Source organism: Eublepharis macularius, chromosome 5, assembly GCF_028583425.1.
Source record: "Eublepharis macularius isolate TG4126 chromosome 5, MPM_Emac_v1.0, whole genome shotgun sequence".
Classification (NCBI taxonomy): domain Eukaryota; kingdom Metazoa; phylum Chordata; class Lepidosauria; order Squamata; family Eublepharidae; genus Eublepharis; species Eublepharis macularius.
This window is the reverse complement of record NC_072794.1, coordinates 73,059,729-73,199,846: the sequence shown is the minus strand read 5'-3', so window position 1 is coordinate 73,199,846 and position 140,118 is coordinate 73,059,729. Positions and strand designations below refer to the sequence as shown.

At 45.8% G+C, this 140,118-nt stretch overlaps 1 protein-coding gene and 1 long non-coding RNA gene across 2 annotated transcripts; one reads left to right on the top strand and one right to left on the bottom strand.

The window, feature by feature from the left end:
* Window positions 1–44,824: 44,824 nt before the first annotated feature.
* On the top strand, window positions 44,825–131,799 carry LOC129329652 (cystathionine gamma-lyase-like). Its single transcript, XM_054979179.1, has 12 exons — window positions 44,825–45,179; window positions 96,084–96,165; window positions 97,229–97,324; window positions 104,079–104,185; window positions 106,138–106,269; window positions 109,821–109,878; window positions 111,324–111,401; window positions 113,020–113,172; window positions 115,458–115,579; window positions 118,846–118,898; window positions 128,154–128,292; window positions 129,465–131,799. The coding sequence occupies exons 1-12, from the start codon at window positions 45,012–45,014 to the stop codon at window positions 129,489–129,491; spliced, it is 1,215 nt and encodes a 404-aa protein (XP_054835154.1). The 5' UTR covers window positions 44,825–45,011; the 3' UTR covers window positions 129,492–131,799.
* Window positions 85,790–92,852, bottom strand: LOC129329653 (uncharacterized). The gene is made up of 3 exons (XR_008597005.1): window positions 92,644–92,852; window positions 88,370–88,729; window positions 85,790–86,544 (listed from the first exon to the last, which is right to left on the bottom strand). It is a non-coding gene; the product is annotated as an uncharacterized LOC129329653 (long non-coding RNA).
* Window positions 131,800–140,118: the final 8,319 nt, after the last annotated feature.

Below are 140,118 nucleotides of genomic sequence, written 5' to 3'. Positions count from 1 at the left end.
CAATTGATATGGAATGGAGGGTGAGCCATGTAGCGGTTAAGGTAGTGGATGATACCAAATTATTATGGTGAAAATCACAGTGGATTGTGAAGAGCTATGGGAGGATCTCTCCAGACTGGGTGACTGATCAACAACATGGTAAATTAAGTAAAGTTTGTGTTTATTGACCAAACCACATGAATTCCTAGAAACTGGGGTCTGGCCATTGTCCTTCCAATATCTAAAAAAAGAGGAGAAATCAAAGCCTTATGATAATTACCCAATTAGTCTGTTCAGTGTGTCAAACAAGCTTTATGCCAAACATCTGGGCTGGAAGTTTTGGGAATTGCTTGATAGGGAGAGTATCTTATTTGAGGAACAAGCAGGTTTTAGGAGCAGCTACTCTGCTATAGATCAGTGCCAGGTCTCTCTCATGGGGCCTTTTTCACAGCCTTTGTTGACTATAAAAGTGGTATTTGACAATATCTCACAAGACAGACTGTGGTCAAAACTACAGGCTTCTGCAATAGATCACAGACTGCTCACACTTATAGGCAGTCTACATGAAAACAACTGTCAGGGAGATGAAATCCACAAAGTGTAAGGATCTGCCAAGAATCTTCCCCAAAGACTCCCCCTGCTTTGGAAAAGGTTTATTGGAAAGTTCTAGTATCATGATTTACGAAGAACAATTGTCAGGACAATCACATTTCATAAGAATATATCATTCACAGGCTAACATTTCCCCCCTTCCTAGAGGCTGGCCACTAGCTGCTCCAAGGAGGACACAGAGTTCAAGGTTCATTCCCAGTGGCTAGGAACCAGCATAGTCTAAGAGAGAGAACTTTAGACAGAATTTACATCCTGGGAGAGTTGAGAACCACAGCTGCAACAGACAAACATAGCATCACAACCTCCAGCTCCCCCACTCCCTAGGATATGGGTATGGCAAGATGCTGCCATCATCTTGACACAACGTCTTCTGTCCTATATAATCCTTGTCAGGAAAGATGTGAAGCAAGGATGTATCCTGGCTCCTTTGTTGTATAATTTTTATATAAACTCTATGGTACAAGTGTTAACCAATCCAGACTACCATCTGCCCAATCTGGCAAACAGAGCAGTCTCCATGTTGTTATTTGTGGATGATATTGTCATTCTGTCCTACTTTGAAGTAGGGCTCAGAGAAACCTTTGGGTGCTTTCAGATTGCTGCAAAGAGGAGCACTTAACTAGCAAATCCTCAAAGACCAAAATTCTTGTCCACACCAAAAGATTTATTAAATGCAGGTGGCAGGTTGATGGTCCTGAGATCAACCAATTTAAAGTGTTCAAATATTTATGAGTAGTTTTCTAATTCTTTAGCTCATGGAGAGCTTAGCTTTCCCATTTAATTGAGAATGTCCAAAGAGGTGAGACCGGGGAAAGATGGCAGATTAACAAGGGAGGTTTGTCTACAGCTCCTTGATCTCAGTTGCCAAGTGTGGAGTGTTGCCAAGCTGGAGTGTTGCCAAGTAGGCCCCCTCTCCTGCTTTAAGGCCTGCCATGGACTGTGTTAAAGTTTCCTGCATCACTGTTTTACTGCTACACAAAGATTGCCCTGCACGTGTGTGTTCTAATACACGTGTCAGTTTCCTGTCTGCTTGTTAATTACCTTGCTGCTGCAATAGACTGTGTCAGTTCCCTGACTCCATGTCTGAATAACTGCACAAAGGACTCTCTTCCTGGGCAGCCCCGCCTAGACCTATATCTGGACTTCCCAGTGTGTGTTTGGACTTTATTACAAGTGTGCCCCGTGCCTGCATTGCCATCTGCCATAGACCGTGCCTGTTCCCTGCTTTGGACTGTGTTTTATGTGCTGTTCCCCCTGCCTCCATGGAAGCCTGCCTCATATGGGCCCAAGCCGCTGCTAGCAGCCGGATGCCTGCCGGGGAAACCTCCAGCGAGCCTGGCTAGGCGCTCCCTGGTAGGTTCCCGCCTGGAGCCTCCCGCAGGCCGGTCGCCGAGCTTGCCCTCGCTACTGGGCAGCCTGCTATCCAGGCCCAGCTATGCCCAGCCGGCAACCATGTTCTTAGGCAGCCAGAAGACCAAGAGGAAAAGACTGCTTTGAGAAGCCATTTCGGCGAAGCGGGCACACCACGTCCGCAGCGAGAGTACCTTGCCCCACTTTGCATATCTTAGGAGCCACCCCGGAGAAGGAACGAAGTGCCGACCATCCCAAGCACTTAGAGAATGCATCTCAAAGAAACCTCCGCATTCCAGAGCTGATGACATCAGGACAAGCCCTGTCCGCTGGAACATCCATTCAGCCCACTCGGATTTCCCCCTCCCTCTTTTGTCCCCTCTTCCTGAGGTGTCACTTATCACAATCAGATTGCCAAAGTGGCCCATCCAAGCCATTCAGTAACCCATTAGAACCTTTGTTTTAATCTGTGAGAACCACCAAGTACAGCACTAGCCCCAGGGTATGTTTTGGGGTATTTAAGCCGGTCTCTCAGACCGCAAGGCGCGTGTGCCACCCCTATCCAGACTTCCTTGCTGTCCCCCTGTGGTTCCACTGCTGGCATTGGACCACCTCGCTGTTATGTCTTTGCTCCGCTTCAGGATAAGTGAGTATTTCCCTTACCATCGTTGGGAACCTGCTAATGCGAACGTCTCTATATTTCTTACTCTATATTTCCTAGTCCTTGTATGCTTTTTTGGATGTATGTGCAAGTTCAGGCTTACACCACACTGTTAGTAAATACACGTGATTGAACCTATTTGTAGTCTGCCTCTTTGTCACTAGAGTGTCTGGAATCGGGACCTCCGTAAACATAGGTTAGATCCGCGCTAATTTCAGTTACAGACTGCCAAAGCTAATTTCCCCCTTATAAAAAGCAGTTCTGGTAACAGTTTACTGGTGGAGAGAATGCGGGCATAACCCGGTTCGTGTGAATCCACGTGAGTCGACACGCGTGTTTTCAGCGAACTGCCGTAGAGGAAAATTTTCCAGATCTCAGTGTAAAGAGCGCAATTTAGCTCAGGGAATTAAAAGTGTGAGTGTGTGTGGCTCTAACGAGCAATTCTATCTTGTGGGTTGGCTTTTCCCCAACATCCTCATTGCAGTTGGGAACCTGGCCACCCGGATTTCAGCATGCGCAAACCGGGGAGAGGACGACGGACTCTTGGGCATGCCCTTTTTCAGAGCCGAGGAACTGACCATTGACTTAGCAAACGGACTCCTTTGGCGTATTCCTGGAGGTCCAGACTTTGTTAATGCAGTCCACCGGTGTGCTGCACTAAAGGTACCTATGCCCCTCACCCCCATCACAGGGGACCCCTGGGTCCAGGACTTCCCCGAGGTCTGGGTAGCAGACAAAGCCGAGTGTGCGATAGTGAAGGGTGCTTGCGTCCTAATTGAAGGGAAAGATCCCCCTCCTCAAAGACAGTACAAGTACCCCGCCGAGGCCGAGGCCGGGATAGCTAAAACTATAGAGGGACTCCTTAAGTGGGACGTCATACTCCCGATGCAGTCCATCTGCAACGCCCCGTTGTGGCCGGTTCCGAAAGCAGATGGAGTGACCTGGAGAATGACGGTTGACTTTCGAGCCCTGAATGCCACCACCCCTCCAGTTGCCCCGGTTGTGGCTAAGTACAACGAGATCCTGACGGCCATTGCCGCTGGATCCCGATTTTACACGGTCATAGACCTGGCCAACGCCTTCCATTCCATCCAATTGCATGAGTCTTGCTGGTATAAGTTCGCGTTCACCTTCCGTGGCCAGCAATACGCATTCAAGCGGACGCCCCAGGGATTCCATTCTAGCCCCAGTATTTGCCATGCCCATGTAGTCCAGATGTGGGAGCGCCTCCAACCTTCTTCGAGGCCCCACGTTCTGAGCTACGTGGACGATATTCTGGTCCACTCCCCCACCCAAGAGCAAGCCCACTAGATCACGAGAGAGGTTCTCGGACTTATCCGCGAGACCGGATTCAAGACCAGCAGGGAGAAGGCCCAATTAGTCCAGACCAGTGTCAAGTACCTGGGTCTGACTCTGGGACCCGAGGGTCGTACCCCGGACGCCCAGAGAATAGAGGTCATCTCCAAGCTGCCTGCCCCCACCGACATCCCCTCACTTCGAGCCCTCTTGGGAACCTTCAACTTCTCCCGGGATTTCATTGAGTCCTTCGCAGATAAAGCTCGCCCTCTGTATGCCCTTCTTAAAAAGAACACCCCATGGGAATGGGGACCGGACCAACAAACAGCCTTAGCCGAACTTAAGCGCAGTCTGGCCGCAGCCCCAGCTTTGGCCCATCCGGATGTCACTCAGCCGTTTTATATTCAATTAGCCGTTTCAGACAAAAGCATAGGAGCCACGCTCACCCAGCAGCAAGCTGGGACAGCAAGACTAGTAGCCTATGCCTCTCGTAATCTAACTCCGGTGGAAGCCAAGTTCAGCCCTTGCCAAAAGACGTGCCTTGCCCTAGTATGGAGCCTGACTCATTGGGAATTCATAATAGGAGGCTCACGCATGATTGTCCAGACCACCCACACACCCCTCAAATACATACTCTCTGGCAAAATACAAGACGGGCAGGTCTCAAACGCCCGCATAGCACAATGGACCTTGGCACTAGTCAACCGTGGAGTGGAGTTTAAGAAGGAAGCCGCTGAGCCGCCCGCCCCATACGGCCTTTTAGTAACCGGGACTGAGCACGAATGTCCCCTGGATCCGCCGCCGCAGGTTGTCTGGCCAGTTACTTGGGGAGTCCCACTAGAGGAAGCCCGGCGGAACGGCTTCACGTGCTGGTTCTGCGACGGCTCCTCCTTTCATGTTGGTGGCTCCCCTCGGACAGGCTGCGGCGCTATGCGAGTGAGCGATGCATTTACCCTTAAGGGTCCCACACGCCCCCATTCCAGCCAAACGGCTGAGGTGCAAGCGCTTCTGGCGGTGCTTGAGTTTGAGCCCCCAGAGAGCCCACTTGCCATCTACACAGACTCGGATTGGACGGCCAAAGCCGCCACGGTCTGGCTCCCAGTGTGGCAAAATCAGGGATGGAGAACTAGTGATGAGAAACCCGTAGCCCACCTTCAGCTGTGGCAGCGCGTGGCCGCGCTTTTCCAGTCCCACACAGGCCTAACGCAAGTGACACGTGTTAAAGGGCACCAAAAGACAAACTCAGAGACCGCTTACTGGAACGACCAGGCAGACCTTGCCGCCAAAGCAGCCGCTACTGAAAATGCTCCCTTACCAGAACCAGCCCCGGGCTTCCCCCTCCATCCTGTCACCACTCGGGCAAGGGCCCGCGATCAGGCTCAGGGAACCGCAGTGTTGCCAAGTAGGCCCCCTCCCCTGCTTTAAAGCCTGCCATGGACTGTGTTAAAGTTTCCTGCATTGCTGTTTTACTGCTACACCAAAGATTGCTTTGCACGTGTGTGTTCTGATACACGTGTCAGTTTCCTGCCTGCGTGTCAATTGCCTTGCTGCTGCTATAGACTGTGTAGTTTACTGACTCCATGTTTGGATAACTGCACAAAAGGACTCTCTTTCTGGGCAGCCCTGCCCTGACCTGTATCTGGATTTCCCAGTGTGTGTTTGGACTCTGTTACAAGTGTGCCCCGTGCCTGCATTGCCATCTGCCACGGACCGTGCCTGTTCCCTGCTTTGGACTGTGTTTTAAAGTATTGTTCCCCCTGCCTCCATGGAAGCCTGCCTCATATGGGCCCAAGCCGCTGCTAGCAGCCGGGCGCCTGCTGGGGAAACCTCCAGCGAGCCTGGCTAGGCGCTCCCTGGTCAGTTCCCGCCTGGAGCCTCCCGCGGGCCGGTCCCCGAGCTTGCCCTCGCTACCGGGCAGCCTGCAAACCAGCCCCAGCTATGCCCAGCCGGCATCCATGTTCTCAGGCAGCCAGAAGACCCTGGGAAGAAGACTGCTTTGGGAAGCCATTTCGGCGAAGCGGGCACACCACGTCCGCAGCGAGAGTACCTCGCCCCGCTCTGCATATCTTAGGAGCCGCCCCGGAGAAGGAACTAAGTGCCGACCATCCCAAGCACTTAGAGAATGCATCTCAAAGAAACCTCCGCATTCCAGAGCTGATGACATCAGGACAAGCCCTGTCCGCTGGAACATCCATTCAGCCCACTTGGATTTCCCCCTCCCTCTTTTGTCCCCTCTTCCTGAGGTGTCACTTATCGCAATCAGATTACCAAAGTGGCCCATCTAAGCCATTCAGTAGCCCATTAGAACCTTTGTTTTAAACTGTGAGAACCACCAAGTACAGCACCAGCCCCAGGGTACGTTTTGGGGTATTTAAGCTGGTCTCCCAGACCACTCGGTGCTCAGGCCATTCCCTATCCAGACCCCCCCCCTTGCTGTCCGTGGCTCAGGCCATTCCCTATCCAGACCTCCTTGCTGTCCGTCTGTGGTTCCAGTGCTGGCATTGGGCCACCCCTCGCTGCTGTGTCTCTGCTTCGCTTCAGGATAAGTGAGTATTCCCCCTATCATCGTTGGGAACCAGCTAATGCGAACGTCTCTGTATTTCATACTCTGTATTTCCTAGATCTTGTGTGTTTCTTGTATGCATGTGCAAGTTTAGGCTTACGCCACACTAAATACACGTGTTTGGAACCTATTTGTAGTCTGCCTCTTTTTCACTAGAGTGTCTGGGATCGGGACCTCCGTAGACATAGGTTAAGATCCGCGCTAATTTTAAGTTACAGACTGCTACAGCTAATTCCCCATTATAATAAAGAGCAGTTCTGGTAACAGCAGGTGCACTAGACCTAGCCCAGCTGCAGACATCCGACCCAGAAATAGCTGGCCTCTTAATAGCAGGGAGAGACCAGACAGGAAAACTAGCAATTAAAGAAGAGGAGGACATAGTATGGGCAGTAGATACAGCCGGCGAGCGCCATTGGGTGGTGCCATTGGAAGTCAGGGCTGACCTGATTCAGTTTGTCCACGAGCAGGGACACCGAGGCAAGGACCTGACTCTGGAGAGGGTAAAAGAGGTTGGTTGGTGGCCTGGAATGCGCACCAAAGTAGCGTAATGGGTGGACAACTGCCTGTTCTGCGCCATGGTCAATGCAGACCCCACCGGACCCAGAGCTACCCTCCAGCATCAGAGAATTGATGGACCCTGGGCTCGCATACAGATTGATTTTATTGGCCCCCTTCCTCCCACCCCCCGCGGCAATCGCTACTGTCTCACTGTCATAGATCCCTTCAGTAAATGGGTCGAGGCATTCCCATGTAAGCATAACACTGCAGCCACCACAGCCAAGCTGCTGTTCAATAACGTTTTTTCAAGATGGGGCACTGTACGAGTCATGGACTCAGATTTGGGATTACACTTTATTGGAGAGGTCACTCAGGAGCTTTGCAAGGCGTTAGGCATTCAGCAGCGCTTTCACATCGCCAGCCATCCTCAGGCTTCCGGCGCTATAGAAAGAACCAACCGGACACTCAAGGAGGCTCTCTGGAAGATGGTTCGCTCCTCCGGGAGAGACTGGGATGAAAAACTCCCCATCATTCTGATGGCCATTAGAGGCACCACCGCAGTTCACGGACTAACATCCCATATGGTCATGACAGGACAAAAAATGCAGCTTCCAGAAGCCTTCTGGTTAGATACCCAGCTCCCTTCCGACATACAACCCGTGGTAATTAATGATGCCTGGGTTCAGGATCTCATCACGTCGGTACATGCCATCCACATGCAGGTGGCCCAGAAGTTAGGTGTAGCCCAGAAAGACATGGACCGCAAACTAGGATGGGTTAGGAACCCAAGGCAGTGGGAGGAAGGACAGCTCGTTTTATATAGGAAATTTTCACAGAAGGCGCACTCGCTAGCAGCCAAGTGGCAAGGCCCCGTCCCAATCACGAAAAGAATCTCGCCAGCAGTCTATCAGTTAGCCATCCAGAGAAAGACAGGAGAAACCTAAGAACATAAGCAAAGCCATGTTGGATCAGGCCAGTGGCCCATCCAGTCCAACATTCTGTCACACACAGTGGCTAGAAATCCAGTGCCATCTAAAGGACTGTCAGTGAGGCCAGGACACCAGAAGCCCTCCCACTGCCTTCCTTCCAGCACCAAGACAACAGAGCACCACCTCCCCACAAAGAGAATACCATCTATCTCCTGTGGCTAATAGCCACTGATGGACCTCTGCTCCATATATTTGTCCAGTCCCCTCTTGAAGCTGGCAATGCTTGTAGCTGCCACCACCTCCTGTGGCAACGAATTCCATGTGTTTATCACCCTTTGTGTAAAGTGAACCTGGCTCAAATACTTTCATGCTTCCCAACTAAAGGAATGGAAAGGGAAGCCGCTCCAAGCCACTCTGCCTGTGTACGACCCTGTGGGAACAACTCCGAGTCCTGCGCCCCTCTGCCCGGTGCTTCGCCAGATATCCCTTCACCCGGGACCAGAGACACCCTGTGTTCCCTTAGACCAGACCTTTGTTGCTTTAATATAGAGAAAAGTCAGAGTGTATAAGTATTAAGAGTTTTTTTCAGTTCTATTCTTTAACCTTCTTAGGCGGGCCCCACAGTTGGGACCCTTGGAAGAAACATGGCAACCAAAGCCAAATAGGACCACCAGCAAAAGTGATTCTTAATTGGATTTTAAGCCGCATGTTCGGAAAAAAATTGCACAGGCAAAAGAGAGTTGCCTTGTGGCAAGTTTTGGGAAGACTTTAGCCCAAAGGTGATTGCAGCATTTCCAATATTGGAGACTCACCAATAAAGGTGATCTCTGTATTTGAAAATGTTTCACCCGCCGTGCTGGTGAAGATCCCGCATCTACGTAGATTCGGGGTCTCACCTGCCAACCCACGCATTTGCATGATGGTCGGCTTTGGCTTTGAAGGCCGTGCCTCCCCTTGAGGAGGACCCCCAGGAGACCCAACACCCCTCTTTTACTAATGTTCTTATTCGCCATGGTGAGTTGCTATACGGCGCCACCATCTAGTACGCTTCAGTGCAAAGGTAAAAGACCCGCCAGTATTTTGTAAATATGTGCCCTCTGGAATGTGTTATTGAGGTACGTTCGCTACGCACAAGGGGCAACGTGCCTCATTTACATAGCCAGGATCCCCCGCGCCAAGATGACCCCCGAATAACCTAGACCCAGCGGCACCGAAAGATTTCCGCCATCTCCGCCGCTTTTCGATAAACGCCGCTGAGCGTCTTCAGCTCCACTTCGGCCCTTTCCGCCAGCAGCCGCCCGCCCCATCTAACGTAATCTTTTCCCTTGCCCGTACCGTATAAGGGAAAAGAAGGGGGGGAGACATATTGAAGGTATAATGAAGCCCTGCGAGGCCTTCCAAGTAAGGGCAACCCGAAATTACCCCGCGACCGTGTGCTTTTGCTTTGTGTGTTTTTCTTTCTTTTGACATGAAAATGGGGCCTCCTGAGGGAGTCCCTCCAAAAATTGTTCCTAGGAAAAATGGTCCGCCGAAATACATACAAGAGGTCCTGCAAAAAAACAGAGGGAAAAAGGCAAAGCAAAAGCAAACCATCATAAAACATACCTTCGGCCCTGACCACACCTACTTAAAACCCTTATGGTTACTGCAAACCGCTCTCTAGCCCATTTTAGGTGAAACAAACGGCAAGGCCAGGCCAAGCCGGACCGGCAACTCTCAGCCCGCAAAATAAGAGCAGCCCGCCACCGAGCAAGGGGCACCCGAAGGCCACATAGTCTAGGCACCCAGGAACCCCTAGGGCGAGTTTGCATAATCCCGCCTAACGTACAGCCAACCCTCGCTTGACGCAAAGACGTTCCCCTCTGAAATATACATGCCATAGAAAGAAGCCTCCGCACAGGAGTTCCCCAGCGCAACAAGCTAGAAGGCCCGCTTAGTGCCCTGGGACTCCTCGTTCGAGCCCTGACTAATAAACAGTGCTGGCAGAAAAACGCCCTCACCTTTTCCCCACTTCGCTTCATTCATTTTGCTGCAACCAACTCAGGGAACCTGTACTTATACCCGCAGGTCTCCCCAGGATATTTCCGCCACAAAAAGGAAAGGAAGGCCGGGAGATGAGGCACCTGGCTACTCTGTGTTTGCTCGTGCTGGCAGGCACCCTAACAGAGGGACACCCGTCCAAATTAATGCCCTACCCCCACTGGAGATGTATTAACACCCTAGCAGAAAATGAAATGATGGTCTGCAAGGTTGTGCAGCAGAGTAATATGACCACCCCTACGGATCGCACCAACTTCCGCAGTTGTGAAGAGCAGTGGATCTGACCCCCAGAGCTTGTTATATTATGTGTGGGAGTCAAAACCATGTCCCAAGAATTAGTGTGCTATTCGCCTACCGATACGGTTTCACCACTTGCTCCGATTCCATTTATGTTCCTTCCCCGTATCAGGCCAGCCCCCACCACAGTCCCAGTGGTAGACAAATATACCACCCCTGCCAATCCCGAAACCTCGCCGTTTGTCACTGAGGCTTTCGGACCATACTGTGAAGTTATTCTAGTGTCGGCCGCAGTATGGAAGGCAGGAGAACCCTTCAGAATGACCATCCTACTAGGCACTACTACCACTGAATCTGCATCAGTCACTATCACGCCCCCTTCAGGCGCAGTTCTCTCCTTTGCTATAGAACGCTGGGAGAACCTGACTTGGATTGTAAAAGAGGAAGACCTAGCCAAACACGGCCCACCCGACTGGATACTGGTTCAACAGACGCCCGAATTCCAAACCAAGCCCCTAGTAGAGAAATTTCACCGGCTTGGGCTGCTCTTTGTAAATTTGACTCACGAACCAGGCAATTATTCCCTGCTGATCCGGACCCAGGAGACCCACACCATCCAAATTGACCCTTTGATTGCTAGCAATGAACAATTAAGCCAAGGCGGCACGGATATAGTGGGCTCCCAAGTTTTGAAAACTGACATTCGAGAGAGAGTTCTAGTCCGCCCACAAATGTCTTTAAAAGAGATCCGCATAGACTTAGCTGAGCTAAATATAACCCAGAGGCTGCCGCAGTGCGCTCCCTATCTGGAGGCCGGTAGCAACGGTTGGAACGCATGGCTACAACTGTGGATCGATCCCCCTCCCTCTCTCTCGCGTGCCAGACGAAGCATCGTCGACTGGACTGCTCCTGCAGCCGGAGGCTTAGCAATCATGGATTCAGTCAATATTGAGACTCTCGCCAATAAGTTTGTCCATGTCACGACTAGCATCTCCGACTTAGGTAAACCGGTGGTGCAGTCCCTAAATTCCATTTCAAATGGGCAACACGAGATCAGCTCCATTTTAGTTAACTGGGAGAGTCAAATTGAAAGAGACTTTTCTCTGCTGCTCAAGGGAACGCAGTCCTTTGAACGCAAAGTGTCAATAGCCATGGCATGTATGCAAGCCCAACAATTAAATCCGGCTGTAGCCATGGGGCTAATTCGGCAAGCCACAGACGGGCACTTGCCCCTGGAAATTAAAAGATTGATTATGCCCAAATTGTCACCCATTGAACTGGAGCCTGAATCCTGGTGGTCTCTTGTAAATTCCTCATTCTCACCGACCACCCAGGAGCTTAAATTATTTTTATTAACGGCCAGTGCGCACGAGTCATTCCACGTGTATCCAGTCGTGCCTCTGGGACTCCAAGTCAGCGACACCGAAGTTCTCTACGCCCGCCACCCCGACCATTGGGCCCGCTTCACCCCGACCGGATGGCAGCTCGTCAGCCTCCAAGAGTGCCAGCATCGAGACCAGACCGGCTTCATTTACCAAGACCAAGCCTTTGCACCGCACCACCACTGTGTAGCCCCACAAGTCGACGCCTTCAACGAGTGCTCCTTCGAGGTCGTCCGGGAGAACAGCTCCGCTGTGGTCTACCTTGGGAAAGGATGTGCCTGTGTGCGAACGGCCTGTGACTTTGTGATCCTGAACTCGTTCCAGCTTAAACCCGTGATCCCGGGAGTCAACTGCTGCTTCTGCAACCTGTCTTCGGTGGCAGCCTGCGACTTCACCTACATGGTACCGGTCTGGACCCAAGAAGAGATCCTGGTGGCACCCTCCATCTATCGCTATGTGAAGCCAGTCTCCCTTGGCATCGGTCTGGAGCTGATCCGTGAGCTCCTGACCCACCCACAGCTGCACCGCACCCTCCAGAGCATCCAGAGGGACGGGGACACCACTGCTTTGGTCGTGTCCCACAACGGGATGGAGATCCTGGACCTGGTCCAACGAATCAAGACCACTGGGGAGCACTCATGGTGGGAGACCCTCTTTGGCTGGAGACCCACTGCCACTGGAATTTACAATTTGGCTTTGCACCCGATCATCGTTATTTTGGCCTTCCAAGTTTTGTTGTGTGCCTCACTGCTTAATTTGGGCTGTTGGAGCCGCCGACAGCTCCAGCAACTCCGGATGTCTTACCGCTTGGATCGCTATAATCCCGACCTCCTTCTGCCTTAACGGTTGTTCTTGGCACCCCATTTTTATCCCTTGCTTATTTTATTGATTATGTTATTATGAACTATGCTTGTGCATTTATGTGTATGAACTCTGCACCGGCCCGATGGACGCTCTGCTGCCGGACACCACTCCGAGGCCCTCTTGTGGACTGGGGGGGGGGACGTAGTTCTCTGCCTCCTAGCCCACAGCCCGCCTACGGACGACCGCCAGCGGCGCTACCTCCATGAGGACTAGAACTGTGTGCCTGAAGCCCTTCTCGCCGCCCACTGGCCCAGCTCTGCGGATTGATGCAGACAGCAAGGGGGGGTGGAAGTGTGTTTGGGATGCATGGACTTAAGCTTGCTTGTTCTTGTAAATATGCAACCCAGTCTAGCAGCTGTACTGCGGACTGAGCCGTCTGTGATCTTTGCCGCTCTATTGTTTTAAGTTCCCTATGAATTTCCATCCAGTGCCTTTCATGAATTTCGCCCCTATGAATTTAGCCCCGAACTAATCTCTCACTCTGTCTATTGCAAGTGCGCCTATGATCCTCCCATGAACTGGGATCTTTTTATCACCCCCTATCAATTTTATTCCCATGAATTTTCTTTTAGCTCTATGAATTGCCTTTTAACCTGACTCCCTCCGCCGAAGTGATTTTAGCCTATTTATCATTCTATGAATTTGGTTTTAACCGGGACCCCTCCTGAACGGTCTCTTTTAAAGGTTATTTAATTATTGATTTTAAACTTCATGAATTTGGTTTTAATCCGGCCGCATGAATTGGTCTTTTAATTGCGAATCTTATTTTTCTACCCACATGAGCCCTTCCACCGCCTACCCTCATGAATTATTTCCTCGCACTTGCTTTTACTATTATTGCTGCTTTTATCCATGAATTGTTTTTAATCTCCTTAATTATTGTTTTTAATCTCATATATATAATATTCTATGAATTGCTTTTAATCCATATATACCTATATATTTATTGTTTTAATCACCCATGAATTACTCCAATATTGTATCCATGAATTGATCTATGCCTTGCTTGCACTTTTCACTTTTATCCGGTATGAATTATTCCTTGCTTATTCCACATCCACGAATTATGAATTACCTCTGCCTTTTAATCCTGCATTCATGAATTGACCCATGAATTGCCTTTGCTTTTAGTCTTATGCTTATGAATTAATCCATGTATATGAATTGCTCCTGGTTTTTAACGCTTTTAATCCACCATGAATTATGAATTGATCTATGTACACAAATATGAATTATTGCCGCTTATATACATGAATTGCTTATTACTGCCTATATAACTATGAATTACTGCTATGTATGCTAATGGTTGCACTTAGCACACCTCCTGGTGTGGACCCAGAGACCTGCAGCCCATTGGCTGATCCAAATTCACTTATTCGGCTAGGTGGTTCTCCAAACTAAATTTTTGAGTGACGCCTCCCCCTCCTTCCCTTCCCACTCCTTCTTCGCTCGAAGCTCGACCACTCGATGTGCCGCCCATCCTGCCTTTGAAGCCAAGTTCGGAGACCCACGCGCCTGACGTCACGTGGTCTCCGAGGGGGGGAATTGTTGCCAAGTAGGCCCCCTCTCCTGCTTTAAGGCCTGCCATGGACTGTGTTAAAGTTTCCTGCATCACTGTTTTACTGCTACACAAAGATTGCCCTGCACGTGTGTGTTCTAATACACGTGTCAGTTTCCTGTCTGCTTTTTAATTACCTTGCTGCTGCAATAGACTGTGTCAGTTCCCTGACTCCATGTCTGAATAACTGCACAAAGGACTCTCTTCCTGGGCAGCCCCGCCTAGACCTATATCTGGACTTCCCAGTGTGTGTTTGGACTTTATTACAAGTGTGCCCTGTGCCTGCATTGCCATCTGCCACGGACCATGCCTGTTCCCTGCTTTGGACTGTGTTTTATGTGCTGTTCCCCCTGCCTCCATGGAAGCCTGCCTCATATGGGCCCAAGCCGCTGCTAGCAGCCGGGTGCCTGCCGGGGAAACCTCCAGCGAGCCTGGCTAGGCGCTCCCTGGTCAGTTCCCACCTGGAGCCTCCCGCGGGCCGGTCGCCGAGCTTGCCCTCGCTACTGGGCAGCCTGCTATCCAGGCCCAGCTATGCCCAGCCGGCAACCATGTTCTTAGGCAGCCAGAAGACCAAGAGGAAAAGACTGCTTTGAGAAGCCATTTCGGCGAAGCGGGCACACCACGTCCGCAGCGAGAGTACCTCGCCCCACTTTGCATATCTTAGGAGCCGCCCCGGAGAAGGAACGAAGTGCCGACCATCCCAAGCACTTAGAGAATGCATCTCAAAGAAACCTCCGCATTCCAGAGCTGATGACATCAGGACAAGCCCTGTCCGCTGGAACATCCATTCAGCCCACTCGGATTTCCCCCTCCCTCTTTTGTCCCCTCTTCCTGAGGTGTCACTTATCACAATCAGATTGCCAAAGTGGCCCATCCAAGCCATTCAGTAACCCATTAGAACCTTTGTTTTAAACTGTGAGAACCACCAAGTACAGCACCAGCCCCAGGGTATGTTTTGGGGTATTTAAGCCGGTCTCTCAGACCACATGGCGTGCTTGCCACCCCTATCCAGACTTCCTTGCTGTCCCCCTGTGGTTCCACTGCTGGCATTGGACCACCTCGCTGTTATGTCTCTGCTCCGCTTCAGGAATAGTGAGTATTTCTTTTACCATCGTTGGGAACGTGCTAATGCGAATGTCTCTATATTTCTTACTCTATATTTCCTAGTCCTTGTATGCTTTCTTGGATGTATGTGCAAGTTCAGGCTTACGCCACATGGTTAGTAAATACACGTGATTGAACCTATTTGTAGTCTGCCTCTTTGTCACTAGAGTGTCTGGAATCGGGACCTTCGTAAACATAGGTTAGATCCGCGCTAATTTCAGTAACAGACTGCCAAAGCTAATTTCCCACTTATAAAAAGCATTTCTGGTAACAGGAGCCTGCTGTATCATCAACACCTAGGGTTGCAACCTCCACATTGGGACTGGAGATCTCTTGGAATTACATATAGGGGGCAGGGAGTGGTGAAAATTGGAAGTGACATCATAGGACACTCTAGGATTTGATTTAAAAAAAAACACCCCAACAACTATCTCAGTATGTCCTATGATTTCACTTCTACTTTCCACTGGAAGCAACATCAGCAATCTATCATACACCCTCATCCCCTCCCCATTTTCTCCTGGCACTTCTAGTGTCAGCAGGCAACAAACAGGGTTGCCAGGAAATTTCCTGTTACAGCAGACCTGGGACCCCTGTTCCCCTGAACCTCACGCTCCCCAGGCTCCACCCTCAAATCTCCAGGAATTTCCTAACTTGGAGTTGGCAGCCCTACACCAGCCACATGATGCCTTACAGGCAGAGCATTCATTCAGATTGTTAGCAACAGTACCACCAACATACAGCTGCAGCCTGCAGTTAACTCTGGAGTGGGTTGGATGCCTGCACAATGGCATTGGCCCTTTGCTGCCTTCATCCCTTGCCATCTAGTGCTGATTTCTGGACACAGTGGCCATCAAAGTAGTCAGCATGGGTGTGGTGCAGTACATGTGCAAGTGGCTGGCAGCAGGGCACATTGGGGAGGTCACCTCCTCCTCTGTGTGGGGCCTAGAGCAGATGCCCCAGTGCCCCATGGTTAAGACTGCCCCTGCCTGCAGTGCTCATATCCTTCCTTGTCTCTTAAACCTTACACTTCTGATTAGTGCGTTCAATAGTAGATTTTAGGAATATGGTACAATTTCTCTTCTGTATTGGATAATCCAACTATTATTGCATACACAGTAAGAAAAGAAGTTGTATTTGATTAGTACTAGTTTGAGGGTCAGTTTGGTGTAGTGATTAAGAGCAATAGGACTCTAATCTGGAGAACTGGGCTTGATTCCCTGCTCCTCCGCTTGAAGCCAGCTGGGTGACCTTGAGTCAGTCACTCACAGCTCTCCGGAGAACTCACAACCCCACCCACCTCACAGGGTTGTGGGGATGATAATAACCTACTTTGTAAACCACTCTGAGTGGGTGTTAAGTTGTCCTGAAGGACAAGTTATTGTTATTATTTAGGGATTGGTGTTCCCATATCGTACAGGAAAAATGTTATTAGAATGGCTTCTATATGCAGTTGTCTTCTTCTGCAGTGTTGTAAAGGAGAAGGATGGGGACAGCATCAGATTTATGGCTTCGCCTTCCATTGATACTGGCTCTCCCTACCATTGATCCCTTTGCCTTCTGTCCCATCAGCCCCAATGGATACCAGTTGCCTCTGCCAAGAGCTGACTAAAATTCCTTGAATTTTCCAGATGGATTTCTCCTATACCATTGGCAAGCTTATGGCCAAGGGTTTCTCATTTTTGGTGTGTGTGTGGGGGCGGGGGGAGGCAGTAAACAAGTGTCAGCCCTATGTCATGGGGCAAAGAGTCTCTTTCTTGAAATATACTATTAAATAACCTGAGCAAAGTAATGCCAGAGTTTTAGATTTTGTGCAGAATTCTTTAAAACAATATGCTTTAGATGTTTGGAAAGGTTCTGTTAGGATTATTAGCATTTTCAAATGCTGATAAAAGGACTTTATGATTTGTTTTGATAGTCATTTTTTAGCTTTATAGAGTATAGAGGAAAGCAGCCAAGTTATCCAGCTAGCTACTTACTTTCCCTGACTAATTTACTATACTTTTGTTTTTATGGGCATTTTCTAGATTGCATTTGCTGACTTGAGCAGCCTAGATTTTCATTTGGAATTTTCATTATTTTGGAATTTTCATTATCTGCATTATATTTCATGACAATTCAGATGGAAGATTTCCAGAAAGTCTTTATACAAGTGTTGGTTATGTATTTGCATTATCTTTTATTCTGTATTTTATAGCCTCCCATATTCTGCACTTTTGTTGTGCATTTATCACCTCTATCTGATAAATTGCATTTTGGCCTGTTACACCCCAAAAGTGCAATTAATCTGGTTTGGGCTCCCCCCAGATGTTTACTAAACAAAACAAATCCATTTTGATACTGTATGATCAAGAGGTGGGGGCAACTTGTTTAGTACTGAAGATCAGTGTACAACAAAATAGAGCAACACGGTAATGTAATTGTCACAACAGAGAATCTCCCGTGTGGTATTATGTCTTCACAATTGTTTTAATAAAGGATATATTAATTGAGTACTGTTTCACAAATTTGTTTATACAGAGTAAGGGATGTAATAAACAATTTGTATATTCTTTTGTTTCTCTTGACACAACCATATACTACACCATATATTGCAACCTCCCTAGACCTCAATTATACAGGCATCTTATGCGTTCTAAAAACAATTCATTAAAGTGTCCCGTGCTCAAAGTGCTATCATAGATGTTATTAAAGTGCAATTGCTTTTGGCATCTTATGACACTATTTCTCATATAGAACTCGATTTGCCTTGCATACAGGTACAATACAGGTACAGTATAAGGGTAATTCCAGACACTGTGAATGTCACAGATCAAAAGGACCTATAATCATAGGTTCACGTAGTTGGTTCTGTGACTGCATTCTCTAACGGACGGTCCAGATCCTTGTAAGGTCCGTTTCCAAGCTTCTTTCTCAAAGAGCACAGATGCTGGAAAATACACATAACAATATAATACATTCCCAAATTTTAAAACATACATTAGTATATTCATATTGCAATATACTCACTCAAAGATTCATCATAGTTAACCTTCCATATCCCTCTTTGATTTGTCAATTACTTCCATTTGTGTCCCATTGACTAACAGCTGTATTATCTACAGAAAGCCATCCACGCCCTAATCACACAATCTCCGTCCTTAAAGTAACATTGTTATTATCCCAGAAAGCAGGTGTAATCGTTGGCTATATTTAAGCCATTTGGCATAAGAGTGTTGAGTTTATATATCCAGAATGTCTCCTTTTGATGCAACGCCCTATTTGCTGCTATGTGTTCTTTCTTCCGAGTTTTAAATAAAACGGTGAACAACATTTCCCTTTCACTATGCTTTTTTTCTAGATAATGCTGGACCAAAGGAGCCTCTGCTACATTATTCTTAATCCTAGACTGATGTTCACTGAGTCTCGTTCTAATGGAACGTGCAGTACTTCCCACATACAATAATCCACATGGGCATCTCAGGGCATATACCACTCCTTCCGTGCCACAGTTAACAAATTCTTGTGTGGTTTCAATTCCTAGTTGATTCAAGTCTTCTGTGGTCATTATTAGGGAGCACTGTTTACATCTACCACATCTGTACAGACCTCTTGGTAGTCCTGTACCCCTTGGGTCATTGTCATGGTTCAAGTCTGAATGTATGATCTGATCTTTAATATTCCGTGTCCGTCTAAAGGCTACTAAAGGAGGGGTCCCACAGCCTGGGATGTCGCTGACAAGTGGCCAATGTTTCAAAATTGCCCTTCTAATAGCATTGGCTTTATTGCTATAATCAAAGACCCCCACAATTCGTTCCCCTGTTGTTCGTTCCTTTGGTGTAATTAAATCTTCCCTGGCTGTTTCATCAGCACGTAGTCTGGCTTTAATTAAAACCCTATCAGGGTATCCCCGTTGTTTAAGATGTTCCTGCAAGATGTTACTTTGGGCAATATAATCAGACTCCCTGGTGGAATTTCTTTTTAGTCGTAAAAACTGACCCAACGGTAGATTAGCCCTTAGATGTCCTGGATGAAATGATCTATAATGAAGTAGTGAATTCTTGTCTGTTCTCTTCTTAAACGGTTTTACTGCCAAGGTTCCATCCTCCTTCTTGTATACTGTCACGTCCAGATAGTCCACGGACTCCCTACTAGTATTCCAAGTGAACTTGATGTTGGGGTGTATACCATTCATCCAGTCCCCCAAATTCTGAATATCAACATTCTCATTCATCACTAGGAAAAGGTCGTCTATAAAACGGACAAATATGATAATGTCTTTCCAAAATGGATTAATTGCAGGATTGCAAAAAAAAAATCCTTTTCCAACCATCCCATAAAGAGATTTGCTATACAAGGTGCTGCGGAGCATCCCATCGCAACTCCTCGGAGCTGAACATAAAAGTTGTCCTCCACTCTGAAATAATTATTTTCTAATATTATCTCTAACAGTGATATCAGAAAAAAGGTGGGTGGATGTAGAGACTCCCTCTGATCTAAGGTATTCATTACCACTAGGCGTGCCTCTTCATGTGGGATGTTGGTATACAATGAAGCAACATCAAGTGTTGCCAGTATTGCCCCTGTTGGTAATTTATAACCTTCAAACTTCCTCACGAAATCCCCTGTGTCTAGTAAAAAACTAGGTAATTTTCTTACAAAGCCCTGCAAAAAGAAGTCCAAATACCTGGATAACGGTTCCAAAACCGAATTACTTCCCGATATTATTGGGCGCCCTGGGGGGGGAAACCCCTCCTTATGAATCTTTGGTAATATATACATAACTGGTGTTCTAGGGGACGGGTTAATTAAACCTGTATGTTCTAATTCCGTGATATATCCCAGGGCTAGTGCTTCATCCACTGTCACCTTTATTAATAGACTGATCTTCTTTACAGGATCGTTTGGGATGGGTTTATAGTCCATTTCGTTGTTTAGCTGTCTATTTATTTCCTTCATGTAGTCCTTTTTATCCATCAGCACAATTGCACCCCCTTTATCAGCCTCTTTTATTATAATAGAGTCATCAGATCTCAAGTTCCTTAGAGCCATCCTCTCCTCCCTCCGTAAGTTATTGTGGGCGCTACCCCCACGGGCTTCTATGCTGCCAATTTCTTTTAATAACATTTTTTCAAAAGTCTGTACATAAGGATTGTTAACAGTGGGAGTAAAGGAGGAACGTTTATGTATGCCGGTTTCCTTTCTTGCAAGTGCATTGCCACCGAAAAAAACTCTCAGTTTGATTTGTCTCACCAACTTGAAGACGTCTATCCTGGTTTGAAAATCATTGTATCTTGTATCATAATCATTGTATCATTGTATCATTGTATCATAACTTACAGTTCATCTTCGTTCTTCTGTGCCTCCACACATGGGGACTGCGCAGGCGCAGGCCAGCCGCCGGAGAATTTTCTAGAGCTTCCATGGCTCCGAAGGGGCCGTTTGTCGCGCGCCTCAGCGACCGTTTTCCCGCCCAAACGGTCACGTGATCCTCCAGCGACCAACGGCCCCTTCCCTCAGTTCTCTTCTTGCCGCCGCTTGGAGAGAACGTGAGCTTCGTTGCTCTGTGCTTTTGTGCTTCGTGCTTTATTCTGACTGATTGCTTGGCTTTTGACTTCGGACTTCGTGACCTCGACTATTCTTCGGATCTCGTTTGGACTTTGTTGTGGACTCGGTAATTTGACTCGGACTGTTTGTTGACCTTCCTTTTGCGTGCCCCTGAAGATGGCCTCAAAGGCTCTCTTCAAGCATTGCCTCCAATGCCACACTAAAATGGCCAAGACCGATGGCCATGAACTGTGCCTGTTCTGTTTGGGGGAGACCCATAATGTAACGGCCTGTAAGATTTGCCAGGGCTTCACCAGCAAGGCCCGACAGGAGCGCAAGGCCCGTCTTAACTCCTCCCTGTGGCAGAAGGTCATGTCCGGAGGCGCCCCGTTGCCCTCCTCCAAGGCCGGCCCTAGCCCCTCTGCCGAACGGCATTCCGGAGCTGGCTCAGTGGCCTCCGCGAGGTCGGGGTCGAAACCGCGTCCCCCGAGTGCCTCGGCGTCGAGAGCGGCCTCTCCAGCGCAGGGACCGGTGCGGCCGCCCCGTAGCGCATCTTCCACCAGGTCGGATCCGAGACCGACATCGGAACCGAGGATCCGTCTACCGAGTCCCCGATCGGAACCGACGACCGGGTCGATTCCGGTAAAACCTAAGAGATCGAGGCCGAGGTCCCCTTCGGAGGCGAGGAGCGCGTCGGTTCCGAGGTCTTCTTCGGAACCGGCGAAGAAGAAGAAGAAGACCAAACATCACCGGTCGCCGCATCCCGCTCCCCAGGAAGAGGTCATCGTGCTTCCTCACACGCCTTCCCCTCATCTGGATTCCCCGGAGCCAGAGGACATCTCCGTGCCGGTGCCGGATCCGATGGCCTTCGAGACGGTGCCCGCAGAATTCTCTTCGGGACCGGAGCCGAGCCCGCGCCGTCGGATCCGAACATCGCCTGCTCTTCGGTCGCCGAGGCTGGAACCGAGCCCGTCTCCTCGTCGGAGCCGTCCGTCGCCTGCCCGTCCGTCTCCACCAGCTGCCGGTCGTGAGCGACGTCGGTCTGGGGACAGTGTCCGATCGGTCCGGTCCACTGCGTCCCGACATCGACAGGCCTCCTACCTCCCCTCGCCATACCATTGCCAGTGGGAAGGGGCACCTGCAGGTTTCTCCGTGTCGGAACCGAGGCCTTCGACATCGAGGTCGACGTGGGCTCCCCCTCCGCACCAGGTTCCGGAATCCCGGCTCGGTTCCGATGAGGAGGATGTGGAGAGCTTTGGCGGCTACCAGTCGGAGTCCTGGTCCGAACCATCGCCAGCTGAAGAGCTTGTGCCATCTGCGGACTCGCCATTCGAGGACCTCCGCATCTACGCCGACCAGATGGCGAGGATAGCCAAGGCTCTCGAGATGGACATCTCCTCGGCGGTTCCCCAGACCAAGGACAAGCTCCTCAAACGCATTTACGGAGACAACCCGGCATATGTTGGCTTCCCCATGCTCGAGGGTCTTGAGGAAATCGTGGAGAAGGTGTGGCAGGTGCCCTGCGATCAACCTCCAACATCCAAGAGGATTGAGCAGCTCTACAAGATCAAGCAGGGTACCTGGCCGGCGCTGGTGAAACACCCTCCACCTTCCTCCTTGGTCACAGAGGAGTTCAACCCCAGGCGATCGGGTCACTCCTCGGTACCTGCCGATAAGGAGGGCAAGAAACTGGATGCCATGGGCAGGCGCCAATACATTGTTTCTTCCCTAGGTCTGAGGATTGCCAACTATCAGACCATCATGGCAGGGTACCAGCTGTACCTCTGGGAGAAGTTGGCATCCTATACACGAGACCTCCCTCCTGAGCAGAAGGCTGTGGTGTCCCTGCTGCAGACAGAGGCTGTGAGGCTGTCTAAGCAGCAGATGAACGCTGGAAGCCACGCTGCTGACACTGCTGCTAGAGGGATGGCTTCGGCGGTGGTCCTCAGGCGCCACTCCTGGTTGCGGTCTACGGCCCTGTCCCAAGAGGTGCGTTCCAGAGTGGAGAGCATGCCATTTGAGGGGGATTCGCTCTTTTCCAAAGCGACCGACGAGACCCTGAAGAAAAAGAAAGAGGACCGGCAGACGGCGCGGTCTTTGGGTCTGGCTCCAGCGGACAAGCCCTCCTCCAGGTCACGGTACGCTCCCCGATCTGGCCCTTACCATTACCAGGGCAGATACCATCAACAGCGGCCAGGCTACCAGCAGTATCCTGCCTACCAACAGCGGCCTTACCCTCCCGCACAACAGCAGAGGAGGCGTCGGCCCTTCAAGCCTCGTCCGGCACAACAACCGGCCCAGCAGAAGGATCAGCAGGGCACCGGGAGGCAGTACTGACGGGTCACGCCAGCCGTATCCCCGAACTTTTCGGACAGACTTAGTCCACTCCTCTCTGAGTGGGAGTCAATAACATCTGACTCATGGGTCTTAACTATTGTTGAACTGGGATACGGGCTGGAGTTCGTTGAGCTGCCTAGATGCAGTTCACCCCTGACAGCTGTCAATAACACTATGGCCGAGCTGGATGCGGAGATCGTGTCGCTCTTGGCCAAGGGTGCTGTGGAAGAATTGCCCTATGAGGACTCTGTAAAGGGATTCTTCTCTAGGTTCTTCCTGGTCCCTAAGAAGGATGGGGGCTTACGTCCCATCTTAGATCTGAGGGGCCTTAATGCCTTCCTCAAGGTGACCAAATTCAAAATGGTAACGTTGGCGGCTGTGATCGCCTTGCTGAAACAGGGGGATTGGTTTGCGGTTCTTGACTTAAAAGACGCATACTTTCACGTGGGCATACGGAAGGAGCACAGGAAGTACCTGAGCTTTGTTTACCGGCAACGGGTTTTCCGGTATAAGGTGCTCCCCTTTGGCCTGTCCACTGCCCCACGAGTGTTCACTAAATGTGTGGCCCCTGTGGTTTCCTTCCTACGGGAAGAAGGCTGTACCATCTTTCCGTACCTCGATGACTGGCTCATCGTGGCTGAATCGGAGTCTAGGCTGGTGCAGGACATTGGCTTGGTACTTAGCACTTGCCAACGCCTGGGGCTCCTGGTCAACTTGGAGAAATCCAAGCTGGTGCCCAGCTGCAAGGTGTCCTACATTGGTGCGCTTTTAGACTCTGTGGAGGGTAAGGCCCTGCTCCCCTTGGAGAGGGCTCGGTCCCTAAGGGGTCTAGTGTCCATGTTTAAAAGGAACCGGTTCCAGTCTGTGCGCACTATCCAGTGCTTACTAGGGCATATGGCAGCGGCCACCTCTGTGGTGCCTTTCGCTAGGCTGCGTATGCGCCCTCTCCAGAACTGGTTTGTGCGGAGGTATGATGCTCTACTGCACCCTCCGTCCCTCAAATTCTCTATCCCGAGGGTCATCCTCTCCTCTTTGGACTGGTGGCTGTCTGATGACAACTTGTTTAGAGGGACCCCTTTCGGGTATCAACACCATGACATCACGGTTACCACTGATGCCTCTCTGTTGGGATGGGGGGCTTACTGTGGTGATGTGGCTGTGCAAGATGTCTGGTCTGACAGGGAAAAGACCCTCCATATCAATGTGCTTGAACTAAGGGCCATTCGTTTCGCACTTGTGTCTCTTACAGCACTGCTGAGAAATCGTCAGGTGTTGGTGCAGACGGACAACACGACTGCCATGTACTACGTGAATCAGCAGGGGGGCACAGTGTCCATGGCCCTGTGCCGGGAAGCCACACTCACTTGGCAGTGGGCTATCAAGAACGGCGTGTCGCTCCGTGCTATACACGTGGCTGGGTCGGACAATGCCCGGGCAGATGCCCTCAGCAGGGTCCCTTTACTGGAACACGAGTGGGAACTGAACGTAGAGTGCGTTGGGCCGATCTTCCAGATGTGGGGTCATCCAGTGATAGATGTGTTCGCCACTGCGGCGACCACCAAGGCCCACACGTTCTGTTCCAGGGCAGGGAGCGACCCCCTCTCTATTGGGGATGCCTTCCAGTTTACGTGGATGCAGGGCTTGCACTACATGTTTCCTCCGTTCCCCTTGATTCCCAGGGTCCTGTGCAAGATAGAGGAGGACGGGACGGACTGCATTCTAGTGGCCCCCTTCTGGCCACGGCAGGTTTGGTTCCCGAAGCTCCTGCGGATGTCCCAACGGACGTATGTGAGTCTGCCCCCTCGGCAAGACCTTCTCCTAAACGGGAGCCTGGTCCACCACGATCCAAGGAAGCTGCATCTAACGGCTTGGCGGATCGTTCCTCCCCGATAGGCTTTACTGACGAGGTACAGAGGGTCCTCCTGAATGCTCGTCGGCCATCCACTAGGCGCGCTTATGCGGCCAAGTGGCGCAGGTTTGAGCTCTGGGCACTTGCCAGAGGAGTGGTGCCTGACAACAGTCCCTTGGGGGTGGTGTTCGAGTATTTGTGCCACTTGCGTGGCCTGGGCTTGAAGGCTTCCTCCCTCAAGGTCCACCTGGCAGTGATATCAGCTGCTCACACCCGAGTTGAGGGTGCTACGGTGTTTTCTCACCCACAATCCCGCCAGTTCCTTAAGGGCATGTACAATCTTTACCCACCTGTGTCAGCGCCAGTGCCTCAGTGGTCGCTGTCCTTGGTGCTCTCACGTCTCATGTTGCCTCCATTTGAACCGATGGCTACCTGCCCCTTGGATATGCTATCCTACAAGGTAGCATTCTTGGTGGCCGTCACATCGGCCAGAAGGGTCAGTGAGCTGTCTGCACTGCGGTCTGACCCTCCCTTTCTTGTGTTTCATCCCAACAAGGTGGTCCTGCGTCCCTGCCTTGGGTTCCTGCCCAAGGTGGTGTCCGCCTTCCACCTCTCGCAGGATATCTCGCTGCCTGCTTTCTTTCCTCAACCTTCCTCTAAGGGGGAAAAGGCCCTCCATTCCCTAGACTTGAAGAGGGCCCTAGCCTATTACCTGGATAGGACGAAGGGATTCCGCTCCAGTCCTCACCTGTTTGTATGTTTTGGGGCCAAGGACAAGGGTAACAGGGCTTCCTCACAGACCCTGTCTAGGTGGATTGTGTCGGCCATTAGCAAGGCCTATTCCCTGGCAGAGGTGGCTTGCCCGCTTCATGTCAGAGCCCACTCCACGCGGTCCCAAGCATCCTCTTCGGCACTCCTCAGGGGGGTGCCCCTGATTAACATTTGTAAAGCAGCCACATGGTCCTCTGCAGACACCTTTGTCAGGCATTACGCCGTTGATGTCAATGCGGAGCAGGATGTATCTGTGGCCAAGGCTGTCTTACACTCCCTTTTTTCCTGAGGGAGTTTTGGTATGACTTTCTTGGCGTACCTGTTGGGTACCCTTGAGTGAAAGTGTGTATATATGTACCTGGGGGTGTGTATATATGTAAATATTGAATATTTATGTGTCCTTACACAGTATTTTTACACAGATGTATATATGCATATCTATTTATTGTTGATCTTGTTTGTTCAATAAAATTGTGTTGGACTTCACCCCCGCCTTCCTTATTGTGTGAAGCTTGGTACACTCCCATGTGTGGAGGCACAGAAGAACGAAGATGAAAACAGGGTTAACATACCTGTAACTTATGTTCATCGAGTTCTTCTGTGCTGACACACAACCCTCCCTCCTACCCCGCTGTGAACTCCAATGCACAATACTGTGATGGCTGTAACGGATATTGGTGTTTTTAAGGTGTTACGGCTGAAGTGTGTTGGTCAAGCGGCGGCAAGGGAGAACTGAGGGAAGGGGCCGTTGGTCGCTGGAGGATCACGTGACCGTTTGGGCGGGAAAACGGTCGCTGAGGCGCGCGACAAACGGCCCCTTCGGAGCCATGGAAGCTCTAGAAAATTCTCCGGCGGCTGGCCTGCGCCTGCGCAGTCCCCATGTGTGTCAGCACAGAAGAACTCGATGAACATAAGTTACAGGTATGTTAACCCTGTTTTCTTAAAGAAGAAACAGCTACGTTATCAGTTGCATGCAGGCTCCTTGATTGAATATTGTAAAATTAATAGGATACCTAGGGGTCTACGCATACACAAACCACCTGGTTTGTTTAGGGATCAGGAGGAATTCAAGAATAGATGGGCTGCAGTACTGAACAAGTGTTCCATGGACTTAATGTTATTAGTGGTCGAGACAGCACAGACGGAGGTGAAGAGTCTTGGAAAAGATATTGAAGTCCTGGAGACCAAACTTAGGAATAGCTTTGAGGAGGAACAATTTAAAAACAAAATAAAGGACATTGAAAAACAAGTAAAAGACTTTGAGAATAAAATGAAGGAGATTAAGGTGAGGAAGTACCAAAGGGATAATAGGGACTATGCCACGGGACGTGTATACAGCTGGTGGAATGAAGATAATACTAAGAAGAAGAAGGTCTCCTGGTCCAATCCCCTTACTCACTCCTCTGACATGGAGACTACAGAGGGAGAAGATACTGACACCTCATTGGAAGAAGGGGTGTCTACAAGATCTATGTCAGTACGCCCGGGGAATAGAACACGCAACTATGAAGACAGGGGACGTTTTTTACGAGGGGGCCGGCACAACAAGGGGAGACGGACTTGACAGCAACAGGGGAGACTGACCTAGTGGTCAATCTCTCGAACAGAACCTTGTCAGATATAGAAAAGGCGGCTTTGAACAAAGGATTGGGCTTTGTACCGACCCCCAGATACAATGATTTTCAAACCAGGATAGACGTCTTCAAGCTGAGAGTTTTTTTCGGTGGCAATGCACTTGCAAGAAAGGAAACCGGCATACATAAACGTTCCTCCTTTACTCCCACTGTTAACAATCCTTATGTACAGATTTTTGAAAAAATGTTATTAAAAGAAATTGGCAGCATAGAAGCCCGTGGGGGTAGCGCCCACAATAACTTACGGAGGGAGGAGAGGATGGCTCTAAGGAACTTGAGATCTGATGACTCTATTATAATAAAAGAGGCTGATAAAGGGGGTGCAATTGTGCTGATGGATAAAAAGGACTACATGAAGGAAATAAATAGACAGCTAAACAACGAAATGGACTATAAACCCATCCCAAACGATCCTGTAAAGAAGATCAGTCTATTAATAAAGGTGACAGTGGATGAAGCACTAGCCCTGGGATATATCACGGAATTAGAACATACAGGTTTAATTAACCCGTCCCCTAGAACACCAGTTATGTATATATTACCAAAGATTCATAAGGAGGGGTTTCCCCCCCCAGGGCGCCCAATAATATCGGGAAGTAATTCGGTTTTGGAACCGTTATCCAGGTATTTGGACTTCTTTTTGCAGGGCTTTGTAAGAAAATTACCTAGTTTTTTACTAGACACAGGGGATTTCGTGAGGAAGTTTGAAGGTTATAAATTACCAACAGGGGCAATACTGGCAACACTTGATGTTGCTTCATTGTATACCAACATCCCACATGAAGAGGCACGCCTAGTGGTAATGAATACCTTAGATCAGAGGGAGTCTCTACATCCACCCACCTTTTTTCTGATATCACTGTTAGAGATAATATTAGAAAATAATTATTTCAGAGTGGAGGACAACTTTTATGTTCAGCTCCGAGGAGTTGCGATGGGATGCTCCGCAGCACCTTGTATAGCAAATCTCTTTATGGGATGGTTGGAAAAGGATTTTTTTTTTGCAATCCTGCAATTAATCCATTTTGGAAAGACATTATCATATTTGTCCGTTTTATAGACGACCTTTTCCTAGTGATGAATGAGAATGTTGATATTCAGAATTTGGGGGACTGGATGAATGGTATACACCCCAACATCAAGTTCACTTGGAATACTAGTAGGGAGTCCGTGGACTATCTGGACGTGACAGTATACAAGAAGGAGGATGGAACCTTGGCAGTAAAACCGTTTAAGAAGAGAACAGACAAGAATTCACTACTTCATTATAGATCATTTCATCCAGGACATCTAAGGGCTAATCTACCGTTGGGTCAGTTTTTACGACTAAAAAGAAATTCCACCAGGGAGTCTGATTATATTGCCCAAAGTAACATCTTGCAGGAACATCTTAAACAACGGGGATACCCTGATAGGGTTTTAATTAAAGCCAGACTACGTGCTGATGAAACAGCCAGGGAAGATTTAATTACACCAAAGGAACGAACAACAGGGGAACGAATTGTGGGGGTCTTTGATTATAGCAATAAAGCCAATGCTATTAGAAGGGCAATTTTGAAACATTGGCCACTTGTCAGCGACATCCCAGGCTGTGGGACCCCTCCTTTAGTAGCCTTTAGACGGACACGGAATATTAAAGATCAGATCATACATTCAGACTTGAACCATGACAATGACCCAAGGGGTACAGGACTACCAAGAGGTCTGTACAGATGTGGTAGATGTAAACAGTGCTCCCTAATAATGACCACAGAAGACTTGAATCAACTAGGAATTGAAACCACACAAGAATTTGTTAACTGTGGCACGGAAGGAGTGGTATATGCCCTGAGATGCCCATGTGGATTATTGTATGTGGGAAGTACTGCACGTTCCATTAGAACGAGACTCAGTGAACATCAGTCTAGGATTAAGAATAATGTAGCAGAGGCTCCTTTGGTCCAGCATTATCTAGAAAAAAAGCATAGTGAAAGGGAAATGTTGTTCACCGTTTTATTTAAAACTCGGAAGAAAGAACACATAGCAGCAAATAGGGCGTTGCATCAAAAGGAGACATTCTGGATATATAAACTCAACACTCTTATGCCAAATGGCTTAAATATAGCCAACGATTACACCTGCTTTCTGGGATAATAACAATGTTACTTTAAGGACGGAGATTGTGTGATTAGGGCGTGGATGGCTTTCTGTAGATAATACAGCTGTTAGTCAATGGGACACAAATGGAAGTAATTGACAAATCAAAGAGGGATATGGAAGGTTAACTATGATGAATCTTTGAGTGAGTATATTGCAATATGAATATACTAATGTATGTTTTAAAATTTGGGAATGTATTATATTGTTATGTGTATTTTCCAGCATCTGTGCTCTTTGAGAAAGAAGCTTGGAAACGGACCTTACAAGGATCTGGACCGTCCGTTAGAGAATGCAGTCACAGAACCAACTACGTGAACCTATGATTATAGGTCCTTTTGATCTGTGACATTCACAGTGTCTGGAATTACCCTTATACTGTACCTGTATTGTACCTGTATGCAAGGCAAATCGAGTTCTATATGAGAAATAGTGTCATAAGATGCCAAAAGCAATTGCACTTTAATAACATCTATGATAGCACTTTGAGCACGGGACACTTTAATGAATTGTTTTTAGAACGCATAAGATGCCTGTATAATTGAGGTCTAGGGAGGTTGCAATATATGGTGTAGTATATGGTTGTGTCAAGAGAAACAAAAGAATATACAAATTGTTTATTACATCCCTTACTCTGTATAAACAAATTTGTGAAACAGTACTCAATTAATATATCCTTTATTAAAACAATTGTGAAGACATAATACCACACGGGAGATTCTCTGTTGTGACTAGTACTGAAGATCAGCAAGAAAAGATCATAGAAGCCAATCAGTCATAGCTATTTTTCTAACTTAGTTACATGTTAATTGGCACTATTTGCATGCCATGAACATAAACTTGTCATATAAGGGCCAAGCTACAAGTTGTCCGGGGTCTGGGTCCCAGCCCCCAGACTTGGTAGGAGGGAACAGTAGGTCAACTGGGCGGACAGGCATACAGAGGGGGCAGCCAGCAGCCAGCAGGTCAACTGGTCGGCCGGCTGACAGCAGGTCAACCGGTCTGACTGGCAGGCAGAGGGGGCAGCTGGGGGACAGCAGGCCAACCCCTCCCATGGGCAAATGGGGCCAGAACCTGCCAGTGCCAGGGGCAAGGGGCAAAGGCCCAGGGCCTCAGGAGGCAGAGGGAGACAGAGGGAGGCCAGTGAGTCCCACTCCCCTAGGAAAAGAAAGGGGACTAAGCAAGGCGGAAGGGGGCAAGGGCAGAGAGATTAGGGGCCCAGCAGTCACCCACCCAAAGGCCTTACCTGAGGAGGAGAAGCAGCAGCAGCCCCAACAACCCAAAGCCACGCCCCAGCTAGAAAATAGTAGCCTGGCCCAGGAGTTGCCAAAAGCCAAGCCACTCCAGGTGGGGCTAGTGGAGGCACTCGGCATGAAGCCCTGGGCAACCAGCCAAGGAGCCGCAGCTGGACCCACCTTCAGCCATCAGCTCAGCCAGGGAGGCCGGGCTGCTAGCCAGGGAACTGCAGCTGGACAGGCCTTCAGCAATCAGCCAAGGCAGGGAGGCTGGGCAGCCAGGGAACAAGGCACAGCTGGTGCTGGTCAGTGGGGCCAGATCAGCTACCCCAGCTGCAACTGCTTGGTGCAGCCCAAGACCAGGCTGGAAGAGGGGTGGGACAGTAGAAGGAAGCCCTATAAAAGCTGGCTGGGAAGAGCCCTGAGGTGGTGGGTGTGAATGAGGAGTGATGATGTGGAGTGAGAACGGTGCAATGCAAGAGTGGAGGTTTGGAGGAGAGTTCTGGAAGGAGGGGATGAAGAAGGACACAGGGGGCAAGCAGGCCAGGTTGAGCAGGCCAGCGAGTGGACTGAGAGGGAGTCTGGGTGAGGTATACCGCCCCTTCTTCCACAGAGCAGGGTCCTGCAGCATCCCTGGCCCCCCTATGATGTCAGGAGCAGACTGCCCAGGGCCACACCCAGCGGCAGCGGCGGCACGCCCTGACACAAGTGACGAATGACACTTGAACGGCAAGTGGATTGAGTGGAGTGCAAGTGAACAAGGAGAAATACACTTGCCGTTCAAGTGTCATTCGTCACTTGTAGCTTGGCCCTAAGACACAGTTGTCTTATATAAACAAACCCTTGATGTCTATCATGAACCAGTCACTAATTCAACATGTCTTTCTTCCACGTTAAAAAAAAATCTCTGGACAAAAATGATAATATAAATTATCGTTCAGTCTTTAATCTTCCCTTTCCAGGCAAAGTGATTGAGAGAGAGCAGTAGCACACCAACTCCATGTCTTTTTGGGTAACTCTGGTGCTCTACTCCTTTCAGTCTGCATTCAAGCCAGGCTATGGGATCGAGAACTAAAAAGTTTTTTTGCGGGGCAGAGAGAAAACAAGCTCCCTGCCTGTTCTCTGGCTGGCTGAGAACAAACTAGACTGCCATTTGATTCTGTTTATGAGAGGAAGGGTGTACAAATTCCCAGTGGCCTTTGGTCTTCAGTGGGAGAAGCTAGAATGCCCTTCCCTTCCCTTCTGCAGTCTCCAGGCAGCTGGCAGTTGGAGTGAAGTGGCAATAGGCTGGCATCTACTTGTCTCCTTGGAGCTGGAATAAGCCCTGCCTTACTTAACCTATCTGTAATCTCTTCATTTGACCAAGCTCCAGTCGGTGGCAGCACAAGCTCAGCCTTGTTTGAGAAGCAAAGAGGCTCTTGTACACATTCTGCAGTGTGCTTAGTTCTGCTTTCATTCTTAATTATACATCAAATCAGGTCTATTGTATTCTTATAGAACCACAGGAGCAGCATTCTTTATTAAAATAATAACATTTTATTCCATACAAAACTGAGAGATTTGTTTTATTACTATGAAACTTAGCATGGAGTATCCCTTAGATGAAAGGTATGATTTATGTCCAAATTTCAGAAGAAAATGTAGAAAAAGCAATTGAATTATACCGTTTTACAAGCCAAAATTCATGACGAACCATGCTGGTTCATGATTTGTGAACCAGTGGTTCGTCACATCTCATTTCTGACGAACTGCCACAAACTTTACGCTGGTTCATTTGGTTCGTTTTTCAGTTCATCACTGCAGACAGCCTGGCGCCAATCAATCAGTTTCCTGGGCAACAGGGGATGAACTTCCTGCAGACCTCCTGCTGGCCTGGAAGTGGTGATTTGCTGGCCTGCAAGTGACATTTTCATGAACCAAAATGAACTGATTCGTGAACCAGGGCAGGTTCATCAAAGTTCGTGGTCCGTGAGGATTTCCGGTTTGGGCTTCATGGAGGTCTGACGCAGCTCCATTTGTGGAGCTGACCGGACTGCCGTTTTAAGTGGCCGGCGGGGGAAAAATAGCCCGCGGCCGACTGCTCTCAGGCGGAGAGCAGGCAAAGAACGCTCAAGACCCTAGGGTGTGCTAGATCTCGGACGAGGGGGGGGCTCTACACAACGGGTCCCCTCCCGATCCTTGAGGTCCCACCCTGCGACGGGTCGGCTACAATCTCTGCGGCAGTTCTGGGGCCAATTCGGCTGGCATAAGACCTACATACCCAAGCTTCGATTGAGGGAAGAAACGGAGAGGAGAAGTTAAAATCGAAACAGCGATTACAACCCGAGAAAAGTGAATGAGAAGGTAAAGATCACTATCTTCTGTTACGGGACAGATTGATTAAAGCAGAGAGGAATAAAAGTAGATTTTCAAACTGCAACAGGCTAACGATAAAGAGGGGAAGACTCGGCAAGAGTTGTATTTGAAAAGAGACTCAGTTTAAAGAAGTTATTAAAGGAATTGGACTATTGTTTTGAATACTTGCGGTTATGGAGCTGTGAGAAAAAGACACCATCGCGAGACCTACTGTGGGAAGTCGGGAGACAGGAAGTGCGTAACAACAATAGAGTTGCTGGAGAGAAGCGGCCCTTGCTGGAGGGCAGGAAGAAGGGAATCGCCATCTTTGAAAGGGGAAGGGTCGCGGCCTCAGCGGAAAAGGAAGTAGGCCATCTTGGATTGCAAAATCATAGAGAAACCATAGAGAAAAGACGCCCGACATTTTGGACTCTTTAAAATTTAATTTTTGTAAGAAGACCGGGACATTTGAAATAAAAGGACATTAAATTTTACGCCACGGAGTTAAGGAAGAGAGCGGACTCGTGGGAGCGAGCCAAAGCAAGCCCCACGATGTCAAATAAAGAGTGGCAATCGGCAATAGAAAACCTGGATAAAAAACTTTTAGATGTGATTAAAGAACTTAAGGACACGAAATTGGAGTTGATTAAAGAGGTTAAAGAGGTTACACAGACAGTAAAATCGGAGCTGTCAGAAGTGAAAAAAGGTATGGAAAAAATACAAAGTGAACTACAAGGAACGCAGCAGAGAGTTAAAACAGTAGAAGACGCGATGGAGAACTTAGCAGACACGCAACAAACAGAGATGAGACTGATGAGGGGGAGAATGTCAGTTGCAGAAACTAAACACATGGAGAAGCAGTTACGTTTTCGTGGCTTGCCAGAAGTGGAAGGAAAGTGAGCGCAAGAACAGATGACTGAGGTGTTAGCTGAATACCTGGGGAAGGAGGAGGAGGAAGTTGTGGCTATCCTAGATGTGGCATATCGTGTGAACTCGAGAATTGCAACCCAGAGGAAATTACCAAGAGACGTGATTGTGCAGTTTACGACACGAAATATGAAAGAGAAGATTGTGACAAAACAGTTTCAAGATCCATTGGAGATTGATGGCAAGACGATTATCATAATGAAGGAATTACCCAGGTCAGTGTTATCAGATCGGAAAAAATACAAAGTGCTAATTCAGATCTTGAAGGACATGAAAATCAGGTACAGATGGGAGTTACCAGAAGGTGTGTCCTTTGAGTTCGGAGGGGCCAAAAAGCGCATCAGATCTGAGCGAGAGATGGAGCGATTTATAAGGGACAATGAAAAAGACTTACCAACAAGACTATGAGTATGGAGTGTAAAGTTTTATCTTGGAATGTAAATGGACTAAACTCACCGAATAAGAGAAAAAATATTTTCCACTGGCTATTAAAACAAAAATGTGACATTGTTTGTTTGCAAGAGACCCATATCAGAAAGCAGGATGTAAAATATTTAAAATCAGGAAAATTGGGCAAAGAATTTGTAGCGGCCTCCAATAAAAAAAAAGGGGGAGTGGTGTTGTACATAAAAGAGGAGCTACAGCCAAAATTTGTAATGAAAGATGTGGAAGCCAGATTTATTGCAGTGGAATGTACTTGGGACTTAAAGAGAGTGTTGGTAGTCGGAGTTTATGCACCTAACGGTGCAAAGGAAAGCTTCTTTGAGGATTTGAGGAAGCAACTAGATGATCTTTCATACGACCAGATAATTCTTGCCGGAGACTTCAATGGAGTGATGAACTTGGAATTAGATAAAAAGACAACAACTGCACAAAAGAAAAGAGGACTATTACCAAAGCTTTTTTTTGACTTGATACAACAGGAGACTTTAGAAGATGTATGGAGAAGAGAATATCCTAAAAGTAGACAATTTACTTTTTATTCTGCAAGGCACTGTACACTATCAAGAATTGATATGATCTGGGCCTCAAAAGACTTAGCGTTATGGACTAAGGAGGTAGAAATAATGCCGATGGTAGGCTCAGATCATAATCCAATCATGTGGAAATTAGGGAAAAGGAGAAAAAGGAAAGCATGGAGAATAAATGAGGACTTGCTACAGGAAGGAGAGAGTATGGAGATGTTGAGAAGAGAGACAAAGTTCTTCATACAATATAACGTAAATAAAGAAGTACCAACTGACAAAGTTTGGGACGCTTATAAGGCGGTTATAAGGGGCATACTAATGGACTTAAATGGTAGAGCAAGAAAAAAGAAAGAGGAGAAAAGACAAGAGATTGAGGAGAAAATAAAAGCCAAAGAAATACAGTTAAAAAAGAGACCAGGGAAAAAGAAATTATATCAGGAAATTAAAATACTTCAAGAACAGTTAACAGCAATGAATCATAAGGAATTGGAGTGGAATCTTAAAAGATTGAATCAGAAAGCGTTTGAAGGTGCAAATAAACCTGGGAAGTATTTGGCATGGCAACTGAAGAAGAGAAGGGAAAAGAAAATAATAAATAGAATTTGCGAAGATAATAAAACATATTTGGAACAGACTACCATTAGTAGAGCCTTTTACAAATTCTACGCTAAGTTGTATAATAAGAAAGAGGTAAATAAAGAGTCAATAGCGTTATATTTGGAGAAAATGAAACTTCCAGTAATTTCGGAAGCTTGGAGAAATAAACTGAACAGTGAAGTAACAGATGAGGAACTAAACAAGGCAATACAATCTGCAAATCTAGGAAAGGCGCCAGGGCCAGATGGACTTACAGCGAAATTTTATAAGGTAATGGCCAATGAACTGGCACCATTCCTAAAAGAGGTGATCAATGGAGTTTTAAAGGACCAGCGGATTCCAGATACCTGGAATGAAGCGAATATATCATTGATCCCCAAAGAAGGCCAAGACTTGACTAATGTGAAAAACTACAGACCTATATCGCTACTTAACAATGATTATAAAATCTTTGCGAAGATACTGGCGGAGAGACTGAAGGGGTGGCTTACGGAAGTCATTGAGGAGGAACAAGCAGGCTTTTTGCCAGACAGACAAATCAGAGACAATTTAAGGACAGTGATTAATGCTATTGAATATTATGACAAGCGTTGTGACAAAGAGGTTGGTTTCTTCTTTGTTGATGCTGAAAAGGCGTTTGATAATTTAAACTGGGACTTTATGTTTGCCACTATGGAAAAGCTACAATTGGGAGAAAGATTCATTAGAGCAGTTAAGGAAATTTACAGAGACCAGACTGCAGCAATTGTGGTGAATGATGAAGCGACTAAGAAATTGATTATAAGTAAAGGAACAAGACAAGGTTGCCCGTTGTCTCCACTGCTGTTCATTTTGGTATTGGAGATCCTGATGATACAAATACGACAAGATGAAAAAATTCGAGGAATTAAAATAAAGGACTATTCATATAAGGTCAGAGCATTTGCGGATGACATAATGTTAATTGTAGAAGACCCATTGGAGAACATGCCAAAAGTGATAGATAAGATTAAGGAGTTCGGAGATTTGGCAGGTTTCTATATTAATAAAAAGAAGTCAAAGATACTATGCAAAAATATGACTAAGCAGAAACAACAATTGTTAACGGAAATAACGGATTGTGAAGTAACAAGTAAGGTGAAATATTTGGGAATCGAACTGACTGCTAAGAATATAGACTTATTTAAAAACAACTATGAAAAACTATGGACTCAGATAGAGAGAGATTTGATTAAATGGAACAGACTAAATTTGTCATGGTTGGGAAGGATTGCAGCAGTTAAGATGAATGTGCTACCAAGAGTAATGTTTTTGCTACAGACAATACCAATCATCAGTGACTCTAAGCAATTTGAGAAATGGCAGAGGAAAATATCAGACTTTGTATGGGCAGGCAAGAAGCCTCGAGTGAAAATGAAAGTTTTACAAGATGCAAAGGAAAGAGGCGGAATGCAACTGCCCAATCTAAGACTTTACCATGACGCAATTTGCTTGGTGTGGTTGAAGGAGTGGATGACGCTAAAGAATAAGAAATTACTAGCCCTAGAGGGATATAAAAAAATATTTGGATGGCACGCATACTTATGGCATGATAAAGTAAAGGCGAACTCGATGTTCCTGCATCACTATATACGGAGAAGTTTATATATAATCTGGAAGAAGTATAGAATCTATCTGGAAGAAGGAACCCCTTTGTGGGTAGTTCCATATGAGGTGATAGATCCGAGAGCTGTTGATAATGAGCAACAATGTCTAACTTATAAAGAAATAACTAGAACTGAAGAATCTAAACTCAGAATAAAGACTCAGGAGGAACTATCACCTTTTTATGATTGGTTCCAGTATAGACAGATTAGAGATTTATATAACTCGGACTCTGTAAAGGGAGGTATACGAACAGAAAACTCGGAACTAGAGCAGACCCTTCTTAAAGAGGACAAGAAAAGAATATCTAAGGTATACCAAGCACTGCTGAAATGGTATACTGAGGATGAAATAGTTAAAGGACAAATGGTGAAATGGGCCATAAATTTCAACAAAGAAATAACAATGGAGGCATGGGAATACTTGTGGAAGACTACAATGAAGACAACGACATGCACTAGTATTAAAGAGAACATTTACAAAATGATTTACCGTTGGTACATGACACCAAAGAAGATTGCGCTAGGGAATTTGAACACTTCTAATAAATGCTGGAAATGCAGGAAGCATGAGGGCTCCCTCTACCACATGTGGTGGACGTGTGAGGTAGCTAGGCAGTACTGGGGGGAAATAATAAGAGAAATGAGTGAGATATTACAATTTCAAATTAATAAGAACCCAGAACTCCTGCTACTAAAATCGGGAATGGAGGGAATTCCAGCCCATCATAGGACGTTGATATTTTACATGACGGCAGCAGCTAGACTTTTGTATGCGCAAAAATGGAAAATACAAGAAGTGCCAACTATTGAAGATTGGATCCACAAATTGCTGTATATGGCAGAAATGGACAAAATGACAAGAAAATTGAGAAACCTGGACTCAGGACAGTTTAACACAGACTGGGAGAAGCTGAAACAATATTTGGAGAAGAAATGGGAGGTGGGAGGAGAACTGTGGCAGTTTGAGAACTACTGAAGTACAATAAAATGTAGAGGGGGGTGACTTTACCGGGGAGGAGAAGAGGTAAAAGAGAATTTCTAAGCAGTTATGATATTAGATTGATATATATAGAATAATAAATAGAATATTGATAGAAAATAATTAATCATAAGGGTTAACTATAAGGATTGATTAACTAATAATATTTTCTTTTTGATTCCGTACAGTGTACCAAACTGAATATGTTTATTTGAAGTTGTATATGAGTCAAATTGATTGATATCATATATAGACTTATGACTGAAGGGGAATAGAAATATTAATGTAAACAAATATAACTAAAATAGAAAGAAGAAGATAGAATGAATAACATATAGAGTATAAGTTAAACTGGTTGATTTATATGAATGTATGGTTTACATAGTTTATGATATATAGAAATATTTGAAAGTGAAATAATGAAAAATGGGATAAATTGTTTATCCATTATGGAAAATGGGACTCATAGTCAGGGTACAGAGTATTAAAAATAGTTAAAGAAGTATTGCTTAGAATAAAGGGAGAATATATATTTGTTAGATAGAGGAGATTAAAAGGAGTAAGGGAAAAGGGACAAAGGGTTGGAAAACTGTTGGAAGTCAACAAAAAGGGGGAGGAAAGGGAGGGGGTTAGAAATTGGGAAATGGGAATATTGACTGTAATGTGTAAACATCTGATCCTAACCCAATAAAAAATTTTTCAAAAAAAAAAAAAAAAAAGTTCGTGGTCCGTGAAATGTGACGAACCATGAACCGTATGATTTGTTTTTTTCTGGTTCATTCCCATCTCCAGTACTAATTAAAGCAGATTCAATACAAATCTAGTGGCTCTGTCCAGTGATTCAGAAGTTTTGGTGATTTATATTTTAAATTTGAAGAAACGTTGGGGATTGTAGTCCTGAGACCCAGAGATCTAGTCTATTAACATAATTTTGGTATTCAGCAGGAGACTGAGTTAATCTTCCATTTGATAGTGGCAACAAGGATTTTTCATAGTTCCGTATTGGAAAAAGGAAGAAGTAATGACAAAAGCAAAATGGGGAATTTTAAATTAGGGTATGTTCGTTTGTTTTAAGATGATGTATTATTTGAGATTCACAGAAAGGTTAAATATATACTGAATAATACCTGCTATTAATAAATGAAATTATCTGGGATAAAAAGTAACCTAGGATACAACGTAATAACATGTATTATAAAAATTAAATGGTGGTTTGGAGGTACCTAACCTCAAATTATATTAACAGGATGCCAGTTGGTTGAAAGACTGGCCATCAAACACTGCTAAAAATACTCCAGCCTTTACAAAACAATCTTTTGTAAAGGTATCCTTGAAGAGTTGGCCTTGGGTATGGAAAGAAAATAGGAAGAAATATTAAAAATAAACTTTCCCCAAGATTCTCTCCCCTAGCATTTGTCATTAGTGATATGATTGATGAAAGGAGCTTAGAATTTCTACCTTTGAGAAGGTGGAAATTTTCAGGATTTAGTGATGATAGAAACCTGATAATTGATAACCAAGTGATCCTGTAAGAAGATATTAAAGATATTCTAGATCCTAGCATCTCAGCATTTGAATATTCTAAGTTAGAGAGTACCTATGTGAACTGATACAAAAAAGAGCTATTTTGAGGAATTGCTTTTAGCAGATGATAAAGGTATTATCTGCTTATATGTATTCTTGTTTATTGAAAATGATGCTCAAACCTTTTGTAGTAGGTGGCCGAAAAATATAGGAAACAAATTAGATGATTCAGCATAGAAATTTATTTTCTCGTATGGTATTTCCTTTAATGTTTGCCTTTCTTATAGAGAAATGTGTTGAAAATGATTTACAGGTGGCATTTAACTCCTTTAAGACTTGCAAAGATTTATAAGACCGGTACCTGCATATAAAGGCAGATTTTTTTTCATAGATGGTGGACATGTATACATGACTCCAGTTTATTGGAAGCAAGTGGTGAAAATTATGTCAATAGGATTGGAAGAACAAATTCCCCATAAACCGGAGACACTGCTGCTGTGAATTATTTACCGGATTTATCTAGAAATCAGCAAATGGCTGCCTTATATATGTTTACAGTTTCAAGGCTGGTTTTTGCCAGGCGATGGAAACCAAAAAATACTCCTAGACTACAAGGTTGGTTGTTGAAAATAAAGAAGATCTATACTTTAGTAAAAGTAACTGCTTATAAGAAAAATAGAGATATTTATAATATAGATCTTTTATGGCCAAGACAGATACAAAGAATGAAACTAGCAATTCTATAATGGGAAATAGTATCAATGTTGTCAGTTGATGGGGAAAGGTTTTATGTGTCTATGGAGGCAGGATGAGGGGACTTTGATAATGTGTTTTACAAATATTTGTATCTTTTGTATATGTCTGTAGCCTGTTTATTTTAATAAATTTATTTTAAAAATTAATATACACTGAATACTGATGAATTCTAATACTGGAATAAGATGGAAAGGATGCTGTTCTCTTGGATAGATATAGTTAAATAGGAAGGAAAGGCACAAGTTGATAATGAATTTTAGAAATTTAACATATATTAGAAAGATTTTAAGTGGTTAAAGGATACTTTGTATTTTGAGCCAGACACTCACAAATAATTGATTAATAGGACAATCCTAAGAAGAGACACAGCCTTCTAAATTCATGGATCTCTCTTTGTGTCTTTTCAACTATTTTGTTAACGGAGAAACATAATTTGTATACAAGTCTGCCTTTATTTATCAGGTAGACCGGTCATGAAATCAGATTGGTGATAGGGATATATGAGAATATGCTGAATTCTGAGGTCTACAAAACTTGCAGTTAAAATGTATATTACAGGGGACATATTCGCATTAGGGTTGCCAGCTGGCCCATTTCCATACATTAAGCTTGAATAAAAGGAACACAAGATATTCTTCTCCAGGCATGTATCACCTACACAGAGACTGGCCAGACCAGTGCAAACTTTGCTTCAGAAGGGTTGGTGTATCATGCTGGAGGGGAAATCTTGTTAGTCTACTGTTGCAAAATAAAACAGATGTCCCATGGTGTCTTAAAATCTAATTGCCTTGTCTTCCATCCTTTCAGTTAAGTATTTATATATACTTCATTTATACCTTATTTTTCTCCCAATGAAGGCCCAAAGCAGCCTACACAGTTCTCCTCTCCTCCATTTTATCAACACTGTGAGGTAGATTTAAAGATTCTTAATTTTTTAAAAAAATATTTTTTAAAATTTATTTTATTTACATTATTTATAGTCTGCCTTTCTCACTGAGAATCAAGTCGGATTACATGGTGTGAGTCAGTACAATCAATATCATGACATTTCAATATACATGTAATGGGTATATACATTTTATTTATTTATGTCATTTATATTCCGCCTTTCTCACGGAGACTCAAGGCGGATTACTTAGTGTGAAATTAGTACAATCAGTAGCAAGGACAAGGGCAGGCATTTCCATACAGTAGCAAGAACATTTCCATAAACAATGTCATAGGGTAAATGAATACAAGTTTACAAAGACATAGCATTAGCAAGGATCCAATATGGGGTTGAAGAATTGCTGAAACAGAACATAGTCAATTCTAGGACTTACACTAAACAACATGAAGCACAGGTAGTATACAGGAGTACATATTTAAAGCAACAGATAATATGTAAGGCACCATAATGGTGAAGTCTTTGGTTCCTAACTCATTAGCGAAACATCTGGGACCCCTTTCCTACAATACCTCCCTCCACTTGCAAGATTTAAAGAGAAACAAAGAATGAAAAGAAAGATTTAACAGTGTTGAAACGGAGCATAGACAAATTCCATGACTGATATATTAAACAGCATAGGAACTACCCAATAAGATCATACTTACAGCAATAGTAGTGATGACTATCGCCCCTCACTGTTTACAGAAATAGGAGTGAACTTTTTGGTCCTTCTTATCCATGTGCTGATGGGTTCTCTATCTCTTTACTGATGGATCTCTTGAGGCCACTTATATAACACAAGCAAACCAGTCCTAGTGAATGTATGTTGGCAGTTGTGTATCTAGCCTTTTGCCATAATGAGTGGCAAAACTGCACCTATGCAACACAACTTGAAATTCCATTTTATTTGAATTGTAAGCAAATTGTCAAAGTGAGGTGTTCGATACAAACCAGGCAATGCAAGCAAGGAAAACCCGAATTCCAATCACATTTTCTGTGATGTTCACCAGCATTCACGATAAACATGGTTGTAAGTTTAATAAGATAATTAAGCTATGTCGTTAAAGCGCTATACAATTTGCAAGGATTGTTAGATATATTTCTAATCAACTGTATTTTGTGTAATAAAAGAATGAAAACTACTTATTTTCCATAGTATTTTACTAGACTAGGAAAGCATACTGTTAAAACACTAGGTCTAGAGGCGTCTGTAAAAATAATGAATGTATTATAACTCATGGTGACCCCCAACCGTGGTGTGTCCTAGGCAAGAGATGAGCAGAGGTGGTTTGCCATTGCCATCTTTGCTTAGCAGCCCCAGTCTTCCTTAGTGATCTCCCATACAAGTACTGACTGTCGCCAACTCTGCTTAACTTCCAAGCTCTGATGAACTTGGGCTATCTGGGCTGCCACCAACAGCCCAGATAGCCCACACTCTTCTAAATCCATTGAAATGAATGGGACTCTGTTTAGCATGACACTGTACATTACTTGAAAATAAGAGAATCAATCATATGTTAGTGGTCCACTGTGTCACCCTGTCAAAGGAGTGAGGAGACTTTTGCCTCGCTAATTGGAGATCTGGGGAAGGAAAGGTAGTGAAATCCTCTTTTGCCACCTGGCAGAACAAAACAGACCCCTCGGCTCACTTTACATGGGAGAGCATAATAGCTTGATCATGCACCCTCCTTTGTCAATGAGCATTAGTTTTTCAAAGGTGGTGGAGAGAGCCCTCAAGTCAGAGTTGACTTATGGTGACCCCTGGTGGGGCTTTCATGGCAAGAGACTAACAGAGTCTGTTTGCCATTGCCTGCCTCTGCAACCCTGGTCTTCGTTGGAGGTCTCCCACCTAATTACTAACCAAGACCAACCCTCTCTCTGTATGTGAGGAGAACAGAATTAGAAGTTAGCAGGGCAGGAAAGCCCTTGTTTTAAAAGCCAATAGCAGGAAAGGGGTGGGTAGTAAAATCATGTTGGAGAAGAACAAAGAGAGAAGCTAATTGAGGAGTGAAGGAGTGAAAATTCTGTTGTAGCAGACTTGCAGCAAGGAAAAAGAGGGGGAAGGGGACAGCATTCTACAACAGTCCTACAGACCTCGTATTGCTCAGGAAATTATTTTTGACTGGAGACAAATAATGAACTAAGGCCCAGAGGTAAATGAGCACAAGACTTCTTTTGCTAATATATGCTACCTGCAGGAATCTCTGTTCATAGGGGAGATGCTGTGGCATTTGTTCTGAAGATGGAAAAGTGCTGGGAAGGGATCCCTCCCCTGTGGGCAGCCCTAGAATTATGCCAGTGTAGCCTGACTCTATGCATATTATTATCGTAGCCTGTTCCGACGTGTATTATTTATCTACGTTATTTTCATCCCACCTTTCTCACTGAGACTCAAGGCACAGGATGGGATATCTAATAAACAGTGCAATGGGACTATGATTACAGAAGTTTGAAACAGAACAAAAATTCTTTAACATGGTATGTTTATAATACATTATACTGTATTACAAAGGTAGAAAGCAATGCAGAAAGAGGATAATATATAAGAAAATATATCACTTGTAGTGATATGGTCCACAGTCAATGTCCCCTTTATAAAAGCACCTTTATGAACCATTCAGTTCCAATACAGCCCTATTATCTTTATAGAAATGCTTTCCTGAACAATTCTGCTTTACACAGTTTGCAAAATGACGGAAGCTTGGAAGACTTCCTAATTTCCTTAGGCAGGCCATTCCAAAAGGTGGTGGCCACATCTGAAAATGCATCTGTACAGGCAGTTATTGATCTTACCTGTTTGCAGGGTGTTACCTTTAAAAGGTTTGAGTTGTGATTTAGTTCTGTGCTTAATACATAAATCATTTTTAAAAAATTATAACTGACTAGCATATTGGGTGTCTCACTTGCCATCAATTTAATAACTTCTCTATTGTCTTTCAAAAATGGACAGGTTTGTGACTAGAACTGGACACCAAGAATTGCTTGATTTCAAATGCAGAACTGCAGTAGAGTTTGCAGAGAAGTGAAGCAATTTGTCCTCCAGACCTAGGTCCAAAAACCCCTCACAACCTTGACTTCCAAATTAGGTGAAAATAAACTTTGGATGCACCAACTAGAGTTCCAGTTATAGTTGGTATGATAGGCATTCTTGCTTCAAGGGATAGAGTTTTCTGTTTCCCTTGCAGAAAATTTACAATGGACAGAGAAATGGAGGTTGCAATTACAGTTTCCGGTTTCAACAACTGGAATAAAGGCTCCCACACTTCTGTTAGGAGTTTAGGAGTAGCGGGAATCGAGTCAAAGTAGCAGTTCTGTCCCTCAGCTGGCGTGCAGTGAACGAGCACGCCCTATTGATTCCGGTGGAAAAATCAGTCCCGACTCTGCAGCTTTTTCCAGGCACTGCCGGCAATTCACTTGATTGGTCCTGGACTTACCCGAGGGGCGCGGCAGTTGATCGCCCTGTGTGACAACCGCTGACGGCCTTGGAAGCCGCACGCTCGCCAGTTCCTCGACCCGGCCACTCCTCCGACTCGCCTCCGTTGAAGGCCAATGAAGGGCCTTCGCTCGCCCTCCATCCGGCTGGATAGGGCTGCCTGCTCTCCACCCACTCAGGACTAGCCGGCCGGCCGGGGCGGTGCTTGACTGCCTGCCTTAAGGCAGCTGTCCCTGCCAGCCACGCCAGAGCCGGTGAAGGCGCAACGAGCTGTGACTTTGCATCAGCAGTAGCGCCGGCGATCTTCCCCTAGCCGCTGCCTGCCTGCCGTCTGTGAATCCCGAGGGAGTTGTTTGCCGCTGTGCCCCTTGAGAGCCCGATGGAAAAGGCAGAGGAGAGGCGCCCTGGCTTCTTGCCGCCCTTCAAGCACTTCGCGACGCAGGCCATCCACGTGGGGCAGGAACCCGAACAATGGAAGTCCATGGCCGTGGTGCCCCCCATTTCCCTCTCAACCACGTTCAAGCAGCAGGCGCCGGGAGAGCACTGTGTGAGTGGCGTGGTGGGGTAGGAAATACGGGGCTGGCGTGTAGTTGGGGGGGGGGGCAGGGGAGCTGGGATGTCCCTCTTTCTTTTCCCCAGTTAGCGATTCCCCCGCCCCCGCTCTCCGCAATGCTTATGTTCCCGTGCCTTCCCCAAGCTCTAGTCCCGCTTTGCCATCTGCCGAAACCCCTTTTTCATGCCTTTCCCGTCACCAACGCTCACCAGTGCTCCTCAGGTGCCTCCCCCCCCCGCCATTGCCCTGTCTCCTCTTCAGCTGCTTACCCCATCCTTCCTTTCATTACATCCTCTTTTCATGTCATCCATCCAGTCATGTAACTGTTTCTTCTACTGTACAGTCTGTAGTTCTCTTTCCTCTATTCCTGAACACTCGATGCCCCATGCAGGGGCGTAGACTTTCCAATTTCCCGGCAGTGGGTGGGTGGGTCTGGGGCTGGGCCAGAGGCAGTCTATATCTGGTCCTTAAAAGAACCAAAGGCCCAGTGACATCATAGGGAGAAGCCAATGACACCACAGGGAGGGGCTTCCATTGCCACCATCTATGGAGGCGGGGCCATGGCGGATTTAGGGAGGGGCTCCCCACAAATTTACGGGGACCCAGGCACCCATGAGGACCCTCCAAACAATCCCCCCCCCGGGCTGAGCCAAACCTAGGAAAAGGTGGGAGTTGGCCAGTGGTTATAGTGCTATCTCAGCAATCTCCCGCTATGTCCTGTTTTTGAAATTCACTTTTAGGATAGCCACTTTAAGATCTACAAATATACATGCCATGTATATAGGACAAACGAATGGTCACAAATTTGACACTAAGAAAGTCAACACAGAAAAGCCTGTAGGGGGAAAATTATTAAGTTTTCCCGGATGTTCATTTACAGGAGTCTTGATTCTGCCTTACTCATAAGGGTGACTTAGTACTGAAATCTACTAAATTGTGGTATTGGTAAATGTGTGGTTGAGATTTGAACCAGGGCAGAATACAAAACAGTTGCTGTGAACTCGATTTCTGACCAATGTACAGAGTTCAGAGTAGTAGCAATCTCCTTCTCATTTCAAACTGATATCCGCTAAGTGAGTACAAGCACATTTTGAGGCAATTCAGAACAGTGCTAGTCACGACCCCAAAGAAAACTCAGTTATATTACCTAGGATTGTATATACCTTGCTTTCTTAGCACATTGCTTAAAAACTCCACCTTAAAAACACAGACATTCAGAACACATTATTAACAAAATCACATAATTAAGTGCACATTCCTGGCCAATGTTCTCTCCAGGCTGCACACAGGGCAAAAGGAAATTTTTAAAAGGTCTCTGATCTGCATCCCCCACCCACCCCCGCACATCTTGTTCATGCAGATGGACTTTTTTGTTGTTTCAGAGAGACAGTACTCAGGATGCCATTTTAGGAATTGTCCTTTTCGGCAATAGATACCACCTCTCCATTTAAAAATGGAATGGAAATTGAAAGAGGAGCTTAGGAGTGGCTGAAGCACCCCCACACACTACCATGAAAACACTAACTGTTCTCCCACACCCAGCCCCCCCCCTGCACAGAAAAACAGGAAGCAAGCAAACAAACAAAGCTATTTCAGCAAGGAAACAGAAGGTCTACCCCTTCCCAGTGTTCCATTTCCAAAATAAAATGTAATGATAAAGTAACTGAAAAGAGACTCATATTTCCCTATTAAAAGGAACAGAAACTATTCCTTAACAGAGTAGCATTGATTGCAGAGAAAACATCATGATGGGTGGTTGGAGCAAGATGGCTGGTGTCAGTGTAAAAGAAAAAGAGAAAATAACAAACTTATACTTGCGTTCGTTTTAGAAAAGAAGTAAGAGTTCTTTATTATAGGATTTCCATACTTTGATTGGAAAGTGGAGAGAAAATTTCTATCTACTGATCTATTCCTGAGGAGGACGTTCTGAGATTAACAATCTACACATCAAAGGATAGTTCAGGGCAGTAAAGGAGTAAACAGATGCCCTGACCTGTCTATCTTTCTAACTCTGGTTTCTCCTCTTCTGAAACTTGAAGAAAGGGACAGCGTTAGAAGTGAAGTCTTGTTGTTGTTGTAATGTGCCATCAAATTGCCTCCAACCTATGGTGACCTTATAAATGAAAGACCTCCAAAACGTCCTATCATTAACAGACTTGCTCAGATCCTGCAAAGTGGAGGGTGTGGCTTCTTTGATTGAGTCAAGCCATCTCATTTTAGGTCTCCCTCATTTCCTACTGCCTTCTACTTTTCCTAGCATTATTTTTTCCAGAGAGTCTTATCTTCTCATGATGTGATGAAAGTACAATAGCCTCAGTTTTGTCATTTCTAGGGAAAATTCAGGCTTGATTTGATCTAGTATCCACCTTTTTGTCTTTCTGGCTGTCCATGGTATCTGCAAAACTCTCCTCCAGCACCACATTTCAAATTAATCCATTTTCTTCCTGTCAGAGTTCTTCACTCCCCAACTTTCACATCCATATATAGTAATGGGGAATATCACAGTTTGGATTATCTTGATGTTGGTTCCCAGAGAGACGTCTTTATTTTTAGGGATCTTCTCTAGCTCCCTCACAGATGCTCTTCCAAGTCTCAATCTTCCTCTGATTTCTTCATTGTAGTCTCCCTTTTGGTTGATGATTGAGCCAAGGAATAGAAAAACTTGGACAATTTCAATTTCCTCATTCTCAACTTTAAAATTGTATAACTCCTCAGTAGTCATTACTTTTGTCTTCTTGATATTGAGTTGTAATCCTGCTTTAACGCTTTCTTCTTTAACGTTCATCAGTAGTTGTTTCAAGTCTTCACTATTTTCTGCCAGTAATGTGGTGTCTTCTGCATATCTCAAACTGTTAATGTTCCTCCCACCAGTTTTCATTCCACCTTCTTCTAGATCTAATCCAGCTTTCTTTATGATATGCTCTGCATAGAGGTTGAACAGGTAGGGAGATAATATGAATCCTTGTCTGACACCTTTGCCAACTGGAAACCGTCCTGTTTCCCCATGTTCTGTCCTTCCCGTAGCCTCTTGTTGAGTACAGGCTGCACATCAAAACAATCAGATGTTATGGCCCCTCCATTTCTTTTAACAGTCTCCATAGCTTTTCATGATCCACACGGACAAAAGCTTTGTTGTAATCTATAAAACACAAGCTGATGTTCTGAAATTCCCTGATATGTTACATTAGCCATCGTAAATTTGCAATGTGATCTCTGGTGCCTCTTCCTTTTCTGAATCCAGCTTGAAATCTGGCATTTCTTGTTCCATATATGGTAAGAGTCTTTGGTTTAGAATTTTCAGCATCACTTTATTTGCATGGGAAATTAACATGATTGTTCAATAGTTGCTGCACTCTTTGGCATCCCCTTTTTGGGGAATTATAATGTAGACTGAGCATTTCCAGTCTGTGGGCTATTATTTTTTTTTAATGTAAATTGGAGCCAAGCAATTATGTAGCAATTATGTCCAACAGAGGCCTTGCAATCTGACTGTTGCTACATTGAAAGTGGGTGGAGCCAGCCAGGGTCAAGGCCTAAGCTACTTAGTGTTGGCCATAGCCAGAGGCATTTTAAGGCAGTGTATAAATTCTTTTTAATATAAAACTTATTTTTATAAATATAAGCAGAACAGAGAAAATAAAATAAAAATGATAGCACAATTATAATTACATCAAAAGAAAAAGAAATGAAAGCGTAAACATATAATAAACAATATAAATAACTCAGGGTTTTTTTATATCCAGTATATATCAATCCTTGAATGTGTTTGGCGTCTGTCAGAAAAGAAAGTATAGTCTCCAGTATTCAGATTTTTGATCCTCCAAGCATCTTCCAATTGTAACATTTCCATATAATTAAACACATTTTTGGGAAGTTTGCCTTCTTTGTTTTTTTTCACCTATCATTTTTTTAGATCCATTACCCCATTCATATCTCCAAAGATCATTATCTGCTTAAAAATCGAAAAAGAATTGGAAAACATTTTCATAAAAAATTTCTCTTGCATTGTTTGGTGCATATATTGTTGCTAGTGTGTAAATCTTGCCTTCCAGGAGCCCAATTTTCAAAATCATGTATCTTCCATCAGAGTCTCTTAATTCTTCTGTAGCATTTATTTGTAAATTGTTTATATAAACTGCAACTCCTTTTTAAAATTGAGCCCCTCAGCCCCCCTGTAGTTTACACCTATGGCCCCATGGGTGTATCTTTTGAGAATAAAAATTTCACTTTTGTATTATTTAAATTTGTAAATCTGAAGTCACAGCACTGACATGAGTAACTCAGTGATGTCCTTTTCATTTCTAGTCAGATAGCACCAGATCTGTAGTGTGATCTTAAGTATATTTACTTAGAGGTAATCCCACAGTATTCAATAGGGCATTCTCCTAGGTAAGTAATTATCGTATGTATACATAAGAGGACTTTTAGTATATACTTATTAGCAATGACTACATCACTAACTGATTAGTCTGTATTGGCTACATTCTAAGCTTCTTAGAATTGGTCCAAATGCCATAGTTTAGCAAGAGAATATTGCCCATTACAGTTTAGCCTCTTTTAACATGGAACTTCTCTAAAAACGTATCCTGGTAGGAGCTGGATGAATAACCCAGATTTCTTTTTTCCTTCTGTAGTCACTAAAAACCTGTTTATCTTACTTTAATTATATATCCTTGATTGTTTGGAAGTGGATAACCTCCCCATATATCAATCCTTTTCTTAGCTGAATCTTCTTGAAAAACAAGAGATCCCTCCCTTCAAGTGTGTTACAGTTATCCCAAAGTTAACATATTTCAGGAAGTTTCTCAGTTCCTTATTTCAGTGATTTTTTTGCCACCTTATGACTTCCTGGATTCTAAGCATCTACAACTTTTGTCAGTTTCCTAGTATAAAATGATGCTGGAAAACAGCCAAAATAGGGGAATCAACATCATCTACATTATCTCACCTTTCTGACGCTCAAATCTGACACCCTGAAAATATTGGCTGCTTCCACACACGTTGGATAATCCACTTTCAATACTCTTTAGTGAACATTTGAAACTGATTTTCCATGTGTGGAACAAAAAATCCACTTCCAAAGGATTGCAAAAGTGCATTGAAAGTGCATTATTCAACGTGTGTGGAAATGGCCATTGTTAGTTTCTAAGGGGCCACCAGACTCAAATTCTGCCATTCAACTGTAGACAAACACTGCTGCCCACCTAAAACTATCAAATGAATGTGGTACCTCCTAGTATTTTCAATGGAGATGGGCAGATCTGCAGCAAAATTCTCACTTTGAATCTTGGTAGGCAACAATATGTAGAGAAGAAATGATTTAAAAGTTCCAAGAAAAACATTCAATAGAGGTATTTTTGAATCGAGTCTCTCAGGGAATTTCAGTTGTATCTGCATTCACTGATGTGTGAATGCAGCTCTAATGTGTTATATCTGGAATATTTTCAACAGTCATCAAATGAGCTGTTATATTTGTGGTAATATAGATCTCACAAATAAAATTGGTTTAAAAGATCTTGAGTTTTTGCAGAGGGAGGCTGGAGCGGGGGTAAATTAGCATGATACATCAGTCTTCTAATCATGAAATGCATGCATGCCAACGCATTTGGTTACATGTGAATTTCTGGAGTATCCTCATAGTTCTGAGTAAGGCTAGTAGCTCCAAGGCAAAAACGTAACAAAGTAAGGCTGACTCACTGTTAACTCTGCAGATTCCAATAGACTGCACAAAACAAATCTGCCTTGCCACATACCTAGTGCTTTTAATGATACAACGTTGTATAGAAATTGCATAAGCAAGTGGACAACTTTCCAAAGTATTGTATTATTTATTTGTTATTTCAAGTTGAAAGAAAACTTATTCAATAAAAATTCCTAATGGTTGACTCGTTAACTTATAAGAATTTAAGACAAGCAGGATCAAAGTTGTTGCCAAGTACGCCCCCTCTCCTGCTTTAAGGCCTGCCATGAACTGTGTTAAATTTTCCTGCATTGCTGCTTCACTGCTACACCAAGATTACCCTGCACGTGTTTGTTCTAATACACGTGTCAGTTTCCTGCCTGCGTGTCAATTACCTTGCTGCTGCAATAGACTGTGTAGTTTACTGACTCCATGTTTGGATAACTGTACAAAGGACTCTCTTCCTAGGCAGCCCTGCCCAGACCTGTATCTGGACTTCCCAGTGTGAGTTTGGACTGTGTTACAAGTGTAACACATTGCCTGCATTGCCTGCATTGCCATCTGCATTGCCTGCATTGCCATCTGCCACGGACCGTGCCTGTTCCCTGCTTTGGACTGCGTTTTATGTGCTGTTCTCCCTGCCTCCATGGAAGCCTGCCTCATACGGGCCCAAGCCGCTGCTAGCAGCCGGGCACCTGCCGGAGAAACCTCCAGCGAGCCTGGCTAGGCGCTCCCTGGTCAGTTCCTGCCTGGAGCCTCCCACGGGCCAGTCGCCGAGCTTGCCCTCGCTACCGGGCAGCCTGCTATCCAGCCCCAGCCATGCCCCGCCGGCATCCATGTTCTCAGGCAGCCAGAAGACCCAGGGAAGAAGACTGCTTTGAGAAGCCATTTCGGCGAAGTGGGCACACCACGTCCGCAGCGAGAGCACCTCGCCCCGCTCTGCATATCTTAGGAGCTGCCCCGGAGAAGGAACGAAGTGCCGACCATCCCAAGCACTTAGAGAATGCATCTCAAAGAAACCTCCGCATTCCAGAAGCTGATGACATCAGGACAAGCCCTGTCCGCTGGAACATCCTTTCAGCCCACTCGGATTTCCCCCTCCCTCTTTTGTCCCCTCTTCCTGAGGTGTCACTTATTACAATCAGATTACCAAAGTGGCCCATCCAAGCCATTCAGTAACCCATTAGAACCTTTGTCTTAATCTGTGAGAACCACCAAGTACAGCACCAGCCCCGGGGTACGTTTTGGGGTATTTAAGCCAGTCTCCCAGACCGCATGGCGCGCATGCCATCCTATCCAGAACCCCTCACTGTCCGTCTGTGGTCCCAGTGCTGGCATTGGGCCACCTCGCTGTTGTGTCTCTGCTTCGCTTCAGGATTGTGAGTATTCCCCACCAACGTTGGGAACCTGCTAATGTGAAAGTCTCTATATTTCTTACTCTGTATTTCCTAGCCCTTGTATGGTTTCTTGTGTGTATGTGCAAGTTCAGGCTTACGCCACACTATTAGTAAAATACACGTGTTTGGAATCTATTTGTAGTCTGCCTCTTTATCACTAGAGTGTCTGGGATCGGGACCTCCGTAAACATAGGTTAGATCCGCGCTAATTTTAATTACAGACTGCGAAAGCTAATTTCCCCCTTATAATAAAAAGCAGTTCTGGTAACAGTTTACTGGTGGAGAATGCGGGCATAACCCAGTTCGTGTGAATCCACGTGAGTCGACATGCGTGTTTTCAGCGAACTGCCGTAGAGGAAAATTTTCCAGACCTCTGTGTAAAGAGCGCAATTTAGCTCAGGGAATTAAAAGTGTGAGTGTGTGTGGCTCTAGCGAGCATTTCTATCTTGTGGGTTGGCTTTTCCCCCATTTCCTCCTTCAGCCAGCTTTGGACTACTCGCCTTATTTTGTGCACTGCGAGGCTGTACAACCGCTATAACCGGTGTATCTGTGGGTGAGGACCTCTGAACTGGTGAAGTTCCTGGAGAAGTGGCTAGTTAAGAAACGAGACTGCCCTTGGGAAGCCGGTTCCTTCAAGGGACCCGACCCGCTCCAGATAGTTAGAAGCGCCTTCCAGGATTTCTGTGATAAGGAGAAACCTAGGTCTAGCAAGAAAGATAGATATGGAACTTGGGCACTTTTTACCGCCCTGCAGGACAGCGTGTCCCTAATTAATAAGCTACAGGCAGCTCAGGAAGAACAGGAACAGGAGATAGAAAAGTTGAGGAAGGAGAAGTATGAGGAAAAGGCAGCCGAGTGGCGTTCAGAACGTGTTAATTTCATGCTGGAGAAGCAGGGACTAACCACTGCCCTCCAAGACGCCCATCACAAGGCTGAAGTAGCCACCGCTCGTGCCGATATGGCTGAGCACACAGTAATTGAAGGACAGGGGAAAATTGCCAAATTAACCTATGCTGCCCAGTTTATGGCAGAGCAGAGAGATGCAAAGATAGCCGCAGCGGACCACTCCGCTTGTAAGAGGGAGCTAGAGGCCCTAAAGCAGCACCTGGGGATGCAGCAGGCCATAATCTCCGCCGTGCATCCCACAGCCCTCTTGGCCCTCCCTGAAGGTAGTACCGACAGCTGGTCATCCCCCTCGCCCCAGTCTGAGGAAGCCCCACAGCCCCTCCATCCAATAGCCACTAAGGAAATCGTCTCCATGGACGAGGACGGCAGAAAGACAGACCCGGTCGTTAAGGAGACCCGCAATTGGAGGCCCGACGAGCTCCAAGCCATAGCAGATTGAATGGGGCCCCTAAACCGAGACACGGCCATCCAATGGTTCACTCACGTAACCACCTCTCAGCCCTCCACTAGTGGTTCCGACGTGGCCCAGCTTGCCCGCCAATGCGCCGCCCCTGAAATAGTCTCGGCCCTCAATGCCTATATCTCTAACCGAAGACTAGCCACCCGCAGTCAGTATGGGTCCATCAAAGAGTTGTGCGCATTCCTATGGCCCACCAAGAGCTTAAAAGCCCTATATATTGCAGAGTCACAAAAACCCGGAGAGGACCCAGAAGCATACCTAGCCAAGAAGCAGCTCCTCGCTGAGCTAGCGGATGAAGTAGATTTAGACGCAAGCGAGCTAGAATTCAGGAGGGCAGTCTTGGATGGTCTCAACAGTACTACCCGCCTAGCCCTGGCAGGAGTTGAACCCGGGAGCATCTCATGCGGAGACCTGGAAGCTCGCATCAGGAGCATTGCTGACCTGTTGCGAGAAACCGGAGCGATCCGCCATGTGAAGTCCCCGGCCCCCCGTAGAAAGGAGAGCGAGCCGATAAGTGCAGTCACCTATGCCAACCATGGCCCCCACTCCCAGTACCAACCGCAGGGACGCAACTCGTACCCGGAGGCACGGGGAGGGATCCTGCGGGGAAGGAGCAGCAGTTTCAACCGGGGAAGAGGGCCAAGGGACTACCGCCCGGGAGTTTCCTTTGCACCCACCCCGAGCTACGGTTCCTCCTCCCAGCAGGGACCCCACGAGCCCCGGCCGCAGGATGCGCCCCTAGCCCCTTCTCACTCTCGAGCATCGCACCCATACAACCACCAGGTCTACCCACCTCCAGATCAGTCTAACGCTTGGGGAGCACCGCAAGGCGACCACGAGGGCTACAAGGACCGCGGCAATGCGCCCCAGTCCAGGGACCCCCTCCATTGGGAACTTTGGATGCGCCTCAAAAACATCGGAGCGAACATGGAGCTATTCGATGGAAAGCCCACGTCCGTTCTGATGAAGGCGATCATGGACTGGGAAGACCAGCAGCAGCCCCCGGTGCCCTCGACGGCGCCCCCCTTACCGCCTGACCTTTCTTTTCCGGGTCCCCCGATAACTGCGGTCCGGGAATGCCCGAGCCCCAACAACCCCTTCAGAGGAAGCGCCGCTTCCACCGACCAGGGCACAGGATCAGAATAGGGCCGCCCCGAGTCCCAGTCTCCCTCCGTGGGCATAGTTGCCAGACTAAAGCCGGACACATGGGGGAGACCGACAGTAAAGGCAGGGATCGGGACTCCCGGGGAAAAGAAGAAGCCTGCCATCCTCCTCATAGATACCGGAGCTTCACTTAATATACTCCGACCCACCCTAGTTACAAAGGGAACCCAGACCCCTACTACCATGCAACTCGCCGGTTTTGGAGGCGGCATGCAGGAATCCCCGGTCTGGCAGGACATCCCCCTCACCGTTGGGAGCCTGGCCACCCGGATTTCGGCATGCGCGAACCGGGGAGAGGATGACGGACTCTTGGGCATGCCGTTTTTCCGAGCTGAGGGACTGACCATTGACTTAGCGAACAGACTCCTGTGGCACATCCCGGGAGGCCCAGACTTTGTCAATGCAGTCCACCGGTGTGCAGCCCTCAAGGCCCCCTTGCCTCTTGCCCCCATCACAGGAGACCCCTGGTTTCGGGACTTTCCTGAAGTTTGGGTGACAGATAAGGCCGAGTGTGGGATAGTGAAGGGCGCCTGCGTCCTAATTGAAGGAAAGGACCCCCCTCCCCAGAGACAGTATAAGTACCCAGCCGAAGCTGAGGCAGGGATAGCCAAAACCATAGAAGGACTCCTTGAGTGGGACGTCATACTCCCGATGCAGTCCATCTACAACGCCCCATTGTGGCCGGTTCTGAAAGCAGATGGAGTGACCTGGAGAATGACGGTCGACTTCCGTGCCCTGAATGCCACCACCCCTCCAGTTGCCCCGTTGTGGCTAAGTACAACAAGATCCTGATGGCCATCGCCGCTGGGTCCCGATTCTACTCGGTCATAGACCTGGCCAACGCCTTCCATTCCATTCGGTTGCATGAGTCTTCCTGGTACAAGTTCGCATTCACTTTCCGCGGCCAGCAATACGCATTCAAGCGGACACCCAGGGATTCCACTCCAGCCCCAGTATTTGTCATGCCCATGTAGTCCAGATGTGGGAACACCTCCAACCTTCCTCGAGGCCCCATGTTCTGAGCTACGTGGACGATATTCTGGTCCACGCCCCTACGGAAGAATTAGCTTGCCAAATCACGAGGGAAGTCCTAGAACTCCTCCGCGAGACCGGGTTCAAGGCAAGCAGGGAAAAGGCCCAATTGGTTCAGACCAGTGTCAAGTACCTGGGTCTGACCCTGGGACCCGAGGGTCGCACCCCGGACGCACAGCGAATGGAGGTCATTTCCAAGCTGCCTGCGCCCACCAACGTCCCCTCCCTTAGAGCCCTTCTAGGAACCTTCACCTTCTCCCGAGACTTCATCGAATCTTTTGCAGACAAGGCTCGCCCCCTTTACGCCCTCTTTAAAAAGAATACTCCCTGGGAATGGGGACCGGACCAGCAGACAGCCTTAGCCGAGCTGAAATGTAGTCTGGCTGCAGCCCCGGCTTTAGCCCATCCGGATGTCACCCAGCCGTTCTTTATTCAGTTAGCGGTCTCGGACAAAAGCATAGGAGCCACGCTCACCCAGCAACAAGCCGGGACCGCAAGAGTAGTAGGCTATGCCTCTCGCCATCTAACTCCGGTAGAGACCAAGTTCAGCCCATGTGAAAAGACTTGTCTTGCTCTAGTTTGGAGTCTGACTCATTGGGAGTTTATCATAGGTGGCTCGCGAACGATAGTCCAGACCACCCACACGCCCCTCAAATACATCCTATCTGGCAAAATACAGGACAGGCAGGTGTCGAACGCCCGCATAGCACAATGGACCCTGGCCCTGGTCAACCGCGGAGTAGAATTCAAAAAGGAAGCAACTGAGCCACCCGCCCCATATGGCCTGTTAGTAACCGGGACCGAACACGAGTGCCCCCTGGATCCGCCACCGCAGGTTGTTTGGCCAGTCACTTGGGGAGTCCTGCTAGAAGAGGCCCGACTGAACGGCTTCACTTGCTGGTTCTGCGACGGCTCCTCCTTTCACGTTGGTGGCTCCCCTTGGACAGGCTACGGCTCCGTGCGAGTGAGCGATGCATGTACCCTCAAGGGTCCAGCCCGCCCCCATTCCAGCCAAGCGGCTGAGGTGCGAGCGCTTCTGGCGGTGCTTGAGTTTGAGCCCCCAGAGAGCCCACTCGCCATTTACACAGACTCGGATTGGACGGCCAAAGCCACTACGGTCTGGCTCCCGGTGTGGCAGAATCAGGGGTGGAGAACCAGCGATGGGAAACCCGTAGCCCACCTACAGCTGTGGCAGCACGTGGCCACGCTCCTACAGTCCCACACGGGCCCGACGCAGGTCACACATGTTAAAGGGCACCAAAAGACGAACACAGAGACCGCCTATTGGAAAGACCAGGCAGATCTTGCCGCCAAGGCAGCCGCTACTGAAAATGCTCCCCTACCAGAACCAGCCTCAGAATGGAAAGGAAAGCCGCTCCAAACCGCCCCGCCTGTGTATGATCCTGGGGGAGCAACCGCTAGTCCAGCCCCCCTCTGCCCAGTAATTCGCCAGATATCCCTTCACCCTGGGCCAGAGATACCCTGTGTTCCCTTAGACCAGACCTTTGTAGCTTTAGTATAAAAGAAACGGCAGGATATGTATATGTAAATGTTAAGAGTTTTTGTTTCAGTTCTATTCTTTAACCTTCTTAGGCGGGCCCCACAGTTGGGACCCTTGGGGGAAACATGGCAACCAAAGCCAAATAGGACCACCAGCGAAAGTGATACTTAATTGGATTTAAGCCGCATGTTCGGAAAAAAATTGCACAGGCAAAAGAGAGCGCTGTGTGTCAAGTGTTTGGAGAGGCTTTAGCCCAGAGGTGAATACATTCTTCCAACATTGGGACCACCAAAAAAGGTGATCTCTTTGTTTGAAAACGTTTCACAAGCCGTGCTGGTGAAGATCCCGCATCTACGTAGATTCGGGGTCTCACCTGCCAGACCCACGCTTTCGCATGATGGTCGGCTTTGGCTTTGAGGGCCGTGCCTCCCCTGAAGGAAACCCCCGTCAAGCCCGTCAAGCCCCTCTTTTACTAGTGTTCATATTTGTCATGGTGAGTTGCTATACGGTGCCACCATCTAGTACGCTTTAGTACAAAAGTAAAAGACCCGCCGGTATTTTGTAAACATGTGCCCTCTGGAATGTGTTATTGAGGTGCGTCCGCTACGCACAAGGGGCAGCGTGCCTCATTTACATAGCCAGAACCCCCCGCGCCAAGATGACCCCCGAATAACCCAGACCCAGCGGCGCCGAAAGATTTTTGCTGCCTCCGCTGCTTTTCGATAAACACCGCCGAACGCTTTCGGCTCCATTTCGGCCCTTTCCGCCAGCAGCCGCCCGCCCCATCTAACGTAATCTTTTCCCTTGCCCGTACCGTATAAGGGAAAAGAAGCGGGGGAGACATATTGAAGTTATAATGAAGCCATGCCAGGCCTTCCAAGTGAGGGCAACCTAAAATTACCCCGCACCCGTGTGCTTTTGCTTTGTGTATTTTTTCTTTCTTTTAACATGAAAATGGGGCCTCTCGAGGGAGTCCCTCCAAAAATTGATCCTAGGAAAAAAAATGGTCTGCCGAAATACATACAAGAGGTCCTGCAAAAAAGCAGAGGGAAAAAGGCAAAGCAAAAGCAAACCATCATAAAACATACCTTCAACCCTAACCACCCCTACTTAAAAATAATTTTTAGAAAATTAAATGAAGGTCTCCTGTAGCAGCAACCCTTATGGTTACTGGAAACCGCTCTCAAGCCCATCTTAGGCAAAACCAACGGCAAGGCCAGGCCAAGCCGGACCAATAATTCTCAGCCCTCAAAATAAAAGCAGCCCGCCACCGAGCAAGGTGCACCTGAAGGCCACATAGTCTAGGCACCCAGGGACCCCTGGGGCGAGTTTGCATAATCCCACCTAAACGTACAGCTGACCCTTGCTCGACGCAAAGACGTCCCCCCTGAAATATACATGGTTTAGGAAGAAGCCTCCGCATAGGAGTCCCCCAGAGCAACAAGCTGGAAGGCTTGCTTAATGCTCTGGGACTTCTCGTTCGAACCCCGCCTAATAGACAGTGCTGGCAGAAAAACGCCCTCCCTTTCCCCCCGCTTCACTTCATCTATTTTGCTGCAACCAACTCAGGGACCTGTACTTATACCCACAGGTCTCCCCAGGATATTTTCGCCACAGAAAGGAAAGGAAGGCTGGGAGATGAGGCACCTGGCTACTCTGTGTTTGCTCGTGCTGGCAGGCACCCTAACAGAGGGACGCCCGTCCAAATTAATGCCCTACCCCCACTGGAGATGTATTAATACACTAGCGGAGAATGAAATGATGGTCTGCAAGGTTGTGCAGCAGATTAATATGACCACCCCTACGGATCGCACCAACTTCCGCAGTTGTGAAGAGCAGTGGATCCGAGGAAAAATGGTCCGCCGAAATACATACAAGAGGTCCTGCAAAAAAACAGAGGGAAAAAGGCAAAGCAAAAGCAAACCATCATAAAACATACCTTCGGCCCTGACCACACCTACTTAAAACCCTTATGGTTACTGCAAACCGCTCTCTAGCCCATTTTAGGTGAAACAAACGGCAAGGCCAGGCCAAGCCGGACCGGCAACTCTCAGCCCGCAAAATAAGAGCAGCCCGCCACCGAGCAAGGGGCACCCGAAGGCCACATAGTCTAGGCACCCAGGAACCCCTAGGGCGAGTTTGCATAATCCCGCCTAACGTACAGCCAACCCTCGCTTGACGCAAAGACGTTCCCCTCTGAAATATACATGCCATAGAAAGAAGCCTCCGCACAGGAGTTCCCCAGCGCAACAAGCTAGAAGGCCCGCTTAGTGCCCTGGGACTCCTCGTTCGAGCCCTGACTAATAAACAGTGCTGGCAGAAAAACGCCCTCACCTTTTCCCCACTTCGCTTCATTCATTTTGCTGCAACCAACTCAGGGAACCTGTACTTATACCCGCAGGTCTCCCCAGGATATTTCCGCCACAAAAAGGAAAGGAAGGCCGGGAGATGAGGCACCTGGCTACTCTGTGTTTGCTCGTGCTGGCAGGCACCCTAACAGAGGGACGCCCGTCCAAATTAATGCCCTACCCCCACTGGAGATGTATTAATACACTAGCGGAGAATGAAATGATGGTCTGCAAGGTTGTGCAGCAGATTAATATGACCACCCCTACGGATCGCACCAACTTCCGCAGTTGTGAAGAGCAGTGGATCCGATCCCCAGAGCTTGTTATATTATGTGTGGGAGTGAAAACCATGTCCCAAGAGCTAGTATGCTACTCGCCCACCGATACGGTTTCACCACTCGCTCCGATTCCATGTATGTTCCTTCCCCGTATCAGGCCAGCCCCCACCGCAGTCCCAGTGGTAGACAAACATACCACCCCTGCCAATCTCGAAACCTCGCTGTTTGTCACTGAGGCTTTCGGACCATACTGTGAAGTTATTCTAGTGTCGGCCGCAGTATGGAAGGCAGGAGACCCCTTTAGAATGACCATCCTACTAGGCACTACTACCACTGAATCGGCATCAGTCACTGTCACGCCCCCTTCAGGCGCAGTTCTCTCCTTTGCTATAGAGCGCTGGGAGAACCTGACCTGGATTGTAAAAGAGGAAGACCTAGCCAAACATGGACCACCCGATTGGATACTGGTTCAACAGACGCCCGAATGCCAAACCAAGCCCCTAGTAGAGAAATTTCACCGGCTTGGGCTGCTCTTTGTAAATTTGACTCACGAACCAGGCAATTATTCCCTGCTGATCCGGACCCAGGAGACCCACACCATCCAAATGGACCCTTTGATTGCTAGCAATGAACAATTAAGCCAAGGCGGCACGCATATAGTGGGCTCCCATGTTTTGAAAACTGACATTCGAGAGAGAGTTCTAGTCCGCCCGCAAATGTCTTTAAAAGAGATCCGCATAGACTTAGCTGAGCTAAATATAACCCAAAGGCTGCCGCAGTGCGCTCCCTATCTGGAGGCCGGTAGCAGGGGTTGGAATGCATGGCTACAACTGTGGATCGATCCCTCTCCCTCTCTCTCGCGTGCCAGACGAAGCATCGCCGACTGGACTGCTCCTGCAGCCGGAGGCTTAGCAATCATGGATTCGGTCAATATTGAGACTCTCGCTAATAAGTTTGCCCATGTCACGACTAGCATCTCCGACTTAGGTAAACCGGTGGTGCAGTCCCTAAATTCCATTTCGAATGGGCAACACGAGATCAGCTCCATTTTAGTTAACTGGGAGAGTCAAATTGAAAGAGATTTTTCTCTGCTGCTCAAGGGAACGCAGTCCTTTGAACGCAAAGTGTCAATAGCCATGGCATGTATGCAAGCCCAACAATTAAACCAGGCTGTGGCCATGGGGCTAATTCGGCAAGCCACGGACGGGCACTTGCCCCTGGAAATTAAAAGATTGATTATGCCCAAATTGTCACCCATAGAACTGGAGCTTGAATCCTGGTGGTCTCTCGTAAATTCCTCATTCTCACCGACCACCCAGGAGCTTAAATTATTTCTATTAACGGCAAGTGCGCACGAGTCATTCCACGTGTATCCAGTCGTGCCTCTGGGACTCCAAGTCAGCGACACCGAAGTCCTCTACGCCAGACACCCTGACCATTGGGCCTGCTTCACCCTGACTGGATGGCAGCTCGTCAGCCTCCAAGGGTGCCAGCATCGACACTAGACCAGCTTCATTTGCCAAGACCAAGCCTTTGCACCGCATCACCCCTGTGTGGCCCCGCAAGTCAACGCCCGCAACGAGTGCCCTTTTGAGGTCACCCGGGAGAACAGCTCCGCCGTGGTCTACCTTGGGAAAGGATGTGCCTGCGTGCGAACGGCCTGCGACTTTGTGATCCTGAACTCGTTCCAGCTTAAACCCGTGATCCCGGGAGTCAACCGCTGCTTCTGCAACCTGTCTTTGGTGGCAGCCTGCGACTTCACCTACACGGTACCGGTCTGGACCCAAGAAGAGATCCTGGTGGAACCCTCCATCTATCGTTATGTGAAGCCCATCTCCCTTGGCATCGGTCTGGAGCTAATCCACGAGCTCCTGACCCACCCCCAGCTCCACCGCACCCTCCAGAGCATCCAGAGGGACGGGGATACCACTGCTTTGGTTGTGTCCCACAACGGCAAGGAGATTTTGGATCTTGCCCAGCGGATCAAGACCACCGGAGAGCACTCATGGTGGGAAACCCTCTTTGGCTGGAGCCCCACTGCCACTGGAATTTACAATTTGGCCTTACACCCGATCATTGTTATTTTGGCCTTCCAAGTTTTGTTGTGTGCCTCACTGCTTTACCTGGGCTGTTGGAGCCGCCGACAGCTCCAGCAACTCCAGATGTCCTACCGCTTGGATCGTTACAATCCCGACCTCCTTCTGCCTTAATGGTCGTTATTGGCGCCCCATTTTTGATCCCTTGCTTGTGTTATTATTTATGGTGTTATGAACTATGCTTGCGTTTTCATGATTATGTGTATGGATCCTGAACCGGCCCCATGGACGCTCTGCTGCTGGACACCGCTCCAAGGCCCTCTTGTGGACTAGGGGGGACGTGCTCTCTGCCTCCCAGCCCACGGCCCGCCTACGAACGACCGCCAGCGGCGCTACCTCCATGAGGACTAGAACTGTGTGCCTGAAGCCCTTCTCGCCGCCCACCGACCCTGCTCTGCGGATTGACGCAGACAGCAAGGGGGGGTGGAAGTGTGTTTTGGAACACATGGACTAAGCTTGCTTGTTCTTGTAAATATGCAACCCAGTCCAGCAGCTGTACTGCGGACTGAGCCATCTGTGATCTTTGCTGCTCTGTTGTTTTAAGTCCTTTATGAATTTCTTTCCATTGCCTTTCATGAATTGCGCCCCTATGAATTTAGCCCCGAATTAATCCCTCACTCTATCTATTGCAATTGCGCCTATGATCCTCCCATGAACTGGGATCTTTTAACCACCCCCTATCAATTTTATTCTTATGAATTTTCTTTTAACCTTATGAATTGCTTTTTAACCTGACTCCCTCCGCCAAAGTGATTTTAGCCTATTTATCATTCGTATGAATTTGGTTTTACCCGGGACCACTCCTGACCAGTCTCTTTTAAAAGGTTATTTTATTCCTGATTTTAAACTTTATGAATTTGGTTTTAATCTGGCCGCATGAATCGGTCTTTTAATTGCGAAGTTTATCTTTCTGCCCCCTATGAGCCCTTCCGCCGCCTCCCCTCATGAATTATTTCCTCGCACTTGCTTTTATTATTGCTGCTTTTATTTATGAACTGGTTTTAATCTCCTATGAATTGTTCTATCCTATCAATTGCTTTTAACCTTATATATATATATATATATATATATATATATATATATATATATATATATATATATATATATATATATATATATACAGTTTTAATTCCTATGAATTACTTTATGAATTGCCCCGTTTTAATCTCGCATTTATGAATTATGCCTGCTTGCACTTTCCACTTCTATCACATATGAATTACTCCTTGCTTTTATTCTACACCTATGAGTTGCTTGTGTTTTTAGCCATATATGGATTATCTCATGAATTACTTTATGAATTGCTTATACTTTTAACTGTACATGAATTACTTCCGCCTTTTAATCCTGCATTCATGAATTGGCTCATGGATTGCCTTTGCTTTTAACCACATACCCATGAATTAATCGCTGTATTTGAATTACTCATTGCTATGAATTGCTCATTACTGCCTATATAACTATGAATTGCTGCTTATGTTGATGGTAGCACTTAGCACACCTCCTGGTGTGAACCCAGAGACCTGCAGCCCATTGGCTGATCCAAATTGCACTTATTCAGTTAGGTGGTTCTCTAAACTAAATTCTTGAGTGACGCCTCCTCCCTCTTCCCTTCCCCTCCTTCGCTCGAAGCTCAACCACCAGACATTGCCGACCACCTCGCCTTTGAAGTCAAGTTCGGGGAGCCACGCACCTGACGTCACGTGGTCCCCGAGGGGGGGAATTGTTGCCAAGTAGGCCCCCTCTCCTGCTTTAAGGCCTGCCATGAACTGTGTTAAAGTTTCCTGCATTGCTGCTTCACTGCTACACTAAGATTGCCCTGCACGTGTGTGTTCTAATACACGTGTCAGTTTCCTGCCTGCGTGTCAGTTATCTTGCTGCTGCAATAGACTGTGTAGTTTACTGACTCCATGTTTGGATAACTGCACAAAGGACTCTCTTCCTGGGCAGCCCTGCCCAGACCTGTATCTGGACTTCCCAGTGTGTGTTTGGACTGTGTTACAAGTGTGCCCCGTGCCTGCATTGCCATCTGCCATGGACCGTGCCTGTTCCCTGCTTTGGACTGCGTTTTATGTGCTGTTCTCCCTGCCTCCATGGAAGCCTGCCTCATATGGGTCCAAGCCGCTGCTAGCAGCCAGGTGCCTGCCGGGGAAACCTCCAGCGAGCCTGGCTAGGCGCTCCCTGGTCAGTTCCCGCCTGGAGCCTCCCGCGGGCCGGTCGCTGAGCTTGCCCTCGCTACCGGGCAGCCTGCTATCCAGCCCCAGCCATGCCCCGCCGGCATCCATGTTCTCAGGCAGCCAGAAGACCCAGGGAAGAAGACTGCTTTGAGAAGCCATTTCGGCGAAGCGGGCACACCACGTCCGCAGCGAGAGCACCTCGCCCCGCTCTACATATCTTAGGAGCCGCCCTGGAGAAGGAACTAAGTGCCAACCATCCCAAGCACTTAGAGAATGCATCTCAAAGAAACCTCCGCATTCCAGAAGCTGATGACATCAGGACAAGCCCTGTCCGCTGGAACATCCTTTCAGCCCACTCGGATTTCCCCCTCCCTCTTTTGTCCCCTCTTCCTGAGGTGTCACTTATCACAATCAGATTACCAAAGTGGCCCATCCAAGCCATTCAGTAACCCATTAGAACCTTTGTCTTAATCTGTGAGAACCACCAAGTACAGCACCAGCCCCGGGGTACGTTTTGGTGTATTTAAGCCAGTCTCCCAGACCGCATGGCGCGCGTGCCATCCTATCCAGAACCCCTCGCTGTCCGTCTGTGGTCCCAGTGCTGGCATTGGGCCACCTCGCTGTTGTGTCTCTGCTTCGCTTCGGGATTGTGAGTATTCCCCACCAACGTTGGGAACCTGCTAATGCGAAAGTCTCTATATTTCTTACTCTGTATTTCCTAGCCCTTGTATGGTTTCTTGTGTGTATGTGCAAGTTCAGGCTTACGCCACACTATTAGTAAAATACACGTGTTTGGAACCTATTTGTAGTCTTCCTCTTTATCACTAGAGTGTCTGGGATCGGGACCTCCGTAAACATAGGTTAGATCCGCGCTAATTTTAGTTACAGACTGCTAAAGCTAATTTCCCCCTTATAATAAAAAGCAGTTCTGGTAACAAAGTACAAACCCTCAATCATTCTTGCAAGACATATCTGCAAAGAATATTCTGCCTCAATATAAAGCACACTCTTCCTCACAAGGCACAGGCCAAATTTATTCCAGTTGATTTAACTAAAAATGCAAAGAATATATTTTATAGCAGGGGGCATAATGGCTGTGGTTATAATTCAACAAAGTAACAAGCATGCCTGAATGAGAACGGTTCAGGAAGACAGGATTTCTGTTCGAAACTTTTGCCGCAGTAGCTCCTGTTACCAAAGAAGTAACCCACAGCTAAAGTTCAAACAACTGGCTTGCTAAAGTTGTTGCTGTTGCATGTTTTTCTTGGTAAAACTTGGCTGTCTGCATGTAGCTACTTTGCCAAGTAAAACAGTATATGTGAAATTCATAAAGTGTATTTATAATCCATTGGTGGAGCATAAGCACAGCAATGTAATTAACAAAAAACTTACGAACTATAGTGCTTCTGTTTCTGCCGTGACTCATGAGAGAATTTCCCTGCATGGGTTTGTGTGGTAACCAGGAACCCACACCTTGTCATTCTGCAGTCTGACAAGAGAGCCAGTCACTTTGCTTGTCTCACATTTTTAAAACAACAGGGTCTGTCCACTATTGAAGGCTTTTGGTCGCTTTATCAACGTATTTTTCTCTCTAGGTGAGCAAACATTAGATATATTCTCTCTTTGTGAAGTTTTGGCCTCTGTTAATTGGATCCCTTGTCACTCTTGCTTGTCCTTTAAGCTTCTTTGCCTATGTGTCCCTATGAAGTCCTTATCAATGGGCTCTCATTCTACCAAAAACATACTGGCAATTCAGAGAGGGGGGCAGTCTTAGCAGCCCCCTTCGGATCTCACATGGTATTGTTTCTCTATAAAACAAACCCCACATTCCTTCTTGAAGCTCTCTCTTAGCCCGCACCTGTTCTTTTCCTGAATTCTCAGGGGTTTCTGCAGCTGTCATACAGCATGTAGCTCTGATATCTGTCAAGTTGCCTCAAGCTGATCATTCAGCAGTTCATGTGGCAAACTAAAAAGCAAAGTCCAGGGCTGCTGTTTCCATCATCACATCTGTTGCATAAGGCTTGCCTTATGAGAACAAGAGACTCAGTCTTGACCTTTGCTTTGTATCATATTGTCTTCTCTGCATCCTCCTCCTCCCCCTCAAAAGTTTTCCCTCCATGTTTTGTTCTGCATGGGAATTGTATTCTCTCTCTCTGTGTGTTCTTTTCATCTCATCATTGGAATTGCTGTACTAATACTTTAACTTCCTGAAACAGGGAACATGCTGGTCTTTGGAAGGTCATGTTATCAGACTTGAAAATCTGCTTGGGCAGAACTGGTGCTGGCATGCAAGTGCCTGTCTTGACAAAAACATTTTTTGTGTGTGTTGGCACTGTATGTGTTTGTATGTGTGCATACACAATCCTCAAGCAGCACTGTACACCCTGACATTTGCATAGCATTGCTTTACTATGCAAAATTGGCCTGTCCCTAAATGCTTAAAAACTCTTGCACCTGAAGCTGCCTTATACTGAGTCAGCTAAACAGGGTGAAAACACACTCGTGTTTAGCTATCCTTGCCAGTGGATTCCTCTCTTGTATTTGGTTTTATACTGAGTCAGGTTATCGGTCTGTCAAAGTCAGTACTGTCTATTTGACTTGCAGTGGCTCTCCAGAGATCTTGTACATCATCTACTACCTTCTTCTTTTAACTGGAGAGGCTAGAGATTGAACCAGGGACCTTCTGCACGCAAAGGAGGGGCTTTGCCGCTCAACTATCATACCACCTTGTTTTTCAAAAAAGCTCACTGACTCCCAGCCCAAGCAAGGAGTGACTACTGGATTGCAGCAGTTTCAGGTTGTTAACTTGATACTACGATTCAGGTTTTCATGTATAAAATAGAATTTTATTTTTGTAAGGAAGGTGATGATATAGACAAACATAAGGACAGGGAGTATGTTGAGACATATTCAAACTTTTCTCCACAATGGTGAAGTCAGATAACTTGCTTTTTAAAAAGGAAAATGGAAACGGATTCATAGGATTCCTTTCTCCTAGGAGAACTATGAATGTACACAGTAAATCTCACCCCTGCTAATGTTTCATTCTGTTAGCTTTGCTCTATTAGCCAACTGTTTTACTATGCGAAAGGGGGGATCTTTAACATGTCTCCAACTGAATCAGAGTTTCCCAAATGAGAAAAGAGAATAAGGATACGACATAGGCCTGGACATAAATTTTAGTAAGTTTTATTTGAATCATTCTGCATAGGTTACATAGACTCTAAGTATCATGATACAGCATGGTCTTAGCATTGCAATAGCTTGATCAACAATACAGCAAGAATAAGACATAGTGAATCATCTTACCAATCCTGGAGATGTCCCAGAGATTCTCGTTGATGGAAAGAATGGGTGAGCACCTTACCCAACCTGAAAGGAAAAGGAGAGAGAAAGCAAGGAGGTGTTCCTTCCTTTCTCTCCTCCTAGCTTCTTAGACTCCATGGTTTTCTTGCTCATTTTTATACTGTTTTGGCTTACATCAACCCATTCAAATTCACCAATGAGATTCCTCAGAGTCATTCCTGGCATTGGAAATCACCTAAAAATTGTAGCATTTGCAGATTTTGCGCTGAGATCGTGACATCTGTAAAACGGTCAGGTCACTCTGATCCCTTAGTATTTGCTATCATTACTCATATGAATATCATGTATCAGCGAAAATCCCCTAGATCTTAACTTATTGCCATGTCTCCAAAGTTCATTTAGACTCCATTTTGTTTGGTTCAGTATATCTTTGGTTCCTTATGATTGAGGATTATGTGATTGATATATGCATGGTGATTGCTGAGTTATTTCATGTAGAGATATAGTGAGATTGATTGAGCTGTGAATATATGGATATATGCATGCATGTGTATATGTTTTCCAGTAATGCAATCATGTAACTAGTGTCAGTGTGATGTTACAGCCAAGACAGTGTCTCTAAGTGTCTCTGAATGGTTTGAGCTGAGTCTGAAATCGGTCAGTCAGTGATTCTTTTCCTAAAACCAAAAGCTCTTTAAAAGAATCTTTCTTGCTGTGGATTTTCCTCATGTTCCTTTCTTTAATTGTGTTCCCATGATTTAGTGTGTGCATAGTGTCTTCCTTCTTTGGACATAAGAATAGATGTATGAATTACTGTGTTTTAACGTCTTTGAATCTTAAAAGAGAGAAAAGTTATCCGTTTAAAGTAAACCTCTGAGTTTTTGGTCTGTCAGCCCCTCCTTTTCTGCTAGGTTTCTGTGACACTGAGCGTGATCAGGTTCTGGCCGACTGACAAGATACTGACCTGCTATCGATTTTTGCTTCTGTACACTGGCTAATGCAAACAGCAAAAGCAAACACTTCGTTCTTTCCCGTTCAGAATATGTCATATTGGAATTCGTCCAAATGAGCATAGCTGTGTGTGTCAAGTAAAATAGTCTGGTGCTTTCCATACTTAAAATGGATTCCAGGATCTTAGAAAATAGGCCGGTTTCACTCATACAGGAATACAACATCTCCCCCTCTTGATTGGGAATGATAAGGAAGACGTAGGCTTCCAAATTCACAATCACACCACAAACAGACCAACCTGAGCCGTCAGGCTGCGTTATCTAGGCACAGGGGTTTTGTATGCTGCTCCCCGACAATGAAAACTCTCGCCCATATCAAAATCCTTGTAATTGTTTCAGCTTATGCTTAATCCAAATGACAATCACTAACAGGAAAAGGAACAAGAATATTTGACAAAGAAGCAAAACGATAATAGGGTGTGTCACGAACCTTAAAAAGCTTGCTGCGGTTGTACTGAGGACAGCAAAGAAAATGGAGGACCACAAAGATTCTCCTCCTATGGTGGCTATCCTTTCTGCCAGTTTCAAGATTCGAGATCCATCATGTTGAACTTCCATTGCTATTGAATCTCCTGTCTGCTTAACTGTCTGTAGGTGTTTCTGTAACTCAGGATGTTGGACTAGCTTTCTTAAAACTTCCAAATCCATTCCTAGTGTTACAGGTTGTATGTTTGTGTACAAGTGTGGATGCTGCTGCATTAATTGAGCTGTCCATTGAGGAACATGATAATGAAAATTACATCCTCTGATTTGCGTTACGTGGCAATAACAGCGGCTTATCTGTGGTGATACATAAAATAACTGAAATTCATCCACATGGATTAGAGGACAGTGTGTTCTCACACAAATGCATCCAGAACCAACATATACTACAGAAGATCCCCATTCGGACATAATTTCAAAAGTACAACGTTGTGATCCATTCAGGTTCTCATGAAAACATTCATCTCTCTGCTGAAAATTATAATCTTCACAAATGAAGCCTAAGTTATCATAATACACACATCCTTCTATGTTTAAAGTTTCCCATTTACCTTGTTTCATATAGGCCCAAGAGTGATGGTCTGTAGCATACATTACCAAACCTTCTGACATCTGAATTCCTAAAGGTACAATAGGGTATACATCATAGTAATCAGTTTGATATACAGTGAGCACAAATGCTGTGACTTTAGATTGAAGAGGATCATATGTAAAATTCACTAACTTCCACCAATCAACCAAATCCCGTTCTCCTTGAGTTACATTATTCCAAAGCAAAGATCTGATTTCTATGGGCAAATTCCCCAATAACCCTTCTCGAATGATTTGCATAACTACCATTTGAGCGAGATCTTGTGCCTGAGTGCAGGCCAAAGCCAGCGCACTACTTATCTGTAATGATGCGAGTCCTTGCACCACAGCTTCCTCATCTTTCTGTTCTACCTGTTGCCAAAAGTGTTGCCAAGTAGGCCCCCTCCCCTGCTTTGAAGCCTGCTATGAACTGTGCTAAAGTTTCCTGCGTTGCTGTTTTACTGCTACACCCAAAGACTGCTTTGCACGTGTGTGTTCTGATACACGTGTCAGTTTCCTACCTGCGTGTCAATTACCTTGCTTCTGCCATAGACTGTGTAGTTTACTGACTCCATGTTTGGTTAACTGCACAAAAGGACTCTCTTTCTGGGCAGCCCTGCCCTGACCTGTGTCTGGAATTCCCAGTGTGCGTTTGGACTTTGTTACAAGTGTGCCCCGTGCCTGCACTGCCATCTGCCACGGACCGTGCCTGTTCCCTGCCTTGGACTGTGTTTTAAAGTGTTGTTCCCGCTGCCTCCATGGAAGCCTGCCTCATATGGGCCCAAGCCGCTGCTAGCAGCCGGGCGCCTGCCGGGGAAACCTCCAGCGAGCCTGGCTAGGCGCTCCCTGGTCAGTTCCCGCCTGGAGCCTCCCGCGGGCCGGTCGCCGAGCTTGCCCTCGCTACCGGGCAGCCTGCTATCCAGCCCCAGCTATGCCCAGCCGGCATCCATGTTCTCAGGCACCCAGAAGACCCAGAGGAAGAGACTGCTTTGAGAAGCCATTTCGGCGAAGCGGGCACACCACGTCCGCAGCGAGAGTACCTCGCCCCGCTCTGCATATCTTAGGAGCCGCCCCGGAGAAGGAACTAAGTGCCGACCATCCCAAGCACTTAAAGAATGCATCTCAAAGAAACCTCCGCATTCCAAAGCTGATGACATCAGGACAAGCCCTGTCCGCTGGAACATCCTTTCAGCCCACTTGGATTTCCCCCTCCCTCTTTTGTCCCCTCTTCCTGAGGTGTCACTTATCACAATCTGATTACCAAAGTGGCCCATCCAAGCCATTCAGTAGCCCATTAGACCCTTTGTTTTAATCTGTGAGAACCACCAAGTACAGCACCAGCCCCAGGGTACGTTTTGGGGTATTTAAGCTGGTCTCCCAGACCACTCGGTGCTTAGGCCATTCCTATCCAGACCCCCCCCTTGCTGCCCGTGGCTTAGGCCATTCCTATCCAGACCCCCCCCTTGCTGCCCGTGGCTCAGGCCATTCCCTATCCAGACCTCCTTGCTGTCCGTCTGTGGTCCCAGTGCTGGCATTGGGCCACCCTCGCTGCTGCGTCTCTGCTTCGCTCCAGGATAAGTGAGTATTCCCCCTATCATCGTTGGGAACCAGCTAGTGCGAACGTCTCTGTATTTCCTACTCTGTATTTCTTAGACCTTGTATGTTCTTTGTATGATTGTGCAAGCTAGGCTTACGCTACACTCAATACACGTGTTTGGACCTTACTCCTTGTCTGCCTCTTTTTCACTAGAGTGTCTGGGATCGGGACCTCCGTAAACATAGGTTATGATCCTCGCTTAATATTAATAGTTACAGACTGCTGCAGCTAATTCCCCATTATAATAAAGAGCAGTTCTGGTAACAGTTTACTGGTGGAGAATGCGGGCATAACCCAGTTCGTGTGAATACACGTGAGTCGACACGCGTGTCTTCAGCGAACTGACTTAGAGGAAAATTTTCCAGACCTCAGTGTAAAGAGCGCAATTTAGCTCAGGGAATTAAAAGTGTGAGTGTGTGTGGCTCTAGCGAGCATTTCTATCTTGTGGGTTGGCTTTTCCCCATTTCCTCCTTCAGCCAGCTTTGGACTACTTGCCTTTTGTGGTACACCGCGAGGCCCTCCAGCCGTTATAACCGGTGTACTGTGGGTGAGGACCTCTGAACTGGTGAAGTTCCTGGCCACTTTCCGGGCCGCCTAAACGCGTCTATGTGGGTGGGATCCCAGAAGTAGGCTCTATAGATATATATATCCTGAAGCAGCACATATAAAACTCTTTTCCGCCCTCCCCCGTCTCTCCTAAGTCCGTCCAAACCCCGTTCCTGCCAGCACTTAGGCTTCAATCCCCGCTCCGGAGGAAACGGGAAGGGATCGATAGTCCGTTCGTTCAGTCAGTTTAGCTTTGGGAATCTAAAGCCAGGTTCCTGAAGCCCCGCGGCAGCCGGCCGCACCGTGCTTAAGAGTTTTAAGGTAGACTCTTGGGCGCCTTTCCGCTTGCGAGTTTTACGTCAGACTCGTGGGCGCACCTCGCTTGGGAGTCAGTGGGACTCTTGGGCACACTTTTGCTTGGGAGTTGTTAGAACTCTTGAGCGCACCTCGCTTGGGAGTACAGTAAGCTTTACTCCTGAGCCATTTTGCTTGGGGACTTGCAGAGGCAGTCCTTGAGCGCTTTCAGTCTTTTGGTCGAGGCTTGGAGACAGTTTAACCGTTTGTCTCTGAGCACGAGGCCTGGGGACACTTTGAGTATAGTTCTTGGGCAGAGAGCTTGAGAGCATTTGCAGCTTCTGAGCAGAGGCTTGGAAGCACCTTTCTGGTTGCCTGAGCATAGGCTTGGGAGACCCCCCTAATTGCAGTTCCTGAGCAGAGGCTTGGGAACCCTTTTTGGTTTTCTGAGCGCATAGGCTTGGGAGACCCCTGAGCTTTGGTTTTCCGAGTAGAGGCTTGGGAGACCCCTGAGCTTTAGCCTCTAGGCAGAGGCTTGGAAGCACTGAGCGTTTTTGTTCTTGGGCTTAGAGAGCTTGAGAGCACCCTCCGAGCCAGTAAACGTTTCCTGGTCCCGTGGCTTGTAGGCAAGCTTGAAACGGGAATAGGAATTTGTCCTTCTCCCCCGGTGGAGAAGAAACGAGTGTAGGACCCTTAAAATACCCTGTAAACCCTAAAAGTAGAACCTTAAAACCCCCTGGTAAAAACCCTTGAGGACCTGAGGGAAGGATAAACCTCCCAAAAAGGAACATAGAGAGGAAGAAGTTGTTAAAACCCTTGAGCAGCTTTAATCGCCCCACCCCTGGTGTCGCTGATCCACTCTTTAACCTCCCCCGAGATCAGCCTTAAACTAAAAAGTAAAAATGTACCGGGCAAACCCCACCGTGCCCCGCCTGGAGAAGTGGCTAGTGAAGAAGGGAGATTGCCCTTGGGAAGCTGGTTCCTTCAAGGGACCCGACCCACTCCAGATAGTCAGAAGTGCCTTCCAAGATTTTTGTGAGAAAGAGAAACCCAAGTCGAGCAAGAAGGACAGATACGGAGCTTGGGCACTTTTTACTGCCTTACAGGACAGCGTGTCCCTGATAAATAAATTACAGATAGCGCAGGAGGATAGTGAGCAGGAGATAGAGAGGCTTAGAACAGCCCAGGACAGAGAGAGGAAGGAGCTAGAGGAGAAAGCCAAACGAGAACAGGACGCCCTGCATCTAGAAATCCAGAGTCTCAGGGCCAAACTAGTCGAACAGGAAAGAGACCATGAGGAGAAAGCAGTTGAGTGGCGCGCTGAACGCGTCAATCTCATATTGGAAAAACAAGGATTAACTACCGCCCTCCAGGACGCCCAGCACAAGGCTGAGGCGGCCACCGCTCGTGCCGACATGGCTGAACATGCAGTAGTCGAGGGACAGGAAAGAATCGCTAAGCTAACCCATGCCGCCCAGTTCATGGCAGAGCATAACCACTCCAAGGTAACCTCCGCAGACCACTCCGCTTGTAAGAGGGAGCTAGAGGCCCTAAAGCAGCACCTGGGAATGCAGCAGGCCGTAATTTCCGCCGTGCATCCCGCGGCTCTCTTGGCCCTCCCCGAAGGTAGTACCGACAACTGGTCACCCCCTTCGCCCCAGCCTGCGGAAGCTCCACAGCCCCTCCACCCAATAGCCACCAAGGAAATTGTATCCATGGACGAGGATGGCAGGAAAACAGACCGGGTCGTTAAAGAAACCCGCAATTGGAGGCCCGATGAGCTCCAAGCCATAGCCGACCGTATGGGACCCTTAAACCGAGACACGGCCATCCAGTGGTTCACCCATGTGACCACCTCCCAGCCCTCCGCTAGTGGTTCCGATGTGGCCCAGCTGGCCCGCCAATGCGCTGCCCCTGAAATAGTCTCGGCCCTGAATGCCTATATCTCTAACCGAAGGCTAGCCACACGCAGCCAGTATGGAGCAATTAAGGAGATCTGTGCATTCCTGTGGCCCACCAAAAGTTTGAAAGCCCTGTACATCGCAGAGTCTCAAAAACCCGGAGAGGACCCAGAGGCATATTTAGCCAGAAAGCAGCTTCTTGCTGAGCTAGCAGATGAAGTAGATTTGGATGCCAGCGATGTACCCGACTTTGACGAATTAGAATTCAGGAGAGCAGTCTTAGATGGACTCAATAGTACCACCCGCCTAGCACTGGCAGGAGTGGAGCCCGGGAGCATCTCATGGGGAGACCTGGAAGCTCGCATCAGAAGCATTGCTGGCCTGTTGCGAGAAACCGGCGCCATCCGCCATGTGAAGCCCCCGGCCTCTCGTAGGAAGGAGAGCGAGCCGATAAGTGCAGTCACCTATGCCAATCATGGCCCCCACTCTCAATACCGACCACAGGGACGCAGCCCGTATCCGGAGGCAAGGGGAGGAATCCTGAGGGGAAGGAGCGGCAGCTTTAACCGGGGAAGAGGACCAAGGGACTACCGCCCGGGAGTCTCCTTTGCGCCCGCCCCGAGTTACAGTTCCTCCTCCCAGCAAGGACCCCACGAGCCCCGACTGCAGGATGCACCCATAGCCCCTTCTCACTCGCGAGCATCGCACCCGTACCACCATCAGGTCTACCCGCCTCCAGATCAGTCCAATGCTTGGGGAGCATCGCAGGGCGACCACGAGGGTTACCGGGACCGCGGCAGCACGCCCCAGTCCAGGGACTCCCTCCGTTGGGAACTTTGGATGCGCCTCAAAAACATTGGAGCGAACATGGAGCTCTTCGACGGAAAGCCCACGTCCGTTCTAATGAAGGCGATCATGGAGTGGGAAGACCAGCAGCAGCCCCCAGTACCTCCGTCGGCGCCTCCTTTGCCGCCAGACCCTCCCTTCTCGAGTCCCCCGATAGCTGCGGTTCGAGAGCACCCGAGCCCCAACAACCCCTTTAGAAGAAGCGCCGCTTCCACCGACCAGAGTGCAGGATCAGAATAGGGTTGCCCCGAGTCCCAGTCTCCCTCCGTGGGCATAGTTGCCAAACTAAAGCCGGACACATGGGGGAGACCGACAGTAAAGGCAGGGATCGGGACTCCCGGGGAAAAGAAGAAACCTGCCACTCTCCTTATAGACACCGGAGCTTCTCTTAATATACTCCGGCCCACCTTAGTTGCAAAGGGCACCCAGACCCCCACAACCATGCAGCTCGCCGGTTTTGGAGGCGGCACGCAGGAATCCCCGGTCTGGCAGGATATCCCCCTCTCCGTTGGGAACCTGGCCACCCGGATTTCAGCGTGCGCAAACCGGGGAGAAGACGATGGACTTTTGGGCATGCCATTTTTCCGTGCCGAGGGACTGACCATTGACCTAGCGAACGGGCTCCTGTGGCGCATCCCGGGAGGCCCAGACTTTGTTAATGCAGTCCATCGATGTGCAGCCCTCAAGGCCCCCCTTCCTCTCGCCCCCATCACAGGAGACCCCTGGGTTCAGGACTTTCCCGAAGTGTGGGTGACAGATAAAGCCGAGTGTGGGATAGTGAAGGGCGCCTGCGTCCTGATTGAAGGAAAGGACCCCCCTCCCCAAAGACAATACAAGTACCCAGCAGAAGCTGAGGCAGGGATAGCCAAGACTATAGAAGGACTCCTTGAGTGGGACGTCATACTCCCAATGCAGTCCATCTGCAACGCCCCATTGTGGCCAGTTCTGAAAGCAGATGGAGTGACCTGGAGAATGACGGTCGACTTCCGTGCCCTGAATGCCACCACCCCTCCAGTTGCCCCGGTTGTGGCCAAGTATAATGAGATCCTAACGGCCATTGCCGCTGGGTCCCGGTTCTACTCGGTCATAGACCTGGCCAATGCCTTCCACTCCATCCGGTTGCATGAGTCTTGCTGGTACAAGTTCGCGTTCACTTTCCGTGGCCAGCAATACGCATTCAAGCGGACACCCCAGGGATTCCACTCCAGCCCCAGCATTTGTCATGCCCATGTAGTTCAAATGTGGGAACGCCTCCAACCCTCCTCGAGGCCCCACGTACTGAGCTACGTGGATGACATTTTAGTCCACGCCCCCACGGAAGAATTAGCCCGCCAAATCACCAGGGAAGTCCTGGAACTCCTCCGCGAGACTGGGTTCAAGGCAAGCAGGGAAAAGGCCCAATTGGTTCAGACCAGCGTCAAGTACCTGGGTCTGACCCTGGGACCCGAGGGTCGTACCCCGGACGCCCAGCGAATGGAGGTCATTTCCAAGCTGCCTGCACCCACCGATGTCCCCTCCCTCAGAGCCCTTCTAGGGACTTTCAACTTTTCCCGAGACTTCATCGAGTCCTTTGCAGACAAAGCTCGCCCCCTTTATGCTCTCCTCAAGAAGAACACTCCCTGGGAGTGGGGACCGGAGCAACAGACAGCCTTAGCCGAGCTAAAGCGCAGCCTGGCCGCGGCCCCGGCCCTAGCCCATCCAGATGTAACTCAGCCATTCTTTATCCAGTTAGCAGTATCAGACAAGAGCATAGGAGCCACGCTCACCCAGCAGCAAGCGGGAACCGCTAGAGTAGTAGCCTATGCCTCTCGCAACCTAACCGCAGTAGAGACTAAGTTTAGCCCATGCGAGAAGACGTGCCTTGCTCTAGTTTGGAGTCTGACCCATTGGGAATTTATCATAGGAGGCTCCCGCACAATAGTTCAAACTACCCACACGCCTCTCAAATATATTCTGTCTGGCAAAATACAAGACGGACAAGTCTCAAACGCCCGCATAGCGCAGTGGACCCTGGCCCTAGTCAACCGCGGAGTAGAATTCAAAAAGGAAACCACTGAGCCACCAGCCCCCTATGGCCTATTGGTAACCGGGACCGAGCACGAGTGCCCCCTGGACCCGCCACCACAGGTTGTCTGGCCAGTTACTTGGGGAGTCCCGCTAGAGGAAGCCCGACAGAACGGCTTCACATGCTGGTTCTGTGACGGCTCCTCCTTTCACGTTGGGGGCTCCCCTCGGACAGGCTATGGCGCCGTGCGAGTGAGCGACGCCCATACCCTCAAAGGTCCAGCCCGCCCCCATTCCAGCCAAGCGGCTGAGGTGCAAGCGCTTCTGGCAGTGCTTGAGTTTGAGCCCCCAGAAAGCCCACTTGCCATTTACACAGACTCGGATTGGACGGCCAAAGCCGCCACGGTCTGGCTCCCGGTATGGCAGAATCAGGGGTGGAGAGCTAGCGATGGGAAACCCGTAGCCCACCTACAGCTATGGCAGCAAGTAGCAGCACTCCTCCAGTCCCGCTCAGGCCCAACACAGGTGGCCCATGTCAAGGGACACCAGAAGACAAATTCAGAGACCGCTTATTGGAACGACCAGGCAGACCTTGCAGCCAAGGCAGCCGCCACTGAAAATGCTCCCCTACCGGAATCAGCCACCGACTGTCCCCTCCGCCCTGTCACCACTCGGGCACAAGCCCGCAGCCAAGCTCAGGGAACCGCAGGAACACTAGACCTAGCACAACTGCAACTATCTGACCCAGAAATAACCAACCTCCTAGCCGCAGGAAGGGATCAGACAGGGAGACTCATGATCAGAGAAGAGGAAGGCATAGTTTGGGCAGTAGATGCAGCCGGCGAACGCCATTGGGTAGTGCCATTGGAAGTTAGGGCTGACTTAATTCAGTTTGTCCACGAGCAAGGACACCGAGGCAAGGATCTGACTCTGGAAAGGGTAAAAGAGGTTGGTTGGTGGCCTGGCATGCGCACCGAAGTAGCGCAATGGGTGGACAACTGTCTGTCCTGCGCTATGGTCAATGCAGACCCCACCGGACCTAGAGCTCCCCTCCAGCATCAGAGAATTGATGGACCCTGGGCGCGCATACAGATTGACTTTATCGGCCCTCTCCCCCCCACTGCTCGCGGCAATCGCTACTGCCTCACTGTCATAGACCCCTTTAGCAAATGGGTCGAAGCGTTTCCATGCAAGCGCAACAATGCAGCCACCACAGCCAAATTACTGTTTAATAATGTTTTCTCGCGATGGGGCATCGTGAGAGTCATGGACTCTGATTTAGGCTCACACTTCATCGGAGAAGTAACACAGGAGCTTTGTAAAGCACTGGGCATCCAGCAACGTTTCCACATAGCCGGCCACCCCCAAGCTTCAGGCGCCATAGAAAGAACCAACCGGACCCTCAAGGAGGCTCTCCGCAAGATGGTTCGCTCCTCCGGGAGAGACTGGGATGAAAAACTCCCCATAATCCTAATGGCCATTAGAGGCACTACCGCAGTTCACGGGCTCACACCCCATATGGTAATGACAGGGCGAAGAATGCAGCTCCCGGAAGCCTTCTGGCTAGATACGCAGCTCCCTTCCGATATGCAGCCCGTAGTGATTAATGATGCTTGGGTCCAGGATCTGCTCTCATCCATACACGCCGTCCACATGCAAGTGGCCCAGAGGTTGGGCACAGCTCAGAAAGATATGGACCGCAAATTAGGATGGGTCAGGAACCCCAGGCAGTGGGAAGAAGGACAGCTCGTTCTGTACAGGAAGTTTTCGCAAAAGGCGCATTCACTAGCAGCCAAATGGCAAGGCCCAGTCCCTATCACAAAAAGAGTCTCCCCAGCTGTCTATCAGGTAGCCATCCAAAGAAAGACAGGAGGAACGTGGCTAAAATACTTTCATGCCTCTCAATTAAAAGAATGGAAAGGGAAGCCGCTGCAAACCGCCCCCCCCGTGTATGATCCTGGGGGAACCACCACCAGCCCAGCCCCCCTCTGCCCAGTGATTCGCCAGATATCACTCCACCCTGGGCCAGAGATACCGTGTGTCCCCTTAGATCAGACTTTTTTAGCTTTAGAATAAAAGAAACAATAGAATATGTAGATATCGGTGTAAATGGTAAAAGTTTTTCCAGTTCTATTCTTTGACCTCATTAGGCGGGCCCCACAGTTGGGACCCTTAGGAGAAGACACGGCAATCAAAGCCAAATAGGACCACCACCGAAAGTGATTCTCAATTGGATTATAAGCCGCATGTTCGGAAAAAAATTGCACAGGCAAAAGAGATTTGCTGTGTGTGGAGGTGGTTGGAGAGGCTTTGGCCCAGGAGTGAATGCAGTCTTCCAACGTTGAAATCACCAAATAAGGTGATTTCTTTGTTTGAAAACATTTCACCCGCCGTGCTGGTGAAGATCCCGCATCTACGTAGATTCGGGGTCTCACCTGCCAGACCCACGCTTTCGCATGATGGTCGGCTTTGGCTTTGAGGGCCGTGCCTCCCCTGGAAAAGGTCCCCCAGATAGCCCAACACCTCTCTTTTACTAATGTTCATATCCGTCATGGTGAGTTGCTATACGGCGCCACCATCCAGTACGCTTTAGTGCAAAAGTAAAAGACCCGCCAGTATTTTGTAAATATGTTACCTCTGGAATGTGTTATTGAGGTGCGTTCGCTACGCACAAGGGGCAGCGTGCCTCATTTACATAGCCAGGATCCCCCGCGCCAAGATGACCCCCAAATAACCCAGACCCAGTGGCGCCGACAGATCTCGGCCGCCTCCGCCGCTTTTCGATAAACGCCGCCGAGCGCCTTCGGCTCCATTTCGGCCCTTTCCGCCAGCAGCCGCCTGCCCCACGTAATCTTTTCCCTTGCCCGTACCGTATAAGGGAAAAGAAGGGGGGGAGACATGTTGAAGTTATAATGAAGCCCTGCCAGGCCTTCCAAGTGAGGGCAACCTAAAAGTACCCCACACCCGTATGCCTCTTGCTCCATGTGTTTTTCTTTTTTTTTTGCTCAGTGCATTTTTCGTTTGCTCAGTATATTTTTCTTTTTGCCCGGTGCAACCTTTTTTTTTTAAACCAGAAAATGGGGCCTCCCGAGGGAGTCCCTCCAAAAATTGCTAGTCCTGCAAACATATGACGAAGGCCTATTTTTGAAAAATTAAAGCGAGGGCCCCCGTCTGCAGCAACCCTTATAGTCAATGTAAGCCGCTCTTTAGTTTTCTTTTCTTTTTAAAACGGCAAGGCCAGGCCGAGCCGGACAGATAGCTCTCAGCCCGCAAAATAAAAGTAGCCCGCCACCGAGCAAGGGGCACCTGAAGGCCACATAGCCTAGGCACCCAGGGACCCCTGGGGCGAGTTTGCATAATCCCGCCTAACGCACAGCCGACCCTTGCTCGACGCAAAGACGTCCCCCCTGAAATATACACGCTTTAGGAAGAAGCCCCCGCACAGGAGTTCCCCAGAGCAACAAGCTGGAAGGCTCGCTTAGTGCTCCGGGACTTCTCGTTCGAACCCCGCTTAACATACAGTGCTGGCAGAAATACGCCCTCCCTTTTCCACGCTTTACTTTATTCTTTATTTTGCTGCAACAAACTCAGGGAGCCTGTACTTATATCCGCAGGTCTCCCCAGGATATTTTCACCACAAAAGGAAAAGGAAGGCCAGGAGATGAGGCACCTGGCTACTCTGTGTTTGCTCGTGCTGGCAGGCACCCTAACAGAGGGACGCCCGTCCAAATTAATGCCCTACCCCCACTGGAGATGTATCAATACACTGGCAGGAAATGAAATGATGGTCTGCAAAGTTGTGCAGCAGAGCAATATGACCACCCCCACGGACCGCACTAACTTCCGCAGTTGTGAAGAGCAGTGGATCCGACCCCCAGAGCTTGTTATTTTATGTGTGGGAGTAAAAACAATGTCCCAAGAGCTAGTGTGCTACTCGCCTACTGACACAGTGTCACCACTCGCTCCGATTCCCTGTATGTTTCTCCCCCGCATCAGGCCAGCCCCCACCGCAGTCCCGGTGGTAGACAAATATACCACCCCTGCCAATTTCGAAACCTCGCCATTTGTCACTGAGGCTTTCGGACCATACTGTGAAGTTGTTTTAGTGTCGGCCGCAGTATGGAAGGCAGGAGACCCCTTTAGAATGACCATCCTACTAGGCACCACCACCACTGAGTCTGCATCAGTCACTATCACGCCCCCTTCAGGCGCAGTTCTCTCCTTTGCTATAGAGCGCTGGGAGAACCTGACCTGGATTGTAAAAGAGGAAGATCTAGCCAAACACGGCCCACCCGATTGGATTCTGGTTCAACAGACGCCCGAATGCCAAACCAAGCCCCTAGTAGAGAAATTTCACCGGCTTGGGCTGCTCTTTGTAAATTTGACTCACGAACCAGGCAATTATTCCTTGCTGATCCGGACCCAGGAGACCCACACCATCCAAATTGACCCTTTGATTGTTAGCAATAAGCAATTAAGCCAAGGCGGCACGCATATAGTGGGCTCCCATGTTTTGAAAACTGACATTCGAGAGAGAGTTCTAGTCCGCCCGCAAATGTCTTTAAAAGAGATCCGCATAGACTTAGCTGAGCTAAATGTAACCCAGAGGCTGCCGCAGTGCGCTCCCTATCTGGAGGCCGGTAGCAAGGGTTGGAATGCATGGCTACAACTGTGGATCGATCCCTCCCCCTCTCTCTCGCGTGCCAGACGAAGCATTGCCGACTGGACTGCTCCTGCAGCCGGAGGCTTAGCAATCATGGATTCGGTCAATATTGAGACTCTCGCTAATAAGTTTGCCCATGTTACGACTAGCATCTCTGACTTAGGTAAACCGGTGGTGCAGTCCCTAAATTCCATTTCGAATGGGCAACACGAGATCAGCTCCATTTTAGTTAACTGGGAGAGTCAAATTGAAAGAGATTTTTCTCTGCTGCTCAAAGGGACACAGTCTTTTGAACGCAACGTGTCAATAGCTATGGCATGTATGCAAGCCCAACAATTAAATCAGGCTGTGGCCATGGGGCTAATTCGGCAAGCCATGGATGGGCACTTGCCCCTGGAGATTAAAAGATTGATTATGCCCAAATTGTCACCCATAGAACTGGAGCTTGAATCCTGGTGGTCTCTCGTAAATTCCTCATTCTCACCGACCACCCAGGAGCTTAAATTATTTTTATTAACGGCCAGTGCGCACGAGTCATTCCACGTGTATCCAGTCGTGCCTCTGGGACTCCAAGTCAGCGACACCGAAGTCCTCTACGCTCGCCACCCCGACCATTGGGCCCGCTTCACCCCGACCGGATGGCAGCTCGTCAGCCTCCAAGGGTGCCAGCATCGAGACCAGACCGGCTTCATTTGCCAGGACCAAGCCTTTGCACCTCATCACCCCTGTGTAGCCCCGCAAGTCGACGCCCTCAATGAGTGCCCTTTCGAGGTCGTCCGGGAGAACAGCTCCGCGGTGGTCTACATTGGAAAAGGATGTGCCTGCGTGCGAACGGCCTGCGACTTTGTGATCCTGAACTCGTTCCAGCTCAAGCCCGTGATCCCGGGAGTCAATCGCTGCTTTTGCAACCTGTCTTCGGTGGCAGCCTGCGACTTCACCTACATGGTACCGGTCTGGACCCAAGAAGAGATCCTGGTGGCACCCTCCATCTATCGTTATGTGAAGCCTGTCGCCCTTGGCATCGGTCTGGAATTAATCCACGAGCTCCTGACCCACCCGCAGCTTCACCGCACCCTCCAGAGCATCCAGAGGGACGGGGACACCACTGCTCTGGTTGTGTCCCACAACGGAAAGGAGATTTTGGATCTTGTCCAGCGGATTAAGACCACCGGCGAGCACTCGTGGTGGGAAACCCTCTTTGGCTGGAGCCCCACTGCCACTGGAATTTACAATTTGGCTTTGCACCCGATCATCGTTATTTTGGCCTTTCAAGTTCTGTTGTGTGCCTCACTGCTTTATTTGGGCTGTTGGAGCCGCCGACAGCTCCAGCAACTCCAACTGTCCTACCGTCTGGATCATTACAATCCAGACCTCCTCTTGCCCTAATGGTTATTCTTGGCGCCCTCCTTTAACCCTCGTTTGTTTGCTTATGTTATTATGAACTATGCTTGGATTTTATTATGTGTATGAATCCTGCACCGGCCCCATGGACGATTTGCTGCTGGACACCGCTCCGAGGCCCTCTTGTGGACTAGGGGGGGACGTGTTTCTCTGCCTCCCAGCCCACGGCCCGTCTCCAAACGACCGCCAGCGGCACTACCTCCATGAGGACTAGAACTGTGTGCCTGAAGCCCTTCTCGCCGCCTGCCGACCCTGCTCTGCGGATTGACGCAGACAGCAAGGGGGGGTGGAAGTGTGTTTTGGAACACATGGACTAAGTTTGCTTGTTCCTGTATATATGCAACCCAGTCCAGCAGCTGTACTGCGGACTGAGCCGCCTGTGATCTTTGTTACTCTATGGTTTTATGAGTTTCCCTCCACTGCTTTTATGAATTTTAACTCCCATGAATTTAGCCCCGAACTAGTCCCTCTCTCTATCTATTGCAAGTGCGCCCATGAACTTTATCCCTATGAATTTGATTTTAACCTCAGGAATTGCCTTTTTAACCCGACTCCCTCCGCCGAGGTAATTCTAGCATATCTATTATTTTATGAATTTGGTTTTAACCGGGACCCCTCCTGAACGGTCTCTTTTAAAGGTTATTTTATTTCTGATTTTAAGCTCGATGAATTTGGTTTTAATCTGACTATATGAGTTGGTCTTTTAATTGCAGAGTGTATTTTTCTGGCCCCCATGAACCCTTCCGCCGCTTACCCCCCCATGAATTATTTCTCCGCACTTGCTTTTACTATTGCTGCTATCATCTATGAAATCGGTTTTAACTTCCTGAATTATCATTTTAAACCCTATGTATCTATGTATTTATGATTTTAACCATTTATGAACTAGCCTACCCTCAATGAATTATGCCTTGCTTGCACATTTCACTTTACCTTGTATGAATTGCTTTTAATCCTACATTCATGAATTGAACCATGAATTGTCTTTGCTTTTAAATCCTATGCTTATGAATTAATCCATGTATATGAATTACCCCTGGTTTTAATGCTTTTAACCCACCATGAATTCCGTATGAATTACCTCCCGCCATGAATTGATCAATGTACCCAAACATGAATTGTTGTTGTTTATATGCATGAATTGATCATTGCTGCCTATTACTATGAATTACTATTGCTATGAATTATTACTATTTATTCTGACGGTTGCACTTAGCACACCCCCTGGTGTGAACCCAGAGACCTGCAGCCCATTGGCTGATCTAAATTGCACTTATTCGGTTAGGTGGTTCTCCAAACTAAATTTTTGAGTGACGCCTCCCCCTCCTTCCCTTCCCACTCCTTCTTCGCTCGAAGCTCGACCACCGGACATTGCCGACCACCTCGCCTTTGAAGTCAAGTTCGGAGACCCGCGCGCCTGACGTCCCGGGGTCTCCGAGGGGGGGAATTGTTGCCAAGTAGGCCCCCTCCCCTGCTTTGAAGCCTGCTATGAACTGTGCTAAAGTTTCCTGCGTTGCTGTTTTACTGCTACACCCAAAGACTGCTTTGCACGTGTGTGTTCTGATACACGTGTCAGTTTCCTACCTGCGTGTCAATTACCTTGCTTCTGCCATAGACTGTGTAGTTTACTGACTCCATGTTTGGTTAACTGCACAAAAGGACTCTCTTTCTGGGCAGCCCTGCCCTGACCTGTGTCTGGAATTCCCAGTGTGCGTTTGGACTTTGTTACAAGTGTGCCCCGTGCCTGCACTGCCATCTGCCACGGACCGTGCCTGTTCCCTGCCTTGGACTGTGTTTTAAAGTGTTGTTCCCGCTGCCTCCATGGAAGCCTGCCTCATATGGGCCCAAGCCGCTGCTAGCAGCCGGGCGCCTGCCGGGGAAACCTCCAGCGAGCCTGGCTAGGCGCTCCCTGGTCAGTTCCCGCCTGGAGCCTCCCGCGGGCCGGTCGCCGAGCTTGCCCTCGCTACCGGGCAGCCTGCTATCCAGCCCCAGCTATGCCCAGCCGGCATCCATGTTCTCAGGCACCCAGAAGACCCAGAGGAAGAGACTGCTTTGAGAAGCCATTTCGGCGAAGCGGGCACACCACGTCCGCAGCGAGAGTACCTCGCCCCGCTCTGCATATCTTAGGAGCCGCCCCGGAGAAGGAACTAAGTGCCGACCATCCCAAGCACTTAAAGAATGCATCTCAAAGAAACCTCCGCATTCCAAAGCTGATGACATCAGGACAAGCCCTGTCCGCTGGAACATCCTTTCAGCCCACTTGGATTTCCCCCTCCCTCTTTTGTCCCCTCTTCCTGAGGTGTCACTTATCACAATCTGATTACCAAAGTGGCCCATCCAAGCCATTCAGTAGCCCATTAGACCCTTTGTTTTAATCTGTGAGAACCACCAAGTACAGCACCAGCCCCAGGGTACGTTTTGGGGTATTTAAGCTGGTCTCCCAGACCACTCGGTGCTTAGGCCATTCCTATCCAGACCCCCCCCTTGCTGCCCGTGGCTTAGGCCATTCCTATCCAGACCCCCCCCTTGCTGCCCGTGGCTCAGGCCATTCCCTATCCAGACCTCCTTGCTGTCCGTCTGTGGTCCCAGTGCTGGCATTGGGCCACCCTCGCTGCTGCGTCTCTGCTTCGCTCCAGGATAAGTGAGTATTCCCCCTATCATCGTTGGGAACCAGCTAGTGCGAACGTCTCTGTATTTCCTACTCTGTATTTCTTAGACCTTGTATGTTCTTTGTATGATTGTGCAAGCTAGGCTTACGCTACACTCAATACACGTGTTTGGACCTTACTCCTTGTCTGCCTCTTTTTCACTAGAGTGTCTGGGATCGGGACCTCCGTAAACATAGGTTATGATCCTCGCTTAATATTAATAGTTACAGACTGCTGCAGCTAATTCCCCATTATAATAAAGAGCAGTTCTGGTAACAAAAGGGTAAAATACTAGCTATCATCTTCTGTCCTATGCCTAACTTAACCAATGATGAAGCAATTGGAGTTCCCATTTTCTTTATATCTGCAGTAGTGTAACTAATCTTGTTAGCTAGCACTTCTATGTCCATTGCGTCCAATGCTCCAGCTGCTAAACCTGATGCTCCCAATATAGTGTCCAGTCCTCTGGCGAAACGAGTCTTTGCCAGCTGAGCTGTATACCATAAATCTATCCAGTTTTTCCATCCTTCATGGCTTGTTGTAACATATGGAGCACATTCTGGAACTGCTTGAGATATGTTTAATCCTGTCAGATCCAATCTGATTTCCTTCAAAGAACGAACCGGAGTTAGCATTGCTCTCATCTTATGGTCCTTTTTCACGACATGTGGACCAATCAAAGGATGTTTCCGTGGTTTTATCAAATCATTTTCCCCTGCTAATACTTCAAATTGAAGAACTTTCCCTGGTTGCTGCAATCGATAAATACCAGCTTCTGCAGGAACGGATGAAAATTGTCGATGGCGCTGATATCGAAATGTTATGAATGGCTGTTGACGGTTACATTGGCTGCCATCTAGTTGTACATCCCATTGCGGCGGACCCCATTCGCCAATCTCAGTAGTATCTAACTTCCATATCGTCTGTTGGCAAGTTCCATTTATAATAAATTCTCTACCGGATGGAGTCAATAACGTACTGTTGAGATTTTGCCATTTCTCAGCCATCTGAGTTCCATTAAACCCCGTAAGTGTAAAAATAGGAATGTATCCTGTAGCCGTGAATGCAAAAGCGTTAACTTTCAAAACAGCACAATTTGTTTCATTGTTGGAAACCGTGAATTTCCCAAACCTTTCCCTTATAAGTTTCCCGTTGTAATGGTATTCCATGGAACAATCTGCTATTGCATTGGTGTCTTCTGGCTCATCTCCATTCCATATACAGATGTTGTGAGCATACCCTGGCATGTCTCTCAGCATGTGCATATGTATATGCCAAATCCTTCCCGAAATTGTCACCCGTGTTCCAATTAGTTCTTCCCCTGAAATTTCACAATCCATGGCATCATCTTCCCCTTGAGCCATCATCCAAACAATATTCCCTTCCATGGGATCCCATTGTACTAAACTCCTATCACACCAAGCAAATCTGTCAGGACATATTGCTGCTGTTCCTGTCAGAGTGCATAACCCAACTTCTGGTCTTGGAAGAGAAAATCCTTCCTCTCCTCTGTCATTTCCTGCTGCTGGGGAAATCATTGGTGGTCCCACCAAATGTCTTTCTCCTGGTGCAGGTTCCCCCTCTATCTGGGTGTGGGTGTCTAAATCCTCTGATTCCTCAACAACATCTCCCTCTCGTGGAGGATGGATTGCCAAATGTGATGTTGGAGTTGCGGCTGGTATTTTGGGGGGTGTTGGTAAATTTGGTACCAGTGGTCGAAGAATTGCTCTGCCTATACACTCTTCTATGAGATCTCTGTCTCCCACTATCTTTATTGTGCATCCCCCTGTATCAGAGCATTGGGCTCTTGATTCCCGTCTAGGCCAAATGCAAGTGTATGAGTCATTATGTGCTTCAAGAACGATGCTTATGAACAGCAATGCAGTAGTCTCTGAATGAATGAAGGGTTTTCCCTCATATGGACATCGCTTTCCAGTCTCACTCACCAGTATCACTCAGAGTCTGGTGGGTATCCAGGAAATCTGATATCTTTTGCAAGCACCTGTGAACAGACCTGTTCCACAGACATCGTCTATGCCGGAAGGGCATCTTTCTGGGTGTCCCCTCTGCACTATATCTGAAACCTTAGTTATCAATTCATGAGCATTTTGTAACGTTTGGAGCACTGGTTGAGCTTGTGGGTTGTCTCTAGGTTCTGAGTCTCCTGCACGTGTTTCTCCCAGTAACCATTTGAACACTTCCGCTCTGGAAGCTTCTCTTTCACAACTCACCAGGTTGGTCTCCCAAACACATATTTCCCCTTCTGTTTGTAGTCCAAATAGATAAGGTCCTTCTAGACCTCCATCTAGAAAAACATGGGATGTTTTGCTTGCGGGTATGTGAACGTGACATTTTGTGTCCCCGTACTGCATTGAGAGTGTGCATGTGCTGTCGTGTAGAAGAAGGATGCTCATGTTCAGAATTGATTCGGATGGTCGTGGGCACTGGAATCCCTGAATTGTTGTTTTCTTTGTCACTCTACTGATTGTGGTTGTGTTCCACAAGCAGTACCATCCCCTTGGAAGTTCAGCCTGGGGTGACGTCACTCCCCAACCTGTCCTCTCAGAGGTGGGCGACCCCTCAAGTGCTATTGTGGATTCCTTTGTCGAACTGATCTTTTGGAGAATGTCTGTACTCGAAGCAAGGGGTGCTTCATCTTCCTCTTCCCCCTCTGGGTTACATGTCAGTAGGGAAATGTCCCACTCACATGCTCTTTCTTCCCACAGAACTTTCCCCATCAAGACTGGGTCTTGATCTTTTGCTCCTACAAACACATGTTCCATTTCTCCCACTGGGAGAGATATCTGACAATTTTTGGCCTTCTGTTGGATTTGAATGGAACATATGCCCCTGTGATAATGAAATGTTATACTCACCCGTCCTTCGAGGTGTTCCCATAGCTCCTGTGGTGATTCTCCACAATTTATCCCACTCACTCGAGTCTCTTGGGTAACTCGTTTCACATTTTCCAGATTCCAAACACAACTCCATGTATCGGGTAATTGAGCCCATTTCAAAGTATATGAAACAAGTGTGTCCGTCACTCCGGATCCATTATTTGAATCAGCTTGCTGATCAGGTGCGACGTATGTGTTGCCATTGGAACTTCCGGTGGTGGTACGATCCAAAAGAAAAACAGGACAAACAGCAAAACAAAAAAGAACAAACAGCAACAACACTTCACGCACATTGTGTCTCATCTGTTTGGTCCAATCTTTTCCGTAGAATCTTCAATCCTGAAAATAAATTGTACAATTCTTCTTGGCTACTATCTCTCTATATTCAAGCATAAAATTTTAAACTAAAACAAGTTATTCTTATACTATAGCATGCAATGACAACATTTTATCATAACAAGCAACATAACATTTTTCATGTAGAACTGAGAAAACTGGAAATATGCATCATGGTTCATTCTATGTTCCTTTCCAGGCTTTCAATTGAGATGAGTGAATCCATTTCCGTTTCGTGTCTTCAGCTACACCAGATGCTTTCTTTATTTCCACCAAGTATACTGTAGGTGAAGCTCTATCTACAATGTAGCATGGTCCTTTCCAGTTTGGAGCTAAAGGATGCTTCTTTTTTGAAAAATCCCGGTACATCACCTTGGATCCTATTTCCCACTCTATGGGATTCTTCACCCATCCCAGATACTTATCCATCCTTTTTATGTTCACTCCTAATTGATTTGCAACGTTCCTGTGAACTTCCTCCAGTCTTTCACTGAGCTGTTGTATCCAATGGTCTGTTAGCACCTTGGGCTGCCATTCATCCGGTATTTCTGTGTTTAGCCACCATTGCTGTGGAGTATTCATTATTCTACCTGTCATGACCTCAAAAGGGGTGTAACCATGAGAAGCAGTGGAAGCTCTGATGGCCATTAATATTGTGGGTAACTTCTGGTCCCAATCTTTACCATCTGCTTTCACCAATTTCTTTAGCGCTTCCTTAATTACACGATTTTGACGTTCTACTGTTCCCGAGGATTGTGGGTGATTTGATATATGAAACCTCTGTTTTATCCCCAAAAGTTGACACATTTCACGCATCACCTGACCCACAAAGTGCGTGCCTTGATCTGAATTCACGCTCTTTGGTATTCCTAATTTTGAAAAGACGTGGTTGTATAGATGTTTAGCGGTGGTTAGAGCTGTGTTGTCTTTCGTAGGGAGTGCCTCCACCCATTTTGAGAAACCATCTACCAGTACCAGGCAGTACTGATTCCCATTCTTAGTTTTTGGGAGTGGGCCTATGAAATCTATCTGCACATCTGACCATACTCCACTTGTCCTCTGATGTCTCATAGCTCCCTTTTTCACTTTAGTATCTGCATTTACCATAGCACATTTTAAACAATTGAGACACCATCGCTTCACATCCTGTTTTATTTGAGGCCACCATCCTACACCTAGGACTTGCTCTAAGGTCTTCTCCCAACCAAAATGAGCTTGATCGTGCACATATTGAATTAAATCATTTCTAACCTTCCCAGGAACTATCCATGACTTGGACCCCTCTTTTTCTGCCCAAACTACTCCTTCAGTTTTGCAGATAGAGTACTTACCATCAGCACTTCTCCCTTCCTTTAGCAACTTTTGAATCTCTGCATCATCTACTTGCAGCGTTTCCAAGTCTAGTATAGGAGCAGGTAGCATCCTAGCTTGTGACCTTGTGGTCACCGCTACCTTTCCTTCCTCTCTTGGAGGTTCTGATCTGGCAAGTTGCTTTGCTAATGCGTCTACCTTGTTATTCCAGTGGATTTCTTTAGATTTGCCTTTCTGATGTGCTTTTACCCACATGACTTTGATCTTTCCTTTCCAATTCTCAATACACCCAGCAATTTCTCTCCACAAATTGGCATGTGCTACTGGTTTGTCATCTGATGTACGCATGTCACGAGACTTCCAGATAGGTAACCATACTAAGAGTGCTTGCTTTATCCAATCTGAGTCTGTGAAAATTGCAAGGTTTTCAGTACTAGCTTCTGTATTGAACACCTCTCTTATTGCATTGAGCTCTGCAGCTTGAGCAGAGTGTGGTGTTACTATTCCACCCTTTTCTAGTCCATCATTTACCCTGATGCTGCTGTAGGCTGTTTTTGGGGTTCCCTTCTCATAGAAACAAGTCCCATCTGTACACCAAACCTGAAAATTCTGTTGTAGGGCTGCTTCCATTGAGATTCCTGATGTTACAGGCCATTCTATGTGTTTGTACTCAGGTAGAAGGCAATCGTGTTCCGTCCCTTGAATGATTAATCCATAGGGAGCAGGAGATATCACCTTCCCTTTTTCTATTTGGATACCTCGATTAATGATTGACAGTGACCAAGAGGCAATTCTGGCATTACTTACGTGGCCGTCTTGGATCTTGCCAGAGACTATATACTGTAGGGGGCTGTGAACTGTTTGAACGATGACCTTGCTTTCCCCCAGTATGTATTCCCAATGTCCCAGAGCCCAAAAAAGAGCAAGAACTTCTCGTTCACAAAAGGTGTAATTCTGTTCTGCACCTCTAAGAGGCCTAGATGCATAAGCAATAACTCTTTGTTTCCCATCTTGGGTTTGGGCCAGTGTTGCAGCTATTGCCCTATCAGTGGATGCCAACTGTATCTTATATGGCTCCCCCATCCGAGGGTATGCTAGAGCTGGTGCTTGTGCTAAATCTTGCTTTAGCTGGTCAAGTGCTTTTGTGTGTTCTGGACCCCATTCCCATCATCTACCTTTCTTTAATAGAGCCCACAAAATACGTGTCTTATCAGCAAAGCCTTCTATGAACTCTCGAGAGAAGTTTAACATTCCCAAGATGGCTCTAAGAGAATGAGCTTCATTGGGGAGTGGCAATTTTCCTAAAGCTTCCACCCTCTGTGTATCTGGAGTCCTTCCCTCCTGACCTAAGTGTACTCCCAGATATTTAACCTCTTGTTGTACCAGTTGTGCTTTATCCCAATTAATTTTGAACCCTGTGTCTTGCAAGAGTTGTAGGACCACCCTAGTTGCATCATGTGTGAACTGCAGACTCTTTCCTGAAATTAAAATGTCGTCCACAAATGAAGTGACCGCCCCTTTGTATTCTAAAGGGAGTTTTTCTAGCATTTGTACCACCATCTTGTGGCAGATCGTGGGAGCAGAATGGAGACCTTGTGGGACCCTCGTGTAGGCATATTGTTTCCCCTTGAATGTGAATGCAAACTTGTACCAACATTCCTCAGCCAGTGGGATGGAGTGAAAACAATTTGCTATGTCAATTACGCTAAAATACTTTGCTCCTCCTGTTATGGCTGCAATTACCTCTGGGTAACTGGCCACTACTGGAACTGTAGCTGGTGTGACACTGTTCAGAGTACGAAAATCTACTACTAACCTGTAAGTTCCATCCTTTTTCTTTACTGGCCAAATGGGTGAATTGTTAATGCTCTCCATTTGAACTAGAACTCCTTGATTTACTAGAGATTCTATAATCTCTGCAACTGGCTCCTCTGCCTCTTTGGGAAAAGGGTATTGCCTCTGTGGCTTCGGGTCCTTTCCCACTATTAACACCTTTGCATCTATTTTCCCACACTCATTTCTGTTTTTGATTCCCAGCTGAGGGAATTCTTTCATCCATTCCTCTTTCCCTTGAGGTTTTACTTCCTGAGGTTCTTTTAAAGCACTTGTTTTCTGTACTGAATAAACGGGAAGAGAGATGTCTCCCCCATCAGGCATCTGCCACAGGCAATCATTGGACAAATCTACCACCAACTGGTGTTCTTTTAAAAATGGGTTCCCAATGATTCCACATTCCTGATTGCTGGCCACACAAAATTCTATCTCAGTTTGCAAAGATCCTGTCTGAATGGGACAAAGATTCATTATTTTAGCAGAAGAATCATGTCCTGCAAATCCAGTCAGCTGTATTTGGTTTACTTCTTTTGCTGACAAACTTTCAGGTACATGTTCAGGGCTTAAAATGTTGACCGATGCTCCCGTATCTAGTAGGATAGAAAGAGGCTGTTTCTCCCCCTTCCCCAGTCTTGCCTCCAAAATGGGTCTTCCCCAACAATCATATGTCAAATCTACAATTCGTTTGGGGTACTCCTGGAGAGGGCCCCCCTATTGCTGCTTAGAGATAGAAAAGATAGAATTCTTGGGCATAGAAGAAAGAGGACTCTTACCTTTCAGGACTCTTGCACATGCTTGCGGTGCTGCCTGGTTCTGTGCCAATGCACAAGCTGCATCCTCTTGCTGTTTTATTATTTCAGCCAAACTTTTAATCAATTCAGTAGTGGGTTTCCTGTCCCATTTCTCTCTCGGTTCTCCAGCTTCCATCAATTTTTCCCATATCCCAGATCTAATTCCTTCATTCCAATCCCGTCTAGGTGGTCTTGGAGGGCATTCCCAATTTTGCACTCCTGAATCCTCTTGGTATCTCCTAGGTGGTGCATTTCTCCCCCCTCTAGGACTAACCCATGCGGTGTTAGGTCTGAAGTTACTTCCTGATGTATTTGTGTAATTGTTTCGAGGTGGACTAGTCCTGAAATTACGTTGTTGTGCGTCTGGTGCACGGTTCCAAGGTCCATTGTTAGAGAAAGTTACATTATGCAAGACCCCATGTTTGTCTTTTCCCTTTTTGTTTTCTGCCTTTCTGCTTTCCCTAAACAAGTTTCCTGCATTTTTGATTCTTTCCAGGAGCTCTGGATAAGTCATGGGTCCAACAACAATTGGTCCTAAAATCATATTTGTTTGAACATTCAAGCCATCTACCAACTCCCGTTTGAATTCGACCGTATTAAAGTCGGCTTGACCTTGGGGTAAGCGGACTAGGTCGCTAACAATTCCCAAAATTTCCTTACGTTGAATGTATATCTCGGGTGATTCATCTGGTTTTTGTTCCTCCTGGTAATATGCCTTTGAAATGCTTCTGCCAGGCATTAATGCTTTTACACAGCTGGCAAGAAATCCTCCCAGACTTTGAACTCCATTAGTTGCATGAAGATCAATAGTTGCCCAAGTCTCCGGGTCTGAGGACTGTCTAGCAATTCGTTTTATGTCCTCTAGGGCAAACTCTGGGTGACGATTGGCCTCAAAAAGCCATGGCAAAACTGTTTCAGCATTTAAAGGGCCAAACTTCTTTGCTGCTGCTTGTAATTCATTAAATTTCATTGGGGCTACCTCGTCTATTTGATCAAATGTGGCTTGGCCACCATTCCGCCGTGTGCGGACTGATCTTCTGATTACAGGCTCTACTGGGTATGGAACTTCAGCATCACAGTCTTCTCCCATCTCTTCTAGCACTGCTTGTGTGTTTTCATCACAAATACTTTGGACTACTTCCCAGACTTCTTCCTCACAATCTACACGATTCGGGTCACATTCAGGGAATGAATCAAACCCTTCTACAACTGCAGAAATCAGTCCCCTTTTTACTGCTAAAGCGTTTTTCAGTTTCTGCATATGTTCCCGACATTTCTTGTGCTCCTGTCCTTCCACAGGTGGCTTGTGTCCTGTGATCACACGAATTGCCGCTTGAGTTTCTGCTATTTTATTCATTAAGGCAGATACTCTTTTTTCTGCTTGTTCTGCCGCTTCCCTCCAGATTTGGCAGTCTGTCTCCTTTTGCCTTAAGGCTGCGGAGTTCTGTAAATTTTGAGCCACTCTATCAAGATATTGGGCTTTGCTTAAATCCTGTTTGTCTTTCAAATCCTCAATTTGATTCTCTTGATCATTTATTTTAGCTTTACACTCTTGAAGTTTATTGTTTTGCTCTTGAAGAGTTAACCACAGTGTCCATACTCCAAATTTATCTAACTGCTTTTTGCTTTTGGTCAAGCTTTTCAGTTCCTTAAAGGTTAAGCTTGCAGCGTCCAAAGGATTATCTCCCTGGAACATTTCGGGTTTCAGAATGTCAACTTTCCCTTTTCTCTCTACCCATTTCTGCAGCGGGTCTTTTACATTTCTGTCTTTCTTCCTTCTCCAGATAGACACTTTAGCTTCCTGTGACTCTGGTTCAACGGATGTCTTATTCCCCATGTTGCTCTAATGGTTAAATTTCTACCGTTACACAATTGTTTGCTCTCTTTTCCCCTGGGTTTCTCTGTCAGTTCAAAGACATGCCCGCATTCTCCACCAATTCTGTTAGCTTTGCTCTATTAGCCAACAGTTTTACTATGCGAAAGGGGGGATCTTTAACATGTCTCCAACTGAATCAGAGTTTCCCAAATGAGAAGAGAGCAAGGATACAACACAGGCCTGGACATAAATTTCAGTAACTTTTATTTGAATCATTCTGCATAGGTTACATAGACTCTAAGTATCATGATACAGCATGGTCTTAGCATTGCAATAGCTTGATCAACAATACAGCAAGAATAAGACATAGTGAATCATCTTACCAATCCTGGAGATGTCCCAGAGATTCTCGTTGATGGAAAGAATGGGTGAGCACCTTACCCAACCTGAAAGGAAAAGGAGAGAGACAGCAAGGAGGTGTTCCTTCCTTTCTCTCCTCCTAGCTTCTTAGACTCCATGGTTTTCTTGCTCATTTTTATACTGTTTTGGCTTACATCAACCCATTCAAATTCACCAATGAGATTCCTCAGAGTCATTCCTGGCATTGGAAATCACCTAAAAATTGTAGCATTTGCAGATTTTGCGCTGAGTTGTGACATCTGTAAAACGATCAGGTCACTCTGATCCCTTAGTATTTGCTATCATTACTCATATGAATATCATGTATCAGCGAAAATCCCCTAGATCTTAACTTATTGCCATGTCTCCATTCAAAGTTCATTTAGACTCCATTTTGTTTGGTTCAGTATATCTTTGGTTCCTTATGATTGAGGATTATGTGATTGATATATGCATGGTGATTGCTGAGTTATTTCATGTAGAGATATAGTGAGATTGATTGAGCTGTGAATATATGGATATATGCATGCATGTGTATATGTTTTCCAGTAATGCAATCATGTAACTAGTGTCAGTGTGATGTTACAGCCAAGACAGTGTCTCTAAGTGTCTCTGAATGGTTTGAGCTGAGTCTGAAATCGGTCAGTCAGTGATTCTTTTCCTAAAACCAAAAGCTCTTTAAAAGAATCTTTCTTGCTGTGGATTTTCCTCATGTTCCTTTCTTTAATTGTGTTCCCATGATTTAGTGTGTGCATAGTGTCTTCCTTCTTTGGACATAAGAATAGATGTATGAATTACTGTGTTTTAACGTCTTTGAATCTTAAAAGAGAGAAAAGTTATCCGTTTAAAGTAAACCTCTGAGTTTTTGGTCTGTCAGCCCCTCCTTTTCTGCTAGGTTTCTGTGACACTGAGCGTGATCAGGTTCTGGCTGACTGACAAGATACTGACCTGCTATCGATTTTTGCTTCTGTACACTGGCTAATGCAAACAGCAAAAGCAAACACTTCGTTCTTTCCCGTTCAGAATATGTCATATTGGAATTCGTCCAAATGAGCATAGCTGTGTGTGTCAAGTAAAATAGTCTGGTGCTTTCCATACTTAAAATGGATTCCAGGATCTTAGAAAATAGGCCGGTTTCACTCATACAGGAATACAACAATCTCTTCCACAAACTCTCCGTCAACTGCTTTCTTTCCCCCTCCTCTAGGGTTTTGAGTACAGCCGTTGTGGAAATCCTACTCGAGATTGCTTGGAAAAGGCTGTGGCAGCACTGGATGGTGCAAAGTATTGTAAGCTGTCAACATTTTCAATATAAAAAATGATTGATATATTGATGATGCTAATTGATAAATATGCCTTGACCTGGATAACCCAGGTGAGCCTGATCTCGTCAGATCTCAGAAGCTAAGCAGGGTCGGCCTTGGTTAGTAAGTGGATGGGTGACCTCCAATAAAGACCAGAGTTGCAGAGGCAGGCAATGGCAAACCACCTCCGTTAGTCTCTTGCCATGAAAACCCCACCAAGGATCACTGTAAGTCAACTCTGACTTGACGGCACTCTAATTGTATATATTGTGGCAATAGTGTCATGAAAAAGAAGCGCAAGATTCAAGTCCACTAACACCTTGAAAGCCAATGAGATTTTCCAGGGTATAGGCTTTCGAGAGTCAAGTTCCCTCCATCAGACAGAAGTAGGAACTGAGATCACTGAGCCCTTATATCCCAGTCAGAAGGGATGCTGCAAATCTGAGACGATCTTGAGGAAAAAAGCAGTAACACTGGATAGTTCTGATTCTGAGAGTGTTTTTAACAGTTATGTTCCTCTTGATAGGAAGTGCCACCCAGAGGCCCATGACAATGGCATAGTGACTTGGTATCCTATATTCTCTCCACTGAGAAAAGAAATTCCCCAAAAGACCCAGCCCCAAATTGCTGAGAGCGTAGCTACTGCACTGGAGACCAAAGCAGTTCCTAGGATTTAGTTTTACCACCATGTTATAATGTAATACAATGTAATAGATCTGCTACTCCAAGTATTCATGAATGGAGATCATGGAATTTGAAATTGTGCAAATATACGTATGGTGACCACCACAGAATGGGATCGTTCCATAGTCTGGAAGTGGTTCTAGATAAAGCCATTGTGCTCACTTTGAGTCAGAGTCCCTCATTTAATGCCAGGTTATGGCTAGGTAAACTGGAACGGGAAAATATTCGTAGCTAGTTATCCTTATAAAATAAGTAGATATGGCAGAACCTGTGTCTTTGAACATTGGTGGTATTTGCCGAAAACAAAAGGCAATTCTTTATTTTAAATAAAATTTTAATTTAAGTTTTCTTTATTTTCTTTCAGGTTTAGCGTTTGCTTCTGGGGTAGCAGCTACACTGAATATTGTATATCTGTTAAAAGCTGGAGATACTATTATTTGCACAGATGCTGTCTATGGAGGTAAGCCATGTACCTGTGTATGGTAGGTCTTGATTGTGCTAGAGGGGTGGAATCCAGAAGTCTCTTAAACATAGTTAGCTGGTTTGCACAGTTGGCCCATCACTTTTAGACTGTTGCGTAGAAACTGCCTTGTATGTCAACAACCATCGTGGGTCAGACACCAAAGATGTAGCTTTCATATCACCTCAAACATAGCACTTAAACAGAGTCATTTGACGCATCAAACTGTAAGTCAGTAATCAAAGTCAATCAGTCCTCAGTCTCATTGAATTCATTCTCACTCTTTGTCCCTTTTCTATTGCTTGTGCACCTCATAAAACAACCATGGGCCTTTTAACAACCTGGATAACGTTAATTATTTTTGGCCAGACAGAAACTGGATCTCCTTTACAAATTAATCTATACTTGCACATAAACACAAACTGCGTAGACTTTTCTGGAAACAGGTGGATTTTTATACTCTTTCTTTAGTTGTTTGACATTTGCTAGATTCGTGGACATTTTTTTCATACCATACCATTTACAAATTTGGGCTTTTGAAAATCAGTACTTTTGAAAGTTGAATTGCCTCCCGCCATTATTTTGCTGTAGCATTCCTTAGGCTCAAACTAGATGTTATGATTCTTAACAAGTCGGGTCCAAGTTGGCTGGACCTAACTCCTATTTGCTGGAGACACCTGGGGGATGGCCTTTTAATGAACCTCAGGGTCCAATTCTGCTTGGGACTGTTGTGTGGGAAGGAAGGGTTTCTGCTGCCTCCCCATGCCATTTTCCTGAGCTGAAGTGGCTTCAGGGGGCATTAATTGTCCTATTTTAGAACTACTTCTGCAGCCTGTTTCCCCCACTCCGAGGAACCCAGTCCTGACATAATGTCTTTTGTCATCATGTCTAGTTTAAACCTTAGATGCTGTTGGACTCAAACTGAATCCATTTTTCAGCTACTAATCCATTAGAATCGCTATACCTCTCACATGGCTTATCAGCTGTGTCCAGTGGGTATTCTCTGTGGGATCCAAACCACTTAATGCTGAGTCACTCTAAACCTGACTGCAACACGCTGCTTATCAATCCATGTATTAGGATGCTATTCCTAGAGGTTGCTGTCTGAGGTATGTTTTCGATGTGCCCAGAGACTGAACTAGCCCTAGCAACATCCGTATCATTTACAGTATCTATATATATAAAGACAAGTGTCCTAACTGACTCATCAATGCCCAGCCCAAACCCCTGGACCTGGAAACATGAAATTTGAGGAGAACATTGCTTTTATGATGTAAACAGCGACTAAGAAGAGATTTTAAGAAATTCACCCCTTAAGGGGGTAAAAAGGGGTAAAATGTGTTTTCCCAAAGGGATACAGCTTCCCTGTGTCTCTGGCAGGCTGCTGCCTGCTTGCACCCTTCTCTCTCTGCTTCGTCAGCTGTGGAAGTCTGCTGCCTGCTTGTGCCCCTACTTGCTGCCTGTTCGGCCACTCTTCCCTGATTAAGCCAACCTCCCTGTGGTCCTGGCTTTCCTGTGTGGTTGGCAGGCTGCTGCCTGCTTGCACTCCCCTCTCTCTGCTTCGTCAGCTGTGGAACTCTGTGTTCTGAGGTAAAAATCAGGTAAAGGAAACTGCAGACAGTTGAAGAAAGTTGGTAAAAGAATCCTGAATAGGGATTTTATATAAAAGTCAGTATGGCAACTGAATTTTTAAATGTTCATGGGGAGATGGTGCACAACCTTTTCTAGGGTCCATTTAGACTCACACCAAAAAATGTCACATACTCATAAGTATTATAACTGGATTTAAAGTAGTTAAATACCATAGCAAAGTACAGGTATCAAGCATCAATATATGTATTTCTCAACACAGCCTCACCTTCAGATAGTTAAATCCAGACTAGAGCCATGAACAGACAGGACAGATATTTCTACAAAACTGAAAAAGCCCTCTGTTTGCAGGAAAATTTGAGGGTTTTTAAAAAAATAGTAGAAGCTGCACCTGTACTTTCCCATCCTTCAGACCTTGGTTTCTATCAGTGAAAAGTGGGGAGGGCCCTTTCTAGGACTATTTTGGAGGGAGGTGCCAGGGCCAAGAGCAACGATCAGGCAACTTGCTGCCATGCAGTTTGCCTAACTTACCTAGGTGCAATGGTGGCACTGGCTACTGGACAATTTAATGCCATGTAATGTGCCTGCTCTCAACAACAACTTCCATGCAACTTGTATAACTTGGCCAGTAGCCACCACACAACTCACCTGAGTGATATGCTACTGCATAACTTTTGCAGCTTGGCCACACTTTTTTCCAGGGAGTGGCTGCCAGAGGAAGGAAAGCTGAGAACCAGTGTGATGCTGTGGTTAGATTAGGATTTCAGAGACCCAAGTTCAGATCCCACTCTGCCATAGAAGCTTGCTGGCCAGTCACTGTCTCTCAGCCTAATCTGCTTCACATGGTTGTAGTGAGGGTAAATGAGAGGAGAGGAGGATTATGTAAGTTGTTTTGGGTCCCCATAGGAGAGAAAGGTGGGATAAATGAAGTTTGGTGTAGTGGTTAAGAGCGATGGGACTCTAATCTAGAGGACCGGGTTTGATTCCTCACTCCCCTGCTTGAAGCCAGCTGGGTGACCTTGGGTCAGTCACAGCTCTCTGGAGCTCTTTCAACCGCATCCATCTCACAGGGTGATTGTTGTAGGCATAATAACATACATAGTAAACCGCTCTGAGTGGGTTTTAAGTTGTCCTGAAGGATGGTATATAAATCAAATGTCATTATTACTATTAGTATAAATAACAAATAAATCTGAAGACTGGAGGTGCAGATTAAAGATCGATTAGTTGATAAGTGGGAAGGAACGGAGGAAGCAGGGAAATGGGAAGAACATGGGGGGCTGCCGGGAGGAAATAAAGAGGAACTAGAAAGAGGAAATATGGGGGGAAATGAAGTGACTTGCATATGTTTTTATAAATTCCCCACTTGTTATATCTAAGTCTGGACATGCCCCAAATGTAGATTCTTGTGGCCATAGATTACAGCATATATCAGAATCCAGAGGGAAACCTGGACTCTTTGGAAAGGCCTTTATATACTATAGTAACAAGATTTACAGTGCAATCCTAACCCCTCAGGCAGCGCCATCGCTTGTGCGCCAGTGCAAATGGAGTGGTGCTGGACGGCACCCTGTTGACTTCTGCAGGATAGTTCTGCCGGCACCCGAGTGTGGCAAGATGAATTGCAGTGGCCCCTGGGAGGTCCCGCCCACCGTTCCCCTGACAACCCCGCACACACCAGCCAGTGGCCACACCCCTCCCCTCACATCCAGGCAAGGGAACAGCAGCAGCACAGCCAATGGGGAGGCTGCAATCCCCACTGCCTCCGCCACCTCCAATAGGCCCCTGTCAGATCTCTGTTGCCTGGAGAGCAGTTGTAATTTCGGGAGATCTCCAGCTACCACCTGGAGACTAGCGCAAAAAAGAGGAGTCCCCAAGGGAGAGTCAAAATTATTCAACTGTTTGTGTATATACTAAATGTTTACTGTATATCTTATTCATTGCAAACAATGCTTAATAAACATACACATGTTTAAACCAAAGCTCAAAGTCCTTGAAATTATTCACAAAAGCAAATAATGGCCTAATGGCCTAATAATGATAATAATGAAACAGTACAAAGCAATCAACACCTCCCCCATTAACATTATCCAAAATCAGACCAAATCATTTACAATACTGACCTCTGTAATCAACCTCTTAAACGCCACGCCCCTGAAGAAGGAATTTACGAAATCTGATGTGCAGCCGGCCCCGGATTGGGCGCACGGCCCGGATTTTACTTTTCAGCACTCCCATGATCAATGGAATATAAACCTCGGACCACTTGGACACAGGATTGCTTTTGGTTTAAACATGTGTATGTTTATTAAGCATTGTTTGCAATGAATAAGATATACAGTAAACATTAAGTATATACACAAACAGTTGAATAATTTTGACTCTCCCTTGGGGACTCCTCTTTTTTGCGCTAGTTATTTACGGGAGAGGCCATTCATTTTTTTTTTTTTTACCACCTGGAGACTGGCAACCCTAATTAGTCCCCAGGTTCCGGAGAAGCAGGTGGGGGGGAGGCGGGGCCAGCAATGAGAGACAGGAACGCCCATTGGGAACCACAAGGGAGGCCAGGAGGCTGTTTGGAAACGAGGGGAATGAAAAGTGCACTCAGATTTGCTGCCGCGTAACGTGAACACATAAGTGCATCTCTACAAAGTGAGAGCGGGGGCCGAACCTTGACATCCATGTCCCAGTACTGGGGAGATGCCCCCCCAGAGTGAACTGACAGACCCTCCCCATGCCAAGCCCATCCCTGCTTCCACAAACACCCCCCCCACCCCCTGGCAGCAGCTTTCCACCTGCACCCCGTCTTCCTGGCTTATCAGATGCCATCCGCTCAGCCTATCAGAGAATGAAAGTCCTCAGTGGCTCCCCCCTCCCCACAGACATTCATGGGCCACAGTTCAATTCCCACCCCTCTGCCTGATGTTACATTGGGGGAGGAAGGGGGTGGGGAGGCTGAACAGGGTGCTGCTTGATATATTTGTGGCGATGTGCGAGTGGAAATGTGTGACAGGGTGTTTAGGGAGAGGCTAATGACAATGTCAGTCAGACATGCAAACACAGAAGTTTGTTGTTTTTCAACTTGTTTTATTGAACTGGAAAAAGTGCCATTGTTTATAGGCTGGAAAGGGAGCCAAGGCATTTCACGCAGCCTTCCTTCTGCACTCCCAGGAGTGAGGCTGAGATGTGGACTGCTGTGAGATATTGCTTCCTGGGCTGGATCCGAATGTCACTCGCAGAGGATTACGGGGTGGGAGTGGGTGGAGGAAGCAGACATGTTTGGTCGGTCATCTCCCAGACGGGTCACGACATGCCTGCGAGAGAAAGACACACGTGGGCTTTGCCCTGTCCATGGCCGAGGCAAAGCCTGCACTCCAACATCTGAGAAGATGCACATAGTAGAGAGCGGCAGCGGCAGGGACTAGCTGATGCGAGACCCTCTGGCGAGGATGCGCTCTGCTTTGGGGTGCTTTTACCTTTAAGGGAGAAAACGAGCAGGTAGTTACAAACACCTGGTCAAGAGTAGTTTTCTGGGCAACTGCCTCTGGGGCAGGCAGGGGCTGCTGCCACCGTCCTCTCCCCCATCACAGCTAGCGGTCAGGTGAGTTCAGGTGATGGGGCGGCCAGCGCAAATCAGCCAGCCAGCTTAGCCACCGCCCCATCGCCTTCTTACTAGTAAGTGCTACCTTGCCTCTTACTGAGATGGAACTTCAGAGTAAGATAACCTGCAAGGAAACATGAGTGGCTATTGTTAGTAGCTATTGTTTGCCCTTCTTCCCTTCAGCGAGTGCAAAGTTCTCCCACTTTTCTCGCAAAGTCCCAAAGTGCACTCCATGCCTGCCACTGTGAGCACCCTCTCTCCCGCCTTGTGTTCAAAGTGCCCGCGGCAGACCGCAAACGGACAGAGCTTTCAGCCGTGTGTTGACTTACCTGAGGGCGCAGACAGCATGGGCGGATGTTTTGTAGAGTGCGTCTGCAGGTGATTGGGTGTGAGGAGGGGGGCTCATCCACACCAGAAGCACACGCGGATTGGCCCCCATGATAGTTCCCATCCTATGCTCCTTCAGGCCATGGGGGCAGGGCAGGGTGCTCGGAGAGGGGGCCGTGTTTTCCCCATTCAGTGGGCGCCTATGGGCTATGCCTTGTTCTTTCGTGGCGTAGCTCTTTTGCGCTGCTGTGGGCGTTCCCGCTTCTGGAAGGGCTTAGGGAACGAACTAACTCTGGCCCCACCCTCCGCCCCACCCCCTCCTGTGCTGATGCAGGGCCCTATGCCGCTTCCCCACCTCTGCCTGGCCACCTCTCGCTCGCGGCAGCGCCAGCCCACCAGCAGTGCTGCGCCTTGTGCCAACCCCGACGGAAGGGCATTTATGCTCACATAGGAGCCAGTTCCGCTGTCGTAAGCCTTAGTTCGGTTCCTATTCAGTTTCCCCACCCCCGTTAGGATTTCACTGCCCGATAATCTCTTGCAGTTCTAAATTATCAGATAAGCATATGGAGTGCGTTGGCATGTAAATATGCATTCTGTTAAAGTGATGCATATTAGACAATATGCAAAATAGAGAATTTGACGCTCCTTATTATATCAATATTAGCTGTTTCAAACTTCCGCTTACATCTCAAAGTTGTTGGCTGATATTTCAGGAATTGTTATTTTATTTGTTTGAAAGATGTATAGGCCAGTTTTTGTAATTAAATTATTCTTTATCTTTAAGTCTTACAATCTTAAAAAAACAGTTTAAAGCTCAACAAAGAATAAAATGTTTGAGGAGTAATAAAAGTAGAGGGCAAAATAATGAAACAATTGGATACAGATAAAGCTAGAATCATATAATTTGAAATAGCATAAATCGAAGCAAGCAAGCAAGCAAGCTGCATTTCTAGGCATACTTACTAGGGGTTAAATCCTAATAAGACCTTGTAATATAATATTTAGGATCAGGCTGTAATACTGCTTTCTGGCTTACATGGAAGTAAGATTCATGGAAAGCAGCAAGGTTTTCTATCAACAGGATTCAGAATGCAGACTTTAAGCTTCATGCTTTCTACATCCCAAATCCTTTTTATCTTCAAAAAGATAAATCCATATCAGTCATTTTATGTGCTCAGTTTTTCCCATAATGAAATTAGTTTAGTGGACCATATCTATGTTTCTTCCTGTCCTTAGGTACTGGATATTTCCAGAGGATAGCATCAGAGATGGGTCTGAAGGCGGTTTTTGTTGATTGTACCAAACTGGAATGTCTCAAAGCTGCAATCACACCAGAGACTAAGGTGACAAAGAAATGCTTGTAAAGCAGTTTTTGCAACATGCTTGGAATGACTTTATTTAATTCCCTTTGTAAACACTATTCATTGCACAATGGCATGCAAGTTAAGTGATATAGGGCACTTATTTTTACTGGCTATGTTGGAGTTAGTATAAGAAATAAGCAAGACTGTATACTACATCTGTAGCCATTGCCTTTTTTGGCAAATGGTCAGCAGATTTTTGTCAATCTGAGCATATTGGGCATGAATTTAATGCACAAATGAATCAGAACTGGAACCTGTGGCCAAACTTCAGAAGTTTTAAATAGGATGGAGAGGTGGAGCAGGCTGCTTTAAATCCTGGCCAGCAGCCAGCCTCGTTCTTTAGAATAGCTTAGATGGGTACATGAGATTCCTACACAAATCCATAAAAATGTTCAACAAACAATGACTGGTAACTTCTTAGATTCTGGAAGGAGCCTTCCCATAATGTCCCTGCAAGGTTTTCTGAAAGGAGAAGGAAGAACTTTCAGTGACTGAAAGGCCTTAATGGATGGAACTTGTCACTATTTTTCTGGAGCATGCCATGTTCTTCAGGCCATCATGTACCTCTCCTACAGCCAGGCTCACTTCTGTTTATCATGCAAATTGCATCCTGCCTGTGTCTCTGCCTCCTTTTGTTTCCAGCCAGCTATGCTATGGGGCTGTAAACTACCTTAGGGTTTATGTTACAGTGCCTGTTCCTCTGAGAGTCCCTCTGCTGTAAAGGGGCTTTTTTGTCCCTGGTGAGCACCTATTAGAAACTTACTGCTCAGTGATAGCAGAGTGACATCTGTTATTTGCTATAATATGTGTGTCGGAGAGTTTTTCTTATCTTTACTGCAGTGTTATAAGCAGTTTTTGCCCATTCTTGTTGTGTTTGCTAGGACAATCCAGGAAGTCTGAGCCTATGGAGGCTGTTTGAATAGAGTCCATGGCAGCCAGTTTTCCTCCTGTCTCATATTTTCATCAGTCCTGGAGGACCTCTGTCATTGGTAGATCAGCTCTCAGTCTTCTTGAGGTTCCTCCTTCCCCTCACTCAGCATGCAGAGCTATCCTTTGTAGGCATGTGGGATAGTTGAAAAAAATGATGCCGCCACATTATATATGTATGACTTCTTGAAAGGTTTTCTATGTATGTTTTTACCCTTGTTTCTAAAAAAAGCCTACAATGCCTACAATGCCATTCGCAGAATCCTAGAATTTGAAGGGACAGGACAGCTATCTTCTACAACCACCTGCAACCATATACAAGCCTTCCAAAAATTTAACTATATAGGCCACTTTGAAGTATTTTAGAACTCAGGAATTTTGGAAGTCTTATTTCTGTGAAAGCCCTTGTGATATATGGAATAATTTATTTGCTATAATAGAGGAAAAGGGGGTGTATAAAATCTTAACCCTCCTTGTGAAGGCTGTCCACCATCCTGTTTTAAATGTGTATGGATTTTTATTGTATTTTAATGTGTTGATTTATTGTATTTTGTATTTTAATATGTTGTCATCCGCCCTGAGCCCGCTTGTGGGGAGGGCAGAATAGAAATTTGAAATAAATAAATAAATAAAATTTGTTAAGGGATATAGTAATGAAATACCCTGACTTGGATAGCCCAGGGGAGCCTGATCTCGTCAGTTCTCAGAAGCTAAGCAGGGTCAGCCTTGGTTAGTAATTGGTTGGGAGACCTCCAACAAAGACCAGGGCTGCAGATGCAGGCAATAGCAAACCACTTCTATTAGTCTCTTGCCATAAAAACCCCACCGGGTGTGTGTGTGTCACTATAATTCAGCTATGACTTGAGGGCACTCTCCACCATAGTAAAGACACATGAGTGTGTCTGTACACAAGAGCAAGGAAGAGGAAGAGATCTAGAATATATAAATGCTATAACTGTTCAATTTATTACCTTTACTAACAACTTATCCTCTCAAAATAACAGCTTGTCTGGATCGAAACTCCCACAAATCCAGTGATGAAAGTGATTGATATTCAAGGGTGTGCAGATATTGTCCATAAGCATAAAGGCATTCTCTTAGCAGTTGATAATACTTTTATGTCCACATATTTCCAGGTAAGCCGATTGCCCAGAGCTATACTAAAATTTGATGTAGTGGCTAAGAGCACGGGACTCTAATCTGGAGAACCGGGTTTGATTCCCCACTCCTCCACTTGAAGCCAGCTGGGTGACCTTGGGTCTGTCACAGCTCTCCAGAGCTCTCAGCCCCACCCACCTCACAGAGTGTTTGTTGTGGGGATAATAATAACATATTTTGTAAACCATTCTGAGTGGGCATTGTCCTGAAGGGCGGTATATAAATCAAATGTTGTTGTTGTTATAAATGCCCCAGGCACCAACAATTTTTGGTTTTAAAAAGATTATTGAAGGAAGAAATCTTTTTTCTGTTTAAATCTACTGGCTCTGGTGTTAAATGCTGGATGGGTGGTTGGCATTTCATCAATGTAGACACAATTCTGACTGCATTTCCAAATGTTGTGAAATGGAACTGGTTAGACATTCTTGGCATTCAAAGACTTATGGCATGAAAAACTCTTAAAAGATGTAACTGTAATGTTATATCTCTCCATGTTTCCCAGGCATCTTGAAACACAGGGTGGCAAACTGGTCAAGCCCAATCGAGCTTCCAAACTCTTGGTAGATGCAGGAGCCGAGGAGCTCAATGAGGCATGCATATTTTGCCATACTGTTACCTGGAATGGTCTCCTTGTGAGATGGCCCACCTAACTGTTAGAACAAAGACTCCAACGGTCAGTTCCTGGAATTAACAAAAGTTTTGATTAACTTGATTGGTAGTTGCTGGGGCGTATGAAAGAGAATGCAGAATTTGCTCTAGCGCTGCACAAAGGGGCAATTTGCTAATGAAGTCCACTGGAGCTAAGTTGATGAATTTAGTTGGAGAATATACCTTCCCAGGAATGAATTTATAAATACTTATGAATGCCATTTGATTAGCTCCTCTATCAAGGACAGGAGATCTCATCACGAGAGGAGGGAAAGGGATGTGTTAAGTAGGGATGACTCTGCGAGACCTTTGTTGCGCTGGATTCCTTAGGGCCTGGGAAGCCTGTACATTCAATCACCACTGACCACTCCGCATTCCCATGTAGCATTCCATTTATGCCTGAGCCTCCTGGGTGGGACTCAGCAGTGGTTAGCTGGAGGTCCTCTAGCTGCAATACAAGCTGCTATTTTAAATCCAGAGGCCTGGTGATTTTATATCACAAGCAGCCATGTTAAAATGGCTGTTAAAGATGGCGGAGGCTGGGCCGACTGCTTACAATATTGTGTTTTAAGATGCCTGGGAAACAAGGAAGGATCCAGAGAAGTGGTTGGCTGGGGGCAGCCTCAGGCAGCACCCTCTATGTTCTGCTGAGCTGGCTCCATTGTAAGAAACAGAGGTATTCATATTGCTTGCCTTGTTAAATAAAACGTGAGAGGGTTTTAAAAAAACATCTTTTTTTCTGATTTAAAGGGCAACTAGAATTCCTAGCAACTAGAATTGCTGAGAAGCTGCAGCCCCCAGCATCACTACTAGGTTCTCTCCCTTGCCTGTGTTTCCCTTGAGTCATTTCCACCTGTCCTTTGTTTATCCCTTACCTGCCAACCAACCCTGGAGCCAGAGCTGTAATATCACATCTCTCCATGTTTCCCAGGCATCTTGAAAGACAGGGTGGCAAACTAGTCGAGCCCAATCGAGCTTCCAAACTCTTGCTAGATGCAAGAGCCAAAGGAGCTCTATTAGACATGGATGGTTTGCCATACTGTGTTTTAACATGCCTGGGAAACAAGGAAGGATCCAGAGAAGTGGGTGGCTGAGGGTGGCCTCAGGCAACACTTTCCACTGTGTTCTGCCATGCTGGCTTCATTGTAAGAAACAGAGGTATTCATATTGCTTGCCTTGTTAAATAAAACTTGAGACGGTTTTTAAAAAACATCTTTTTTTCTGATTTAAAGGGCAACTAGAATTCCATTCATTCTTTTTTCTTAGGACCCAGAACAAACAAAATACAGGGTTTAAAGGTGTAAAGAGTCAGTAATTTAGGAAAACAGGAAGAGCTGCCATGGTTAATAACACTGCTGCACTAACAGAGCCCTTGGAAAAGAGGAGGGCAGTAAAATGGAAGGACTTTATTTCATAGAATGAGAAGGCTGAAGATGACGTGGGCCCATAGTCCAGTCCATTCTCCTACCCTAATCCTCTAGGACCAAACATTCCTAGCAGATTAGCCTATAGAATAGCATCTGATGGTTCAAAGTGCCATGATGAGCTGCAAGCAGAAAGCAGAAGAGAAGAAAATTTGCCATGACATGATTTCCCTATTCTTAGGGAAATCATTGTTTTTTAAAAAGGACAGAAACTAATGTTGAATTAAGCAGATTATACCACATACCCTATGAAAATGTAAGGAAACTCCAAGATTTAAGGAGCAGGTTCTCCTGAAGAAAACTTTCTTTCTGATATGAAATAAAGTATGAGATTTGGGCTTTAGGCATCCAAGGAAGGCGGGAATTCTATGTTACTAAAAATGTGGTGTTGATGGCACTCTCTACTTTTTTTCCTCCCTTTCCTCTGTAATATGGAATATGGGTGATAAAACTGAATTATATGTTTCTTTGCCTCTGCTTCAGGTAAGTGGCTACTGGTTGGCTAGGGAAAAACCAATGGTGTCATGTATGATTTACCTGGTATGAAGGTCCAAGAACAGTCCTGTGTGCCTTCCTTACAGGCTCTTTCACCGGCAAAATTACAATCACTCAAATGTGACATCAGCTCGCTTACTTTCTTGTCCACGTTTATATTCCACCCTTCAGTCGAAGAGCTCAGCATACGCAGAGATGTCCCATTTTATCTTCATTGCAAACTAGCAAGGAAGCAAAGGCACAGGTAATAGCTTGCCTAAAGCCATCCAGCAAGTTATACTGTTGAGTGAGGATTTAGATGTGGACTGGAAAGACCAGAGTTCATTTGCAACTCTGTTGAAATCTGCTTATTTCTGAGGGAACAATCTTGGGATGAATCCCAGATGTGAAGATGGCAGATGAAGGACTGAGTTTCAGTTTTGCATGCTTCTCAGCAAGATTAGGATTCAGATCCTTCTCCCACTTTTGTCTCCTCACCATGTTTTATGTCTATGCCCCCTTAAAACTTTAAAGCAAGAATTATTACTGCTCATTCTCTCGGGAGAGCATTGTCGAGATTGTGGAAATGATGTCCCTGGACACTTTCCCAGGGATGATGGCTTTGGTTTCTTTGTAACAGAAACTTTGGGCACACTCTACTTTAAAGAACTATTAGTCAAGTTATTTATTAATTTAGCAAATTTTAATGCTTCCTTTCCAAGGAACTTGCCCAGGAGATTCTTCTCCCTCCTTATCTTTACAACAACCCAGTGAGGTAGGTTAGGCTGAGAGAGAGCGACTAGCTTAGGGTCATCCACTGAGCTTCATGGCTGAACAGAGATTTGAACCCAGGTCTGTGTGGTCCAGTTCAGCAGTGCTAACCGCCACCTCATCTCCAATGTATAGTTCCTATTGATTCTTTCAACAGGAAATGAATGGATTCTTCTATCTGGTTTCATCCATTTGCTGTCCTTCTGTTTCAGCGTCCTTTGTCTCTGGGGGCAGACATCTGTATGTACTCAGCAACTAAGTACATGAACGGTACGTGTCTGCACATGCAAAGCGTTCACGTTATCTTGATTTTTTAAATAGCATTATAAACTGCATTTCTTGACTCTTTCATGCCAATTATTCCTGTTTTATAGTGATGTTCATAAAAGCACGAAGCAACTGCCTTTCTCCCAATATATTATATGTCCAGACTGGCTCCCCTTTGAAGTGTCTTTAATTAACAGTAAATCTACAAGGCAGTAGTTTATTTGCACAACGTCTTGTTGAATTAGGAGCATCTTCCTTTTTGCTTTCTCAGTCCTGGTCCAGGAGGGAAAGTCTTATTTGAAAGGCTTTTGTGTTTAGGGCAGTAATTTGGACTATTTTCCATTGAACAGCACACTCCTCTAGTGAACCACAAGCTACTTTTGGAACTCCCATCAATTTCAAGTGTGGCTTGCCATGTTATGTAATGGCTCTTTAAGAAGCACAAGACTGGAACACCTCAGGTGTACGGAACTAGTTGAAGGGTGTGCTTACCAGAGCCAGGCTCATAGGTCACAGCTTGCCAGGTTTTTTGGTACTGCTCTTTAGATTATATGTGTATATATTTATTAGGATTTTTCTAGCTGAGACAAATATAAGCAAGCACAAAACAAAAAATAAGGCATTGGGTCACAGGACAATTGTGCATGCAATCGAATAAAGAAGAATATTTAAGCATGGCTAATAAATCGTGGGAATTACAACGCTAAGCCTATTTTAAATTTCAAGTGAAAACTGTTTGAAGCACTTGACCATTTTTCAAAGAATTGATCTAGATCTGAGTAACTTTTCACACATGGTAACTTCTCCATCAGAGTAACTTCTCTATCAGTGGGTTATTCTGCACCGTCTTGTACCTGGATTCAAACAAAGCCTTGTGGCTGTTCTTAAATTCCTAAACAAAAAATAATCTATTACACAAGTTTATTTGATGTCTCCTATTTTCACATAGTGTTTTATATCAGAGGAGCATTTTGCCAAAATTAAACAAAATCAAGTGGATCCTACCAGTCTTACTAAACTTGCAGTACAGTCAAAAGTTGGTTGGGATAAATCCCCACTAAATAGCTTCAAGGAGAACTGCTTAGGATTACTTTCTTGGAATCGGGCATATAGCTGCCTGCAGCACCTGCCTGGCCCTATAATGCCCAGAATGCCCTGTCCCTTTCGCAGAAGCTTAATGTGTGGAAATGGACAGCTGAAGCTTTTCATGGCATCACCTGGTACATAATATCTTTAAAGGGACTGGGCATTATTCTGCAGGCCTGTTGGCACACCAATATGGCCCTGACCATGACTTCAATGGAAGCAGTTCAGAAAAGATGGCAACACTCAGAACAAATCTTGGTGTGGCTTAAAATCACACTTGTGTAGAGCTATAACAAAATAAGCTTGTGTGTTCTGTTTAACTAGAGCAAATTGCTATTTCATTTACTTCCTTGTGTCTTCAGGTCACAGTGATGTTGTAATGGGACTGGTGTCAGTAAATGACAATGATCTCTATGAGAGGCTCAAATTTTTACAATACTGTGAGTATAAATCAAAGTCGGAAAGCGGTGAATGGGCTGAAGCATGCTGAAAAGTGTGTGATGCATGAATCTGTTTAGCCAGTCTCAGAAACACACTTGCATTGTTTGGGATGTAGAGTTTGTGCCTGAAGCTTATCTGGCTTTTCAAACACCTCCAGTAAAAGAGTTCCACTACTGCTTCAGGCAGCTTTCTCCTTTCTTGCATTAAAGCTATTTTACTTAATATTTAATCTGAACCAATGTTTCATCATAAAACAATCTCTTCCTGTGGGATGTTAGACCCTGTTACCTATTGGGTTTTTGATGGTGCTGTGCCTTTGGGGAGGGGTGTGTGAGGGACAGAAAGGGAATAATAAGAGTCCCTTCTAAGAATCCCAAGATTCAGTGCACTTCTCTTACTCTAGACATGTCAATGTACCCCAATCTTTCTCTGTATTAGTGGTGCGTCACATAACAGGGCAGTGCTAAGCAGAGTTACACCCTTTGAAATCCATTTAAGTTAATGGGCTTAGAAGGGTGTAACGCTGCAGTGAAAAAATGTACTTGGAGGCAGGGCTCATTTTGAGGGGGAATGAGCAGGAACACAGTTCCAGTAGTTCTCCATAGAGGTCACATGTCAGGTGGCCCCGCTCACCGGATTTTTGGCCATTTTGGGCCCGTTTTGGCCAGGATTAGGCCCAAAATGGCCAGGATTGGGCCTCTTATGGGTGGTGGATCACTCTCCCGCTCAGCAGCATCCCAATTCTGACCATTTTTGGCCAGTTTCCAGCCATTTTTAGCCCCTTTTTGCCATTTTGGGCCCAATTTCAGCCCTGAATGGCCAGGATTGGGTCTAAAACAGCCAGGAAAAGTGAGATCAGGGGTGTGTGGCATATGCAAATCAGTTATGCCAATGACACACTTCCAGTGATGTCAAGGGAAGTGGCATATGCTAATGCGTTATGCTAATGAGTTATGCTAATGAGTTCCTGCAGCTCTTTTTCTGTGAAATGACCCCTGCTTGGAGGGCAGTATATTTTGCTGCATATGTTATTTAAAATCTGTCTTATGCTCAAAGTGCATCACAGTGATGCGGTCCATCTAGCACACAATATATATGAGTGGAGCTAGAGGTGCGCCACATCCTGGACCCGGACAGGGAGTTCAGCAACTCAGGTGAAGTAAGTGAGCTGGAAAAACTGTTCCTTAAAATGAAGCAAGCAAAAGTTAACTGATGATAATCTTTAGGCAACATAGACTGCCATGCTTTTAAAATCTGTATTAAATATCATTAGTCCAGATGATTCATATTCCCTGTGAATGGAAGGGGCTGGTGCTGGGCTTCCGTATTTCCCTCTGGGCCTAAAGAAGGTGCTGAGGTCCAGGCTTATGCAGCCCACATTTGGTTCATACCTCCAGACTTGAGGGTCCCAGTCCAAGCCATGGAATCCTTCAGTTTCAGTGCCGTATTGATTCTGCAGTTCATCTTTCAGATTAAAACTCTGCTAAGGTTTGATATTCTGGTCCTGAGAATATACTTGGCATGCATTTAGAACTGTTTTATCAAGTCCTTCTTGTTTAGAGTAAACTCATAAGGCTTAAAGCAGATAAGAGAGCGTTGTTTCTGTTTCTTATGTAGCCCTTGGAGCAGTTCCATCCCCTTTTGATGCCTATCTTTGCAATCGGGGCTTAAAGACACTGTCAATCCGCATGAAACAACATTTCCGCAATGCACTGGTGATTGCTCGATACCTTGAGTCAGATCCCAGGGTGGAAAGGGTCCTTTTCCCTGGTAAGTTGATCTTGCAGAATTTGGCAGTGACTTCCTTGAAAAAACAATGCCACTGGCTGTAATTACACAATTCTTCGCCAGCACAAGCTGGAGAAGTCCAGACAAGTAGAAAGATTCCGCTAACGTGCAACTCATTCTGGAGCCTGATACGACCAAATTAGGCGAGAAACAACAGATCCCGGCAATGGGCTTCTTCCATGGCCACCCAATATATTGTTACCCAAATTCCTATACTTGTGAAGACTCTATAATCAAGCAAAGGTGTCCCCTTGGTAGCATGGAACAAACATGTGTATTGGGGGCGGGAGGGAGAGGATATTTAAAACAATATTTTGGGATCTTCAACCAGTGTATACTGAGGTCCAGATTCAGTATGCCACACAAAAGAATGAGGGGAAATAAGCATTCTTAATACACAAGGGGGAAACAAAGGGGAAGAATCAAAGATGTAGAAGCCTGATCTCAGTGAGAAGAGGGGAGGATATTTTTGCAGTGGTGAAGAAGCGTCAAGACTTGAAAATTGACAAGGCAGGGAAGAAAGTGCAGGAAGGCAGGTCCGAGAGAGAGGCCAACCATATAGTTGGGATAACTGGCGGACCTCCAAACAGGCTACAAAAGTTGGAGTTGAGGGATAACTGTTTATATCTTTTCTGCCAAAATTGAGTAGGGGAAGAAAGATTGGAATCTGAATGGGAGAGTGATAAAGATTGCATGCTACAAATCCAGTCTTGCAAAGGAAGTATTGTTAATATTGTGAAAGGGAATTTTTCCTGGTTTGCATAGAGGAAAATGAGCAATAAGCAAAAGCAAGGAAGGACTAACAGAGCAAAATAAAAGTATGCTCCCTTGAGCAGGTTAGAAAAGGTGGAATCATGGCTGGGTGATTGATAAAATTAGGGACGGGCAGGAGAGTTCCTCCTCAATCATTAAGATATTGGGGGGGTGGGCTGGCTGGAAATCTGGGTTGTTCATTAGAATGAAATTGCTTAGGGAGGATGCTTCAAAGTCCTTGGGGAAATGACCTTTCTTTTAATCTCTCTTACGATTAGAGATGGGCATGAACAAAAAACAAACCACAAACATGATGTTCATTGCCATCCACGAACAGGGACTCACAAAAAATCACGAACATGGCCCTGTTCACAAACATGTTCGTGGTTGGCTGTTTGTGGGGGCCAGCAGGCTTTCCTCCAGCCATCATCCAAGTCAAGATCCCTACTGCACCACTCCCAGAAACCTGACCTGAGCAGGCAGCAGGAAAGGTAACAATAATAAATAATAGCTTGGCCCAGAGCCTGGCAGCAGCCCTGGAACTTGAAGGGGTAGATCCCTATCCCACCACACAAAGAAAATTCAAGCTCCAATGCACTCTATCAAGATGCCAACAGCAACTGTCTCTCTCCCTCTCCACTGTCTGCAAAGTCAGATCTGGGAGCCCCCTCCCCCTGCTCTTTGCTCCCTTGTAACAAATTTGGAGCTCTAGAGTTGAAAGGAAGACCTGCCTATCAAGCTAAATTGGCCTTAGATTGGGGTTTCCAGGGCAACAGCAGGAGTTCAGACAGCGTTCCGACAATCCCTGCCTACGTTGCCAAGGGAATTGATTGCAGGTGCCAGACTGTCTCGCTTGACGAACAGCAATGAACGAGTCTTGCAACGACCACCTGTTCGTTTAAAATGGGGCCTCACAAACAGCTTGTTCGCGAACAGCAGATTGGGCTGTTCGTGGCTTTTTTTTGTTCATATTGCTGTTCGTGCCCATCTCTACTTACGATGGGCATTGTATGATTGACAGATGAGTTGCCTTGCATTCCATTGCATTCTTGGCATGACTGCTGTTTGATATTGGTTAGATGCAGACTCCATCTTTTATTTCTAGGCCCATGCTGAGACAGGATGGGGATCAAAAATGGGGGGCCCTTTTTTGGTAAAGGCCCCGGGGGCTACAATATAGTCCGTTCTCAGCATTTTACCACCAGTCTTTCCACATAAATGGCTCCATTGCTTTATTTCTTTTCCATCATGCACTCTCATCCCAGGCAGAGCCTTCCAAAATTTCATGACAACATGCTGTTACAATTGCAGTTAGAATTATGCTTTCTTTGATTTCTGGCAAACGTTGTTTTGGAACCTATGCAGTTTGGGTCTCAACATTACTAAGGCATTCCTAAGGGCTGCTCGACATCTATTTTACTTATGTCCTTGGTTACCTACTCGGTATTTAACAAGCTGCTTCTTTTTGTAGTGTTGGAGATCAAGTGATTTGTTTATGGCATGACTTGTTTCAGGATTGGCCTCACACCCACAATATGAGCTGGTGAAGCGTCAGTGCACAGGCTGCCCAGGAATGATTTCCTTCTACATAAAAGGGAAACTTGAGCATGCCACCACCTTTCTCAAAAACTTAAAGGTAAACCTTCTGAATGTACATTGCCTTTGAAAGAAGAACACTGGTCGAATCCACATTACTCATTCTAAGTCTCATGTTCCCTGCATTCCCCACGCAATCCCGAGTGCCGGTCACATTACCTCATTAAACAGACACATTTCATTCGCATTTCTCCCGAATATGTGGTCACAGGTTTTCAACGGGAGTTTCACGGTGGCTGTGAACTGGCCAATGCGCAATTTACACGGTTTTTGTAAAAACCACCCCCCTTCCTGTCTCTCTGGCCGTTCCGAGAGTTCCTATTGGCTGATTCAACTTGCAAGTGCTCTGTAGTCTGCAAAAGACTGTTTTTGACTTCATAGCATTGGATTTATTGATTATGCTGTTTCTGAATCAAATCTGGTAGTTTGAAAAATCATTTTGGGGTGAATCTGTCCTCAGAACGGACTCGCGAAACTTCCTTTTTAACTTTTTTATTTTTTTTATTTTATATTACTGTAATATCGAAATTATGAAATATTGAAATAATGACACTCCAAGGAAGTGAAACTTCAGTAAAATTGAGGCACTGAACTGTCCTGCATAGGAAATGCCCACGAAAGCTTCCCACATGCTTCCAAATTTCCAAAAAAGAAACGGGAGAGAGCCATCAGTGCTGTCAGTGGGGGAAAGAGAGGCATCATTATCTTCAATGATGTTTCTTTATAAGGCAAGATCGAAATAACGGAAAAGTGCGCTCAAAATTTTTTTTTAAAAAATGGGCGGGGAAAAAAGGTCCCGCCCAAAAATGGTTTTCGAGCGGCCGTGTGACCGGAGGGACGTGCGAGAAAGATGGATTGGAAGCAGGAATGTGAACAAAGAGGAAAAAATCGCGGATTGGAGGCAAACGGAAGATATCCGATAAACATGTGGGTAATGGGTGAATGTGGATTCGTCCACTGAATTGCCACCTGGTTAGGGGTTGAAGAAGTGGCTAATCTTTTTGGGAAGAAGCTGCCTATGTATTATGGAGCAAATGTAGTTATGTCTGGCATCAGCAGCTAAATGATATAATTATGGGAAGTGGCACTAATGAGAGGGAAGGGAAAGGATGTCTTAGAATTAATGGGAACTCTTCATTCAGGTATCTGGTGCTTGCCTAATACTTTTGAGCAAGTCATTCCTTTTGGTGCCAACTACTCCCTAATTTTGCTCTGCAATTATGAATGGAATTTTGAAAACAGTGGCGCTTTAGCTGATGTAACACCAGCTTACTGTTTTAAAACTGCTTAAATAAATGTTTTGTCTTCAAAAGACTCCCAACAAATCAGAGTTGCATCCTTACACATCACCAGAAAGGCATTGCCTTAAATACAGCTGTGCATTTTGTATGTGCTTCCTTTTTCTTAAGTGTCAGCAAGGTATTATTAGGTTTGTGCCAACTGGCATTAGACAGATTTGCACCTGTTTCAGCAAACTTGTTCAACACATTAGAACCAAATTAACAAAAACGAAGCAAAGAGCTCCCTTTCTACTACAGGAATAATGGCTAATAAAATTGTCTCATCCAGAAATCCCTAAGAGGGTAAGAGAAATGATATATTTCAGTTTATTAACAAACCATACCAAGGGCTCCTGGCAGGTAACCATATGCTGATGATAAAAACCCAAACTGGTCCTAACTGTGTCTATGACTATTAGTCTATGGCTAATAAAAGCCAATTTAGTCCTCTCCTAATGTGAGTGGATCCTTTGTTTGGTGTAGTGGTTAAGAGCGGCAGTACTGGAGAAACCGGGTTTGATTCCCCACTCCTCCGCTTGAAGCCAGATGGTTGACCTTGGAGCAGTCACAGTTCTCCAGAGGTCTCAGTTCCACCTACCTCACAGGGTGATTGTCATGAGGATAATAATAACACACTTTGTAAACTGCTCTGTGTGTGGCATTAAGTTGTCCTGAAGGGTAGTATATAAATGAAATATTATTGTTCTTTTTGATTGCAAATCACTTTTAAATGTCCTCTCTGTAACAACTTCTCCTCTGTTTAATGTATGAATTTTTCATACATTTGATGAAGTCAACTTTGACATACAAAAGCTTATGCTGGAAAAATTGTTGTTAGTCTTTATGGTGCCACTGTATTCCTTGTTTTATTTTTCAATGACAGTATCTTGCACCACTCTATGTTGGGAAATTCCTGGAGATTTCAGGGTGAAGCCTGGAGAAGATTTGGGGAGGGGATCAAACTCAACAGGGTATAATGCCAGAGAGTCCACCCTCCAAAGCAGCCATTGTCTCCTGGAGAACTGATCCCTATGGCCTGAAAATCAGTTATAGTTCTGGGAGATCTCCAGCCATCACCTGGAGGCTGGCAACTCTACTTCCAAAAGTTGTCTAAAGTCAGGCATGGCAGACCTCTGAGAAGTCTCTTTGTGTACCTGATCTCGGCCTATTGATAGTAGACTCAAGAGGATGTTCTGGCCTATCTCTGTGTTCATGATAGGGCCCAAATGATTTCTTAAGACTGCCAGATCTAGGGATTCATGTCATCACTAACAACTTGAACTCAGCCCAGAAGGTAGAACTAGAAGAAATGTAATTCTTAAGGCCTCTGACATAGTGAAAAATGGAAGTACAAAAATGCCCGAAAATCACACCCCATTTCCACATGAAAGCATCTTCAGTCTCATTGCTTGTAAGGTCTTGCCTGTGAAATTATAGCAGAAGAGAGGACAGCTTCCATGTCACAGATGTTGTAGCATCCTGTCTTTATCAAATGGAGCTAAACCATCAGCTCTGGTCCTTGCATAATGGCAAGCGCCTGTGTCTGCAGTTACTACTAGGCAACTGAGTGGTGCAGCTGGGGCTCTGTGGGTCCATCCAGGTTCATGAGATAAGGCTGCTGAGACGCTGTTCTTCTTTTCTTCTGCCTCAGCCCCATTATCTAGAAGTGTATCTCTGTGCAGGGCTGCTGTCAAGTGTAATTTTCATGGTCCGACTCTGTGAGAGAAGCTGAGTTTTACCAAGCTTTTCTCGGGCATCTAGAATACTTTCTCATAGTCAGGTGAGAAGCGTCTCCAGACATAAATCTTACCAGATGCATCTTTTACTATCTCATTGGTTTCAGATTTTAAAAAGTGTATCCTTTTGTTGTTGATACATCCTTATTATTTTTTCTGCCCAAATACTTATTGCTGTGCCTCTCAGCTGCACCTAAATCTTCTTAGGTTTTTATTCTTCTGGGGGGGGAGGGGTTAAATAAAAAGGTGAATGTTTGTTCAATCATAATGTTCTGTATTTATTTCTCTAGCTTTTTACAGTGGCTGAAAGTCTGGGAGGATATGAAAGTCTGGCAGAGCTTCCGTAAGTAAAGTTTCATCTGAAATCTCTGTTGAGATTAATATGAATTTTTTAAAATATAAACAATTATAATCTGGTGAACATAAGATTAATTTATCACAGTATTTTGAATCCCTATTCCTATGTCTTCAGAGAAACAAAAGAAAAGAACATGCTTTACTTAAAACTAGCTGTACAAATAGGGGGTGGTTTTTGCAAAGTAGAAAACCTAAAAAGACAGGGTCTGCCTAGTGGGCTACAGTCTAATTTGCGGATTCAGCTCATTATTGTATGCGACTGAGCCTGTCCTCTCCTACCCCAGTAGAGAAATACAAAATGTGCCATGTCTTACGGAAAAATGGTCCAATTATGCCATAAGATTTAGTTTAAAAAATGTAATATATGTAATTCAGGAGCACCATGGTGGAACATATGAGGACAGAAGTTGGGGGTATAAACAGGGCTTTTTTTCAGCTGGAACGCGGTGGAACGGAGTTCTGGCACCTCTTGAAAATGGTCATGTGGCTGGTGGCCCTGCCCTTATCTCAGCGGCGCAGACGGCTATCTGAACTCCCCTCTGTCTGGAGATCAGGGGCAGGGCCACTGGCCATGTGACCATTTTTGCCAAGGGAGATTTAAGCTTTTAAAAACCCCTCCCTTGTTCCAGCTGACCGAGTGACGTCATTGTGCTGTCCTGAGTCCCACCACTGAGTTCCACCACCTCTTTTCCCAGAAAAAAAGCCCTGGGTATAAATTTTGTAAAATAAAATAAGAAGCAAATTCAGAAGGAAGTTATCATTTCCTGGCAAATAGTAATAAGCTACCATAATGTGATTTCCTTTCTTTTCATGAGAATTCCAGAAACTGTGTTTTGGCAGCTGTCTTTGCATTCTTTTTAAGTGAAGGAAGGCCAATCAAACAAGACTGTCCATGCACTCATTTCAGTCTAGTCTAGTCATGGAAAGACAAAATATCTGCAGTTTAAACACTGAACACAGGAGGGTATACTTGGCACAGGAAACTCAGTAGCACCCCTTGACGACAGTAATCAAGAAAGCAAAAGCAGGGAACCTGCAAGGACTTGTAGGGGACATCTCATTTCCCTTCTCCCATTCTTTTTCTTTGTCTTCCCTGAAAGCCCCCGTAGCCTATCGCCCCCTTTCCTGCTTTCTTCTCTCCTTCCTACCCACCATCCAACCGGCCTTTGTTGATATCTAAGTGTCAAAAGCCAGTGTGCAGAGGCTTTAGATCAGAACGATCAGTATGACAGGTAGACACATCAGGTGACATAGAGTCAGATGGTTAACTCAAGAGTCAGGAGACCATGAAGTGAATGACTCATCTAAACTCATGCATGTATCTGATTGGGTGTCTACATGTATAAATAGCTACCATGTACAGTATGGTTGGGGCTTCTTGCAAGTCCAGGTGTAGGCGAAGCACTTTGTCTCTCTGGACTGTAACCTGTATATATTGCTCTTAATCCACCTATAAATAAATTGTATTATACACCTTTACTAAACAAACAAGGTGTGAACTCTTTGTGGATCCTCCTTAAGCTGGTGCAGTCACGCTCAATACACACTATTCAACAGGGCTATGGGCCCAGATAGACTGCGCCAAGCTGAGGAGGCTCTACTGAAGTAGAGACGCAGCAGAGTCGGTGGTGGATGTTGGCACCTTACGGCCGCGATCCGTCGGAGGAGGAATTATTGGCGGTGGAAAGTGTCAGTGACCAGGAGGAGGAGGAGGCAAACGAACTCCCTCAGACCGGTGCAGAAGCAAGTATGGCACAGAGTACGGTCGTGTTGGTGGAGAAGCTGACCTCCATGAACTACTCCATTTGGTCGTTGCGTATGGAGCATTTTCTAAAGAGAGAGGGGCTGTGGAAAAGTGTCAGCAACCCCCCAGCAGCTCCCAATGATGTAGAAAAGATTGCAGATGAGCGTGTTTTAGCTCATATCGTGCTGGCTGTGGGAGATGACCAATTGCTTCACATCAGGGACTCAGCTACCAGTTCAAAGGCCTGGGAAGATTTGAAGCTGATCCATGCCAGAACATCTGCAGGGTCATTAATTATGCTGACACGTCGCCTCTACAGACTTGCTCTCAAGCCGGGGGAGAGCATGCAGAAGCATATAAACAGTTTGACGGAATGTTTCCAGCAACTGGCTGCTCGTGGAAAGCCCACGGAGGACTCTGATAGGGCATACATTCTGTTATCAAGTGTGCCTGATGTATATTTTCCTCTTATTGCAAGCCTTGAGAGCCTGGAGCCAGATAAACTCACTTATTCCTATGTTACGTCTCGTCTTCTTGAGGAAGAGGCTCGTGTTTCAACATACGGAGGCTGGCATTCAAGGACGGAGCAACGAGCAGACGGAGGGGCCCATCGAGGGATTTCAGCCACTGACGGCGGAGGAGTTGCTAGCAAGCAGCGGGAGGTCACCCAGTTGTCAGCAGCAGCCGTGAGAAGATGTTACAGTTGTGGCTCCACTTCTCATCTTCGTCGCTTTTGCCCAGACAGGAGAAGAAAACAACAGAAGCAGAAGCAAGGACGTGTACAAGAGCCTCGGTTTCCGGATGAACATGTGAGGCTGGTCACTGCATCTACTGCAAATACGTGTTCCCAATGACTATTGGATAGTGGCGCTACTGAGTCATTCTCCCGATCTGAGGAGGTGCTGTATGATTTACAACATAGCAACCTGCAGTCTGTATTGTTGGCAGATGGGAGAGAATCTTCAGTGAGTGCTATGGGAACTTTGCGGTTTACAGCTCTGGAGGAGGACTTTGCACCTGTATATTGTGTTCCCTCTTTGGACCATAATCTGTTATCAGTAAGTAGGTTGACCCAAAAGGGGTTTGAGGTCCGGTTTGTGGGGGACAAATGCCAAATAAGCAAAGCTGGCAAGGTTCTATTGAATGGGGAGCTGAAAAACAATGTTTATATTGTAGAAAATAGGCAAGCAAAAGCTGACACGGTTACTAACAAATGTAGTCATGACAATTGTGTGCATTTATTGCACAGGCGTTTAGGGCACGCTAGCTTTGGGGTTATAAACAAAACTCTAACACTCCTGAAGGGAGAAAAGGTATCAAGCTGCTCAGAGTTCCTAGACTGCACTGTTTGCAAAGCAGTCAAAACAAAGGCATTCCCTGTAGCTAAGAAAAGTGGCCGGGTGTCTACAAAGCCACTTGAATTAATTCACATGGATCTGATTGGTCCATTCCCCAAAAGCCATTCTCAAAATTGTTATGCCCTGGTCCTAACGGATGATTTTAGCCGGTACTCATGGCTGTATGTTATGAAACACAAGTCTCAAACTTTTGATTTGTTTAAGGTTTGGGCAAAAAGGGTACAAAAACAGTTGGGGCTGGACATAAAGGCCATCCAGTCTGACCAAGGGGGGGAATTCATGTCTGTAAAGTTCTCTCACTGGTGTGATAAATATGGTGTATTGCACAGGGTAGCAAATACAAGTGTGCCACAAGAAAATGGTCTGGCAGAAAGGCATGGTGCCATTATACAAGAAAAAATGGCTGCTATGTTAGCTGATGCAAATTTGCCAAAAACTTACTGGGCTGAGGCAATTATCTGTGCCTGTTATGTGGTAAATCGTCTGTGGTCCCGTGCCGTGAATGAAATACCTTTTAGGCTACTTTTCAACAGGGACCCTAATCTAAAATTACTAAGGGTGTTTGGCATGACTTCTTGGGTGCATATCCCTTTAAAACAGCGGAGAAAAGGGGGCCCAAAAGCCTCTAAGATGATATTCATTGGATACCAGAGTGGCATGAAGGCCTACAGGTTTACCAATGAAAACAAAAAGGTATCTTACAGCCGCTCCGCCAGTGTATGTGAACTTGGAATTTGGAAAAGGCTTCACGGGTATGAGAGTGAAAGCCAGATTGCATTGCCAGTTACCGATGAAATGCCTGAAACAAGTCCAGAAGGGGACGTGAGTGTGAAACAGGAGATTAGTTCTCCAGCCAGGCAGGTAACACAGGACACACAGAGGTCTAGTCCTATACGTGTGTCCAGTCGTCCTAATAAAGGTGTCCCACCTCAAAGGTATGGTTTTGAAGCTGCAGCAAACTGTGTACTGGCTAAAGAGCCAGCTACTTATTCAGAGCTTCTCACTTATGAGGGGGAAGAGAAAAAAGCGTGGCTCGAGGCCATGAAGGCCGAATATCAGTCTCTAACTGACCATGAAGTGTTTACAGTTGTACCTAAGCCAAAAGACACAAATATTATTGGTTGTAGGTGGCTGTATAAGGTGAAACGACTTCCCTCAGGTAATGTGCAGAGGAAAGCTCGTTTGGTAGCCCGTGGTTTCTCTCAGGTACAATTCCAAGACTATGACCAGGTATTTTCTCCTACTGTTAGGCCTGAAACAGTAAAGTTAGCTTTATGTAAGGCAGGGGCTCAACACAAAAACATAGATCATTTTGATGTTTGTACAGCCTACCTCCATGCTCCTATACAGGAATGTTTATACATGGAGCAAATACCAGGGTATGAGGTGTCAAATAAACATATGGTGCTCAAACTAAACCGAGCTTTGTATGGGTTACGTCAATCAGCATGAGCTTGGTTTCAATACCTGTCACAATCACTAAAAGCAGCAGGTTTTGAGCAGGGCAAAGGTGATGCCTGCATATTTACAAAAATGGTAGGAGGTTCAGAAGTCCAACTCCTTATTTTTGTAGATGATATATTGTGTATACATGAAACAAAAGAACAATTATGTTGGTTTAACCAAATAGCCAAGGATATTTGCAAAGTGAAACATTTGGGTCCTATCTCCAACCATTTGGGAGTGCAAGTGTCAAAAACCCAGGACGGTTTTTTCCAACTGAATCAGAGAGATAAAATTACAAAGTTGCTCTCAGAGTATGGATTAACTGAAGCACATGGTGTGTCCACTCCTATGACTACAGGGTATATCAGGGAGCCAGATGATTTTCCCTGGGAAGATGTACAGAGATATCAGTCATTGGTGGGCAGTCTTTTGTATCTCTCATGTTGGGGCCGTCCAGATATAACACAAGCAGTCAACATGCTATGCCAAAGGTGTGCTAAGCCTTTCCATAGGGATTGGATAGCAGCAAAACGCGTCTTAAAATATCTAAAGGCTACTCTCAATTTCTCTTTGGTTCTAAAAGCCACTGAACCTATGCAGATCACTATGTTTTGTGATGCTAGTTGGGCAGATCGCCCTGACGGTAAATCCACTACAGGACTAGCAATATTTGTAGGAGGTGCTCTCATTGCACATAAGACATTAAAACAGTCTTTGTTGGCACATTCATCTTGTGAAGCAGAGTTCGCTGCCATGAGTCAAGGTATCTTAGAGCTGGAAGTAATACAACAGCTCATGTCTGACATGAAAATGCATTGTGCAGTACCCATTGCTGTTTATGGGGATAATACAGCAGCACAACAGTTAGCCCAAGATGGTGGAATCAAAACACGCAGTAAACACATCTTAATCAGGTATTTGAACGTAAGATGTGCTGTAGAGCAAGGATTCATAAGATTGTTTAGATGTACATCTGGTGACAATATAGCAGACATGTTCACTAAAAGTCTGTATGCTGTACCATTTGAACGATTATGTGATGCCTTAAACTGCTCTCATACTGGCTTGGAGGAGTGTTGATATCTAAGTGTCAAAAGCCAGTGTGCAGAGGCTTTAGATCAGAACGATCAGTATGACAGGTAGACACATCAGGTGACAAAGAGTCAGATGGTTAACTCAAGAGTCAGGAGACCATGAAGTGAATGACTCAGCTAAACTCATGCATGTATCTGATTGGGTGTCTACATGTATAAATAGCGACCATGTACAGTATGGTTGGGGCTTCTTGCAAGTCCAGGTGTAGGCGAAGCACTTTGTCTCTCTGGACTGTAACCTGTATATATTGCTCTTAATCCACCTATAAATAAATTGTATTATACACCTTTACTAAACAAACAAGGTGTGGACTCTTTGTGGATCCTCCTTAAGCTGGTGCAGTCACGCTCAATACATACTATTCAACAGCCTTATCTGCCCCTCATCTCCAGCTTTTTCCTCCTACCCTCCCCAGGCAGCATCTACTATGGCCCAGTTAGTTGTGCAGTGCCTGCTGCCAGATCCAACCGGTTGCACTGTGGGAAACCTGCAAAGACTTCTGAGGGGCACCTCACTTTCCCCTGAAACCCCCTACCCATACTATTCCCCATTTGCTGCCTCCTGGCAAATCCCATATCCTCACCTTTCCTCTCTTCCTTCTCGCCCACCAACCTACCTACCTCTTATCTGCTCACCCATCTTCAGATATATTTTGTATTTATTTTTATACCCTGCCTGCCTTCCCATGGGGGACCCAGTGTGGCTTGCATCATTTGCCTCTTCTCCATTATATCCTCACAACAACCCTGTGAGGTAAGTTAGGCTGAGAATGTGTAACTGGCTGAAGGTCACCCAGTGAGCTTCCACATCTGAAGAAGGGCGCTCTGAAACACGAAAGCTTACACCCTGGAAATCTTGTTGGTCTTTAAGGTGCCACTGGACTCAAATCCTGCACATCAGAGTGGGGTGATTCAAACCTACATCTCCCAGATCCTGGTCGCTGCACCACTCTGGCTTTCTTGGGGTGGCTGCTGTTGAACAGTAGCAAGCAGCTGAGCCTATATAAGTCATCAAGTTTTCTAGTGGTTGTTTCTAGGCCTGGCCCAGAGGAGTCTTTGATGGCTAAAACAGCCTTGAAAAGTTCCTACCTCCTACCCTGCTTTTTACTGACAGGAACCAAGTCTTGAAGGTTGGCAGTACAGTGGTTGCTTAGCAAGTCTCACAGTGGCCACTGCAGAGCACATTTCTTAAAGGTATCGGTTAAGCTCCCCGCCCCAAGTTTTCAGATCTTTCTACAAACTTGGGGCTTTTTCAGCTTTGTAGAGAGATCTGTCTTGTCTGTTCCTGGTTCCAGTCTCTGGAATTATCGATAGATCTGACCACATTGAGAAGTGGATATATTGATATTTAAACAAAGACACAGAAGAGATTGAAAGTGCTAAATAAATACTTGTAAACTTGTAAGACTGTAAATTACTCTGATTTAAAGCTGATCTGACATCATCATTTGCCTACTTCAGAAAGAGGGAAAATATATGGGGTAGTAAGGAGTGTCTGTTTTTCCTTGTGTGTTATGTCTAGCAGCCATATTGTACCTGCTGGTTTACCACATTTTCCTGCTCTGTGGGTTAGACTGGAAAGAATACTTTCAAATTGTTATTACATTCTGTCATCTGGTGGAATGGTAAATCATAGACGCTGAAGTAAATACAGTCATATAGCCCATTCCCACCCCAATTCAGTCATTGTATCCCTGATTAATATTCTCTGTATGAATGAATAATGTTCTAAATTTACTCTTTTCATAATGGTGTGAACATTGGTTTAGTGTCTTCATTAGACATTTTCAGAGTTTATATTGTCATGTACTAGGAGCATATGCTACCTTGGAGTCTCCCAATGTGTCATGCATGCAGTCACCATTACATGTGAAACAAGCTCTCCAAATTCCTCTAGCTCATGATCAAGACCACTAAGTTGCCAGATGGTGGAGTTGTGAATTGGTCCGCCTTCTCCCCTTTGGAGCTTTGAGAATGAGGTTGCATAAAGACACAAACATCACTTTCAGAAAATGGGGAAGGATGATACCACACAGTCTAGTGGAGTAGAAGAACAAGATTCAGGTCCAATAGTACCTTAAAGACCAACTAGATTTCCAAGGTATGAGCTTCTGAGAGTCAAATCGCCCTTCATCAGACACGAGGAGCAGAAAAACTTACGTGGCTTAATGATGCAGGCGGAGTGTCAGTAAGGTGGACATAATACATGTTGTAATTAGCTTGATAGAGCATGGGTGCAAATTCCAGAAAATTAATGTCTGTAGGGTGAGAAAAATCAGGTGTTCCAGTTCAACTCTGGGGGATCCATTATTCCAAACTTGCAAATAAATTCAATTTCAGCAACCTCGCCTTGTAATTTTCCTTTGAAATTTCTGTGCTTGAGAAATGCTACTCTCAGGTGAGAGATGAGATATCCTGGAAGATTAAAATGTTCTCCCACTGGTTTTTGAATGTTGTGATTTTTGGTATCAGATTTATGTTCATTGATTGTTTTGCAATGGGACTGATCTATTTGTCCAGTATAGAGGGTTGAAGGAGATTGCTGACACTTGATGACAGCATATATAATGTTATATAGCTGACATGATATAGCTGGAGATACTAGGCCCAGTGATTGTGTTGTTGGAGCGAATATGGGGGCACAGTTGGCATCTTAGTTTATTGCAGGCCCTGGTCCCAGAGTTCGTGTCCATGTTAGGAAGTGCATTGTTGTGAGTGAGGAGTTGTTTAAGGTTGAGGAGATATGTATGGGCAAGAAACGGTTTGCCTCCCAATGCCTGTGAGAAAGCAGTGTCATTGTCCAGTATAAGTTGCAGGTCATCAATAAGGCATTGAGCTGAATTGAGCTGGGCACTGTATGGGAACTAAGGCTGTGAAACCATTCTAAAAGCATCTTCACTATAGTCCAAATGCAAATTTCTCATCCCAGGTTAATCTGTGAAAAAGGCATTTCTGCAAGTTGTCTATGTATGGCACTGGTTGGCAGTCCAGCCCCATGATATCACCAAGAAGATTTTTCTGCCATTCCAGACAGATCACGAGAGGAGCTTTGCTCTTTAAAAAGGGAGTTGAATGAAATGACAAATAAATAGTTTAACAAACTGATGCCTCTCTTATAAAAAGCTAAAAAGCAAACTGTGTGCCTAAGGCAAGCACTAATGGCTCTTCCAGTGTTTACTTTGCTGGTATGGCTGTCTGTATTTTCAGTTGCAAACCTGTTCTTGGTTGTGAAGCATCTAATGTGAGGTCATTTTTTATGATGCCTGTCTTCACCCTCTGCTGTGTTTTTTTGCCAGCAGATTCTGTGCATACTGAGCCAAGGTTCATAGAGTCAGCTGCTTCCCTGCATATAGTGGCATAGCAATTCCAGACTCCTAGAGTATGTGATCTACGGTTTTCAGGCAGTAGCCTGACATGACCCCAAATGTTAGCCTGTGATTGACTAGGAACAGACCAATGAATTAAGAATGCATTCGTTCCTATCACATTTTGGGGTACCTTGTTCTTTTTAAATTGTTATATGTGTGGCAATTGCATAGTCTGTATGTTGCTTTTTTTATCTATTAATCTGGTCCCATGGGCTGTCTGTTCTTGTTCAGTGCCATCATGACTCATGCGTCCATTCCAAAGGCAGAAAGAGAAGCCCTTGGAATCTCTGATACGTTAATCCGCATGTCTATTGGCTTAGAAGACTCGGAAGATTTACTGGAAGATCTAGACCAAGCTCTGAAAGCAGCAGTAAGTCACTTCCAGGATTGAAATTTCTTTCCTTCTTTTTAGATCCCTTAATCATATTTTCAGTGAGTCCTGAAACCTCTGAAAAGTTTAGCTGAGCAGATAACGTAGCGAAATGAAGTAGCTCTGTAAAACTCCGTTGCATTTATTTTATGTGCAGGAGCTTAGATTTAAAAAGAATAAAAGAATCACGCCCATATCAGGTGGATATGACTCATCTGATATGCATATAATTTTTCACGTGTATACAACTTCCTCTTGCAATATGCACCTGGTAGACCAAAGCAAAATATTTTTGCAATAAGCCCATACACTTTTAATATTGTAGAATATATTTTGGCCTTTTTATGAATAGCAAGAGATTTGGCTTTAGAGTTCTCTAGGCTTCAGATAAGACTTGTCTGTGTGAACACATTCCACAGTGTATATTCAGGCAGGGTGTATGTACTCTTCCCCTAAATGCACACATACTATTCTACCAACACACTCACCTGACCTGTGCACTCATGCATGTATTCACTTTCCCTCCTTCACACCAGTGTTCCCTCTACTCCCTGCCTGGGTAGAGACTGCCAACAGATCTAGTCTATTCAAATGTGGCCAGTTTTCACTCCGCTTCCCAAGCTATCATCCCTGCTCTAACTGCATTGGCCTCTTCTCTCACCTCCTTCACTATTTATGGAGTTCATCTCCTGATGTTGAAAACACTTCCGCTAGGTGGGGCACAGTGCAGGTTACAATATTCTTCCACCACCTATACCTTTCCACTGCTCAGTTTTTTCTCTTGAGAAAACCGACAGGCGGTAGGGACCCCTCCTGGTACTTTATATATACTACTTGGAGTTTGTCACAAAATACCTTATGAGAGTAATAGCAACCAGGAGATCTTGGAATAAGCCCCTCACCAAAAATGTGTGTAATTTTCATGATGATTCCTTTTCTTTGCAAAGTAGCCAAAATTACCTTAAAACACAGTATGCGTTTGGCTGCTGTCTTCTGTATGATTCTGCCTAATGACTGTTCTTGTTTTGATGTAACTGAAGAAGGCAGTGAGGAGTTGGAAAGCTTAACCTGACGTATACTGTGCTTTGCACACCAAATGTGTCACTTCTGTGATATTTCAGGCCATGAAAGAAAAATACTAATACTGTTCCACTTGTTTTCTCTTATTACAGTTTCCTGATTATAAAGTCCGCAATTAGGAGACTCCATTCCTGTGCCTCTGTAGTATAAGGAAAATGAACCGATAATCTGTGCTACTCACGAATTTTCCGTGATTCAATTTCTTCGAAATGACCATTTATCTTTAATGTTTTGAAAGCAAGCCAACTTTAAGCGGGACCCTTTGGACATCATCCCATTGACTAAGCCTATGCCTTCTATCAGCGTCTTGTTCTTGGAGCTAAAACAAAAAAGGTCACCATTCTTTCCAGAAGTAAATCTGAGGTGACTGTGATTCACACTTGGAACAGGGCATCTAGTAATGTCTGAAGATATTTAAAATAGTTCGTCATATCTGACCGTGCTAAAAGGATATCACTATGATATCCTTTTGTTCATTCTGCTCCTCCTTGTCAGGTTGTTGAATTTTTAAAAAAATGTTCAGAGCTGCTTCAGATGCAAAAGGTGATGTCAGATAAGTTCCTTCGTTGGTGTTATTTCTCTCTTTTGTGCAATCTTGAAAAATGAAGCAAAATCAGTTGCATGGTACTGTATGCGTTGGCCTGGGATCAAACTTTTATAAGCAGAAGGAGCTCATGTAATTTTCAGCTTTCCTGCCTTCTCCTCGCAGACCCCCTCCTGAAAATCCTCTGAGGCCCATTCCACATGGCACACTTTAAGCACACAATACTGAGTATTCACTCTGATCAGTGGTGAATTGGTATGGGCTCGTAGCATTCTGCACTGCACGATCTCGAGGTGATTTAGTGTCTGCTTTCTTATTCCAGACAAGTTGAGAAGTGTTTGTTTCAAGCTGCCTTTTATGCTGGCTGGAGCTGATGTCATGTTTTTTTTTTTTATTTCAGAGCATGCGTAGTAACATTGCATCAGAGCTCAGTTTGTTCACCACCACCTCCTTCTCTATGCCCGTGTATTTGCTGATTGGGCAGTCTTGTGCCCACCAGTTTTTAATTTTCAAACATGAGCCCCAGTTGTCAAGAAAGGAAATAAAAAGTAAACCCAAGAAGTAATCAGTGGGTAATATGGATTGACATCAGGGAACAGGACAAGTATTGTGCTTAAAGGGGTAGAATGCAGAAACGTCTCACAGCTTTGCGACTCTCTCCTAGTTAAAAGTGTGTGTGTGGGAGACTGGATGTTCATTTGCTTGGGGCGTGTTTCAGGCTTCTCCTAATGCTAAAGAGGAAAACAATAAAGATGTGTGTGGAGCGGTGAGGAGGGAGGGAACAGTTTTGGCAGCTGTTGAGGAGGACGCAGCGCTACAATCCTCTGAAAACTTTCCTGTGTGCCAGCCAAGACTAATTTTTTAGATTAAGAATTAAGAGATTACAAGGACTATTACTGCAGTAACGGTTCAGCATTAATACCCTATTTCTTTGATTTAAAGAAAAAAAAGGAAAAGGAATTTGGAGAGCTGAAGAGGGAGAGAGCGGTTTCCAAAGCCATTTGAGAGAGGAGGACGCAGCTCTATGAACCTTCTCTATAATTTCCCTGTGTGCTAGCCAAGACTTAGGAGGAGTTTTTTAGATTTAGAATTTACAAATTAGAAGGAATATAAGTGCAGTAACATTCCAGTGTTACTGCCCCTTTGCAAAAGAAAAAAAATGGCAGAAAAAAGTTCATGGAACTGAGGAGGGGGCGTGTGGTTACTGGCAAATAGACCAATCAGCTCCTGGGGGAAAGGAAGGGGAGGACAAGAAGCCGAACAGGAGTATGGTGCTTTTTACAGACATAACACGCTTCAGTGTTGAGTAGGCAGTGGCTTTAAAAATCGTGGAATGTGCACAGGGAGAAAAAAACGGATAAAAGATGGACAAATGTCATATCTGCATCCCATGACTTCCTTGCACATGTGGAACTCTGGAGAACATGGGAAGCAGAATAGGATACAAAATGCTGTAAAATGTCTTGTGTAGAAAGGGCCTGAGGGAGTTGGGATCAGGAAAAATCTCTCTCCTCCTCTCCCCAGTCTTCCATGAGCTCAGCAAAGTTTAACTCAGTGGAGGCTGCTGTGGGGGGTGGGGAATGCAGGGAACATCCACAAGCAACCACCTTCCACTTACACAAGTTTTGATCCAACACACTGTGTTTAAAAATTAAATCTGGAATATACTTTGGGGTTTTGTTTTGAAATTGCCAGTATATATATATATATTTAATTATGCAAGTTGTATCTTTTGGTTACAATACTTGTTTTTATTTTGGATAATTTTAATTTTGTATAAATCTGTTGTTCCAGGATTTGAGGTGAATGAACTATAGTCATAAGTAATAATAGATTTCCTGTTGATTTCCATCACTCATAAATTAAAGCAAAGTTGATTTGAATCCAATTTTTCTGAAGAGTAATTTTGAATCATGAAACAAGTGAGCATTTTGGTAAAAAGAATATACAGACTTTCTTTTCCCAGACACTTTTTCTTGCTGCAAGATCCTTTTTTGCTATGTGCTTAATACATTTTGGCGAAGATACTAGATTTGTAGAAATCATCATTAAAATAAGAAATCAAGCCAGTGTTTATTCTGCAGTATTTTATTTTACAGGCCAGTTAGCTTGTTTCAGGTAAATTCGTAGAAACCATCATAGAGAACAGAATTATTAGGTGCGTAGAGAAACAAACCTTGCTGAAAGAAGTCCTGCCTCACCAGCCTTTTAGAGTTCTTCGAAAAGGTTAAAAGCATGTGGATAAGGCTGATCCAGTAGACATTATACAGTTGGATGTCCAAAAGGCTTTTGATGAAAGATTTCTGAGCAAACTTTACCGGCATAGGATAAGGGTATAGATTTTCATAAGGATTAAAAATTGATTAAATGCCTGGAAGCTGACAGTAGGAAGAATTGGATAAAACCTTTGGGCACTTTCAGATTGCAGCAAAGAGGAGCAGTTAACTATCAATTCCTCAAAGACCAAAATTCTTGTCTACACCAAAAGATTTATCAAACACAGATGGCAGATTGATGATCATGAGATCAACCAATTCAAAGTGTTCAAATATTTAGTAGTAGTTTTCTAAACATCACAGTGGTCACAGTGACTAAGGTTCTTCTTCATGAAAGGGTGATCTAATATATCATGTGCAATTAAAATCTTCCAGGGTAAGCTCTTATCCCAACTCATGTACAGCTCACAGATATGCATATACAGTGATTCCCACAAACTAGAAGCAATTGAATCCAAATTCCTCAAGTCAACACTTGAGATGCCTCTCTGTGCACCTAACACCCTTCTCAAAGTAGAGGAGGGCTGGTTACACTCAAAGCATATAGCGGGTTTCAATCCATATGGTTTTGGTTCACGCTAAACTCTCCATCCCCCAGGACTAATTCTCTTATTTATTCATTCATTTATTTCTTTGTCATTTATAGACCGCCTTTCTCACTGAGAGTCGAGGATTACACAGTGTGAGATTAGTACAGTCAATATCAAGAACATTTCCATAAACAATGCCATGGAGTAAATGGATACAAGTTCACAAAGACATAGCATCAGGAATCCAGTACAACATAGTGGTGAAGTCTATGGTTCCTAACTCGTTAGCGAATCACCTGAGATCCCTCCCTACAAAACAGCCCTCCTATCTGAGTAAAAAAAAATCCTTTTTGAATAAGTTGGTTTTGCATTGTTTGCAGAAAGCCAGGAGAGTGGGGGCTCTCCTGACCTCCTCAGGCAGGCTATTCCACAGGGTAGAGGCCACCACTTAGAAAGTCCGTGTATGGGCTGTTGTTGATTTTGCCAACATGCAGGGTGGCACCTGCAGGAGATGCTGTTCAGAAGAGTGAAGCTGCTGTGGAGAACCATAGGGAGGGAGGTGTTCCCATAGGTATGCCAGACCAAGGCTGTGAACAGCTTTAAAAATGATAATCAATACCTTGAACTGAGCATGGTAACTAATGGGTAGCGAATGGAATAACTGCAGGATGGGAGTGATGTTCATGCTCCTGCTTGCTTGTCAAGCCACAGCATTTTGCACCAATTGGAGTCTCCTAGTTAGTTTAGATGGGAGACCTATGTATAGTGCATTACAATAGTCAAGTCTTGATGTCACCATAGCATGGATCCAGGTGGCTGGGTCAGCCATGTCAAGGTAAGAATACATTTTCCAGGCTGCCTTAATTTGTTTTTCTAGTAATTGTGCTGGATCCAGCATAATCCCTAGGCTCTTAACCAAGTTTGAAAGGGTCAGACAAACTCCATCGAAAGTGGGGAGTACAATGTTTTTCAAGACCTCTGACTTCCCAACAAGTATCACTTCCGTCTTGTCTGGGTTCAGTTTCATTTTGTTCATTTTCAGCCATTTCACCACAGCTGTCAGGCAGCAATCCAAGATTTCTACTGAATCTTGTGGGGACCTGGATAACCAATACCTTGAACTGAGCACGGTAACTGATAGGTGGCCAATGGAATGACTGTAGAATGGGGGTGATGTTCATGCTCCTGCTCGCTCCTATCAGAGGCTCGCTCCTATCAGAGGCACCATATATAATGAAAACAGTCACTTGAATATCAGTACAGATACAAAGGTGGAAAAATAAAATAATGAAGTTACTTACAGACTTTTGTGCAGAGGTTTTTCACTCAGTGTTTGATACTGTTGTGAAGCAGGTTTCTTCCTGCTTCCCCACAATGTGATACATTGGGGGACCTCCTGGGTTTTCCCAAGCTTTTCTTCCATCCTTCACAAATCTGCTTTGCTGCAAAGTTTTGGGAATGACAGTTTGGGCAAAACAGTTTGGGTTGTCCATGTCCCACAAGATGAAAGACAGTTTCCCTGCCACTGTCCTCACAGCTACAATTTCTTCCCCCTTCCCCCCTGGCTTTTTTGTTTTTTTATTCTGCAATTGAATATTAATATATAATTAGATATATAGGAATATAGTGTATCCCTCTTGGATACACACCTTAATATGGAGAAGGGGTTTGAGTGTGTTAGTGAAGCTGAGAGCAACACTGTCAGGACTCGCACAGGCTTGGTCAAGAGTCTAAACTCCTGGAAGAGTCACTCAAGGTGGAGTGATCAAAGCTGAGACACCAGACTAAGAATCAACATCAGCAGAAGAGAGTGGTGACAGGAGTGGATGAGTTTGTGAAGTGGTTGTCCACTGCTGCCAAAGATGCAGGGTTTTAACAAGTTGGGTCTGAATTCCTCAGCTGCTGCAAGGAGAGCTTAAACGAGCTCAGAATGTACCATAGAATGCACGTGGAGCAGCAAAACAAGGGAAATCCCTCCAGCACTGTTTCTGCATGAGAAAATGGCTTCCATGGGGGAGGCATGAGCCCTTCCTCCCCCCATGGTGGTATTCCAAGCCCATTTGGGTTCTTCTTTATTTGTTAAAAGCCATTCCCCAGGGCATCCAGGGCAGCTCACTGCATGGACTGGGGTTGTCTGTAGCCAAGGCAGCTGGAGCCAGCTGTATCATCATCACCTAGGGTTGCAACCTCCACATTGGGACTGTAGATCTCTTGGAATTACATATAGGGGGCAGGGAGTGGTGAAAATTGGAAGTGACATCATAGGACACGCTAGGATTTGCTTTTAAAAAAACACCCCAACAACTATCTCAGTATGTCCTATGATTTCACTGGAAGCAACATCAGCAATCTATCATACACCCTCATCCCCTCCCCATTTTCTCCTGGCACTTCTAGTGTCAGCAGGCAACAAACAGGGTTGCCAGGAAATTTCCTGTTACAGCAGACCTGGGACCCCTGTTCCCCTGAACCCCACGCTCCCCAGGCTCCACCCTCAAATCTCCAGGAATTTCCTAACTTGGAGTTGGCAGCCCTACACCAGCCACATGATGCCTTACAGGCAGAGCATTCATTCAGATTGTTAGCAACAGTATCACCAACATACAGCTGCTGCCTGCAGTTAACTCCTGAGTGGGTTGGATGCCTGCACAAGTACAATGGCATTGGCCCTTTGCTGCCTTCATCCCTTGCCATCTAGTGCTGATTTCTGGACACAGTGGCCATCAAAGTAGTCAGCATGGGTGTGGTGCAGTACATGTGCAAGTGGCTGGCAGCAGGGCACATTGGGGAGCTCACCTCCTCCTCTGTGTGGGGCCTAGAGCAGATGCCCCAGTGCCCCATGGTTAAGACTGCCCCTGCCTGCAGTGCTCATATCCTTCCTTGCCTCTTAAACCTCACACTTCTGATTAGTGCGTTCAATAGTAGATTTTAGGAATATGGTACAATTTCTCTTCTGTTTTGGATAATCCAACTATTATTGCATACACAGTAAGAAAAGAAGTTGTATTTGGTTAGTACTAGTTTGAGGGTCAGTTTGGTGTAGTGATTAAGAGCAATAGGACTCTAATCTGGAGAACTGGGCTTGATTCCCCGCTCCTCCACTTGAAGCCAGCTGGGTGACCTTGGGTCAGTCACTCACAGCTCTCCGGAGTACTCACAACCCCACCCACCTCACAGGGTGATTGTTGTGGGGATGATAATAACCTACTTTGTAAACCACTCTGAGTGGGTGTTAAGTTGTCCTGAAGGACAAGTTATTGTTATTATTTAGGGATTGGTGTTCCCATATCGTACAGGAAAAATGTTATTAGAATGGCTTCTATATGCAGTTGTCTTCTTCTGCAGTGTTGTAAAGGAGAAGGATGGGGGCAGCATCAGATTTATGGCTTCACCTTCCATTGATACTGGCTCTCCCTACCATTGATCCCTTTGCCTTCTGTCCCATCAGCCCCAATGGATACCAGTTGCCCCTGCTAAGAGCTGACTAAAATTCCTTGAATTTTCCAGATGGATTTCTCCTATACCATTGGCAAGTTTATGGCCAAGGGTTTCTCATTTTTGGTGTGTGTGTGGGGGCGGGGGAGGCAGTAAACAAGTGTCAGCCCTATGTCATGGGGCAAAGAGTCTCTTTCTTGAAATATACTATTAAATAACCTGAGCAAAGTAATGCCAGAGTTTTAGATTTTGTGCAGAATTCTTTAAAACAATATGCTTTAGATGTTTGGAAAGGTTCTGTTAGGATTATTAGCATTTTCAAATGCTGATAAAAGGACTTTATGATTTGTTTTGATAGTCATTTTTTAGCTTTATAGAGTATAGAGGAAAGCAGCCAAGTTATCCAGCTAGCTACTTACTTTCCCTGACTAATTTACTATACATTTATTTTTATGGGCATTTTCTAGATTGCATTTGCTGACTTGAGCAGCCTAGATTTTCATTTGGAATTTTCATTATTTTGGAATTTTCATTATCTGCATTATATTTCATGACAATTCAGATTGAAGATTTCCAGAAAGTCTTTATACAAGTGTTGGTTATGTATTTGCATTATCTTTTATTCTGTATTTTATAGCCTTCCACATTCTGCACTTTTGTTGTGCATTTATCACCTCTATCTGATAAATTGCATTTGGCCTGTTACACCCCCAAAGTGCAATTAATCTGGTTTGGGCTCCCCCCAGATGTTTACTAAACAAAACAAATCCATTTTGATACTGTATGATCAAGAGGTGGGGGCAACTTGTTTAGTACTGAAGATCAGCAAGAAAAGATCATAGAAGCCAATCAGTCATAGCTATTTTTCTAACTTAGTTACATGTTAATTGGCACTATTTGCATGCCATGAACATAAACTTGTCATATAAGGGCCAAGCTACAAGTGACGAATGACACTTGAACGGCAAGTGGATTGAGTGGAGTGCAAGTGAACAAGGAGAAATACACTTGCCGTTCAAGTGTCATTCGTCACTTGTAGCTTGGCCCTAAGACACAGTTGTCTTATATAAACAAACCCTTGATGTCTATCATGAACCAGTCACTAATTCAACATGTCTTTCTTCCACGTTAAAAAAAAATCTCTGGACAAAAATGATAATACAAATTATCGTTCAGTCTTTAATCTTCCCTTTCCAGGCAAAGTGATTGAGAAAGAGCAGTAGCACACCAACTCCATGTCTTTTTGGGTAACTCTGGTGCTCTACTCCTTTCAGTCTGCATTCAAGCCAGGCTATGGGATCGAGAACTAAAAAGTTTTTTTGCGGGGCAGAGAGAAAACAAGCTCCCTGCCTGTTCTCTGGCTGGCTGAGAACAAACTAGACTGCCATTTGATTCTGTTTATGAGAGGAAGGGTGTACAAATTCCCAGTGGCCTTTGGTCTTCAGTGGGAGAAGCTAGAATGCCCTTCCCTTCCCTTCTGCAGTCTCCAGGCAGCTGGCAGTTGGAGTGAAGTGGCAATAGGCTGGCATCTACTTGTCTCCTTGGAGCTGGAATAAGCCCTGCCTTAACCTATCTGTAATCTCTTCATTTGACCAAGCTCCAGTTGGTGGCAGCACAAGCTCAGCCTTGTTTGAGAAGCAAAGAGGCTCTTGTACACATTCTGCAGTGTGCTTAGTTCTGCTTTCATTCTTAATTATACATCAAATCAGGTCTATTGTATTCTTATAGAACCACAGGAGCAGCATTCTTTATTAAAATAATAACATTTTATTCCATACAAAACTGAGAGATTTGTTTTATTACTATGAAACTTAGCATGGAGTATCCCTTAGATGAAGGGTATGATTTATGTCCAAATTTCAGAAGAAAGTGTAGAAAAAGCAATTGAATTATACCGTTTTACAAGCCAAAATTCATGACGAACCATGCTGGTTCATGATTTGTGAACCAGTGGTTCATCAGATCTCATTTCTGACGAACTGCCACAAACTTTACGCTGGTTCATTTGGTTCGTTTTTCAGTTCATCACTGCAGACAGCCTGGCGCCAATCAATCAGTTTCCTAGGCAACAGGGGATGAACTTCCTGCAGACCTCCTGCTGACCTGGAAGTGGTGATTTGCTGGCCTGCAAGTGACATTTTCATGAACCAAAATGAACTGATTCGTGAACCAGGGCAGGTTCATCAAAGTTCGTGGTCCGTGAAATGTGACGAACCATGAACCGTATGATTTGTTTTTTTCTGGTTCATTCCCATCTCCAGTACTAATTAAAGCAGATTCAATACAAATCTAGTGGCTCTGTCCAGTGATTCAGAAGTTTTGGTGATTTATATTTTAAATTTGAAGAAACGTTGGGGATTGTAGTCCTGAGACCCAGAGATCTAGTCTATTAACATAATTTTGGTATTCAGCAGGAGACTGAGTTAATCTTCCATTTGATAGTGGCAACAAGGATTTTTCATAGTTCCGTATTGGAAAAAGGAAGAAGTAATGACAAAAGCAAAATGGGGAATTTTAAATTAGGGTATGTTCGTTTGTTTTAAGATGATGTATTATTTGAGATTCACAGAAAGGTTAAATATATACTGAATAATACCTGCTATTAATAAATGAAATTATCTGGGATAAAAAGTAACCTAGGATACAACGTAATAACATGTATTATAAAAATTAAATGGTGGTTTGGAGGTACCTAATCTCAAATTATATTAACAGGCTGCCAGTTGGTTGAAAGACTGGCTATCAAACACTGCTAAAAATACTCCAGCCTTTACTAAACAATCTTTTGTAAAGGTATCCTTGAAGAGTTGGCCTTGGGTATGGAAAGAAAATAGGAAGAAATATTAAAAATAAACTTTCCCCAAGATTCTCTCCCCTAGCATTTGTCATTAGTGATATGATTGATGAAAGGAGCCTAGAATTTCTACCTTTGAGAAGGTGGAAATTTTCAGGATTTAGTGATGATAGAAACCTGATAATTGATAACCAAGTGATCCTGTACGAAGATATTAAAGATATTCTAGATCCTAGCATCTCAGCATTTGAATATTCTAAGTTAGAGATTACCTATGTGAACTGATACAAAAAAGAGCTATTTTGAGGAATTGCTTTTAGCAGATGATAAAGGTATTATTTCTAGTATGTATTCTTGTTTATTGAAAATGATGCTCAAACCTTTTGTAGTAGGTGGCCGAAAAATATAGGAAACAAATTAGATGATTCAGCATAGAAATTTCTCGTATGGTATTTCCTTTAATGTTTGCCTTTCTTATAGAGAAATGTGTTGAAAATGATTTACAGGTGGCATTTAACTCCTTTAAGACTTGCAAAGATTTATAAGACCGGTACCTGCATATAAAGGAAGATTTTTTTTCATAGATGGTGGACATGTATACATGACTCCAGTTTATTGGAAGCAAGTGGTGAAAATTATGTCAATAGGATTGGAAGAAAAAATTCCCCATAAACCGGAGACACTGCTGCTGTGAATTATTTACCGGATTTATCTAGAAATCAGCAAATGGCTGCCTTATATATGTTTACAGTTTCAAGGCTGGTTTTTGCCAGGCGATGGAAACCAAAAAATACTCTTAGACTACAAGGTTGGTTGTTGAAAATAAAGAAGATCTATACTTTAGTAAAAGTAACTGCTTATAAGAAAAATAGAGATATTTATAATATAGATCTTTTATGGCCAAGACAGATACAAAGAATGAAACTAGCAATTCTATAATGGGAAATAGTATCAATGTTGTCAGTTGATGGGGAAAGGTTTTATGTGTCTATGGAGGCAGGATGAGGGGACTTTGATAATGTGTTTTACAAATATTTGTATCTTTTGTATATGTCTGTAGCCTGTTTATTTTAATAAATTTATTTTAAAAATTAATATACACTGAATACTGATGAATTCTAATACCGGAATAAGATGGAAAGGATGCTGTTCTCTTGGATAGATATA

Coding starts and splice junctions, on each gene's coding strand:
- LOC129329652 (XM_054979179.1), top strand. CDS start 45,012: ATGGAAAAGGCAGAGGAGAGGCGCCCTGGCTTCTTGCCGCCCTTCAAG. Junction 45,180..96,083: donor AGGCGCCGGGAGAGCACTGT/GTGAGTGGCGTG, acceptor CCCCTCCTCTAG/GGTTTTGAGTACAGCCGTTG. Junction 97,325..104,078: donor CACAGATGCTGTCTATGGAG/GTAAGCCATGTA, acceptor TCCTGTCCTTAG/GTACTGGATATTTCCAGAGG.